Source organism: Neolamprologus multifasciatus, chromosome 13 (genome assembly GCF_963576455.1).
Source record: "Neolamprologus multifasciatus chromosome 13, fNeoMul1.2, whole genome shotgun sequence".
NCBI lineage: Eukaryota > Metazoa > Chordata > Actinopteri > Cichliformes > Cichlidae > Neolamprologus > Neolamprologus multifasciatus.
Genome location: NC_140451.1, coordinates 13,362,063 through 13,476,133, shown reverse-complemented (window position 1 = coordinate 13,476,133; position 114,071 = coordinate 13,362,063). Strand labels below are relative to the sequence as shown.

Sequence of the window (114,071 nt, the reverse complement as noted above, 5' to 3'; positions counted from 1 at the left end):
ATGTGGTAAATAAATAGTTTATGAAAATATCACTAAATCTGTCATTTATTATTTTTAATATTCAGTAATGGTCATGTCTCACCTCTAGTCTTCTCTGTCTTAATTTCAGGTTTCCACCATATGTTGTAGATCGTTCAGGAAGTTAACTGAAGCAGTCTTTGGGTTTCGGCTAAGTACTGTTTAGAATACCAGAATAGGGAGGATGGTGTAGGTTTAAGTTTATTAGATTAATACATATGTACCAACAAGACAGTGTACATCACTATCACAACGACGTTTGATTTCATTCAAAGGCTTTATGGAACTTTGACAGGAGGGCCACGCCCGATTTCCTCTGTCATCCACGTCATACTTAGATCCTCCTCAATCTGTGTACATACGCCGCCTCTAAACCCCCGATAGTGCCAGTGTCAGTTAGTGAGTGAGTAAAATACTGACTCACTAACAGGGTTAGTCTGTTCTGGGATGAGTGTGGTAGTTAACCCTCATTTAACACATCCCTCTCCGCTCCTCTAGCTCGCTCTATCTCACTGAGAATCAGAAAGCCTTGACATTTACTGCTATTAACTTTACACTCTTGTTGTAAAGACGCAAAGAAAACACAGTGAAAAGGTTAGAAGGACGTAAGGAAAAAGAATGAATGAATGGTTTAATAGAAGGAAAGAAGTTAAAGGGACTACATATTCAAAGGTCTTATTTCTGATACTACCCCATGAAAATATTTGCTCTGTGTGCCGTGCTGCAGCTGCTACATTTGGCTTCGGATTCACTTTTTGGCGCCTACGCCTCTCGAGATGTGTTAATGCAGAAAGGTATTGAAAAACTCTGGTCAACCAACCAGCAGTCTGTCTGCTGTGTCGTATGAAATGCGTGGAAGGAGAGGTACCAACTGTCTGTTACATATAGATGAAAAATAAAGCTCTGACGTGACCTCGGGTCAGCCAGCCTGACGGTCAGAGAAACAGAAACGTGTTGGATTGTGGATCTCTGAGCTGCACATCAAAGATGCACCTATGCACAGATCAAGTCTCAAATGTACCTCATATACATCTGTGTGTGTTTTTCTGTTGATGCCTTTCAAACAAAACTAGCCATGATATTTTCCACCTCAGACAATTAATATCAGTTAACCACGCCCCCTTTCAGATTTGTTCACCAAAAGAAAAGAAAAAAAAAAACGTCATTAACGCTGTTTATTATTTGTCAGACCGGTTTCATTTTCATACTTTGTAAATATCTATGTTGTATGGAGCTTGAACTAAAATGTAAATATGTTTACTGTATTTGTAATAATTATAATCCATTCGCTGTACAGCATAGATGTGTCAAGCAGATATCCTAATTCTGTGTATGGTAATCTTGCACCATTGAACTGTTAGTGAATGAGGCAACAATAAAAGTGGGAAACGTGCATTAGCTGATCAAGTACTGCCTGCTTATTTCCTACTTTATTTGAGCTTCTGCTGTAGTTTATTATGTGCTTTTAGCCCCAAGAAACCACCCTTTTACTGTGGCGCACAATAAGATCTTCTGATGTTTGGTGTCATCTTCCTGTGATCTCCTGTGAACAGGTGGATTAATTCATTCCAAGTTTATGTATGTAGCACCAATTCACAGCAGGGGCTGAACATTGTAAAGACTCTAGAATAATTATGGAGGCACAACATTTAAAGCTCCCATCCTTCCATCCCACAGACCTAAAAGTTAGTTATATGATAAACAGCCCCGTGTTTGTTTACTTGATTTGTAAAATGCAAAGTGGTGACTTTTTCTCTTCAAGTACGTCCTCATATGGAGACAGTTTTTTTAATGGCCCAAAACAAGTCATTGTTTACAAAAATGTACATTTTATTGGGCAAAATGAGGTAAACAGTGAAGAAAAGTATAAGAAAACAGAGCATAGGATCTCTGGAGACTGTGGCAACTAGAATTATTGTATACATGTGTGTGTATTAAGGACTGACACAGACAAAGAATGAATCAGACAATGAAGCAATGTCCTTTTTAAATGTTTATTTATAAACAGGATAAAACCATTCAAGTATTGAGTCATGAATAAAACATCAACCTCTGATCTGTTAATTGGGAAACAGAGGATGTCAGTGTATTTTTCAGTGCTTGTCCAAATTGAGTGAGATGACTTTACATTTGAATAGATTGGATTACAAGTTATATTTGGTTTTAATTGAATGAGTTCAATTTGATTTAAATCAAGCCAATTCACAACATATAAACTTGAAATATATGGTAAGATAAAGGTTGTGCAATAATACAGAGAAAGCCCCAACAATCAAATGACCCCCAATTAGCAAGAACTTGGCAACAGTGGGAAGGAAAAACTCCATTTTCGGCAGAACCAGAATCAGGGAGGGGCCATCTGCCTCCACCGGTTGGGGTAAGAAAATGAAACTAAACTATAGGAAGACAAAGAGGAAAGATGTTCATGATATATATGAAACTTTCCGCTAGCCTTGACTAAAATATTGTTTTTGACAGGAAAGTATTGTTTCATTCATGTTTATTCCACGAGGTGGACAGCAGGAATAAAACAAACCAGATACTAAGAAATAAAGTATACAATGAAATTTTCTCGATATGCTAAAATTCCCACTGAGACTGGATAAGATTATTCTAAAACTGGTCAAAATACAATTCTCTTCATGCACAGAAATCCCACCCAGTCCCACAACCCAGGACGAATATTCCTTGTGTATTCTTGAGCTGGACAGAAATTCCTCTTGCTGAGCGGGGTCCATGCCAGCCTCGTGTCAGGCAGATGAGGAGCCTCCTGTCCCAGTCTCGTCCGTCCACTGGGCCCATCACATCCCAGCCCAGTTCACATTCTGCATTGGAGTCCGTCACTCGATACCACCGCGACTCCCCTCACGTCATCACCTGTAAGTAAAAACAAATAGGAGCCAGAACCATCATCCCGGAAGCTGCCCTGGCTTATAGCCATGGCGACCCTCTCCCAACACGGCTGCACCCAGTGAACAACAGTGAGACGCTGCTGACAAATGCAGGCAGTGGTATACATCTGCCCTGATGTCAATCACACACGTTGTCTCCTACTGTCGCCGTTCCTGCTGTCGGGACGGGGTCACCAATTCACGCTGACCGGTCTCCAGACGAGGCGTCGCACGACCCACGATCACGCAGCGGCTCCCTCTTTTCCACCTGGCCTTCATGCGTTCCTCTTCCAATCTAGGGCCTCTCTCCTTCCAGTGCTCAGCTTGCTTCCTTTTAATACGACCTATAAAACAGCTGAAAGGACACCTCTGGACACACCTATGCCTCAACATGTGATCACTATCAGCTAATTTTTCCAATGCCCAGCTAATCCACAGTGGATTAAAACAACGTAGAATGACACACTAAAAACATGCGATACAAAAAGAATAAAATCATGCAAATAAAAACTACACTCACAAATAGATACTAAAATCAGAAGAAAACCAAGATAAACGATGAATACAAAATTTCTACTGTGTGCAACTCTTTCAGTCTTTGATTATTTTTCGTTTCTTACAATCAGAATTCTCCAATAGATTTGTAGAAGAAAATTATTTTCTTTCATGCATCACCAACTGAACCTTTTATGTTAACGTCTCAATCTCCAGCCTAACCTCATTGAATTTTGCTTAGCAAAGTACTTTTCAACTCTAATAATTAGTAAGATTATATTTCTTATCATCTGTTGGTCGTCTGACCTGATAAACTTCAATGAACATTATAACACAGGAGTGATTGTCTCTAAAAATGGGCTCCTGCACGCTTGCAGACATTTTTCCATCACAACTTATGGATGATGAAGGATTTGATTAAAGCTGTGAAACATTACTGATAAACTTCATGTGATGTTACATTAAAGCCAGTTTTCTATTAAAATCAGGGACTTTTCTAACTGACCTCTGACCTTTGAGCAGTAGTGTGTACTGTATGCTTGTATGTAACTGTATCTGACCTGGATTTTATCACCAGTTTCAAATAAGAATCTTCTTTAAAGTCTGTCTTTCAATACAAATGAAGTTAAACTTTATCAAGGCTGATGGTAAACTGTCCCTAACAAGTCCACTTTATTGCGTGCTCATTGACTTTCTCCTATCAGACTGTTTAACAAGTCCACTTTATACATGCTTATTAATCTATCACGCTTATCAGTGGCTCATGGTTGCTTAAAGCCTATGTCTGAACTTGACCACAGAGGCAGAGCATCATTCAATCTTGGCAGCAGCTCCAGGATGACAAACTCCACTTTCTCTGCATCAAGACAGCTCATAACTTTTTAACAGTCTCTCCTGATAGTCTCATATCATCTGCTCTAATCAATAACCATACACTATCATTACAATGTAGACTACAGCTCAAAAGTCTGAGGTGAATTAGAAATGTCTTGTTTTCAGAATAGACTCAAACTAGGTTTCAGATTGAATCACAGCAATTTATCAAAATAATCATATAAATGCTTAATATTAACACTGATCACAAATCATGAATGATTTTTAATAGAATATCTACAGAGGTGTTCAGAGACCCATTTTCAGCAATAATCCCTCCTGTGTTCAGTGGTACATTGTCTTATCTAATGCAAGCTTAACACATTAAAGCCTAACTTATCACTCAAAACAGCTTTTTAAAGATTTTTGCACAAACTGAAACTATTGTGGTGATTAAAGAAACAATAAATGTGTCTGGATCATCCCAGTGTTTGTTTTTAACGTCATAAAACCAAGTTTTCATTTTCCTCTAAAGGGGCTGCAACACCCAGCTGCACAAAACCTTCACTTTTTTTAACAGTTTCACTCTTTGAATATTTTTCATTTCTTACAATCAGAATTCTCCAATAGATTTGTAGAAGAAAATTATTTTCTTTCATGCATCACCAACTGAACCTTTTATGTTAACGTCTCAAGCTCCAGCCTAACCTCATTGAAATTTGCTTAGCAAAGTACTTTTCAACTCTAATAATTAGTAAGATTATATTTCTTATCATCTGTTGGTCGTCTGACCTGATAAACTTCAATGAACATTATAACACAGGAGTGATTGTCTCTAAAAATGGGCTCCTGCACGCTTGCAGACATTTTTCCATCACAACTTATGGATGATGAAGGATTTGATTAAAGCTGTGAAACATTACTGATAAACTTCATGTGATGTTACATTAAAGCCAATTTTCTATTAAAATCAGGGACTTTTCTAACTGACCTCTGACCTTTGAGCAGTAGTGTGTACTGTATGCTTGAATGTAACTGTATCTGACCTGGATTTTATCACCAGTTTCAAATAAGAATCTTCTTTAAAGTCTGTCTTTCAATACAAATGAAGTTAAACTTTATCAAGGCTGATGGTAAACTGTCCCTAACAAGTCCACTTTATTGCGTGCTCATTGACTTTCTCCTATCAGACTGTTTAACAAGCCCACTTTATACATGTTTATTAATCTATCACGCTTATCAGTGGCTCATGGTTGCTTAAAGCCTGTGTCTGATAGACTAGATTTACTGACCCTGCGCAAATTTGTGTAAATTCCCCTCAACCTAACACCTCCTAGCACCCCGCTGAGAGGCCTTCAGCTCCATTGTTCTCCTGCTTTTGTTGTGCAAATATACCCTTCCCCAACCCCCAACCAGGAGAGATTCAGGAGACAAGAGAGAACCAGGAGAAGGTCTGTCCTTCCAATCGTTGTCAGACTCACAACAAAGTACCTGCAGCCTACAATACACCATATTAGTAGTAGCTTTTATGTGCACTATTATGCAATATTAGTTCTTGTCAATCCTTGTCACTACATTGCATGCCTGTCCATAAACATATATACACAGAGTTGTACATATATTTATATATCCACACCTTACATAATATACATAAAGTCTAGTTTTATATATATATATAGTTTTATATATATATATATATATATATATATATATATATATATATATATATATATATATATATATATATATATATATATACTAGGGGGATACTCGTATCGATATTGAACCGTTCGATACAGTGCTTTCGGTTCGGTATGCATATGTATCAAACAATACAAAATTTTTAATTTATTTTATCAACTTTCCTTCTGACGGTGCTGTCTGTGTTGAGCGCTCAGTGGATCTGCGCTCGACAGTGCAGCCTAGGCGGAGTAATCGAACGCAGATTCACTGAGCACAGCCAAGCTAGCCAGACAGAAGTTAAGCTCTCCTTGCAACATGGCAAATTGAACCTCCCCCACCCTCATTCCGATCTGGCGTTTGGAACTATTTTGGTTTTCATGTGAAGTATGACCCTGAAGGTAATCGTGTCATGGACTAAAGTAAAACAGTATGTTGGATGTGCCACGCAATGCTCAATTACATGGGTGGGAACTAGTGTGTTAGCGCAGTTAGCTCGTTAACGTGTTGGCCGTCCAGCCCCACGCACGGGACGATCCGCGGTAGCTCGTTAACGGAGATTTGCCGTGTTGTGGCGTTAACGTCATTTCAATGAGATTTACGCTGACAGCACTAGTGGGAACACAACGAATATGACTGCACATTTATGCTGACATCATCCTAGTGCAAAGACAAGTGGAAGCAGAGAAAAACAACAAGCAGGCATGCTACAAACTTTACCCGAGTCATTTAGACAGCCGTTAGCACACGATTCTCCTCATGGGGACCTGATATGTTTAATATGCTGCTGAGAATATAGCCCAGAAGAAGCGTATAGTATAGCTTTTATTTTGGAAAGAGCCATTTCTCTGTAATAAATTCTCTTTTCCAAAGATGAGTGATTCCTCAATCAGATACAGGGCTCGCAAAATCGCTAGCGATTTTTCCAGTCGGGCTACCAAAATCTCTCTGCCCTGCCCGTCGGCCTATCGTAGGAAGGAAAAATCTATGTCAATGCTTTTGCATTCTTTCAGAAATGTAGCTGGGTAATTATGTCATTGGCATCAGTGAGCCACTGTCAATGTGACATGTTGAAATCGCGTTTGAATTTGCGCTTGTTCTTTGCTTTCACTTTGCAATTGCGTGAACTGTGTATAGAGAGCGACAGTACTGATTGGTGAGTGATGATAATTTGCGCACCAATTCCTCTGACATCGTCTTATCAATCGTTAGCTTACTATGCAAACGTGACAAGTGAAATCTCCTGCAGCTTAAACATGTGAGAGGTTGATCGCGCAGAGAATCGCTGAGCGTCATGTGAGTGCGTGTGTAAAAGCAGCAGGATATATATTTTAGTTCTGCTGAGCCAAATAAGACAAGTCAGGGTGAAGAAGTGACAGCCAAAGAAAAGCTTACCACAAAACGGAAAAGTTATGACAAATCAGTCTATAAGGCAAAAAGAAAGTGCAGCTTTATGGTTTCATGGACAAAAGAATTTCTGTGGCTGCAATATGACAAGCTAAATAACCAGGGCTGCACATAAGTGGTCCGCAGGTGCGCATTCGCTGTCAAAATAAAAAACACGCACAAGATAAGAAGTTGCAACTTGTGTTTGCGTACATAAGATTTTCTGGAGGAGGACAGACATTTGTTTAGAACTCTTAAAGATGTCGAAGAAGCTCCTTTAAGCAATTACTGTGATGTACCTCCGCCTCCAAAGAAATGTCAGAAGGAGTCCGAACCACAAAAGAAGCCCGTATTCTCGGAAAAGTGGTTGCAGGAGGTGAGCTGGCTTCAAACAAATGATGAACGCACAGAGATATGGTGCAGAATGTGCCGTGAAAATTTAATAAATGACAAATTAAAAAGGCATGAACTTTTTTTTTTGTATCGAAAAAATATCGAACCGTGACACCAAAGTATCGAACTGAACCGAACCGTGAATTTTGTGTATCGTTGCACCCTGTGGGATTATGATATTATTTTATGCTATGTTAGACCCCTAATTAAAGATTGTGAATTATTATGTAGTTTTAGTTTGCATTATGCTCCTGAATTAGAAGAAGGTGATAACTATTACATTTGGTAAACTGATTTGCATTATATTAGACTGTTGATTTTTTGTGAATGAATGATATTGTTTTGTGATGCATTATACTGCTGAGTTATAAGAAAATATTGTTCACAGAAAGTCATCGTCTCATTTGTCTGATTAGAAGAGAACAGAGCATTCTGCCCCATCAGCAGGAGCAGATAAACAGGGAGCCAAGGTTGTAGCTTAGGCGCTGTGTGAGAGAAAGAATGTGAATGTTTAGGCTTTTATGATTAGGTGGGGGCCACTAGAGGCTATAAGAGTTTGATCAAGGCTCCACCATTTCGAGATCTGATGCTGTCTGCTGTATGGTGTCCATCTCCCACGCGTGTGTTCATTAAATCATCGTTTGACTTGACCCGGCCGGACCAGTGTTGTTATTTTGGTTTTCCTCTTGTATCCATTCCCAATATTTGAATCCGTAACAACCCCTAATATTTACATATATATGTCATGAGATTCTTCTCTGAAGTTGCTCTATTTCTCTTCAGGTTTCTCTCAGACCAAGATTGAATGTGATGACAAGGGTGATGGATGGTGTGACATGTGCTGCTGGCCCACAGAACCAGGTGAGTATGTTGTCCATGTGCTCTGCAACAATGAGGACATCCAACACTCTCAGTTAAGATCAGTGTTCACGATTGTTGCCTCAAGATCATGGTGGTGGGCTTGTGATGGACACACTTTTCATGGCTGAAAGCTCTCCTGTAGAGGCTAAGCCTAGGCTTGAAGCCACTGGGGTGTTCGTTGGCGGGGGTGACGCGATGTCACTGGTATGCATGAACTTATTAAACTTGATACAGTCCAATAACTCCAGCCTTACTCATCTTGTCCTTCAGATTCTTTATTTCCAGGATTGAACATAGCAGCACAGAGGTCACAAACTGTTTGCTTCCTCCCGATCAACAACACACCTGCCGCTAACTATGTGTGTCTACCTTAAATATCTTCACAAACTCAAAATGTGACCTCTAGCACCAAACGCTTGCTGCAGTTCTTGGTGTCAGAGGTGACACACAAGGTATCGGGTTTTCGGTGCAATTACTTTTTCATATAGGACCAAGTATGTTTGGATAGCTTTTTCCCCTTGAAAACTGCCGTTTAATATTAGACATTCTTGTCTAATATTAAAAATGGATTGATCTGAAAATTGTGAAGGATTAAAATATTCCAAGAGCTCAAATTACTTCACCAAAACATGTTTCATCATATTTTATCAACACAAATTTCACAGGTTTATTGAATATGAATAACTTGTGTAATTCAACTCAATTGTTTAAGCTGGTGCCAAAGCAAAACATTTGTGCCGCCGCTTTGGAAGCAGAAACTGTTGGTTTGAAAGCCTTTAGTGTCTCCTTGTGGCGGGACTCTTATACTGCACTGTAAGATGTCGAGCAGTGTCAGCCGTATGCTAGAAAGTGATACATTAAAATTTCTGGGGTCACCATGAAGAGCTTACTTCCTTTCTTGCTCAGTGTGTAAAATGTAGCACTTAATGGATTGAAAAGAAAAATGATGGCACCCTTGTAGTTCACACAAGTGGTGATGATTCAGGGTTTTAATTTGTAAGGTTTGAATTTTGAGCCATCATAAATTTTAAAACAGGAAAGTATACTATTTAACATATGTTAAGTCAAAGCTAATATAGCTGCTCATATATAGCTACTTATAATTTGAAGAGCTGCCTACACCAATGAGTAGACTTCCCAGAATGGGAACAGCACTCTTTGTGTGATTTGAGAAAACAGCCAAGTTGTTAAGAACTATGACTGAGAAGAATCCGCCTGTGTACAGCAGCAGGCTGCCTTCCTAGAATTTGGATATCCCCCGTGCGCTTGTCTCTGCACTGTGTGCATTACCTCTCTTGGAAAATTAAAACCACAGCAGCTTTTTATCTTTTTTTCATTCACTATCAGCTTACACCAAAAGTCTACTCTGAGTAAGATTATTCAAAACATGCAACATAGTCACCAATCCCAGCAAATTCACCCCTAAGTCAGGTCTAAATATGTATCAAAGGGACTCACTGAACATCAGTGGATTTCTATGGGCTGTGACCATTGCTGCAGAGCAGAATGAAGAATACTGATGGGCAGGGCTGGACTGGGACAAACATATGGTGGAAACCTGAAATTAAGACAGAGAAGACTAGAGGTGAGACATGACCATTACTGAATATTAAAAATAATAAATGACAGATTTAGTGATATTTTCATAAACTATTTATTTACCACATCAATAAACAGCATGGCAGGGCAAAATATGTTTCCTAACATGGCAACCTTTAAAAAGTGAAAGGAGACAGAAAGACAGGTGAGAAAGAATAAAACTTAACTGACTTTTTGATGGCATTTTACACAAAGTACTGGTACAGTATCTAGAAAATGTGGGAAAATACTGGCATCATGTACAGTACTTTCTTCTGAAGAAATTATGTTGGGACCCTGAAAAAAACTTACTATGTACAATAATGGATTTCTATACATTTGACATCAGATGAAAACTTTGGTTGTAAGATTTGGATAATTATTTGTTAAAAGCTAGAAATTTTAAATGAGAATAAGAAAGAAAAGTATTTCTTTGTGCCCCCCTTTCCCTGTTAATGCTCTACCTGGCCCCATGTCAAAGCTTTGCTAGACCCACCCCTGCACAGTTACCAGCTGTCAGCTACATAGAAAAGGATCCTGGTGTAAGTTGTCTCTCAGAAACAGTTCATAGCTTTCCTTCAACCCATTCATGTCACCTAAAAGGTAAACCTATTTCTCCATCACCTGTTCAGCTCTGATGATTCAGTAAGGACATCTCCTGGTTTCTTCTTCATGTTTCCCTCTCACCAGATAATCAAACCGACATCATGACCAGCAGCTTTTACGTCTGTGGCTCCAACAAACATCAGCTGATACTAGAAAGTAATATTAAATAAATTCTAACAACAGCTTATCAAGTTTAAAGGCGCTTCTGCTGTTTAATGCGACCTCCACTAGTTTCCTCTTTCTGGCGCAAAGCGGGAGATAAACAAGCAAGAAAGACGGGACTTGCGGCAGAAACGCTGATCAGCTGATCATTGATCAGTTTCATGATTGAAGTAGCAGCAGGAGAGGGAGGGGGGAGAATGAGAGAAGAAGAGGCAGCTGACAGCATAAAGACACAGAATAACTCCAGCTTTTTGTCTTTTTTTTAATTGTAGCTGAGGTACCCAAAGTGTCGGCTGTAGCCCCCTGGGTGGGGTCACGTAATAATAGAAATTCTGTTTGAAATTACTTACAAGTTTGCACAGATACATGTTTAAATAAATGTATTTTATTTATATAAAAAGTGAGTTCAAATTTTAAAAAATGGAGATGGTTAAGATTGTGACGTTTCTCTTTACTCTGACCTACATTTACTGCTCTTGTAGTAAAATATGTGTCTCAATGATAGGTGTGTCACACATTGGACTTAACACTTTGCACATGACTCGGTAGCATTAGCGCTTTATACCGACCAGCCTGTGTTGTTTGCTTTTTGAATAAAATTTTCAAGGAAAAGCATCAGTCTCTCTTGTATTGATTGCAGATTGGGTAGGTCCTTGCAGATTCTCTGGTTTTTAAGTGGACTTTTTATGTTTTAAAAATGGAGTTCATCATTTGGTTTTCTCTTACATATTTACACTGACCTGCTTACTATTGCTCAGGTTATCTGTTGGAAAAATCTACTAATAGACTGGTTGTCTTTTAAAAGATCCTGGGAACTTCTGCAACTTCATGTAACGGTAAAAAGTGTGACAACCAACCCCAGTCTACCCTATACAAATATGTTATTTTTAAAGATATGTAATTAATTATTTATTGGGATGTTTTTACTTTATTTTTTTAATGCACAAGAGTCCATGAAATGCTTTTAGCTAATGCAGCATTACATGTCATTATGAATTAAGAACCAAAATGCAAGTGAATAATATAACAATGGGTAGTCTGCTAGAGATTCAATAAAATAAGACAGGTGCACACATTTATAGCTTGGTATGTGAACGCAGAACAAAGAGGAAGTGGCACCTACCTGGCAAACTAGAAAGAATGAGTCTTGTTAAGGATAACCTTTTGCTCAGGGGAAAATGAGTATTTTATGACAGCACCCAATCCAAAATGCCTTCTGGGATGTTTATTCAGACTGTGGTGTATTTACCACAAAATATAAAAATCTCCTATATTCTTCAAAATCAAAAAGTCCATGTTACAACTCACAAAAACAACTAAACCAAATAAAAAATTAAAAACTAAATAAGTCAACATGTATAAAGACAATAAAAAGTTCAAAATCTAATCTTACAGAACCCAGCACTGCTGGATGAGCAACCTGAATAGCTCTAATGTATTTCTACTTGATCTAAGTAGGTCTAGGTCATGCTATTTTCAGTTTTGGCTGTATTTTGTTGGAAAACATTGTTCTTTTCACTCCATAATAATTATTTGAGCTTTCCTTACTTGTGTTGTGGAAATTTATTAACAAAGCCTGCAGACACGATGAGCAGTTAAAACCCAACACTTTATTTCCCATGCATGAGGAGAGACGTCAGTCAGGGGGCACTGAAAGTCGTCTCTGACAATGAACAGTTCAGGTCCCTTTTAAACACTGTCACAGAACAAAAGGCTTTTACAGTTGCAGTTCACACCTTGGCTCTAAACAGAAAACTCTCTATCACCTGTGTGAATCTTCCCCACTCTGGGGTCAAGTCTTCCTGTGTGAGCTTCCGTCTCCTGGGAGACATTCACCAGTTTCTCACCGTCTGTTTCCCAGCGTGAATGAGGTGTGAACCAGACATACTAAACTAAGTAACATGAAAGCATTTCATCAAGACAATACATTAAAGGACAATACGCTAAAGAGAAATCCCACAACACTTGTTATTTTGCAGATAAACTGCATTGTCATACATACAGTGACGCAGGGATATATAATCATTTAAACTCATCAAAAGCAAACAGCAACAGCAAATTCAAAAGCCCATGAGCCACGCATCCGAGTCCCAGTTATATATAGTTTAGCATTTTAAAACCTTTCTCTTTTGATAAACATGGTGGTGATTTTAGTTTGTGGCAGCAGCTAAAGCTTGGCTGAAGCAGGGTCACGCAACAGACCAGTGAGACTGGAAAAGAGAAAAAAAAATCAAGACGTTGCAATGATCCAGGGAAAGTAAACCTGAATGAAACTCTGGTGGGATCCTAAGTGATCTGTGCATAAATAAATCCCTGTAAACCTCAACAGACTTTTAAATCCATGCTTGACTGCAAGCGTTTATTTAACATGTTCCCGTCTGCTTAAATAAAGTTGTTTTTTTGTTTATATTCGGCCTGTCATTGCTCACAGCTGAGGTAAAGACGGTTAATGAGATACCGACTGTTATTTGTCTGCGAGGAAGTAGCTAATCCCCTGCTGACCTCTCTGTGCTGCAGACCGTGCGGAAGCGCTGCTCGGTATAGCACCTGTGAGCCTCAGGACCTCCGTATCTGGCATCCATTAATTTAGCTTTTTAGTTTTAGGATGGAGGAGCTAAGGTGCAGCTCCCCTGTGCTTAAGTTGGACCTGAATAACTTCGACTCTCCCGGAGCAGAGAGCAACCGACATGTCTTAACGAACCCTCGCTCGCTTGAGTCTTGCGCTCGGCTGGGTGTAAAACCGGTTCAGCTTCTAATTAAATCTCTAAACGACTTCATTGCTGAGCGACAAGACACGCCGTTTGAGACAATGAGAGTCGTGCATGAATCTTATGAAAAGGAGAGGCTGAAGACTTTACAAAAGTGTGGCCAGGAACGGCGGAGGATTATCCAGGCGGCCGGTGACAGGCGGCCATGCAGCAGTAAAGCCTCAGGCTTGGAGGTGTTGCCTGACACCAGACTGGAAGAGCGCTCAACAGAAATGCCCTATGCAGATCTCTGCTCTGAAGAGAAGGTTGTTAGCAGGTCCTCCTGCTCTGCTCCTAGTAAAAGGGATCCAGAGAGGAGCACATTGTGCAGCTTCAACCTGGGAGACCTCATACACTCCCCAGCTACCGAGAAGAAGCTGAAGAGGCTCACCAAGAGCATCCAAAAGCAGATGTGTGTCACAGTATCGGAGAGAGACCAGAAGATAGCTGCTCTGATGCTGGTGAAGCATGAGGAGGAACAGGCTCGTTTGAAGCTCAGCCAGCAGGAGGAATGGGAGCGACAGGAGGCCCGCAGGCAGGAGGAGGCCCAGCAAGTTCAGGCAGAAAAAAAGAGGAGGAAGAAGCTGAAGCGGAGTATGAAACGCTGGAACGAGGAGCTGGAGGCCCGCAGGAAGCTGAGGGAGCATCGAGAAAAAGAGAAAGCAGAACGGCTTAAGCAGGAGGTGCTGCTGCAAGAAGACCGATGGAGAAGGCTAAAAGAGGAGGTGGAAGTGTACCGCAGGGCAAAGATGCAGGGTACACAGAAGGAGGCGGAAGAGCGCAAACGCTACCAGGAGAAGCTGCTGAGCGAGAAGGAGGAGGCGGGGAAGAGGGAGCGAGAGAGGGAGAGACAGGTGGCAGCGGAGAAGGAGGAGAAGGTCCTGAGGAGCAAGATGCTGAAGGAGAAGGGGGAGCGGAAGAGGATGCAGAAGGAAAACCATAAAGAGCTGCTGAGACACATCTTGCTGAAACACCAGGTTGAGCTGCAGGGGGAGGAAGAGGAGGCGCAGAGGAGGAGCACACTGGAGAAGAAGTTGCAGCACTCCTGCGAAAGGCGTGCCAAGTCTGTAGAGGCACGACTCGAAGAGCTTCGGGAGCGGGCTGCCCGGGAGGAGGAGATGAGTCAAAGAGTGCAGCTGAGGGCCGAGCTGCAGAGCGTCCAGCAGCTCACACACAAGCAGATCCTGGTCCAGCTGAGCCAGAGACGCATGGAGAGAGCCGCCCTGCACGCCTCAGCGCAGCACAGACGCAAAGCTCAGCAAACCCGACAGAACAACAAACACAGGCAGCTCTGCCACCAGAGGCTCAGAGAGGAACTACAGAGAGAGGAGGAGGCGGCGAGGAGAGTCAGAGAGAGCTGCATCTCCACAAAGGAGCAGAAGAGGGAGCGGCTGAGAAGGCAGCGAGAGCAGATACAGGAGGAGGCACAGAGGCTGGCTCGGGCCTCCTTTCACATGAGGGAGAGAGTGAGGCAGCAGACGCACAGCCGGACCTTTGATCAGATGGCGCTTGAGGCTCAGCTGACTGCGTCTTTAAACCGCATGAATCTGTGAACTCTATTCAGACTCGGTTTTGCACCTGTACACTCACCCAGAGCTGCTTAGAAAAGGATCTGCAGTCAAATAATATCTCCAGAGACTCAGAAATACTCAGACACTTCACTGTTATCTGCACTTTGAATGTAAATGAATTTAAACTCATTATAAATGGTCTCCGAGATGCAAGGGCCCTTGAACATCATATCAGAGCTGTTCTTAAAAAATCATTTTTGTCCATTGTAATGACAGACACACGAACATTTGGTGATTTTAATAATCCAAAAAGTCAACTTTTTCTTTGATAGAGTGCAGTAGCTGGGATACAGTTTCAAAGACTTCCAAACGGGTTCATTTCATTTTATTTAGTTGAGGTTAACTGCTTAGATCAGCAAGACCTCTGAGTGACCTCCTGTCAGGGTAAACTTTACAGGCACCATTGTGTTTCCTCAACCATTTGTGTTCAGTACTTCACAACAGTGTATTCATTTATATTTGACCCCTGGCTAGTTCTTAAGCCTGAGATGAGATCGATTGTGTAGTAACACATGATATGCAACCCACATTCAACTAGTGACAACAAATATAACCATCCGGCACTTAAAGATTGATGGCTAGAGCGTTTAGCTGTTAGTAGACTGCAAATGAGAGGGGAGGGGATAGTCTGCAGAGGTTGGAAAGGAATCAAAGTGCAGACCTACTGCAATGCTCTGAATGAGCTATGAAGACACGAGAGGCCAGAGTTAATGTTTGCTAGACCACGGTGTTGCCCGTTTTCCTGTTAGTCTGACTACTGCTAGTGTGTTATAAAATCTTTATACCACTTGAAGATTTTTATTACGTGCAAGATTCAAACAGAACAACGCTGTATCACTTTAATGCTAGGCCATAACAGATGTTTGATTTCACCATTAGCAGCGTGGTCATGTATGTCACATTTTTAATAATTACATGAACTGTAAACGGGAGCACTTCCTGTTTTCAAATTGGGGTCACATGTAGGACAAATCATCAAAGAACTTCAAGGAACTCTCTTTTCAGACAATATCAAAGAAATCTTTATTTTCATGGCATGGTATTCAACTTAAAAACAAAAGAAATTCCAGCAAATGAGCCCTGATCAGGGAGTTCATAAAAACACTGGATTTTTTTCTAGTGGTGTTCCACCAATGGCAAGCTTCCACCGAGGGTCAGAGTGGAATTTTCCACCAGTAGGAGGAAACAGGAGTCGATCAATATTCATCAGACTGAAACAAAAATTAAATAAGCAACACTGGACAGCATCAACCACAGACAGTGATTTAAGGCATCCTTAAAGACAAAGATGTTTTTTTTTTTTTTAAAGTAGTTAAAATGTAAGTCCTTGGTTGAATCAGGGTATTTGGTGGCCTGTCATTTATAAACCCAAAAACCTTCCTTTTGGCTAATGCTCCTTTGTCATGTCTTCTGTGGTCACTTCCAAAGGTTTGTAGAGCAGATGGGTTACATTTATGGAAATCTAATTGGTCTCTAACCTGTGCATGTGTTTTCATATGGGTTCATACATGAACTGTGTTTAGAGCTTAATGAATAAAGGACAAATTTAAGTGTAAAATATCTTAACTTTAAATTTTAATTTCATAGTTTTTCTATAGTAAACCAATCTCAAGATATTTAGTGTAGCTGTTAAAAGGGGAATTCTGCTCCACACGTTAAACATAAGAAGCAAACAAGCTTTAGGTCAGTCGATGCTGCAATCTACAGCGTTGTGTGACAAAAACAAAAAAGAATCAAGTAAATAAATAAGCCATTATAAAACCAGAAGACATTTCACGTGTTTCAATATTTCACATGTTGCACACACTAAAGGAGCTGAAAGACGAAAGGAAGGAAAGTAAAAGGTAAATATTGCTCTAAGTGGCAGTGAGTCAGTAAAACATCTGTAACCTCCAGAATCTGCTTGATAGTTCTTGATACGTACCTCACCTGCTGCCAGGAACCCGTCTCCGTCTAACGTATCACCTAACATGAGAGTTGCTGGACCAGTTTACCGGTTGGTCTCCTCATTTGGCTGCAGTTATTATCACTTCACATTGAGAGGTTCAAACTTTTGCCCCTTTTCTGTGTTTGGATGTTCTCCGCGTGTCCCTGGTTTTGTCCCAGCCTTATTCCACACTGCACAAGCATGAATGCTGAGTCAGAGAGATCATTCTAAATTAGCGTTAGCTGCAGCTGTGAGTGTGAACAGTTGGTTGTGCCTCTGTGACAGCAGACAGATGGTAACCTGTCCAGGCTGCCTCTCACTCGACACGATCCCCACCATAAACCAACTCAGACAAACAACATTATAAAAAAAACCTTTGTAGTTTGTATTATTGCACATTTATAATCTGAAAATCCGGCCATATTTTCAAACTCTTAGCCGTAAAATACAATAATATAAAGTGTACGCCCTAGAGACCTTATTTTCTAGGTGAGAGAGTATCGAATTATTTGGTTGTTCCTGTAAATCTATTCACCTTTCGGGATATTTAATACCTCAACATGCCTTCAGCGGACCATGGAAACAAATGAGAACTGTTTCTGCTTTCTCTGAATGGAAACTCAATTCAGCTATGAAAAGATATTAGTTACCTGATTCTGTATCACCTCCCGGAAAGCCATATGACACCCAAACAACAGCCTGGCACAAAGTTACACTGAAATAAGAGGACCAAGGTAGACTCTGTCAAAGCCCATTTTGTCTTCCGATCATTGTGGCATACAGTACAGGTGCTCAGAGTTTTCCTTTCACCCCCTTTTAAAATAAATTGCCCTCATGTTTTCTTTTAGTCATCGTGCAGTCCGAGGGCCAGCAACATCGGAAGCCCCACACCGATGATGAGGGTGAGGCTCTCCAGGAGCCCCAAGTGTCTCTGCTGGTGGGCTTCGGCTCCAGACTGCTGCTCGGAGTCCAAGGGCAGCTCATCAGTCCTGCTGCTGCTGATCTCAGGGAGAACATGCACCGTGGCCACATAGAGAAACGTCCCCGCTGAGAAGAGCATTCCCACTCCTGTTGCACTGAGCTGATTCTCAGATGAGCTTCCAGACTGCAGACACAGCACACATCAAGTTAAATAATTCAGAACCAGCAACCGTCTAGTCACTGGGATTTAATGAATTTCCTTTCAAGCAGACACGACTGTCAGATTGTGCTTTCTTACTGCATGTAATATGAAGTAAGTGGCAATAGCAACTATAGGCGCTGCAGCTGAAAAGGCCAGTAAGTGTCCCTGAATGAACTTCTTCTGGAGGCCACCGTGCATCAGAAAGGAGACCAAGCCAAAAGCGGCGGGCGCCTAAACAGGAGACGGGAAAGACGGTCAATGGCATCGTGCTCGTCACCCAGACATCTGTTCATTTCAATGAGACGTTCTCCCACCTTGTGCAGAATCACAGCAAAAAACACTACAACTTGTACGGTCACTTGACCTGTAGCCACAGCAGCACCCAGAGCAAATCCATCAGCTAAAAGCAAACAAAGAGATTATTACTGTGATGGTACAGCTACTTCTTTTATGGGGATTTGTATGGGTCTCCGGTCTTTAAGATCTGCATCATGGATGATTGCTGTTTGATTTGTGACTGCTGTCAAGCTTGGTTGTCCCCGTTTAAATAACTTTAAAGTTAGATCCTGCAGGCTGTGCTGCAGAATCACATGCCGAGTCACACGGGGGCATAAGGAACGTTTCCTTGTAAACTTTCCACCCCTGTGTCCTCGAAGCCAGCGAAACAGTGCGTCTCAAGCAAAAGCAAGAGAATAAATATGCAGAGGAGAGGTTTGGCTGTGTCACGTACCTGCAGCGTGAATAACCAGGCCCAACGTGGCCGTGAGGTGGACGCTGTTGGACAAACAAGTCGTCTGGTCTGAAATTAGACATCGCACACGCTGAGGTGGTTAACAAATCTGTGGAGGCAACGCTCTGCAATGTAAAGCTGGCGTGAGAGTTCTGACAACTTGCCGCGTGTGGAAAGGTAGCTTCCTATCTGATCGACGACAAACATGAAGGTGAACCCAAGCGTCAAAGCCACCCCAATGAGGAACCGAGGTGGGGGGCCTCTCTCTGCCATGTGAGTAAGTGTCCCATTTTCTTTACTGGAATTTAGACCGGATGACACATCAGAGGATGACGCTGGAGACGGAAAATGAAGAACAGAAAGAGCTTTTGATAAGCTTGTTTTTGTTGTTTTTACAGAGAGCAGCATTTTCATCTCCCACCTGCCTCATCAATCGTCTGGAGGCTACAATCAAACACATGCAAATTTGGTGGGTTAGCACACCCACATAAACACAAAGCTTGCACAGCAACCATTCTGCTTCGTTTTCATGTGCATGTTTGAGCTTTCCTGCTCACCTTTCCACGAGTCTTCCAGCAAACCCACCCCCTCTGGGATGGTGATGGCCAGCGCTGTCCCACACAGCAGACCTGCCCCCAGGATGGAAACGAACTGCAGGCTTTTCTAGGGTTAAGACACGTGATTTCAGCAGATGACAGATTCCCCTCACAAGTTCTAGTTGTTCAGCAAGTTTCCAAAACAACAGCCTTGCGCATTATGAGGGCACGACAAATAAGACAAGATGAAGTAGATCCAGACAGTCCGCTATAAACAAAGACTGTGGGAAATCACTTACCTCAGACAGTCTGAACAACAGTGGGATGAATCCAAGGATCAAGGAGCCTACAAACATCGCCACAGATATAAATGTAATAATCAGCCCTCCGTCCATGGCGACGACTTCTTCCTAACACAAGTATTTACCCGGTTCGCCCCTTTGCTTTCATTTCAGCGTTAGCTCCTACTGAGATCCGGGACGGTGTGCGTTCTCATTGGGTTGCTGGAGTTTAATCTCTACCATCAGACAACACCAGAATGCTGTTCTGCCTTTCCACGTCGCACCGCCGTGGCCGCCCCCCCTCGTTTGCTACACAGCTGCTTCCCAAGCAGCAGCACCAAGTGTCCGACAGCGAGAACTGCAACCTGAGTGGAAGCAAAACTCCATTCCTCTGTGCCCCAGTTAAACATAACCCAGGCCGGTTTTGACAGGGTGGGTTAAATATTTTCTGGAGAAGTTTTACGCGCCCATCTTACACTGTAGGACAACCCATCTGTTACACACATTAGCCAACTTTTCTTTCTACAAAGGCGTTAATTGCATCTTTTAGGGCTTCGATTGCGCAATTGTTCACCATTATAATAGCCATTGACATAAAAGTTACAAAGCACTGTGCAGCAATTAAAACACGCTATCAAAAGAGAGTAAAACGCAACAAGAAAATGTATAGAGGGCCACAAGTGCCAAAATAAATTACATACAAATTAAAAAATTAAATTTCATTATTCATTGAAATTGGAAATAATTCTTATAAATGAAATGAACAGATGTTTAATTATTTAAATATTTATTCATTTCCAATTGAAATTAATTCACTACACATTTAATTAAATATTTAATGTCATTTTCTGTGTTGGCCTGCCATACAGTTCAAAAGTGAGAAACAGATTGAGACAGAAAGGTGCTTTAGTTTGAGTGTTTCAGAAATGGCTGAATAACCATCTCTGGGGTTTACAGAAAATGGTCAGAAAACGAGAAGTGAGCAGCAGTTCTCGAAATGAAAATGTTTTGTTGATGTCTGAACTCAAAAGGAGAATGACCGGGCTGCTTCGAGCTGACAGGAAAGCAGTAGCAGCTAAAATAACCACTCGTTACAGCAAGCACAAGACCAAAGTGGGCGTCACTTCTGTCAGCTAAGAACAGGAAACTGAGGCTACACTTTGCACAGGCTCACCAAAATTGGACAATAAAAGAAGAAGAAGAAGAAAAAAAGTTGCCCGCTGGCGAGTCTTGATTTCTGCTGAAACATTTGGATGGTAGAGTTAGAAATTGGCATAAACAACGTGAATGCATGGACCCATCCCGTCTCGTATCAAAGGCTCAGAGGTGGTGGAGGTGTATTTTTTGGGCACACTCTGGGCTCCTCGGTACCAACTGATCAATTTAAACAACACTATCACGTCAACACGGACCAAAACCTTTGAGTAATGTTTCCAGCACCTTGCCAAATCAGTGCTACAAAGAATTAAAGCAATTCTGAAGGCAAAAGGGGGTCCAACCCAGTACTAGTGAGGCATAAATAATGAAGCTGCTGCTAATTGACCAAATAAAGCTGCAACAGCAAAACCCCGATTGTATAGAACTGAACACAAATTCAGCTTTCATGTGCTCCTGAATAAAATAAAATTATAATATCAGAGAGATATTACTTTAAATTCCTCTACCACTGGATGATTGAACAGAAACTCTTATCATCAACTAAGCTGATTAAACACATTTATTGTTGAATGAATTCAGGGGAAGTACAGAATATGTCTGTTGTACAGACAGACCAATGGAAAGAATGATAAACGAGTAAGTCGAATGTTGAGATATGCCATTGTTACTCTCAATATCTGGAATGATCTAAACCTAAAAAAGGCAAAGCACAAACAGAACAAACACAAAACATTGTGACTGTGCACTTTTTGAGATGCAGAGACAAACAAGCCCACAACCTCCGTTAGAGATCGGCTGTTTAAAAAAAAATACAACCCCATTATTTGCAGTAAGTTTACACAGATCTTACAAAGATAGTAAAAAAGAAAAATCCATCATTACAGAAATCACTGAAACCATGAGACTAACAAACGTAGATCTATAAGCAAATTAAATACAAGAGCACTGGGCTGGACAGCAGTAAGGTTGAATACAGTATAAAACATCTGGCTTAGTGAGAGAACCATCCCATTAAAGTTGCTTAAATACAGAACCACTCGTATCCTACCTTTATCTCACCAAATATGATATATTTAACTACATCCAGTGCTTAGTGGAGACGTGGAAATATTAGTTGAGCTGAGATTAGAGTTACTGGAAAACATGTATTACCTGTGCTGACACATTCAGACAGTTCAAGCCAGCTCAGAGGTATATTTAAAAAAAACAAAACAAAAATAAACTAAATCACCTAATCGTGATGCAAAGAGCACAGGAATCAGCGGTGTCATACAATTGTCTTGTTAGTACCATGATGATGAACCTATACGTGGTACAAATACACCAAGGTGTGCCCTTCTCCATCAGTCATACAAGTGGAAGATCAGTTAGTGAACATTTATTTTGTCTATGGTTCCAAAAGTTGGTACAAAACATGTTTTAATATGATCACATATCATTAAGTCAACAGACAGCAGTTGTGCTTTGCCTTTTATCATAAATATTTCATAGGGTAGCTCGTAGTGTTGCAATGTTGTTAAAGTATTCTGATTAGAGTTGCTGCATTTCTTGATCAAATGTGGTCTTTTAGAGCATGTCTATGAGTTTGACCCAGACACTTCTGGGTCAAACTCGATTCCTTCACATCCCCTCTTTCCTATTAAAGACAAGTACGACACTAAAAAAAAATCTGTAACTGTTATAGTTAAATCTTGCCCATTATTTAGTGTTATCAAAGAAAAAAAGAACATAGTCTACACCCCTAATCTCTCCTCATTGACTACAGAAACTTAAAATAAGCTATCGGCATGATAAAGTGTCTACATAAACATTGACATTAAAGAGGGCCTGACAGGACAAAAGAAAAAAAATGTCAGCCGGCTGAACTAAATCTTAATTTCAAGCAACTTACATGAAAACGTAAACAAAAAGGAAATGAGAACAACGCGTACAGAAGCACAGGCAGCGTCATCTAAAACTGACCTGGGGAAGGGGGAACCAAAAAGGCCTTTCTCTCCTTCCTCATAGCTAGAACTTCCACAGGCTCTCAGCTCTGGTCCTTCTGCAGCAACCGTGCAAAGGTTTCCCCCCTTTTTATTTGGAGGCACCATTAGTAGCAGCATTCCAACTGCAGTCCCAACAAAAGGTTCAGACCCAGAAACTAAGATCATTATCAGTGTAGTGTGCCGAGACATGAATTATCTTCTTCCACAGCTTAAAGGGTGTATAAAGCATGACAGCATTAAAAACTCCATGCCTACCAATAAATACATGTCGAAAAAGGCTATTTTACAAATCCAGAGATTTTTTTTTAATAGCTGTACAGTGTCAAAGCTTCCTGGAGTGTTAAGTAGCATTTTTCCCCCCAGTTTTTCAAGGCTTCTATGGAACTGGAAGAATCATGTGAGACCATCTCATCTGGACTGATAGCACTATCTGGCATAAAGGCTGCTCCCATCATCTCATGCGCTCATCTCTCCTAATCTGCTTATTTTCTGAAAACATCTAGTGCAGTTAGCAATTATGGGAAAAATCTCTCCACTTTTTGAAGCTGCATGCCATACTGCAGTACCTTGGTGAAAGTGGAGCGTACTGGTCCTGTCATTCGGGTGCAATACCAAGGTAACTCCCCTTACAAGACAAGGCAATGATTTCCTTATGCATTAATGTCTTCTTTCCATTGGTCCAGAGAAAGCGACTGGGGTGTGCCTCAGTTGCGTCAGGAGCACGAAGATGTTGCTACCCTTTCGATGCCAGAGTAGATTCCTTCTCCAGTAGGTACACATAGGATGCGGCCTGGCGAGGCCCAGTAAAGGAAATGTGAGAGTCTTTGTGCGACAGTCCATTTAATTCTTAGTAGACAGGTCAGGGTGCTTATGTTAGTGGAAGGTCCCCCAAGGAGGATGAGATGTTTCGGAGAACTGTTGGTTCAGTTCCTCATTTAATTCACTCATTCAGTGCGCTCCTAAAGTGACTTGGCTTTCTATTCCCAGGTGCAATCATTGCCGCACTTCATTATCAATTAGGCTGTCCTCACCAGACTGAAAGGCTTCATTTAAGCCATTGTCAACACTGATTATTTCCTCGTCTTGTGAGGACCCCTGGCCGTCGTCCTCACCGCTGCCAGAACCAGTCTCATCTGAATTTGGCTCTTGTAGTACCTCAGCAATGTACATTTGCTGTAGGGGACAGTCAGAAATAAAAGAGTATTACAGTTTGGTACTCATCTTTATGTTTCTCTACAAGGTTTTTTGTTTTTTCAAGGCTTGGTTCTACAGGTTCTACCATATGTGTGTTTTTCCTAGTTTATCCTTAACTGAAATGTATTGTTAAACAAGAAGCATGCTGATAATACTCCCTTTGTCTCTTCTGTTTAACCTTGCCAGGGTTGTGGGCGGGGCTGGAGCCCATCCCAGCTACTATAGAGCGAGAGGCAGGACAGTATGCCAGTCTGTCGCAGGGCTAACACATAGACAACTATTGGCAATTTAGTGTTTCCAATGAACCCATCTCCACTAACTGCATGTCTTTGGACTGTGGGAGGAAGCCAGAGCACCCAGAGAGAACCCACGCAAACACGGGGAGAACTCCACACACACACACACAAAAAAAAGACCCTTGCCTGATGGAGGAATTGAACTCAGGGCCTTCTTGCTGTGAGGCAACAGTGCTAACCACCGTGCTAACACGCTAGCCTACTGATTAACCGTACCCCACTAACTGCATGTCTTCGGACATGCAGAGGACAACGGGAGTATATCTCTTTGGCAATCGTGGTCTTGGATAGGTAGGTTTCTTAACAGATTCTGTTTTGATGCATGCATCTTGTCTTCATATATGGATGTGTTTTGCCATCATTAAAAATACTAGCACCTGCCACTGCCACCCTTCAGCCTCCTAACAGATATATCTACAGTATCAATTTCAAAATCAAGCAAGTTAGATAATTTTGGTTGTACAGCCTGCTGTAGTGAAGTTCTTCACAATCTCACCCCATCCATAATTCATCTGTAAATTAACATTGCTCCACATGCACTGAAAAAGCACAATTCTGCATTAAAACTATATGTTACCCATCTTTCTCCTTTGTTTTTGACTTTAGCTACTAAAGGCTTTGGCAGAGCATCCTGCTTTTTAACAGGATGCTCTGAGGTTCATGTTGACATTGATAAACCACTGAATACATACCGCTGCCTTGTTGGCAGCAGAAGGACACGCTGAGTCTCCATTTTCCGATCCGTCCACAGCCTCTGTTTCAATCTGACAGAGAAAACACAAATTGAAAGTAGTAGAGCATGAGACTAGAGTAAAACACTAGAATGGCTAATCAGCATGATTCTAAACAGCAATACGCTATAAAAAGTGACCATCTACCAACCTTGTAGTTGTGAGCGCTGAAATATTTAAAATACCCAAAGATGACGTGACAGAGGCAAATGATGATTGTGATGATCAAAACCACAAATGTAAACATGGATGTTGCGGCTGAAAACCCTGGAGGAAAGAACCGGGAGAGACATTTATTGCACTGGGATCTGTCTTTCATAAATAACACCAGGCATGTGTTAAGGATCAGAGTGGCCTCTAGGTGGAGTCGTCTTCCTACCCGAGCGAACAGTGGAGAAGAAGAGAAGCCAAAACAGGCAGAGGATAGGAGCAGCCACCACTTGGTTTACAGCTCCAGAATGGATCTTCTTGTCCAATTTAGATGGCAGATACGCATAATACATGTTGTATCTGTCTGCTAGGTGTTTTAACAGCATGTACATCAGCCCTGCACAGGGAACAGAGGCAAGCCAATCAGTAGAGCTAATCCAATTAGGCCTGCCGATAAGCCAGTGTATAAAGAACTGAATCACTGCATGCTGTCTGTCCTCTACATGTTTATCCTGCTGTAATTTCATCAGCAAACCATGTTAAAGTGAAACAGGAGCAAGCTAGCGGGGCTATTAAACAGCAGAACTCACCGAAAGGGACTATGATTGGGCAGGTTATGCTGTAGGTCATGACCACAGTGAAGACACACATCATCCAGGCATAAGCTGCCCCAAACTGGAACTCATAAGCCTGGTGCTATAAAGAGACAACAAGCCAACTTAAGACAAACATTTTAGCTACCAAATGTGGCTTTTTTTTCTTTTCTTTGAGTAATAATCAACAGTTGTTATAAAAAGGTTGGATTACATAGTTTTCACCATTGTATTTCAGCACACAGTACAAACATAAAAGTGGCAGTGAAACAACCACAATCACACCAGGCGATTTAAAATATTACTCAAACATCTGATCCAATATGAAAATTGTCAGAGAAAATTTTTCAAACTAGTCAAGTATCTCATGTCAGCAATACTCCAAAAGCCCAAGACATTTATGTAAATATCTTTTCACATTAAGAGCACAGCCACAACACATGAATGCACATAGTGCATCTACCCTTCTGTGCCCTTATTCACATCATATGGTCTCACTAACCCTTTTGACATTCTTTCTGTCAGCTGCAGAGCGAGCCAGACAGAGGCGGATCATGTACATCAGTAAACCAGGAATCCTCAGCAAGTCCATGGCATTACCAATGAATGCAGATGCTATGACATAGTTTACAAAGAAGGCTCCATTGTCAGGAAGGAAAACACACCTAAAAAGCAAAGAAAAGAAAAAAACATAAGCAATCATCAAAAATACTAAAATGAGCTTTGAAAATTATTGCAGGATTCAGTTTCATTACAGATTAATTCAAGATGTTTTTGGTATTGCTAAAGGACTGATATAAATATTTAAAAATACATTCAAATCACATACTGCTCTATATATAATAGCATAGCACTGTGCCGTACACTACTCACTCAAATCTTATTTTAGCTTCTTGCAAGAAACTTTTGTCAAAAAGCCACCGGAAGAAAACATCCAAACTGCAAAGAAACAGGAAATGAAATTAATTATCTGAAATATTTCAGATGCTTGTACTGCTGTACAAAATAAAAACATACTTTACCTGGTGAGTCCAAGAGAGGGCAACAACAGGACCATAAAGATCAAGAAAGTGTAGCATTTATGCATCGTAGTCCTGTTTTCTCCTGACCTATACAACCAAATAAAAAGGTGAACACATTAAATTATGCAATACACCAAATCACTTTAAACTTAAAATAAAGACTACATAACTCAAATACTGTTGACGGCAGAGAATTTAAACCATACCGGGTCCAGTGCCTTTCGAAGAAGGCAGAGTAGTAGACGACAGTAGGAAGTAAGGCAGAGAAAGACCACAGGAGGAGGGTGGGGAAGAACTGGGTGATGATTGGATTCTGAGGAACAGATCAGACAGACGAGGATATGTTTATGTAACTAAACAGGTGAATTCATGTGCTTCTGTATTAGGATGCAGACTTGTGATGCCTTGAACTCAAATGCTAAGAGAAAAACATGAATATGCTTATAACTTAAAATTTAATTAAGCATTCAAATTTTGGGATGCTCACATTTAAGTACTCCACTGGTTTGGTAACATTGAACTTGTCCATGGTGGAGATGATAATGGCAGGAGTGGTGAGAAAGAAGAGGAGGATGAAGAGGATACTGTTGATTAACAAGCAGCGGAGCCACCACTTCAATCCTCCCAGTGACAGATGATCCCTGTGGGATAAAGGTTATACAGCGGTTAGACTGACACAGTCTGATGACCTGCAGTTACGGACACAGCTGGCTGGTAAACTGATACTGCAGCTTAAAAAACAATAGCTCATCTGGAGTGAGGAAGTATTTTTTTGAAAAATGGACTCATTACATCCCAAGCAGCCCTACTGTGGTTTTGCTGTGTGGGGGTGTTGTGTAGATCTCACCCCACTAAGCAAGCCACAATTGCTTAGTAGCAGATGTGCCTTGGCTGATTTTCTTAGAGTAGAACGGCTGATAAAATAAAACCTCAGTTTTCGTTCCCTTCCACCCACCCTGTCTCTTTGACTTCTATTTCACCCAGATACCTTATTATTACTTCCCCACATCCCGTCGCCTTATATGGGAAAGTAATGGGACTGAATCAAATTAATCAGTTAAGAGCGTTATGAATAAACAGTTACGAACAGTTAGAATTGCAGCACTTGTTACTTAAATGTGTTCTTACCAGTAAACATTTTGTGGATCAGGGGCATAGGCGATGGTCCATTTTTGTGTATGCAGTTTGCCGCTGAATATAGAGCTTCTGGGCTCACGACGGCACTGACAGCCATGACACTTGCAGGCATTGAAGTCCTTTAAAATTCTGGGAACAGAGATCGGATCGTTGGGTAATGAGCCAAAGAGCTTGTCAGTTCAAAAACAATGCAGCAGACACATATACATTTATTTTCCCATGAGGGTAAGCGTACGTACATGGCAGCTGTTCCTTCATCCTCGAAGGTGACAAAAGCCATTCCTAAAGGTTTCGAGTTGATCTTCTCCCTCTCCTTCCTGCATTGTTCTTTTAAGCTTGCCTCCAAATGGGTATAGAAGCTCACTGCCTCTTCCTATGAAAGACAAAAAAAAAAGTGATGTTTTAATGGTTTACTGGGATACACTGGGATTACTGTGTGAATGGGTGGATGACTGAATGTGTAAAGCGCTTTGGGGTCCTTAGGAACTAGTAAAGCGCTATATAAATACAGGCCATTTACCATTTACCAATGTGAAACTGTTGCATTTAACCAGTAAAAGCCATTTAGTGTGTTAAGGGGTTACACAGTCCCATAGCTTCATGAAGGAGCAGTGGAAAAACCATGAATTTTTAACCTGATCAAAAAGATTCAGTTCATACCCATACCTATTCAACTGATCTCACTACAGAGTCCACACTTCATACATTATGTTTCGATATAAGCTACACCAGTATTAGAATGCACTGTTTTAAGGTAAAGTTATATCATACTCACCTGTTCACACCCTTTAACGATACAACAGCACAGGTGTCCACAGGGCTTTGGGTTGACCATGGTAATTGTCCCCTGTGTCTTCTGGTCAATAAAGAATTTCTTACTGCGTTCTGCCTTTTTCCTGAAATTAACGCATCAGCAATTAGGATTACTGAAGACGTAGAGCACATTTAAAAAATAAAAAAAAATAAAAAATCGTCAAACACATTTGGTTAAAACATTGTTACCTTTCAGTGCTAAGATACATCAAATTGGCTACATCGTAACAGAGACGAGTTTCCAGTACACGACAATTATATGCCTTCCTGTGAACCAAGGGCAGAGAAGGAGACAAAATGAGTCCATTTTAAAGTACAATGATTCATAACACATTCCTTATATCAGCAAAGGGACTTTTCAAATATTACAATAGCATCTGAAAGTCAAAATACCGGGGACACATATACGATATATGCAGTTAATACTGTTTGGTCAGGTAGGATCTGAGCCAAACCACCCCAATCTCAATCTCAAACCACTGTGGCACGTGTCTTACTTAATTCTGCTCATCTGCCTTCTATTATGGAGAATTACACATACAGTCCTGCCATTGTCTGATCCTAACCTTAAAAGCCATGACGATGCAACTCTTAACAGAAAAAGGAATGGTTCTCATCTAACTTAATAGAGTTACTGCAAAGCAGCCATGACACCAAAGTACTGTACCATTTATACAGTGGGGCAAAAAAGTATTTAGTCAGCCACCGATTGTGCAAGTTCCCCCACTTAAAATGATGACAGAGGTCAGTAATTTGCACCAGAGGTACACTTCAACTGTGAGAGACAGAATGTGAAAAAAAAAAATCCATGAATTCACATGATAGGATTTGTAAAGAATTTATTCGTAAATCAGGGTGGAAAATAAGTATTTGGTCACCTCAAACAAGGAAAATCCCTGGCTCTCACAGACCTGTAACGTCTTCTGTAAGAAGCTTTATACCTACTGTGAAGCATGGGGGTGGAAACATCATGCTATGGGGCTGTTTTTCTGCCAAGGGGACAGGACGACTGATCCGTGTTAAGGACAGAATGAATGGGGCCAAGTATCGTGAGATTTTGAGCCAAAACCTCCTTCCATCAGTGAGAACTTTGAAGATGAAACGAGGCGGGGTCTTCCAACATGACAATGATCCAAAACACACCGCCCGGGCAACAAAGGAGTGGCTCCGTAAGAAGCATTTGAAAGTCCTGGAGTGGCCTAGCCAGTCTCCAGACCTCAACCCCATAGAAAATCTGTGGTGGGAGTTGAAAGTCCGTGTTGCTCGGCGACAGCCCCAAAACATCACTGCTCTTGAGAAGATCTGCATGGAGGAATGGGCCAAAATACCAGCTACTGTGTGTGCAAACCTGGTAAAGACCTATAGTAAACGTTTGACCTCTGTTATTGCCAACAAAGGTTATGTTACAAAGTATTGAGTTGTATTTTTGTTATTGACTAAATACTTATTTTCCACCCTGATTTACGAATAAATTCGTTACAAATCCTACCATGTGAATTCATGGATTTTTTTTTTCACATTCTGTCTCTCACAGTTGAAGTGTACCTCTGGTGCAAATTACTGACCTCTATCATCATTTTAAGTGGGGGAACTTGCACAATCGGTAGCTGACTAAATACTTTTTTGCCCCACTGTATACACAGATAAACTCTCATTATAGTTAAAATTAACCGTGGAGCTGGGGGCAAAATCCTTACTCAAAGTGCTGGTTTATCTCCTTTTCTTCTGCATATTTGGAGATCCCATTTATGAATAAAGTGCGTTTAACCTACATGGAGATGAAAAAAAAAAGCGACAATCACTAACACCACACAGACTGACGTGTATCCAAACATGGTTTTCTGAAACCGTGCCACCCACCAGGTCATCCTCCTTGTATTGCATTTTGGATGTGTGCCGTCTCATGCTGTACACCGTGAGTAACAAGTAAAGAAATGCAAAGATGGTGTGCAGCCACAGTAGTGCGTTACTGGAAAAACAGAATATAAAAAGGATTTAATTAGTGGCACAAAGGGAAGACCCAATTAACTTCTTTAATAGCATTTTATGCTGTATAAAAGGGACGCTCTGTTACTCACTCTGCTCCGAGATTTCCTATAGTGGTTCGCCCAAAACTATAGGCATTGTTTTCTGTGGAAAGAAAAAGCGAAGCAAGAGAATCACTTGATTGAAAAGCAACCTCTGCACAGAACACAGCGAGGAAATGTGGAAAGTGGTTTTAATTGGGAGAAAAGTAAAAGGATCATTTTTTTGTAGGAAAAAAGAACCTTTTGACTACTGACCTTCCAAAAATCGAAAAAGTGCTTATACCCTAGTAACCATTTACCTGTTAGTTTAGCAAATGACTATCCTTGCACAAGTTAAAGAACATAACTGGTAACACACAACAGTGGTCTGCAGTAACATACAACACCAACAACTGTATTGGTTCTGTGCATTATAGGTTTTCTAAAACAGTCACAGAACTACACAGATCTATGCAGTAGAGAAGGTTGTCAAAAGATGAGCCCCCCCCCCCCCCTCCAAAAATAAAAAAATTAAAAAAAAAATCAGAATAAAATAAAGATAAAATACCAAAAACCAAAGGAAAAGAAATAAAATAATAAACAAAAGCAGCAAACTGGTCAAACATTTAGAGAAAAACTATCGTAAATATTTAAACTAAAATGTAGCCTCTTAAATGTTACTCTTATTCACCTAGCAGATTTCCAGAAAAGTTCACTGGCAAGATGATGCCAACAGAGAGCACGCCCACCACTACTAACAAGCCAATGATGTGGCGCTGAAAGGACAAGTAATGCACTGCATCGTCACCGCACTTTTCCCTTATCTCGTCTTCCCTTTAGAAAGAAAACAGGGGACACCTTGATCATTATTCAGAACAAAGAAAATTGCAACCTTTTATATAAAATAGGCTTTAAACAGGCTAACTCACTTGATCCGGAATATAGAAGTTAACCAGTCGCAGAACCCCTAAAGAAGAACAGCACATATTTCACAATGTTGTACCAGTTTTCCTGTTTTATTATTGTTACTATTATTATCATCAAGATTATGCAGAAGCAATAGCATACTTACTGTGTCTCTATGATCAAAATCCACCGAGCTAGAGACTGATGTGAGGCGCTCATAGCGTTCATGCATGTCAGATGTAGAAGGAGAAACCATGCTATATGAAAAAGACAACACACAGCATTTGCATGACATTACACAACTACCCAACATCACCATATACCATACAAGGATATTAGCTCTAGGTTTCAGGACAAAAGATAAACCTTCAGTATGGCAAAGGTCATGACACAAAACAAACACGCTGTGAAATGATCTGAAGAGATTGACCCAAGGTAATGCTGTGTGTGGTTCACAGCAGATTTAAGGTGGTAAAGCAGTAAACCTCAGAAACAATCTCTGCAGCCACATCTCATGCAGTGTTAGGAGCTAAGCGCTACAGGTTATTTGCACCGTTGCGGTCAGAATAAATGGTGCAATAAAAATGACACGGCAGAAACCATTCACAGAGGAAGAAACAGAAACAAAGCCACAATCCAGAGACAGACTTGGGGAGTTCTTCCAGCAGAGCCATAGGTTGTCCTTGCTAAAACTATTTACTTTATACAAATTTAATGCATGCCCCTGGGGGGAAATGGCAATTGATTTTACATATATTATGAAGAGAACTCCGACTCTGCTGGAATTTTTATTTTACTCAGAGTTCAATACTACATAAAAGGATGACGTCACCCGGGATTCTAAGAAATCTCTGATGGAATGAGTAAGAAGCCTGACGCTGGAAAAATCAGTCCTCTTGCACATGTCAGGTCTAGTACACAGGTTACACTGTAGGTGCTCCATGTTAGGGCCTGTCTATGAATAACCACAGATCAGGGAAGTATTACCTTTCCCCGCAAGCATCCTGTGTGTCTTGCTCATGCAGTGTGCTCACACAGAAGAAGCCCGTGCTTCATAAAGAGGTCAATACACAGATTAGCAGACAAAGATCTGATTAGGACAGTGAGAGAGGACAGGGACACCCAACGGCAAAAGCATGAGAGCGACAAAGAGAGGAGAATGAGTCGGAGCCTGGTGCTAGGAAATGCCTGAAGGAGGAAAATGCCAAACCATCAAGAGTTAAAGAGGAAAAACACGAAGAAACCAGTGTGCCCTGAGCAGAGAGGAATTATGAGTAAGACGGTCTATAGAAAGTCAAAAGGAAAGAAGAAAAACTCAATGATAAAGAGAGATAACATACAATTCCTGTTCTTCCAGACGACTGTAAAATGTATCCCTTTTTCTTCTATAATAAAAAAGAAAAAAAAAGTAAATCAAAGCCATTCAGTTTAGTTAAGAGGAAATGACTCTGTTGGGGAAAAAAACAGGGGAACTGGTTTAGAGAAAATCTGGGTAGGCATATTACACCACAAGCATACCAATGAAGGTTTCTGTTCACACTAGGATACATTATCCAGCCATACACACGTGTTCAGGACCTGGGATGTAGTAACCACTTTGTTTATTGTATTGTAATTGTTTTTGCAGCTGTAACAAAACATTCATCATATGTAATCCCCGTTTTTGATTGTCCAACTTTCCTGGAAAGGTAACAGCCTCTTTTCAAAACATGAAAAAAAGACAATGATCTGAAGTCAGCAGAGTGTCGTGGGACAACAAACTACATTTCCTGTCTGTTACAAAAGTGTTCCATGCTGCCACCCCCCTCCCATCCTCCCACCATGCTGCAACCTCATCCTCTGCTCACATGCAGCTGCAAAAATAGTCTAGCTGCAACATCACACAAACACAGCAGGGGGGACATGGGTAATGGAGCACTGTGTCATGTAGTTCCCAGAGTTCACAGTCAAAGAGGTCTGAATTCAGTCTCTTAATGAGATCCATTTAATTTTATGGTGTAGCCCTAAAATCATTCTTTGTTAATAGGCATCTATTTGGCTGCTTCCACAACTTTTCTAGTTAAGCATCCTAATTTATCTGGCAATAATACATCATCGTATAATAGCATGAACTACAGTCCTCTGGGCTTAGATGTGGACATTAATGTTGAGATGAACTAGGGGTACATAAAGGACCAATAGTTTAATTATTTTTTGCTTCTTTGTCAATTTCAGGCTTTTTCCTTATAATGTCAAAGTGGATAAACTATGTATTGAAGTACAAACCATCACATGGCAGACTGAAAGGGTGCTTTTCAAGGAAAAAGTGCTGAAACTGACTTCCTGTCTGGGCTAAAATCTTCACGATGTCTGCTTCTGTCAGAGGAATTAACCTCCTCTTCTGGGTCAAAAAACATCCAAAATGAAACGATGGCAGGACTTAAATTACGACCCCTGTAGGGCTAAATGATATAATTAATATTTTTACAAGCAAATCAATTCTCTGTTTTCAGGCCTAATCTATTAGGTTATTTTATTACGATTAAAATTAGCTTTAAAAAAAAAAAAAAAAAAAAAGCTTCAAAACTAGTTTGAAAAGTTGTAAAATGTAAAAATCTAATCAGCAATCCTGCGGAGCAGGTGTGTCAAACATAAGATCCAGGTGCTAGAATTGACACGGCCCAACGGAAGGCTGGAAATGTGAAAGATGGCAAAAGGATTTGGACTTTTTTTTAAAGGTTTTGCAGCTTTTCCTATTGATAGAGACCTCCCTGATCGCCATTCACGATAAACCAAAGGGATTAAGATACACAATTATGTGACAATAAAGTTTCTGTCTATATAAATCTTTTTTAAACTGACATGCTGTTGAAATTTTACTATTTTTTCCTTATAGAACCACATTTCATGAATTTAATGTGTAGTTAAATATCTTTACACTGATAGAGTTGACAGAGTGAGCCAGACACAGTGTTATACTCGGAGCTGGGCCAAATGTCTAAAGGTAAATAAACTGCAGATAAAGAAAGCTGGATACACAGCAGAGTCAAATCTCTTGCAAATTATCCAGTTAATCCGTGCCCAGAAACACACATCGTCATGATTTCACCATTTTAAAAAAGGTAACATTACAATCCAACTGTGTACACAGATAACCAAAGTCTGGCAAAGTCCCAAGCTGCTCGCACCTACGCTAACAAACAAGCCTTCCATGAAACCTTGGTCCAAACCCCAGCAGAAAAATCAGGCTTGCTGTTTGCCATTTGTAGAGTTACACCTAATTTAGTATAAATATTTGGTGCATAAAATATAGCATAACCATACCAGTATAAATAATTTTGTAGTTAAATAAGTATAACACAATGAGTAGGTTAATGATTTAAAAATCTGTCGATTAGAGAACGTGGTAACAACTCAAAGACACCCTGTGAACAATGTTTTCAGTCTGTTTTATCCACCAAAAGGTAATGAATGTGTTTTTCAGCTCTGAAAAACATGAATGTTTTCCATTATCAACTACATTAAATAAATATTTTTAGAAGACCATCGTAATACCTTGTTACGTCATCCAGAGATATGAATACCATCACCAATCATGTTAATCCATTAAATGTACAATAAAATGAAGTTAACAGCTTTGTTGCTTGACTGGTCCAGTCTAGCAGACCAGTGTGTTCTTATTACCTTTCGGCATCAGTCACTAGAGCGAGGCGCCCATAGTCCCATGCCACTTTTCTCAAGATAGAGAACACAAACAGCAGACCCTAAAAGCACAAGAGAAAGAGCAGGTCAACACCTTCAATACCTTTATTTACATTACAGGGACGTACTGAACTAAAGTTGCATAAGTGCTTTGGACTGTTTATAGTTTAAAAACACTTTCCTGGAATTATTTTTATCTCAGTTCTTAGAATTGTAATGACAACACAATACACAATATTAAAGAGCCCACATGTGATGATGAGGATAGCATTATGACTAGGGATGGGTATCGAAAACCGGTTCTTGTTGAGAACCGGTTCCCACTGTTTCAATTCCTTGGAATTGTTTGCCATTTTTGCAAACGATTCCCTTATCGATTCCAGTCGCCCCGAATGACGTCACCACTTTGCTGAGCGTCATTTACCTGGCAGGAAACATGTTGCCTAAGCGGCTCAAAGGCTCAAAAGTTTGATTATACTTTACGAGAACGGATGACAACAGGGCAACTTGCAATACTTGCAAAGTGGATATTACATTTAAGGGAGGAAACACTACGAATATGCAAAAGCATTTGCTCACAAAACGCGATGACCTTAAATGAATGTTGTGTTTTTAATTCCGCTCTGGACTCGTGAATCTCAACACAGCAGCAGCGGTAACGTTTGCACGTCCTCTCCCGTTAATGCGGCAGGTAAATAATCAACTAACAGTGCATATTATGTTAGCGCGATCTGCCTTATTACAAAACCTGTCATTACTGTGCATTTAGATGACCATGATGAGAGAGACAGACAGAGTCTGGCTCAGATGCTGGCAGTTCTCGCTGCAGTCTACCGGTAGCGTCTCCTTTCAGGCCAGGATAGACTAATGTCACCGAGCAGTGACTAAGTTTGTGGTAAAAGCCTTGCACCCATTTGCCACAGCAGATGGCCCCGATTTTCGGTAAGTGAATGTGTTTAATTGTAGGCAGGGACATTACTGGATATTCTTGTGTAATTGCTACTGAATAATTTATGTTATACTTTGTTATTGCTACAGAAGAATATTTATTTTATTATTTTACATTTACAATTTTTTTCCTGGGGACCCTGTGACACCCCATTGAAGAGCCGTAGGCTGTGGATCTCTTAAGATGTCACTGTTGGTTACTCCATGTTACTCCTAAATTTCTATCTTGTTCAAAGAGAAGATATAAAACAAAGTTCTAAGCTAATCGACTTTAGTGTTCTCCTTTTTTAAAAAGAATCGATAAAGAATCAAATCGTTAAACAGAATCGAAAATGGAATCGGAATCGTCAAAATCTTATCAATACCCATCCCTACTTATGACTTACGTAAAAAGGTGCTCATAACTAGTAATGTTATGATCCATATGAGTGACAGAAGTACTCACCAAGAAGAACATAAAGTCAAGGGCAAGGACAGTAGGCACCCCACCAAAGGGCAAACCCTGGAGTACAGTACTCCTAATTCGAGCAGAGTAACACATTTCCGTAGAGTTATTGCGGGATGGTGCCGGCGATGTTCCAATGCAGCTCACTGTCACCCCCCAGAAGGTTAGTATTAAAATCAATACCTTGTACATCACTGCAGCATGACAAGAACCTGTAAAAAGAAAGATTAATTTGAATTTATTTTTTACACAACTACATACACTGAAATCATCGGTCACGCCGTCCGTCTATGTCAGCTACTTTCAGAAGACAACATCAGTGTCTGCATAACCAGTAAATTATCAGAAATGGAAGGGGGACAACCAGAAAGGCCCTGTCACGCAAGATAATGTCATTTTATTTCCCATTTTAATTACCAGCTGGTGTTTCCGTCATGTCAATAATCACATGTTGAAGTGGCAACTTCTGACCGCACACCAACTGAAATCCTGCTTTTAAAACATAGTACACTTTCTGTTCCCTCTTTACAGACACTTTTGGTGTTAATGACACATATTTAACTTTGTACTGAATTCATGGGAAACAACTGTGGTAAGCACAAATTATACTCTGCGCATCTTGGCAGTCAGCTAGCAGACATTTCCTTTTCATTCCAGCAACAGTAAAGAGACCAACACTGTAATCGCACGAGAGAATTGTTTCTAGACAACATCAAAGTGAGCGCTTACGTCATTGACATGAGTCCAGTCAGGCTTAAAAGATCTGGCCTACTGGGATAAGCCTACCAGTAGCAAAATTTCTCTAATCCATTTCAGAAGGAAACAAACAGCTGACTTAAAAATCTACTTAAAGGATAATGATGAAAAGATACTGACATGTTTAAAAGTCTGAGCGTTATAATGAATTATGGGAGAAGTGTTTCACAGTCTAACCCCCCCAAAAAGGATTTTACTGCAAACATTTCAAAGTGAGTTTAAGTTAAGCTTAATTTTCCTCTCTACCACACAGAAAAATGATGGATTACTTCAGACTACTTAAGGTAAATATTTGCTGACCCAGAAAAAGGATAACATTTGTCTGGAAATAAATGTAAATTACTACTACTGTATCAAATATTAGGGCAGGGGTAAAAGTATTGCCTAGATAAAACACTAGCCATCCATTCAGCGCTTTTACCCTCTAATGAGACTTTAACATATAGAAGCTCTGGACCCACCATGCTACAGAGTTGTCATATAAATGTAAAAATATTACAGCATTCTGGCTGGCAGGGAGGACACAAAACATCATTTTTAAAACTAATTAAACAGGGCAACACATTTAGAAGACTGGTTATTTCACACATACTAACCAAAAAGCTGTTCTGAGAAGAGCTGGAGAGGGCGTTTTCATAGTTGGACTGCTATACTTGTGCCCTTCTACCCACTACTATCAGCAGCAACCACAATGCTGCTCATCTGCCATAACACTAAGTCATTTATCCGCTCCCTGGAATGCTGTGACTTCACTCAAGAGGGACGTAGCCGGAGCTGAACAATACGCCGATAGAGACCACAGAGTTCAACTGGACCGGTCTCAACCCAATGAGGACACAACGCACATGCCCACGGTACATTCAGCAACACTGAACCACTGCAACAGCAGACACCAGCAACTTAAGTATATCAAGAAGAACATACTGTAAGACCTGATATACACATTATATTATATATTATTTGTGATAGTAAGCCTAAATAATCAAGTATTAATTGGATTCTAGAGTGATGTCATCCACCATAATATACAAATCCCACAACTGTATAGATTTACACATCTGACAGTTTAACCAAGTACCAAATGTATTTTGTTATGTTAAGTAGTTTAAAATAATCTGAACTCAACCAGTTGTGGGTTGAATCAAATATTGTTGGAAAATGCAAAAAGTTGACAGTTTTTAATAAAGCTTTGAAGTAGAAAGTTGTTGTTGTGTTTTTTTTAACAATACAGTAAAGCTGCAATAAAGAATTTTCTTTTTATGCTTATTTTTGATTATACTATACTAAAAAGGTCTTTGGGGTAAAAAAAAAAAAAAAAAATGTTTTAATGGTGTTACTACACTAGGACTTTTCTAGTTTTACTGACTCAAAGGGCTTCACACTTGCCCGCCCGCCCACACACCCACACACCTTTGTTATTCACATTTTACTCGCTACTGTCATCTTGTTTCATTAAACCTGCTTTCTTACCCAATTATCTGCATTCACATCACACTAAGGTGTCTGTAAACATAACTTCCCTTCCATTTAGTATTTCTTGTTAAAAATGCATTGACTACACACTGGAATTTCATTGCATTAAGTTTCTTATCAAGCAAAAAAAAGACTGATTACACCGATATACGTATTTGAAGTGCACTTCAACATTGCCTCTAGAGCCGTCAAAAGTAAAAAGAAATATTAACTTATTGACAAATCATTATCAAACATCAAGCATTTTATGTGTATTAATTGCTTTTATATGGATTTTAATGTCTGAACGCATTGTAACAGATTTTTGGCTATAACAGTTGTGATTGATATGGAGACAGGATGTGGCGCTCACATGTATTCCATGAGGTCATCGTCTTAATTTTTATTTTCCACCTTCCCTTTACTGTAAACAGTGTGTAACATTAGCTAATACCAGCTTAGAAATAGAGTCTGTGTACATCGACCAGCAGCTTCTTCACATTAGCACAGTGAAACTTGTGGTTGAAAGTTCAAAGGATCAGTAGCATCAGTAATAAAGTGCTTGTGTTCTGTAGAGAACATACAGTGTGGACATTTCTTACAATGATATTGCAAGGTTACTTTATTTCATGAAATCCAAAAAAAACCCAAACAAAAACAAAACTATAACTGGGGCAACTGTTTCAAACCCAACATGTTACTTAGTAACCCAAGCCATTTTACAATCTGCATTAGGAATGTGCACTTACTGATCCTTGCAAATCACTTCTAGTCATAACCTAGCCCATCTATTCTGTTTAGGATCTATGCTCAGATATCCCATGAAGTGAAGTTCACATTTTGGGCACTGTGAGGTAGAGCTGTGCGATATGACCAAAATCTCATATCCCGATATAAGAATTCTATCATCCCGATAACGATATAAATCAGAAAAATGTAACATTTTCTGTAAATTCTGTGAATCTCGGGCAGCTCGACTTGCGGGAAGTGTTTCCAGCTGCGCGTCATGTAGCTTGAGTCGAGTGTTTTAACCGATGCATGAAACGATACATTTTTAGACATAAGTTGTAAAGGCCGCAGTTTTCTTTGTTAGTATTTATTACACGGCGTGCTGCGGGGAAAAGCCTGTTCTAACGTTTGAGTCTAAGGCTTATTTTTTAGCACCTGGCGGCTCTTTTTTAATTCTCATCCGTAAATAATCTGCTCTTTCACGTGATTCAGTTTATTTTGAAAAGTCTCAACAAGATCTTGAGCTTTATTGTGAAAGGTTTATGTGGAACATAAACAAGCGGACACGCGATGCCGTTACCGTCGTTGTTGCTAACCATAACGCATAAAAACAGACGCTCGTCTGTCTGTAGTGTGGTTATATAAAATATAAGAGAACGAGAGAACTTTAAGAAATTAATATAGCCACTACAGTGACCATCAGAACGATGAAAAAAATATTGCTGTAAACAGTTTATTTTGCGACACCACGAAACAAACAATAGCGTAGACGTTTTCATATCATCATCCGATATATATCGTTATATCGAACAGCCCTACTGTGAGGGCCCAAAATCTCCATCTTATGTTTGATAGTTCATGGGTGAACTACTAATACATTTTAGAGTGCAGCCTTCCTTTTAATGTCAGTATCTTCTCTAATGACACAGCATTTTCATCTGCAAAAACAGAAAATTTCCATCCCTATGATTAACAAGTACAGTACTGCTTCCTATTCTCTCCAAATATACCTTTGGCAACTGTGGCCAAAGGGCAGCATTTTAACTTATCTGTATAGAGCACTCTTTCCAAACCATCCTGTGTTGTTTACAGACATATGCGTTTTTTTTGCTCTGCCTCACAGGGATACTTTTGTTTGACAGCTCTACTGCAGACATTTCCTTCAAATTCGTTACTCATATGAATGATTCAAAGAAAACAGAAGCCTAAAATTGCCTTTTTAGACCAAAACTTGCGACACCAATCAATAATAAGAGTTCTGTTTTTTTCCTGCATGGAGTCATTTTTGGCACAATTTGTTAGACCCAAAGCAAATCAGCTCCATTGTAATAATGTTTTAACCAGTTTTATTAATATAATGTATAGATTTCAGTCAAATAAGGAAACAATGTGTGTGTTGTCACCACTACATGGTCATTCCAAGCCAAACATTTAACATTGATATAATTTAAGCAGAAGATATTGACTGAAAGAATGACAGATAAATAAACTATAATGAAGATGATATACAATCGCAAACTTAATCCAAAACCTGGAGGTTTGTTTAAGTTTTGTTAGTAAAAAAAAAACTATAATTATACTTGGAATACACAATAAGGAACTTTAATTTGCAATATTTCCCTAACCAATAAACCAATGAAATTTTCATCAAGGGCTGATTTTTCTTGCTTTTGGATTGCAACTAACATCAAATCCAAAGAGCATTTGAATTACTTAAAATTTGAACAGCGCCATCACTGTGTGATCATAGCATGACTCAGCGTTGCATAAATATTGTAGAACCTTTCCACCTGACGCTAGTTGTCATGGTACCATCAGTCTGGCTTGCTTCCTCCAACTACAAATATGAGGAGGGTGAATGTAATGGGAGGATAGTCAAAGCTTTTCCATCTGAAGCTCGATGAAAATTCACTCTAGACCATTTGTTGCAGCTTAAAAGAAAGAAAAAAAAATATTTGTTTCAATTTCTCAGATACTATAGCCATTTAATTAGTCAGCAATAATCACAGGAAAATCTCTACTGCAACAAATGAAATGAAAACAGACAAACAGACTTCCTAATTCAATTTGATGCCTTAATACAGACACATACACACACCCTTTTTTTAAAGGCCACATTCATCTTAATGCACAATGTTGCAAAACTCTCATATTTTACATCTATAATTAGCAACAGCACACATATTTATGCCATTACCGCATGCGAGTCATTTCTTCTTTAACCATCCTAAGTCAAATATTTGAACAGGCTTTTTTTTTTTCCTACCTGTGCTTTAAAACACTGGGTTAGGTCGCAGATTTCAGCTGTCAAGTAACACTGGCTTACTTTGCCAGCTAAATATAGTGAAATATAACACATGGTGGACACACATGAGGCACTTGCAGGAAGCTGAACTGGTTTTGGTCAACTCACAATAAGTTGCTATGACATGCGACTTGAAAAAAATAAAAACTTATTTCATTTGTATTTTTTTACGAGTGTTGGTTCAAAGCAGTCACCTTGTAAATTCTTTCCTGGCGCTCATAACAGCAGCACTCAATGTATACAACCAGTGAACAAGTACTTCTTATGCATCTCATTCCAACTGACTTTCTGCCATCAGCTTTCAAACACTGCATGATAAACTTATCAGCAATGTGAAACTGGAAAAACAAAGAATCTGTGCACACCCTGTAAGAAAACTGCCAAGGGAACCTGGCAGAGACAGCATGTTCACAACTGTTCATTTATTCAAACTCTACTTTTGAATCCACTGGTACTTTTTCCTCTTTGTGATCAAAAAACCTCCTTTACATTTTAATGAATTTGTGCTCTGCATTAAGACAATTATCAGACTTCACAAGAGCTTACCAATAATGTTGATGGCTGATAATGCAGAATTGCATCTATTTGAATTGTTAGCCAGTAAATCATTGACAAACACACAAAGGCTCAGCTTTGATTATCACAGATTTTGACAATGTCAGGCTGATTTCATAATGTCCTCAAGCATTAAGTGAAAGACCTAATAAGACCTCATTCCCTACTAGGAAACATTACACATTGAAATTCAAATAAAAATTTGTATTTGGTGGTCAAAAATAGTTAGTGAAAATGCACAAATTCAATAACAAAGATAATTTGCTATCCTATTAAACTAGACAACAAATTGCAGCTGATGCCATATTATAGAAGACTACTACACAGTACAACCGAGCCTTAAGAGTTACATAAATCCAATGAAATGCATTATGCCTGTAAAAGTAATCCAGCTACTGTAATTTAATTCCAATTTAAATAAAAATAAAAGGAGGCACATGTTCCAATCTACTGAATTCACTTAAACTGATAGGACAGAACATCTGTTTTTAAAGTTGTAGTGGTTGTACTGAGGTTTAATGCAAAGGGAAGGTTATCCATTTCAGTGTCATTATTAATTCAAGACTGGGCAGCTGAATGGAATTTAAGGCATCCATTTGCATTCAGACTGAAAGGTGCTTTTATGTATATTTTTTCATATTTATGGAAGCAAGGCCTGACCAAAGAAAGGCTTGTATTTCACAAAGCAGTTAAAATAAGGCATTTAAGAAGGAGAAGAAAAATGGAAGGGCCCTTTGTTTTTGCAGCTTATATGAAAACGGTATCAGTGGCAACATGTCAGACGTATACTTTTTCAAAGGTTTTCCCCATTTATGCTTATTCATGCTATTGCACCACATTATGAGCAAACAATACGCCTGGTAGCAGCCTGTGCTTTCCCTGTATAGGCTATGCACAAGTAAAGCGTTTAGTTTTATATCCAAGCTACCACCAGCCATTAGTTCGTGAAGAAGTCAGAAGAGCCAGTAGATTTTAGCTTTTTACTATGATGCAAGTCCCAAGACAAAGCGATTAAAAGCACCCTGATGGACATCCGAGTAATGTTCGGAATTATTGATCTTCTATTGATTAGCTAAACCTTTGTCAAACTACTGCCTTTGAACACGCAGCTTAATGTCACGACTGCAAATTAAAGCTTCATCGTCTAACGCCTCCATGCACAAGCAGTCTCTGCGTAGCCATGAAATTATAAGGAACTCCAAATATTCTTAAAAGCTTTTATGTCGAACACTCTGGCATGTCTCCACTGATCCACCAGATCGTGGAAAAAAAGAGAAAAAAAAGATCATTAAGAAACTGGCTTGTTCTTGGGCGTGTAGTGCGAGAAGGGCAACTGAAATAAAACCAACCTTGAAGCACATTTTTTAACAGAATAATAACTACCAACGAGGTTAATTTTTGTTTCATAACTTCCATGAACTGTGTAAACAACCAGCTCTCAATACAGCTGAGGCTAGTTAGCCTGACGCTAATAGTAACTGCATGTTTACCCTCATATTGTTTGACAGGCGCTTACGATGGGCTTTCGCTACTGTAAACGACAAAGTAATATTTTTATTTTTTATTTCTGCGAACTGCTGGTATAAGTTTACTGATAAGAAAATCAACTTACCTTGATATGCTACGCAGCAGGGACAGAAACTTTAACAAATTGCTAAGGTGAGCTAGCAATCAATTCAGCTAACGTAGCCCCGTAACGTAGCAAATAACAGGTGGAGAGTGTCCAGCATTTAAAGACCGTCGACTGATTTCGACCCAGTGACTGTGTGCCCACCAACAGCCAGCTGGAAGTAGTTTGTCGAAGTGTCAGTACTAACACAAAAGTTACTATCACCGTCTGTGAGCCGGTTAAACAACTATCGCTAACCCAACCAGTTACACTGGAGGCAACCCGGGTTGGAGCGTGTCTTATGCAGAAGTAGATCACATAGGCATAGTCTCCATAAGGGAGCGCTTCACCGTGCAGCTTCTATTCTGTTTTATTTCTACAATTCCGCTGACGCCTCTCTATGACGTAAATCAAATGACAAACAAGCTCCGTTTTTGTGTTTAACCTTTTCCTTTTTTGAGGACTGTCTGTACGGATATGAAATGGTTCGCAGTAATACGTATAAAAATAAATAAATAAAAACATATTTTCTTAAGTGCAATAAGAATTATTTAACAACAACATGATAACGCATATATCTGCTAGGTCGGTTGGTGGTCGCCTGCTGATGACGCCATACTTTTGACATTGGCATGGGGCGTAATTAAAATATAGGTAACGATTAGCGAGACATTTGTTTTAAACTTAAAGCTTCTTTCTATAATTATTATATGTGATATAGTATTTGTTGCAAAGACTATAAAGCAAGACGTGTTCGGCTCTGTTATAAGCTCTAGTCTGGCTTCCATGTGATTGTTAGCTAATGCCTTTAGCTTACTAGCTGCTAACTACACACTATTTCTCTTTTCAGCGGACATAGTATTTGCTGTAATTATGGCTCTTCCCTGGCTCTCAAGATCCCTTTCTGGGCTACTCATGGAGACGGCGTCCCTAAATTGTCAGAGGAATTTCAGGTAAATTTCTTAGAAATGTTATTTGTGTCCTTGGTTAGACCATCTAAAGAAACCAGTTCAGCAAAAATCATCCAGCTGACCAGAAAACGTAGCATTTTTATTGCCGCTTTAAATATATTGCGTAACGTGCGTATGTGACACCGCAGTGCTGTTTTTAAACTCTTATATATTTAAACGGCATTTACTGTAAATCTAAGTTTAAGACTTGGATGGAAACCCGAATAAACTTTTGAATTGTGAATATCTAAAGTCATTAGTAGTCAAGCTGTAGTGCTGGGTTTTATGAGCTGATTATTTTCAGACATGCGGGAAAAAAGGATGTGAGGTTTGTTTTTTTATTTTTTGAAGGGAAAGTCCTTCCATGTGTGAGTATTTTTCCCTATTCTTCTAAAGTCACATGTAAACAGTTTTCCTGAAATATATGCAAGAGCTGGTCTCATAGGACAGGCTGAACACTTTCGTTTTACAGCAGTGGCGTGCCCCCTCAGCCTCAATGTCCTATTATACAATTGAATTTTCTAATTCAGTTATCTGGTGCAGTTTGTGCCCTTAAATTACCCCCGTGAGCCAGCCCTGAATCATTTCTTTATTGAGTGCTTATGGAGCAGTATAAGAGGCAACTTGTTCAATTTATAATATCACATGATATTTAGCTTTATATTTTAGTAGAAAAGTGGATTACTTGCATACCTGCTGACTGAGGGATCTAAGTGACTGTCATGGTCAGTGATGCTTGGTAATGAGTAATGAACTTAACTCCTTAAGTTGGACATGACTAATATACTCTTTGTCTTGTCAGTGTATCTGCTGTTGCTGCAGCCATTCAAAAAATGACAAGAGTACGTGTAGTGGACAACAGTTCTCTTGGAAATACTCCATATCACCGTCCTCCGAGAGTGATCCATGTCTACACCAAGAACGGCGTAGGAAAAGTTGGTGACAGAGTGTTACTTGCCATTAAAGGACAAAAGAAGAAGGCGCTTATCGTTGGACACAAAATGCCTGGAGAGCGGATGGCTCCACGCTTTGATTCTAACAATGTTGTACTCATTGAGGACAATGGGAACCCCACAGGAACAAGGATTAAAGTCCCTGTACCCGCACATCTACGTAAACTAGAGGGAGATTACTCTAAAGTATTGGCAATTGCTAATTCATTTGTCTAATCGTGTCAAATATGTGAACATTTTGTGCTCAAGTTGTCTTCAATAAACTTTAAAAGAACAGATGGCATTGCAATTGTTTTTGTTTTTTAACTTGGTACTGCAATTAGGTCAAATCTTTATCAACATGTCTTTTTTTACAGAAGCATCCCAATGCTTACAATAAATATAGGCTTCACCTTTAAAGCATAGACACTTCTTGTCCAGTAGCCAAAGAGAATGTGGGGCAAACTTGTGTTGTGGAAACAATGGAAAAATATCATGAGCCTTTGAATATTTATTGAAGGCACAAAATACATTCGTAACACAAAACACATGACTGGCACATTTTACTGGTTGTTCGTACCATGATTTTTTTTTTTTCTGTGTGTGTATAAGGCAATCATCAGTATCATGTGATTCCTGTAAAGGTCACTAAAAGTGAACGGATACATTATTAATGTGAGGCAACTTCTCAAGCAGCTTCAACTATAATTCAAGTGCAATTTAGTACAAAAAAAAAAACCTAAGAGGTGAGTGGCTTCAATTCATGAACGTCATGTTAAACAGGTTCAACTAATATAGTAAATATTAAATGTTTCAAGTTTGTCACTGACATCAGATTAGCTCCGTAGTGACACCTACAGGTGTAAGAGTGAAACTGCTGACGATAACTTCAGATTTTCTAAAACAAGATTTAAACAAATGAATGCACAATTACTGAGAAACTAAAGCACTTTTAGAAATACCACAGAAACAGATTTTCAGACAGACTTCAAAGAGTGAACTTTTCAGCTGAGAGTGACATCAAAATTAAAACATGTAAAACCAACTCGCAGTAAACATTGCAGCTAGTGATTTTCGACATGCACATGGCCATGCTGTGTAAATAAAGATGACACATTTATGTCATATGGTGACGGCTACATGCTGTAGCTTTGCATAGATCCTAAAATATGTCCAGGATGCACCACGTTGGCTTTGCTGGACTTTGGTTTTCTGTTACACAGCTATTTTGCAACTTTTATTTAAGCTGAGGTGGGATGTGTAAAAGGATCTGAAGGTTTCTAGGGCGAAAGGGTCTTCATAGCTCCAGCTTTGCAGCAGTCTGCAGGCACTGTGCCCTTACTCGATACACCTTAACAGAAGGTTCTCTTCAACCACACATGGTCAGATAAAGCCACTAGCAAGGTAACAAATAAAGTTAGACAAACAGAAAAGTTTGACAAAAGGATACTGGATACATTTTCTTTTTAAAACAGCACTCACGTCTGTCAGGGTCATCTCTGCCTCTCCTGATCCCGCCTCGTCAAAGTTTCGGAAAGACCCTATTAATTCAAAGTTTTCATCATTTATTGCCACTGCATTAATAATGAAATATGGTGCCACTATGCTGCTTTTATTTCTAATAATGTGTCTGTCAACATTACTTACTAAACATGGCTTCAAGCTTAACCAAGCAGCATATGAAGCTGTCAAAGTCAATCATCTCATTCTCTGCATACCGGGCCACCAGAATCTGGTGGAGTCGATTATTCAGCTTGAAACCTACAAAGAGTTTAAAACGGGTTAGTATTCACTTAGTGGTCAGTATGACTACTTTATAGCATAATTAGGTATGCCTTGCTACTTCCAGGTTGGATCTGCTTTTGCCTTCAGAGTTGCTTTAGTTCTTAATAGCACCGAGTCAAAATGCTTGAAACAATTCATCAGAGATTTTGGTCAAAGAACTTCTGCTCACTGGATATTTTTGTCTGTTTACAACCATTCTCTGTAAACCCTAGAGACGCCATGTGATTGGCTGTTAACCTATACTTGGTTTAACAAGCAGTCAAGCCAGTGAAGTGACCGGTGTGTGTAGCTGTGTCAATATGATGCTTTGATATGAAAAATTATACCTGCTGCTTCCACAGCAAGTCGCATCTCATATGAGCTCATGGCCCCTGACTTGTCGAGGTCGAATTGTCTGAAGACGACCTGAGAGATGGAGACGGTAACATAAATAGAAATACAGACAATCTAAGTATAACGTTCCTGTTTTAATCGCTCTTACCAGCCACTTTCGGATCTTGTTCCAGAGGATCTGAAACTCCACAAGTCCTAAACGAGCACTACCATCTTTCTAGGAAACATTTTGTCAAGGGGCCAAACAAATCACATGCTAAAGGCACAATTTAAATAGTCAGTTTTGCAAGATTTAGGTGTGATAACACCAGAGGATACATCCATCAGGTTCACCATGGTCCTACAAGACTCCATACTGAAGCCATCAGTCTTCAGGTCTTTGTCTGAAATGACAAAAAAAAAAAAAACCTTCTTCAAACCATCTGGCTAAAAAAAGACAGTTAAAAGGGAATGGGCACTACAGTGGAATCTAATACAGTAATGGGAGATGTATTAGCAATATGTGAATTGCACCCAAAATAAAGAGAACACTCACGCCGGGCGACGACTCTGTTTAGAATGGTCCTCAGCTCATGAATAGAAATCTCCATGTCCTGCAAAACAACAAACGACAATTAAAGTTTGCAACTAAGAGCAACTTTACTGGCTTTGTTCCTATCATGAATACTGCAAACGCAACTATTACCACTACATATGGTGTTTTATCAGATAATTATATAAAAGTAGTTGTACGTAGGTGAAAAGATGCTAACCAGTAAGAGAGATCTTTTCAAAACCTACCTCTCCTGCAAGTTGAGCAAACATGGCCTTAAAAGAGTCATCAATGTCATCTTCAGTTATTTCTTCCTGTAGGAAAGCAAACCATGGTAGGCACAGGGTGTAAAATCAAAAAGCCTTAGCATTCTTGCAATACGTGTAATAATTTAAAATTTCCAACTGATGTATACGTACATCCTCTCCCAAATCGGCAGAGACTTCATCATCCAGCTCTCTGCAACAGACAAACTCTATTGGTACAAGGCCTCCTTTTCCACACATTGTAATCGGTGAAAATAGATAACAAAATACAAGCGTAAACATACTCGGTCTCTGACTGCTTCTCAGTGAACACCCTTAGGACAAAGTCGGCCTCTTTACTGGGCTCAAAGGTGGAGGGAACGATGAGGTACTCTCCTGGAGGTAGACGGAGCCGTGTGCTCACCTCTCGGAGGTTGATGAAGGTTTCCGAGCGAGCACAGGAGGAATGGCTCAAAAAGAAATTCTTCTTCAAATGGACATTTTGGCAGCCTCTGTACTAAAGGCAGCAGCAAGCAGAACATTGGTTCAAATACATATGCAGGCTTTTAGCTCCATTTACTGTAATCACAGTCATACATGGTTCACATTACACTAAGAGTAATGGTAATGAATTTTTTTTTAAAAAGTAGTAAAGTGATGCTCTGCTTACCTCTTCTGGAATCTGCAAAGACAACAGGGGAAAGAGTTAAGGAATGAGCATGAGGATCCTTTTAAACATACAAACAAGGCAAAGGGACAATACAGATTTTCTCTGTTCGCACCTCATACAGAGCAAAGCCAATGGTGTGCATGTCTTGACCTTGACGTCGATATCTGCGCCGGTCTTTCTGCATGAGGGCTACTAAAAAACTGCACGCCACCTCATCGTCCTCTGGGTCGTCGTCCTCCTCCAGCAGCGTGATCTTATACTGAGGGTTGATCCAAAACGTGTCTGCACAGACGGGACATTTATGTTTGCCTGCTTCATGGTCCAACAGTCACTCACCTGCGGAAACTGTGTACACTTGATTGTAAAAGTCATGTTTGTGGGGTATACACAGTTAGGACTCACTGGGATGGTTCCTGCAGCCCCCGGCGGTGCTCCCTCTCCTCCACGTGCCGTAGAACTTGATGGTGTTCCAGTGGCTCAGGCTGTCGTCACTCAGAGCATCTGGAGTCAAGTTGCAGATCTCTAGTCGAGAAAACTGCCTGATGAAATCACTGAAGGACATCCTGGAAGATGTAGGTGTAGCTTTCCTTAAACAGCTAGTTCAACACTGTGCTTTTTCACTCACTATAAGAGTTTGATGATCAAATATGCAGCACTCTCATATCTGTGTGTTAATGATAAACCTGAAGCTGGGAAACAGTAAGTTTAGCACTCTAATAGATCAGAAGGAAATAATTAACAGCACATTACACTGGTAATTACAGCTGTACAAACAAACCAGCTGGGTTTTTTTTACAAGATAACACTCCAGCAGCAAGTCACTGCTTTTAAGTTGTTTTTGGATGGAATAAAATCACATTTATATGTTTACAAAATGGATTTAAAGGCAAAGATTTTTTATCTATGGTCAGAGTCGGTTTAGTGTTTACTCTTAAACTTTGATTGTTTATGCTGAGTTTTTGCTAAAAGCCTTGTTGTAGCTTATTGTTAAGACAAAGACACAATATTCTCATCCCGGCAAAAATATCTGTCTGTTTCTTTAAAATCATCTAGTACCAAAACTCGCCATCTTCCATCTGCAGATGCAAGTCTTCTCGTTCAGAAGGGTCGATCTGATCCCATTCAGGAGAACTACAAATGACAAGAAAAGCAGGCGAGAACAATTAGTGAAGATGGTGCGCTTTATCTGACCCTTCCTGATTTGTTATTTCTTTTAAATATCTGTCATGCTTACGTGTTTCAGATCAAACTAAGTTAAAACAAAATGCCATTTTCAAATCATGATTTCGTCCATTAAAAGAAAAATGCTGCCTGGTCCTTTGTGAAAAATTGCCCTCCTTGTTAAATCGTGAATTAATTGTGATTATCCACATTTTTGGAAAGCTGAGTTCAATTTCATTAGCCACACGCCGGCCTGTTTGCTGCCAAACCTGCTGGATCGAGAGACCAAACAGAACCTGCCATTAAAGGACCTGGATGACTCGCTGTAAATGATAGAACCATGAATTCTGCTCTAACTGAGAATGTCTGGCCATCAGTTCATGCTCTAAAAATCAAGCATACTTGGATTATGCACCAGGACAGCAAACTGAAACACCTCTGAATGGCTAACAGAAAACAAAGTGGAGTGGCCTATTCAATGTCTGGACTCTGGACTGGAATCAGAGTGAGATGCTTTGGCATGACCTTCAACAGGCTGTCTATGCTCAAAAACACTCCAACATGCCTGAATTAAAGTAGAGTGGGCCAAAATCCTTCGCAGTGATGTGAAAGACTCAGTGACAGTTATCCCAAAGGCCTGATTGTAATTATTGCTGCCAAGGTCAGCACAACCAGTTACAGTTTAAGGGGCAATTACCTTTTTTCAGTTTTCATAAATGAAATCATAATTTAAAACTGGATTTTGTATTTTCTCAGATTATCTTTGTCTAATACAACAAAGTGTTTGATCCAAAACATGTAAGTGTAATAAATATACAAAGAACTAAGAAATCAAGAAGAGGGAAAATACTTTTTCACAGCCACATATGTTATAGTCAAAACAGATGGGAAACAAGAAATACAGCATACTCATATTTGAAGGCACTCACTTGTCACTCCATGCACCAGTCCACTCCACCTGGCCCCAAGGGTTACGTATTCGGATGAGGCGTTCGGTGTTGCCATGGAAATTAACCTACAAAACAGCAGAATGACAGAAAAATTAAAAACACAACTTTTATGGTCAGGCAGAGATTAAAAACGATGCCCAATCCAGCAAACAACAGCAAACAGACCTCCTTCAGCCCAGTGAGTGAGTAGGCGTGGCCTTTCACAAGCTTCTTGAATGTAACAGCCTCCATGTCAAAGGCACTGGTGATCTGTATTTATATAAAACATGATTACTGCATCTCAGTATAAGTCTTTTAGCATGGAAAGAAACAGGAGTGCTTTTAATAAAATGTGTTCAGCACTTACATCGATGGAGCAGCCCAGCAGGGAGCCTCTCTCCAGCGCTTTGCCAATTATCCTGTAGAGATCTCTTGGAGCTCGGCGGAGCTCATACATCTCAGACACACCACCAGTGAAGTCCTCAAACCCTTCAGTGGTGCTCCCTCCAGACAAAGCCTCATAGGAGCCATTCAGCCTGATAGCACATCAAGAACACACTTCACATTGATTGCCGTACACAACAGCTCTTTAGATTACGGCTTGCTGTTAAATGCTAAGCGATGTAGCGGGCAGACACCTACTTAGCATAAGCTTTCTCCAGGAGTGCACTCCAGAATTCATTACCCTCAGCTGAATGGACAAACATTAGCTCCCCATCCTTTACTGGCAACCTGTCATCAATCACGACATCTACCCATTCGCCAAACTGCCAGAACTGCAACACAGAGCAATAATCAAGAACTCCATCCAAATGAAGTGCTTGCAATGAGAGTTTGTAGAAGATGATGTGAAATTACCTGAAAGTGGAAGATTCCTGCATAGTCATCTTGGAAGGACTGACCGTGTGGGACAACCCGATGAAGAAGCTTCTCATTCAGCGTGAGAGAAGCAATGGCTGCTAAGAGCCAGCAGTCACCTGCAATTTAAAAAAAAGAAGCTAGGAACCTCCATCCATCTGTGGCGTCCTGGTTTTCATGGCAGATTCAGCATTAATGACTCACCCAGTGCTCCCTGACAGATGTCTGTTCTGGTTGCACCACCAACGATGAACTGAGGGTCTTGTGTTAGTTCCTATGGAGAAAAAAAGAAAATAAGTCGTTCTGAGAAATATTTTTGGAAATCAAAAATCAAACAGTCAAAGATTTGAACATTTTTTAATCTACAGTCAGGGTATAAAGAAAGCACACCCTCTTTAAATTCTGAGGTTTTTATGTATTGGGACATAATAAAAACAATACAGCCTTTAGCATGTCTGAGAACAACACAGAAGTTGACTGTGGAAAACCCTTACTGCTTCACTGAAGCAAGTGTGTTAAAAATAATGCTAAGCAAGAAAGACACCGGGGCTGTTTGTCAATCTGGGAAGTGTTAGAAGGCCATTTCCAAATGAAATGTAGGGCATCATTCAACAGTGAGAAATATTCTCTCAAGTGGCAAAGATTCAAGGCAGTCACCAATCTTCCCAGGAGAGGAAATCTCGCCAAATTCACCCCAATGTCAAATCATGCAAGTTAAACTGCAAAAACAAAAAAAACCAAGAGCAACAAACTCTACTGACCTCAGTTAGCATGTAAAATGTTAACGTTCATAACAGCACAACTGGCAAAAGACTGAAAAAGTGTGGCTTATTTGGAAGGGTGGCCAGAGGAAAGTCTCTTCTCCGAAAAAAACAAAACAAAGGACGTGTCAGCATGGCTTAAAATTGCAAAGTTGCATTTGAACAAATCACAAAACTTTGAAACAATATTCTTTGGGCAGATGAGACCAAAGGGGAGATGTTTGGTCTTGATGCACAAACCCAAACACAGCATATCGGCACAAACACTTTGTAGCAACTGTCAAGCACGGTGGTGGAGGAGTGATGATTTGGGTTTGTTTTGCAGCTGCGGGACTTCTAGAGTTAAACATGAAGCCATCTGTCTGACTGCTAATGCCTGGCCCAAACTGGATCCAGCAACAGGACAATGATCCCAAGCACAGCAGCAAATGTCCAGACCTCAACCTGACTAAAATGCTGTGGTCGGTCCTTAAAAAGCTGTGCATAAACAAATACCAGCAATGAACTGAAGCACTGCCATAAAGGAAAGTGGGTCAAAATTCCTCCTCAGTGATATGAAACTAATAAAGTCATAAAGAAAGCAAAATGTTATTGCTCCTAAAGGTGGCACTACAAGCTAATGAATCATGGGCAGTGCTTAGTTTTTCAAACACTGTTTCTCCGTAATGGCGTCATCTTTACTGAAGAATAACATTGTGAAACACATTGCGTGTTGCTGTTCATGTGAGGATGTATTTATTTAATTCCAAGAACTGGAGAGGACTAGATAATGTTTATGTCCTGATATGTAAAACCTTAGAAAAGAGGGTGTGTTTTCTTGTTATCATGACTGTAATGTTTGAGGCATCATATCATTTATGTGCCAACTTCCTGCACTGTAAACAAATGTCCCAGGGAGGGAGCGGTCAGAGAATGTGTTACATGCCAACAGCTGCTGTGGTCAGAGAAGTCCCTGTCTCTACTTGTCTTATTCTGTCTGAGCTGGCATACATGAAATGAGAAACTGCCATCGATATGTTTGCTGGCAGGTCCAGTCATGTCCAGCGACAGACAAAACAGCACACAAGTTGTGAAATATCACATGAGATGGGCCAAAAGCAATAAACTTTTAATTGTCTTTGTATAAATGTCTGCACAATAAGTGTTATTTTTAATTTCAGATTCTCATATGAGACTACAGACTACGGTGCCTGTGCATCCTCTCGGTTATCTCACCGTGGGCCTCATCCACTCCACATCCTTTGTTTTAGAGGAATAGGGGGCAAGTTCCTTAAAGCCCAGAGATGGAGGCTCGGCAGGGAAATAGGGGTCTTCAAACAGGCAGCCTGACTCCAGACATTCCTGCTTCAGTGCCTCGTAATCCTGGCCCGCAAAGTGCACAGCTTGGTCCTTGGAGCCCATCCCTTCCGCCCGGAGCCTGTTGGCATATATGCTTGCAGATATCCCTCCAACTGAATACATGCTGGTGCAAGATAAAAATACAGAGTTGGTGGTTGGGTATGCACGGTGCCATCTATAAATAGCAGCAAGCTAATCTGTGACACACTCATATCAAGAGTTATAATACAGCAATCAAAACCTGCATTCAGCTAGCTGGCAACCCTTTGTGACGCAGAAATTCAGCATTATGATGTTAGCTTGCATCTAGCATAAAAGTGAAGGCTGCAGGCTCTGAGAACACTGAGGTCTGTCAAGTCATTTATTATTATTATTATTATTATTGTCCCTTATAGGTAATGTAAACAACTTAAAAAAAATAGGCATTTCAGATTTTTTTTACATTTCATATGCAAAAAAATAACAATTCCTTCACTTAATAAAATGCATTTTTTCAAAATTTTTCAAAATGTTTAAGAATTGTTTTTCTGAGTGTAGTGAGGTGCAAAGTGTCCAGATTTATGACCTCAGTATTTCCTCATTCCAGGTTACGGCCCCACAAAAAGCAAATCCTGCAAGTTTCCCTGGTAAAACCTGTCATAACTCAGTTTTTTCATTCTTAGTTTAGCTCCAAGTTCATTTTGTATTATCGTGAAAACAAAATGATAAGTGATGGCATTAACAAAACATCTGGCAGACAGAAAAAGAATAGTGACTATGGGTAACTGTGTTATAAGAATCACCACCCTGAACCCAGAGCAGCAAAAGAAGAAATGTGATACCTTGTCTGTATTTGCAAGCTGAGAAGGAGAATCAGACAAAAACAGAGAGAAAGGTCATTCACATAAGCTGCTTTTTTCCCCTTAAATCAGATACACAATACAAGGAAAATGCAGTTTAAAATTGATTGGGGGGGGAGGGGGTGTCTTATTTTCCAGGTTATATTCAAATCTTCAAGGAAAAGAAAAGAATATGCAAGAAATCATGAGTTCAAAAGAAGTAAACGTCCCTTAGACTTGAATTTGGTACCCCATGAATCACTAGATTCAATGACTAGATCCTTTGCCTCTCTACTTGCCTCAAAAGGAATCCCAATGAGCCAAGTTAGGTAAATAGTCTGGGCGCTGAAAGTTGGAAGGGTAAACTTGGCTGGAGCTGCAGTGGTGAGGGGGCCAGGACATTCGTGAGAAAAATGGTTAGGTTGGAGAATGAGCTGGTGTGCAAAAACAGGCTATGCTTTTGGTAAAAACAATCCGCAGACAGGAACATTGTTTAAAGGGCCATCGTGCCCCCGCTCTGAGGCCCCACTCCCCATTGAGCTGCGGGAATTCCTCTCTGCTCTTTCAAAGGCTGCTGATCACAAGGATCTTTTTATTTCCTCCCAATAAAGTAATCAATAGGACTTCAGCAGCACCCTAACAAAAAACAACAGTCTGTCAATAAAAAAATAAAAACAAGAAACAGAGGAGCAGTATTAGTGTCTGAGTAATGCACGTTTGCTGCTTCAGTTCTTTTGTGATTTCACAGGCCCGAGACTTAAAAGTGACATTATGTCATTACACAAATGGTTTAGAGCACCTGTTCAGAAGTGTGCTGCAGGCCTGTCTTTACGCGCACCCGCTTTAAAGATTTCTGGTAACAACAGAACACATTCACACTCTCGTTTAAACCTGGATAACGTAGCTGAATTAAATCTGTGATCCCAGAATTAGACGGCTGTTATTTGTCTTGACTCTTGCGAGAGATAAAGCATGCATTAAATCAAATCAAACCGCACTGTGGCCTGCACTTCACAAGGCACCGTTAACCTCAAGCTCTCCAAATAACAAAGAAATAAAACGCACAAAACGACACTCACCGCCGCTTTCACGCTAATTTCCAGCTTCTGGCAAATGAACTGGATACAGTAGTAACTGTATAAATCTGTGGAGACACTGGTTCCGTTGGATCGCAGGTCCAGGCCAAGGTCCAACCCCTCTGCGCCGTCCACACTGCTGCACCGCCCCCGCTCCTACAGGAGGAGGGGCCACCGCTCACACCCACCACACACTGCCGCTGGAGGCGCTAAAGATGGCAGTTAACCATGAACAAAACACTTACATTGGTCAATATCACGCTATGAAAATATGAAAGGCTGAAATTACAACTAACTGCAACATTATTCTGTAATACTGTATAACACCGTCATATTTAGGCCTAAATAGAAATCTTCTTGATTATTGTACCTGACTATTTTTGAGCTATTAGCCTAAAACTTGGTATATTGGCACAGTGCGCGGTGGGTCCTGACAACCTGAGGGCAAAAGTAGAAGTGGCAGGCCTAAAAACTATCATTGGGAGAGGAACAGTATCTGAAAGTCATCTCTTTAAGAAAAAGGAAAAGGTTAATCAAAGACCTGATGCAGGATTCATCTGGCCTTCAGTTAAACCATCTGTTTTCGGATGTTTTATCTGAAAATTAAGTTTTTCCTGTCAAGAAAAAGGAAAGGAAACAGAGATAGAGGCTGAAGTATGACAAATTACACAAGAACCGGACTAAAAACCATTAAGAATGGAGTGATGAATCCAAAATTTGGAGTTTCTGGTTCAACTTTTGATTGATATGTAGAGACAAGGTTCAGGAGAGGTTGCAACAGAGAGCCTCTGCAGCCATCTGCGGCTCTGTCATTGTTTTCGGATATTTTTCTGCCAGTAATGTTGGAGATTATGAACACGAAAAGTACCATCAGATTTTGATCCACCATGGAATACCATCTGGAAAGCATCTGATTAACAGTAACTTCATATGGCAATTATCCTAAACGCAGTACCAGCGCAGGATTATAAAGCAGCATTATAAATGAACTGCAGTCAAGTCAGAGCTCTCAAGTCTCTTTAGTCAGTTTCTGTAACCCTCTGACCTGCACTGACTTCAGGTTGTCTTTCTAACAATGAAGAGTTTATTTTGACCAATACACCAGTGCTTATCTTGGGTTAAGAGTAGATGAATAAAACACTAACAACCATGCTTTTCTGAAGAAGGGTAACCAAATAGTAAATACCCAATAATAGCTGAACCGCACTCTTTAAGTGCGAGCTAAAGAAACACGGATTCACCGAAATACAAACAATTTATCCTAAAATGTAAATGCAATCATAAATGATTCTGTCTTAGTTCTCGTGTTTATATTCAAAAAGTGTTTATAGGACCGAAAGCAAAACTACATTTGTGAGAGTTTAATATCATCGCTATAAAGGTTAATCATAAGCTCGTGTGTAATGTTCAGCTGGGTGAAATTCTGCGCTGATCTATAGCAAACACTTTGATAACACCAAATAATTATTACCAGGGAGATAAAGTGTTATAAATGACTACAAGGATCAAGGGCGTAGATTTGGCATGGACGGAAGGGACATGTCCCCACCAATATTCAGCGATTATTGAATTGTCTCCACCAATAATTTGATCTCTTCGAGTAAAGAAAAACAAACCCGATAGAAAGAAAAAAAACCGATCTGTCAGCGTCACCCAGCGGAGCAGAAAGAGTTAAATTACTTTCTCTACTGGAGTCCTACGTCATGTGACAAATATGGCCAGTGTGATTGGCTGAGCCTTTCAGGGAGCTCTGTTTAGTTTTAGCAGCGGCAAGCCTGTATTTATGTAGTATTTATTATCATGACAACTGTTAGGCTGCTGACGTAAATTGATTCATTAGTGTATATTTGACAAAGAATCTGAATTGACATGTCTCACTTTGTATATGGCACGAAACCATGTGTTATTTTATCAGGTGGCAATATGTCCTAGTGCAGTCAGAGGGGAAGAGCCAGGGCCAAAGGTGAGGCAAAGCAAGGATATAATAATAATTGTAATCTGAGGATAAAACGCATGTACTGAGGCTGAAAGAAGCTTCAGTGCTCTCAGAAGACTAAAAACATGGCTAAAGTTAACAATGAGTCAAATGAGATTAAACAATGCTGCTGTATGTCCACCAGGAGAGACTGGACAGTATAGATGTAAAACCAATATGCCAGCAGTTTATCTCAGTTAACGAGAGGAGCAGGCATGTGTTTGGCTGCTTCACATAGTGGACATTGAGTTGTTGTGTGGGACACCAGTAGTCCATGTCTGTTGCTGTAACAGTAGTTCGTGTTTAGAATAGAAAATCCCAGCTCACTGACTTGATCGGGGCAACAGTGCCTAAAATGTTGCATAATTTTGCTGACAGATCTTTTACTTTGTGGTAATCTTAGATGAGTAGTTTTATGGACAAAACCCACCAGGTCATTCAGTGTTCCCTTAGTGCTAATGTGTCAGAGATGTTGGTGTAGTATAACTGAAGTAATGTTGTTAAGTCCTTGAAGTCATATTCTTTTATTGTCATGACTGTATTTGAAGCTATTTTTATGTTTGTATGATACCTGATTTATATGGAATATGGCTGAAGTAAACTAAAGTATAAAATACTTAGTCAGTCATTTGTTTAATAGTAATTTAATTATTATACAATTCACATATAAAACTATGAATTGTAATTTTAAATGGTTTAAAAGCATGTAGAATAGCATATGTAGGCAAGTATATTTCTCCTTTTTTATCAAGAAGCAAAGACAAAAAAGGAAAAAAAAGAAACAGGGCAGGGTTCAGTGGTTGAATCATCCGTCCCCGCCAATGCCAAAACCAAATCTACGCCCTTGACAAAGATTAAGGTACACACAAATATAGCTGGTGTAAATATGATCTTATCCTTTGTTCAGGTGCAGGTATTTGAACTGGCCTGTTTTTAACGGATGTTAAAAATACGCAACTAACACAGTGCCTCCAAGTGGCCAAAAAAGTTAATATTGCAGTTCAAGTCTGTGAATCGGCTGAGGCCTTTGCAGAGAACTAAAACAACATGTCATAAAACACAAAAACTGTTGTACTTATAGATGGATTCGATTTATTTAGCTGTAAGAGTGTTGCTTTGTTGTGTTCTGGTAAAGCAATGTTGCAGTAAGACCAACATTAAATTTTGCTGACACAAAGACAGCAGGTGAAGTCTGTTTGTCAAAGGTAACAGACACCATGTGATTAATGTCCTGTTTTTGAGTCCGCCCCAGGAAATCTGTATTGTGCCTTCTTCCTGCTTTTGTCTCTCATGCAAAACTTTTGGTTCACAGTAGCTGCAACAGGGAGCTCAGTGCAGTCCCACCCTGTGGTAAATAATAATGAATTATTAAGCCCGAAGGCTATGCTTGTTTTTGACACTCATTATCCATGTTATGTTCATAAACAAGACAGTGTAAACACAGCGGTTAGGGGTTTATGATGCAACGTTCAATGAGCTGCTTTTGCTCCAGTGTTGGATAAACCCAGAATTATTATCTGGGAAGACACCGTTTATCTATTGGGTGTGACTTAAAATTCTGCTTAAGATGGAAATCGGCTCTTAAAAGAAGTCTTATGTATTCAGGTGTCTGTGTTCCTGCCTTTTGCACATGAATCGTGTTCTGTTAAAAGAGAAAAAAACAACAACTCGTGCCAACAGCTTGCAGTCAGTGTAACTCCTGATCAAACTGACTTTAGGAAGTGTTTGAGTAAGGCTTAACTTTGCTGTGCTCTGCATGGAGGATGTGATAAATAAGAATATATGTTTACACGCAATTGGATCTGTGCATCAACCAGGCTTAGTGTTGCACTGTCATTTAGATCCCAGTTGTTTTCAAGCTCAGTTTGATGGTTGCTAAGAGTCCTTTTCACAACTCTTAACTATAGTTACCACATGCAATCACGCTTGGAGAGAAAACATCTCTATTTTTTTGGGTTATGGTAAAATGTAGGATGAGAATGTCCCTTGGGTGTAGTCCATATTTGTCTTTCAGTTGTGGTCACTGCCATGTTAGTGCAGATTTGCTTAGAGCTGCTGTTGGCTGCTGTTTGCCTCACCTGTCCTAGCAGCCCCACCCTATTTGTCACCTGACCCCGTGTTCCAAGTACCTGAGAGAGCTATAAAGAAGGCTGACACAAAGGTACTTCGGATTGTGTTCACCTGGCGAAAGATTTGTTCATCAGTGAAGCCTGAAAGAAAGGACAAAGAAGGATATTTACTGCGACCGGATTCTACATACAGAGTTGTGAAGATGACATCTACAGCAAGTCGACTGGCCCGTCAGCAAGACAGGGAATTGGGCATTGGCACCAACACACAGGCAGTGAAATTCTACAAGCAAGATTATGAGGCTCTGCGGCAGCAGTGTCTGGAGACCGGCAGCCTGTTTCAGGATGATCGCTTTCCTCCTGAGCCTAAATCACTGGGCTACAACCAGCTGGGACCATACTCATCAAAGACTAAGGGCATCGTTTGGAAGAGGCCAACGGTAAGAGGCAAACAAAGCAAACAATCATTTTTAACACAAACATATCATATTTACAAGACTTTCATTATTTTATTCATTAATCTAATTATACTGTACTTCCCATTACTGAAGGATGTTTTGCTTTCATTGTAGGAGCTTTGTTCCAACCCTCAGTTCATTGATGACGGCGCTACAAGGACGGACATTCAGCAGGGAAGTCTGGGTAAGTGATGACAGCTCAATGATGAGGTGAGCTGTGTTTTTTAGACATTTGTGAGTAGCACCCACATATTCTGCAATGGTTGTTTGTTGGTTGCAAAGCTGCTACGCTGTTGTTGCCCAATCTCAGAGCATGTAGTCATATATCTGTCCTTACCGTGCAGGTGACTGCTGGCTCTTAGCTGCCATAGCTTCTCTGACTTTGAACCAGGACATTCTGGCTCGTGTGGTGCCTCCTGACCAAAGCTTTACTGAAGGTTATGCTGGGATATTTCACTTTCAGGTCAGGAAATTTTTGCTTCACTTGCTAATTTTCTTATCTGGTTTTGTTAATAAATTCTAAATAAAATTACACTTTTGGTAAGAAGTGACATACATATAATACTGAACCTTTTTGTGCTGACTGTATATGTTATTTATAGCCTATTTAAACAACAGGGGTTGAGCCAAAGACCTTGTGAAACAAGCGCATTTACATTCAGTGTCTAAAAAAATTGTTTGTGTATTGTGGATTACTATTTGTAAAATTAACTAGTATAAATCACAAAGATTTAGTGGTCCTTAAAATGTCTTCAGAATTTGAAAACTGATAATGATTCATCTCATAACTCTCGGCAGGCAGATCCCCACTACAGTTCCCTTTTTAATTGAATTCAACGATACTGGCTCCGTATTTACTTGCTATCAGATCGACACCAAATTTTGCAATATCACACAGCACTAGTGTTTGGATAGGTTTTAACAAGCCCCAGCGCTTACTACGTGTCACAATGTTGACAATGTTGACAACCCCTGAGGGCATGTCCAGGTGATGTGCTTGCCAACACCCCCCCCCCCACACACACACACACACACACGCACACACATACAGTAAAAATGTATGAGAAAGCATTTAGTAACTTGACACCCTTGGACTAAACTTCAGCCCGAAGCCCTGGAATAATGCACTTAAACCTATGTCTCACTGTGTTATACCTGTTTTTTTCTGGAGCACTGTCTGTTAACCCTTGTTTTTTTTGTTGTTGTTTTTTTTTTTTGGGGGGGGGGGGGTTGTTTTTGTTTTGGGTTTTTTTGTTTGTTTGTTTTTTTTGGGGGGGGGGGTTGTTTTGTTTTGCTTTGTTTTACTTATCTATATTTTTTTTTTTTCTGTAATAATATCTGAATGATCTACATGGGAGAGTATGTATAACTATATCTATGTGTTTCCTCAACACTGTTCATACACGATGTACATACATTACTATTATACACTTTTTTTTATTAATTTCCTCCTCTATTTTATTTGAACTCTCTCTTCCTGTTGGTTAAAATGTTGTTGGAAAAGCAATAAATAAATCTTTGAGAAAAAAAGAAAGCATTTAGAGAAGTTACTTATTATTTGCCTAGTTAGATGATAGAATAATCGCACCCGTGGAAAAAAGTCTCCTTGTACTTTTACAAGACGAGTGTGTATTTAATGTTTTCAGAGGTTTGGGGTGCTTTGGGTGTGCAAACAGACTAGGAAAGTGCTTTAAGAACCCGTCCGTTCACCAGATTATGTATAACCTGTCACTAAGAACCGACCAGAAGCTCGGGTAACAGTGCTAAGTTAACAGTTCAACAAACTTGATCTCAAAATCTTGTTCATTAATAAAAAAGCACTCATACTTATCAATGTTTTCTATCAGTTCTGGCAGTTTGGTGAGTGGGTGGATGTGGTGGTTGATGATCGTTTGCCCACCAAAGATGGAAAGCTGCTGTTTGTTCACTCAGCAGAGGGCTCAGAGTTTTGGAGTGCACTGCTGGAGAAGGCCTACGCTAAGTATGGATAGCTCCTCGTATATTTTTTTGCTTCATCATAATGGCGTGTATGTGTACAAATATACATTTACACTACCCATGTTCCTTTGTGTCTGACAGGGTGTATGGTAGCTACGAGGCTTTGACAGGAGGAAACACTATTGAGGGTTTTGAGGATTTCACCGGGGGAATTGCAGAAACATACAACCTAAAAGAGGCTCCAGCAAATCTCTTTCACATTATTCAGAAGGCCCTGAGCCTGGGTTCACTGATGGGTTGCTCTATTGATGTAAGTCTTATTTGCATCATGATTTGCATTACACTTTGCACATAAGCATGACATCAGTCTGATAGACATTATCACACTGGATTTAAATTTTGCTGTTTTCAGATCACCAGTGCCTATGAGTCAGAGGCAGTTACATCTCTAAAGCTCGTAAAAGGACATGCATACTCTCTCACCGGTGCAGAGGAGGTACGTGGATTATATAGACTCTGAACTGGTATTCAAATTAAAAAAGAAAACAAAAAAAAGCGTGCACTACATTGTATTCCTATTAAATGTGCTTTATTCTTCAAGGCTAATTTTAAAGGGCAACAAGTGCAGTTGGTTCGCATCAGGAACCCATGGGGTCAGGTGGAATGGACAGGCCCTTGGAGTGATGGGTGAATATTTATATTTTGTACATATAAAGGTAGTGCAAGGAGCTCAGAATATAGCCACTGGTTCTCTACATTGACGGAAGTCAGTGGCGGTAGTTTGGGACATGTGATTTGAATCCCACCTGGATGCTTCTTAGGTGAGGTGTTTCTGGCAGACACAAGGCAATCTTGAGATATTATATCTCAGTTGGCCTGGGAACACCTCTGTGCACCAGGAATAAGTTAGAGCTGGATAAGTGGCATGGATGGATGCTTGGTTGGATGGATGGATGGATCATTAGCTACTATTTATTAATACTAGGATTCTTCCTAATATCAAAATTAGATCCAATGAATGGAGCCACGTCACTGAAGATGAGAAGTTGAAGTTAAACAATGTGGCTGAAGATGGAGAGTTCTGGTAATTCTACATGCTTCTACATTATACTGACTGAAAATTACAATTTTATAATAATAAAATAATATCAAAAAGCTCTTTATGATCAAAACTGCTTTAAAAAAGCCTTCATTGAACAATCGTGTAAAAGTTTCTAAAACGAGCCAAAACGATCAAAAGAATGACAAACCATCCAGGTATTATGTTGCAAAAGACATCAGCTCAAGTTGAGTTAAGGCTGGACTGTATGTAATACCACTTTGAACAACAACATAGAATTTTTTTTTTTTTTTAAATGTAATCCTGTTCAAGCTGGTCAACTACTTTCCGGTAAAATGCTGCCACCTTGTGGTTTCCTTAAATCGTGCAGAGGGTTTGGACAAAAAGTACCTTTAAACATTAAGACACATGCTTTAAAAAATGATCCGAATATTATCTTAAGGAGAAATTGTTCTCCTCAGGATGTCCTACTCAGACTTCATCAGGAATTTCTCCAAGCTGGAGATCTGTAATTTGACCCCAGATACACTCACTAGTGATGATGTGGGTCACTGGAACTACTGCCAGTTTGAAGGGATGTGGAGGGTCGGCTCCACTGCTGGCGGCTGCCGGAATCACACAGGTTAGAATGAAATCAAAAACCTTGTATGTCTGAATAAGAACTCATTTCATGGTCCAGATTATAAAAATTATTATTATTTTGACTTGCTGTCCAGCCACATTCCCATCCAATCCTCAGTTCCTGTTGCGTCTGGAGGATGTGGATGATAATCCTTTGGATGGGAAGCAAGGATGCACCTTTCTGGTGGGGTTGATGCAAAAGGATGGACGACGGCTGATGAAGGTTGACCCCAACCTCGAGACAATCGGTTTTGCCATTTATAAGGTACCTTAGCTTCATTTCATATTGCTCATAAAATCACATACTTTTTTTGACAGCTGACAAATTTTCTGAGATATATTTGTTTCCTTTCTTGCAGGTTCCAGAAGAGGTTTGTATGTCTACTTTCCTTTAACTCGTTCCTTCTCTTTTAAGCTGAAATTTGAAAAAGAAAGTGGAAACCACAGGAATCACAAACATAGCTCGACTGATTGGATTGAGAGGAGCCTGACTTTCTGTATCTGTTCAGTACAAAGGTTGCAAAAATGTCCGCCTCGGGCCTGACGTCGTGCTGCGTCAGAAACATGTAGCCATGAGCCCCACTTTCATCAACACACGGGAAGTGTGTGGCCGCTTCAATCTCCCACCGGGAGAATATGCCATAATTCCCTCAACCTTCCATCCCCACAAGAACGGCAGCTTCATCCTCAGGGTGTTCACAGAAAAAGAGGCTGCAACCAGGTATCTGTAATGTGACAAGCAGAATAATTCCTCAGATTTCAGCACTTTACTTTCTACTGCCATTGAAGTTGAAAAGCAAAGCTAAAGCTAAAAAAGTAAGCTTTTTAATCAGAAAGACTGTGCTAAAGGTGTGTTTCTTTTTCCTCAGACGACTGGAGCAGAAAATTGATGCTACGATAAAGGAGGTAATAATGTGACACCTGACAGCTGTTCGTGCATAAAATAAAACTGCTTTTCTTTCTTCATTACATCTGAAACTGAATCATATATGCCATCCTGAAACTTAAATGCTTAACATTCATGGTTTTAAATGTTTAATTCCACATTGATCAGTTCGTTGTTTTTATCTTTTCTGTTTTTCTCTCACAGGACAAGGTATCTGAAAAAGATGTAGATCCTCATTTGAAGCAACTCTTCAAGCAGCTGGCTGGCAATGTAGGTTGAGGGACATGAGAACCTTTTATTACTGTTATTTGGCTCTGAAGTTAATGACTGCCACTTTTCAAACAGAACATGGAGGTGTCCGCCTTTGAACTGATCAAAATTTTAAACAATGCAGTTTCTCAGCGTGAGTACAACAAAAGTTTAAAGCACTCTTTTTTTTTTATGAATTAACAGTTGGAGTGAGAAATATGTTGTCATTTTCCTGCAGGGTCTGACATTAAAACTGATGGATTCAGCCTTGAGACAGGTCGCCTTATGGTCAGTCTGCTGGATGTATCCTATTAAGGAGTTGACTGCAATTTTTTTTTAGGTTTAAGTAATCGTATAATCTGGAAGTCAAAGTACATAAATAACTGATGGTGAGCTTCATAGTAACCTTGACAGTCTCCAGAAAGATGAAAATGGGAAGCTGGGACTGATGGAATTCCAGTTGATTTGGAAGAAAACCCAAAAATACTTGGTGAGATTTAAATAGTTTCAAATCCATGCTGGTTATCCTTGAACACATCTGTGTATATGTTAATGCAAGGCATGGCTTCTTGGCTCATACAGGAGATCTTCAAGAGTCATGACACAGACAAATCTGGTACCATGAGCTCCCATGAGATGAGAGATGCTGCCAGTAAAGCAGGTAACTTTAACATCCAAAAAGTCCCGCTTTTGTCCCGTCAGTCCACAGAATGTTTTCCTAAAGTCTCGGGGATCATCAAGATGTTTTTGGCAAAAGTGAAACGAGCCTTTGTGCTCTTTTTGGTCAGCAGTGGTTTTCTCCTTGGTACTCTCTCATCGATGCTATTTTTGCACAGTCTCTTTCTTATTGTTGGATCATGAAGGCCGACCTTAACTGAGACAAGTCACACCTGTAGTTTTGTTGTTCTGGGTGCTTTTGTGACCTCCTGGATGAGTCCGTGGTCACTCCTGGGAAATGTCACCGCTGTTCGAAGTCTTCTTCATTTGTGAATAATGGCTCTCACTGTGGTTCACTGGAGTCCCAAAGCCTTAGCAGTAGCTTTGACACCCTTTCCAGACTGAAAGACGTCAATTACTTTGTTTCTCAGGTGTTCTTGAGTTTCTTTTGACCATGGCGTGATGTTTAATAATTAATAATTAACACTTATTAACTTTTATTAAATAAAGCATGTCGTTAAGGTGTAGCATTGAGGGTGGAGCAGTTTTGCAGTCTGACTGCATTTGGGTTTCTCAGTCTGGAGCTGGAGGGTAAACAGTTCATATGTAGGGTGGGTGGGGTCACGTAGGATACAGCTGGATACAGGAAATAGCTGATGGTGTAGATGTCCCTCACCCAATAGTCCTCTGGGCAGACTTTACCACCCTAGGATGTCAACAGATCATCATTTAAAAGCAGCATTTTGTAATTCCTCGGGTTACAAAATGTCTAACATAAACATTTGCTACATTATCTGAAACATGTAAGTGTAACAAATATGCAAAAAAAAAAAAAGCCTAAGAAATTAAGGAGGGAGCAAGTATTTTTTTCACAGCACTTCATGTTTAGACACCTTTGCACACCATTGAGAACATATATTCATTTTAGTGGCCAACAGGTGCATCACCTTTTGACTGCATTAAGTCTGACTGTACAGACGTTTGTGGATTCAAGTCTTATTTAATGGTCCCAACAGTCAAAAAGAGCATAACGAGTGTGCTTTAGGGTGTGACTACACTGTCACTCCTTGTGGCATTGTGGCTATAGGATGATATACATATTAGAAACTGCCAGGTCTGATACGCTTGCTAAAAACCAAGAAATTCACATTTCAAAAGTTTATTTTTCCTGGATTATATTGTATTAGACTACTGAGACGTACATAAACAGACAAAAGCATGTGTGTGCATATTAATGTTTGTCTGTGTTTTAATTTGTGTGACATGGAAAAGAAGTAATAGAACTATATCAGCCAGTTAGGGGACTGCCGCCTTGTATGTACTATTCAGGTGTACTGTTCCACAGGAACTAAACCTGCATGGGTGAGGCTGTGCAACACGACTCCTAAGTTATTGTAGAGTTTACGTAGACATGAAATCTTTTCAACAATGCACTTCCCTAGCATCAGCTCTTCCTCAAATATATGGAGATAAGATTACGGTGACCTCCGGGGTGTCCGGGGGGATTTTTGAGATTAATGAAAATGTCCCAGTTTTTCTATGGGCCTACAGAGGACCCATATGTGTGACATCATCCCCAAGCTGCTGCTTTGTGAGTGGTTGTTCTGCCTCACAGACGGGACAGAATGCGCCTGTTTAAAAGTTTAAAAGATGCCAAAGTGCAAGTGCAGCTTTTCATACGAACTGCAAAAGAAATTTCCCTTGTCCCGACCCAATACTGGTAATTTTTCTTATACAGATGAGGCCTTATTTCTGTACCATTATTTAATTCCAGAGGTTTTTATGTTATTTTTTTGCACTTGTTGACTTGTAAACGCCTAAATGACATTTTTTATTTCACCATTCATTAACCGCACACAGAAGGCATCGTTTAAATATGTTAAAATTTTCTTTAAGCAAACAGTATTATTAAAGTTCTTCATGACTGGGCCAAGTGTCCTCTTTTTTGGAAATCAAAATATGGTCACCGTAGATAAGATGGAAATGTTTTTGTTTCCCAGGGTTCCAGATCAACAGTGCTGTGCTGAGAGCTGTTGTAAACCGTTACGCTGATGCTCAGTATGCCATACACTTTGACAGCTTTGTAGGCTGTCTCATTAAACTGGAAATGCTCTTTAGTAAGTGTCACTAAACACAGCAACATCTCTTCTACATGTTTTATCGCTGTCTGAAATGTCTTTTTGTCTTTGTTGCTTTACCAGAAGTGTTTAAGACCCTGGAAAGGGGTGACTCGGGCAAGATTGAGCTGAACATGCAGCAGGTGTGTAGGAATATAACAAAGGCTGCTGGTTTTTCAGCACTTCTCATTCGGACCGCTAGCTGCATAATGTTGTTTTTTATTGCAGTGGCTGTGCCTGGCAATCTACTAGCCCTGACAGCGACACAACAAGGACCCCTTTCAGATGGGAGCACAGAGAAAGATCAGCTGATCAACAGAGAGTTCCTTCATTTCTGATTTACTTTTCACACAGTATATTCCAAATGCTAAAGTCCCTTTGGCCTATACTATGACTGACATGTATAAAATGCCATGTTAGTTGGTTTTTCAGGTTTTTCTGCAAATATTTCTGTTCAGTAGGGAAAAACTTGGTAGTCTTGGTGGCTATTTTGCTTTTAATTTCTTACAACTTCTGTCAAGCTATAAAAATGTGTTAAAAAATAAAAAATAAAACAAACTAAGAAACTATGGCATCTGCACTCTTTTTTGTTACAAGTCAAATGTTTAAATTACTCAGCAAAATTCAGTTGGTGGTCTGTGACTGAAACTGCTGAGCTGGAACAAGTTTTCTGGCATGCAAAATAAAGGGTGTGGTGACAGGTGAACTGCACATATGACACTTGCTCACAACAAGAGAGATGCAGACCAAAGTGGCTGCACGAGCTCCTCTGAGATGCAAAATGCTGTCGAGGACGCCGGCGAGAAGTGCAAGATTTCACCCTTTTTGTTTCTCTACCGTTGCCCTAACATTTAAGAGGCTTTCAGAGATTGGAAAGGTCTGAGAGAGTAAAGACTGAAGCAGTCAGGTATGTTTTGCCTTTGTTTTTTTCCTCAGGTTTCACAATCAAAAAACCTCTGAATTACATAATTGTGGCCACTACACTGAAGCAAATCCCACCATTGACTTTGACGACTTCCTGTGCCGCCTGGTTCACTGTCCTCATGATCATATTTTTGTCTCGCTGACATGACACATAAAATTTCAATGTTCACTTAACTTCAACAGACTCCTTTAAAACTTTGGACAAGGATGGGACAGGTCAAATAGAGGTGATTTTTTTAGAAGTAAGAACTCATCTGCTACACATTTAATCATGAGTCTCTACACTGCAAAATAAAATACCAGCCATTGTTGTAATTTGATGCCATATAAATAAAACTGAATTAAACTCAACTGAACTGAAGTGACTGGATGGATAGATAGTAACTTGTGCCTGTTTTTGTTTTTTAATCCACAGTGCATAAATGTTGTAGAGGACCTCAGCTGCAGAATTCAAGCTTGTGCTGAAAAGTCATATATATCTACACATTTGTTTGTTTGTGTTTCATGCAACTCAATTAGTTGATGGCAACTGTGTGAGAATCTGAAGATTTTAAATCTGCAAACAGCACGGTGCATTTGCTCAAAGAATCTTTATTTGGGTAAAAAAAAAAAAAAAAAAAACAGTCAGTTGTTTCTTTTTCCACTTTGTCCTTTTAAAACTAGCATGAAATAAATGTGATGTTTCGAGGAATATGCTTGAAATAACTTTTCAATTTCACAATTTTGCTTTTTGTTGATCAGAATGAGGCAAATTCATTTTTGATGCAAATCATTCTTTCACTGTTACTTTTGCCTGGAAATTATGTCTCAGGTCTATATGACATCCTTTCCATTTACTTTGACAGTTTGTTTTTGATGCCAATTCCTTTTCAGCATTCACAAAGTCGTTACGCAAAGAAAAACCATTCTCATCTGCAGAAATAAGAAATTGGATTCACCTTGGAAAAGTGCTGACCACACCCGACAGCAACAGTACAGCACACTTGAATAGACTAGAAACTTAAACCAAGGTCAGAAGAACAATGGTTTTTGACCATGCAAGTGTGGAATTACTGTTTAGAGATCAAACCAAATCCACCTCTACAATATTCCCAGATGAAAACAAACTCTCCTGAAAAACAAATGTAAAAATTTGGAAATGTATTTCTAAACCGCACCGTGCAGTGGGCCTGCGTACATGCATCAAATAAGGCCCAGACAACTGCAACTGCAGCTTTAGAGCTGTAAAGTCACTGTATATATCATATGTTCTTCAATATGTTGTAAATAATAACACTTGTAGATTTTCATATAAAGTGGACCTGTTACACTTTTGCTTACTTTCAGCACCGTTACAAACATGGGTGCTAGAATTAAACTTGAGCAAAATCACAAATTATGAGGTCAGTGCGCACAAAATAAATCTCTGGGTTACAAGTATGGTTTGGAGACCGTGGCAGTGACAAAAAGGCCAGAGGCCTAGGTAGAGGTGGCAGAGCTAGCTATCAGGATGGACAAGACTGGAACTGAGTATATCTCAAGGACAGCTTGAGTTGAGCGGTTTGGAGAGAAAGGCTGAGATATTTTGGACATGTGCCGTGGAGAGTATAGCGTGTGTAGCCTGAGAAACTAGTTGCCGCACAGGACACAATAATAGGAGTTCTTGAAGTGATTTAATGGCATACAGATAAGATACGAAAACAAAAAACACAAAACATCCAATGAAAAAATATGCCTCTGGCTACACACATAAACAAAGTAATGCCAAACCAAAACCACGCGATCACGCTTGGACACACTGGAGACTGCAGACTATGTCTTGCTGCACATGTAAGGACATGGCGGTCTCTAGCACCTGCAGGTGCCGATCACTAATAACAACTACAAACATATAAACCATCTCATTAAAATGTTGCTTTATAACTTTTTTTATTGACACAACAAAGTCTCAACACATTCCAAGCATATTTACTAGGAACTCTGTCCGTGTCGTTGGGAGAGAAAGCCGACATCTCGCAGATTCTGATGCATTGGGTTCGCGCTTTGTGTTCACGTCTTTGTGTGGAATCAGTTTACCTGCTCTGATTTGCTGTTTTAGCTGTTTGGTGGTTGTAAAATCGATTTGAACTGGAAAACCGATTATTGAAACCCACCCCTAGTAGAAACTACTGTTCTTGGCAATTCTGCCACCTCGTGGCAGAGGTTTGTAACATCAAGTAAATGTACCTAACAACCCTAAATTAAAACCATTTTTAAAAACCAAAAACAGATTCAAAAGAACATGATGAGAGAAAATGTTTACAGGCACTCTAACATCCCAAGAGAAAACCTATATATCTCAATTATTAAATTACATTTTAACCACTCTGCTACATTTGGACCGTGGAGGTTGAGGATGGAGCTGCTAGGCCGAAGGAAAAAAGATGAAGAACACAGAGAAGATTCATAGATATAGTGAAGGAGGACATGCAGAAGGTTGGTGTGATAAAATGTAATGCTAAGGATAGAGTGAAAAACAGACAGATGATCAAGTGTGGTGACCCCTAAAGGGAACGGCCGAAAGAAGAAGAGGATACTGACAAATGCCAACAGAAAAGCTCAGCAGTGTCAACCATGTTAGTACCCATGATTTACCAGCAGATGTCACAGTTCTCACAGATTTGGTTACCGGCTGTTCTGACGTGGGTTGTGGCAAAACTCCAAATATGCTTGCAGCAGCATGAAGTATTCAACTCACAGAGAGCTATGCAGCAGCCATTTCCTGCCCTGTGTGGTTCAGGGTTGTATTTCCTCTTTTAAAACTTTGAGAGTGGCTGCTGCTGGCTGCCTTCAGCTCTGGCAGACAGGCCTTGCAAAAAAATATAAAAAAAACAAACAAAAATCTCAGGAACACTGATGAAAGAGTTTTCTGTGCTCAGTTCGATCACACCTTTTGCTAAACAGCTTCCCAACTGTGGGATAAATATAAGTCTTGTTCGAGTCACAAATTCTGATGTTAGGCGTTGTACTTATTGCACACCCTGGCTTTTTGGAACAGACGTTAGTCCGGATGTGGGGCGGGACTCTTGACTCTGCAAACCACGAATCCACAGAGAGGAAGAGAGGCCACTGTGCTGCTGAAGCAGAGTATCTGCATTTAAAAATAGTGTCTGAGGTGCCATTAAAAGGACAGGCCTGACAAAAGCACCGTGCCCTTTATCTAAAAAGGATTAGAAAAGAATGAAAAAGTTATCTACTGATACGATAAGATGCTGACAGAGAAAGTATGATTTACTACATAAGTTACTGAATGTATTGATTGGAGACTCAGTTTTCTTCTGGCACGGGTATGATTTTAAAGTACACAAAAACAAAAACTTTCAGTAAAGTTACTCTGACAGGACTGGAAGCCTTTTCAAATTTGCATGAATGTCATTTGGATTTTGTCCTGTTATTTGTGATTAAACACTACTGGAATGCATTTATTCATTGTAATCTAAATTAATCTTAAATACCTCGCTCTGGAGAGGAGCTTGTGTACTTGAACTTCAATCAATTGTCCTATCTTGATCAAGAATACTACTTATCCTAATCTTAAAAAAAAAAGAAACCATTAAATATTAAATAAATGTGAACATTACATTTGTCTCTGAATTGCAGTGGGCATGTAAGGCAGTAGGGCAAAGAAAAGTAGAGAGAGATACCCAGTGAAGTACACCCTGTACCTTGTACCTGTCGTTTTTGCACATTACTTGCTCAAAGAGTCATGGTGCAGGCCTCGTAGGGGCCAGTCAGGCCCCTCCTTCCTTTTACACTTGTATGTCATGTGCATATGATTACACTTCTTTTACATGTAGGTTAATGCGACAGAGAGAAACACAGGGCTAGTGGTGCTATGACTTTAAGAGCAGCGGTGCAACTTTTCTGAGCTATAAAAACAAAACTGAGTCATCACCGAGTCACACACGCACAAAAAAACCCTTTAAGAAACGAAGCCGGCAACTCAACATTTACACTAACATGCTCTTCTAAACCGGTCGTCACGAGTTGCAAATATGCACGCAGATATAAGTGTGGTTTTGGCCTGAAACAGTCATTTGTGTATCTCACAACTCACTGTGCAGAAACAGTCCGGTTTCCACAGGTAGCTAAATAAGTTCTTTTGACACATCTCTTTGCTCATCCTACCTATTACCATATAAGGCCATAGAAATCCATCTGAGCTGCAGATGACTTAAAAAGTGTAGACGCGGTTGTTCTCCATATATGGACGTCATGTGCCGCTCCCGTCTATAACACCTGGGAGCCTCACCTGAGAAAGATAAAAGATATCAAGCTTAACGAGACTAAAGCACATAGAAAAAAGTAACAAAGAAAACAAAAAACGCTCACGTTGTGTGAGGCACTTAAGCACATGCACACCTTTCTTGTGATTTAAGCTTCAAATTATAATTGTGATTAAATGCAAATGCTGAGGTTGCAGATGAAACTGTGTCACACCTGGGAACGAAGGGCTGGGCCGCCTTCTGGAGGTGTGCTCAATTCAACACGGCTCCTCCTCTATGAGTCAACCTGCTCTCCTTCCTTATGACCCCTCAGCTTTTTGACTGCTGCTGCCATTTTTCTCTGCTGCCTGTTTCCGTCACACATCAGAAGCAAAATGGTGAGTACCTCTCACAAAGAACTATGCTAGGATTTTTTTTTTTTTTTTAGCTTGAGCTGCCACTCTTGTGTGATTTGTGCGCTCTGCTAAACAATGCAGCCTTAGAAGTGATGACAGCTTTAAGCCTCCTTTTAAAACCAAATTTGGAGGGAAAAAAGTGAAAACTGTGTGAAAATGGTTGTCAGTAGAGCAACGGTGTAAGGCTTACATGTGATTACTGTGGAGTGGGAGGAAATAAGAAGATGGCTTGCTCTTGGTGCAGAAGTGTTCACATTCATGGTGTGGCTTTGCCTCCAAAATGGAGGAAGCTCCGTTCGTGCTTCAAACTTGTTGAGAGAGAATCCCTTGGGGTGGTGTTTCTTGTGCTAACTTGTTCCACAATGACTGGAATGTGACAGATTCAAGGCCTTAAAACTGGGGAAAGGATAGCAACACCCTTTGGCACATTGCTGCTTAAAGAAAGTTGGTTAAATGTTTGTGCATTTAATTGCCTGAACAGCACGTCTCTCCAAAGCTGAACTTTTTTTGAAGAGCTTCCTGTTTCTTCATCTTTCATTTCTGCTTTTTCTCTCGGAACAAACTGTCGAAGTTGAGAATATGTGCAGATATACGACCCAAGGCCCAATTTATTTTAAAGTGCTCATTTTGCATCTTGGTATTTAATACAATTACTCCCAACGCTTAACTTTATAAATCCCATTGTTTAAATGAGAGGCGTGTCACAAATCTACATGTCTGTAGTAGGAGCAGGTGTGTGTGTGTGGGAGGGTTTTTTTTTTTTTTTTTCCCTTTTTATAATATCTTGTCTTCTTACCAGGCATCTGGAGTTAAAGTCACTGACGCCGTTAAGGACCTCATCAATGAAATGAAGGTAGTGAAAAATGATGCTGACCAGAATGAACGCGTAAGATTGGTGATATTCAAAATCAATGACAGCGAGGGCGCCATCGTCGTCGATAAAATCTACCGTCAGAAAGACCTGGCAGACAAGGACGATGTCTTCAAGTTCTTCATCAGCCTCCTGGATTCTAAAGTCTGTCGCTACTTGATGTATGACTGCCACTTTGAAACAAAGGAATCAAGTAGAAAAGAAGAACTGGTCGCTGTGATGTGGTAAGTCCTCAAATTTCTGCTGAGTGTTCCCTCCATTTTTACATATTATTATTTTATTTATTTTTTGTGTTTTTTGCCTGCACCCAAGTGATCTGCAGGAAGTAGTAAAAGAACTTAGCATAATGTCTGGATTCTGATGCGTTTGAGAGTCTATGTCGTTCCAAGGAGACGTTTGCACGAATAGGAAAAATGTTTAAGCAGTCTGTTTTGGACACACGGATAATGGCTTCTCTTCATTAGGGCTCCTGATACGGCACCAATCAAAGAAAAAATGAAATACGCTAGCTCCAAAGATTCCCTGAAGAAGATCCAAACAGGTTTGTGTTGTGTTTTTTTTGTTTTAATTTTTTAGAAAATGTTTTGCCACATTCTTATTTACGTGTATTTACTTTGGAATTCTATGATATTGTTAACACAAGCTGGTTTTTCCCTTTATTTTATTTATCTTTTCTAACAGGAGTCAAACACATGCTGGAGATGAATGACCTTTCAGATTATGGAACCAGGGAAAGTTTTGCAGAAAGAATGGGAAAAGGTGTAGTCAAGCTTGAGGGCCACGCTGTGTGAGATCACTGAATTAAGCAATAAGGAATAAATAAATGAATGAAAAATATATATTTTTTGCTTTGTTTCCTTGTGTCAAAATGAGGTCAATTAAACAGATTTGAAATGGTACATCAAAGGTGATTTTTGGGGATGGGGTTGGGAGATGGTTGACAAAGCTTAAAGTGGGGGGGAGGCTTGGGCTCTGAATGGGATTTTGATAGTGTTAACACAGGGAAACTCAAAACGATCTGGGCACACAGTCAGACTGTGAAATCAACCTTGTTCAGATGGTATTTTACTCATTTTTGGTTTTATAGGGGGCTTTTTTTTGTTCTTTTTGGTTACTTGACTCTTGGTACCTTGAAATTTCTCCAATATTTTTTTTTTTTTTCCCCCCTGTGTAAATACAAACTTCATGAATCCCTGCATATGTCACTATATGCCACTTGTCTTCCTTTTTTAATATTTCTCCACAACAAAAAAGCAAACGTGCTGTAAAACAACATTAACAACCTACTGTAGTGCCAAAATGGCTGGTATTTAAGTTTGACCGAAATATTCCTAGGGGTATTTCTTTGATGGACACCTGGAGTTTATAGTACAGGGAAAAACAAAAATCACTGGAATTGCTGCACTGTTGTGTTGTCAAATAAACTCAATGCAATGTTTGTGTGATCTTTTTCTTTGCCTCTTGTTTTGATTTACCGGTGTAATTATGATTTGGTATGAACTATCATATTTCAGTGTTCAGGATATGACAGGTAGAAAAGTGGGTGCTTTTTAAGAGGTGGGAGTAACTAAAAATGTATAATCAAGAGAGCTTGAGCCTGGATGTATAGCAAACCGAGCGATAATATTTGCTGATTAGTAGTTGTAGCATCGCATCCCTAAGAACTGCTCCTTGCATATTATGTCACGTCCTCGTAATTCAAAAATGAGTTGTCTTCGACTTTAAATTGTCGAGATTTCCCACAAGAACAACGAGTGAATGTTTCTAAACGTCATGAGACTTTCGGGGATCTCGATTACAAAATATAATCCAATTCCGGCACTTGATTTGTGAAAACAGGAAGCAGTTTTTAAAGCCGTGTGGGAGCACCGCCTGGCCCCCCTCTGTCTACTTACCAATAAGTGCATGCACCACAGTGGACCTGAAACACAGGCAGGTGGCTCTTTGAGTATTGGGGCTAAAAGAAACCATCGCACCAGAATTTGGCGGGGTTTTGTACGACACTGGATGAACAAGAGGGGCGCTCTGGTCGGTTCGTGATTGGCTGTTTTGCTTTCAGGGAACTAACGACGCACGGCGATTTGAAAAAAGTCCCGCGGCAGCGACGCCTTTTTTTTCCAAAGTGATTTACGGCAGATGGGTAGTTTAACAGTCCTCGGAACTTTGACATCTCTTATTGTAAGCGCAATTAGTGAGGCTTTGACTACATTTAGATTTATAGTTCATTTTAATTTATAAAGAAGTCGCACAGTGAGCTTTCTCACTTTGAAAATTACTTGAACTAAAAATGAAATTAGTCTCTTTTTCAGAGACTCTACTCTCCGTAAAGTCCTTGAAGTGGTCATAAAGGAAACAGCCAAACACTCTTGGGGGAATTCTAACAGTTTTATTGAAATTAAAGCTTTAAGAAAATACAGTGGCACCTTTTTTTCCCCTAAAGGTGGCTTTAGTCTGAGCACTATGGCTGGATTTCACATCTGCATTCAGTTGTATGACAAATGTACACGGAGCATGTTGCTGTCTAACAGGACTTCCTGGTAGATAGCAGTAGTCTTTCTCCACATAGCAATGGTTTGGCAAACAGCTTTTAAGCCTGACACAATGATTTAGAGTGTAGTGGTCTTAAGCCAAATGTCAAAACTTATCATGTTCTTCTTTCTTACCAACCTTTCCTTAAAGAATAATTAGAGGAAAAACAAAGAGAAATTGTAGTTTTCCTCTATAAAACCATAAGGTCCTTTACAGTAGTGCAATGCCAGGGACTACTGTTGTGAGAATTGGTGCAACATAAATAAAAACTCTATTGAATGCCATAAGGTAAATGTACTGTGGAGGACACATGACTGAAGATGTGGTTTTTAATCACACCGGATCTAAAAATGTGCCATTATGCTTCGCTTCCTGCCTACATTGACTGCATTGCAGCAACAACACACACGCACTGAACACAATTACAGAGTGCCAACACTGTAGTTTATTCATTCATACAAATTCAGATTCAATGTGTGTTAATGGCAATCAGCTACAGAGGAAAAGCAGGCCCTGCACTGATGAACCACATTATGTTCCCATCATTCAACCACATAGAAAAGACATACAAAGTAATTGCACAGGTTGATGCACGTTTGACGTACATTCGGTTTCCCTTTTAACACTGAACTATGGGGGAAATGTCAGAAATAGAAGGCAGGGGGATAAATAACTTCTGACATAGCCAGAGTTGTTGAGGGAATGTGGTATAAAGATTGCAGCAGGATTATCTCCTCTAATCTTAGTTTGAAATGTTTTTAAAAATATCAAATACTTGATTCCTACAGCTGCAATAAATGCAATTAACTACAGTACAAGAAAAGAAATTTTTGGAATGCATAACTATGGTAATTATAAGGCATATTTGGCAGTTTTGTAGTGTCTGCAGTGAACTTCCTCTCACACAGACGTTCCTTCCTTCAGTTCCACGTATTCTCCCTTGAAAAGAAATATGAGAAATGGTAGCATGAAGATATGTAAGAACAAAAGGTTATGAGCGTACACACTGGGAGTGCATTTACTCACCTTGTTCTCCAGGTGCTCCTGTAGTGTTCTCACTGTCTCCCGCTCTTTGGTCAGCTGCTCCTGAGTAGCTTTAAGAAGCTGCTGGAGCTTAGTGGCTGCCTGGCCCAGGTCTTTGGACAGTTTCTTCTCCTTTGCCAAGCGCTCCTGTTCAAACAACCAGGAGCAAACATGACACCAATGAACTAAGGTAAAAAAAAACCACTTTGAAAGAGCTTTACATGTTTTTATAAACAGGTGTATTCTTTTTTATTATATATTATACATATTTGCACATCTTGTTCTTCCTTATTCATTCCATGTTCTACATCAAGTCAAGTGACTTGACTCATGACCTCTTTATACTGTTCTTTTGCTGCACTATTCTGAGCCAGGTGATGTATTTTTGTTCTGCACTGTTTGGTGTGTAGACAGCATGACAATCAAGTCTCTTTGTTGTTAGAAGCAGGGCCACTGTCATCCTGACATACTTTGCAGGGTTAAAGATTTATAATAGACCAGCACTCACCCAGCCTATACGGTAACCCTGCCACACACTCACCTATGAAATACTACAACCCTATTCATGTAATATGCTCACACTAGGCTCGCTATATCTGTATGTTTATGCACAGTTTCAACCATATCAGTAGTTTTTATAATAATAATAATGGATTGCATTTATATAGCACTTTTGAGACCCTCAAAGCACTTTACGATTCCACTATTCATTCACTCTCACATTCACACACTGGTGGAGGCAAGCTACAGTTGTAGCCACAGCTGCCCTGGGGCAGACTGACAGAAGCGAGGCTGCTATATCGCGCCATCACCAGTAGGCGGTAGACCAAGACAGACAGAGCTGGGGATCGAACCGGCAATCTTCCGGTTACAAGATGAGCTTCCCAATCCCCTGAACCACGGTCGCCCTTTTTGTTTATTAAACAAAACAAACAAACAGTGGTTGCTATTTTCTAACAAAACGCTATTGTAGCCATTGCGCACCTTCAGCTGAGCTACATCTTCAGTGTCGGATTGTGGCGACTCTGAGGAATCCTTTAAAAGATCCAGTTGAGCCTGAAGTTCTGCTACAGTTTTTTGGGCCTGGAAGTTGACAGCACACATCTCTGTTATCCACTGCGAACTTAAGAGAAACGTAAAGGTGTAAGAAGAACATAAATACTGCACAGACTGTAGCTGATACCTTCTCATACTCTTCTGAGAGCTGCTGCCTGTGGGTCGCCTCCCCATGCAGCTTCTCTGCCGTCTGGCTCAACTCGTTCTGGACCTGGCGGCAGACAGAGGCACACTATAAATACACACACACACACACACACACACTAATAAGCAGCACAGTGATGCGTAAACAAACATTTCTTTTGTTAAAGTGCCAGCACTGTGCACACACCAACATACATAAATCAAAGCTGCTCAACCTGTGGACCGAGTTAGTACTTTCTCTCGCTGTTTCTAGGTGAAAGACTAAAATCAAACACGAGGTTTCTGGGCTTTTAAACATATAAACAAATATCAGGAAACAAAACAGAGGTGAGCATGCAAGTGGAGAATCAGCAGCAGTTAAGAGTTAGGCTCACTCTGTTAGTGCAAACAGTGGTTAGCATAAACAGCTGCCCTGCTGGAGGAGTACTGGACGGACCGGAATTACAGCCCTACTATATCGGAGTGATCAGTACTTGTTTTTCATGGAACATCCTTCATTTAGGAGAAGGAAATGACCAAATGTGTTTCTAATTCACATGACAACACACATCTGTACCCTTGCAAATTTTATTTCAATGTCCTATTAAATGGAACCAAACCCAATTGTGAAGGAAATGTTAAAAAAAACAAAGGAGATTTATTTAAGCTGTTCATGTCACTGTCCAGTACTCTCTAACAGGAAGTGAAGGGTGACATTTGCACCCTGACCTGAGTGGGTTGAGCCTCAGCCGGGCCATTCTGTTCTTGCTGGGCCCGCAGCGTGATCTCGCTCAGCTGCTCTCTGACCTGAAAAAGGAAGCCGCCGCTCGTCACTGTTTACGTAACCTCCATCCATGAATCTCTCGCTCAGCACTCATAAGTCAGTGACAGCTTACTGAGCTGGTTCTGCATGTGAAGTCATGAGTCGCATGGATTCCTTAACGAAAATTCCCTCCTCTCAACTCAAGTACACTTTCATAAGAATGCGTTACATATTATTGGCTAGATGATGGGAAAGTGAGTCACGACGGCGTAGTCACCTGTGCGAGCTCCTCCTTGTGTGCCTTGGCCTCCTTCCGGGCCAAATCCAGCTGGCTCTGACACTCCGACAGCTGCAGCTTCAGCTGAACGCAGAGCAGAGCACAGACAGGAGCCAATGTTAGTGTTGTTGTTTTAAGTGGAACAAAAGATGTAAATGAACACATCATTTTAAATATGAACAGATAACTCAGCAAATTTATCATTAGATATTCTCCAGCTTAACCCCTTAACTCTTAATGTATCATATTTGATAAAGGAAGCTTTTGTACGTTTTTGAGACTTCTACATCAGTGTGTTACATTTGCACTATAATAAATGCATGGAAGTTGTTTTTTAACTAGTCAAGAAGCCAGGTGTATAGCCTGAATGCAAGAATAAAGGTAAAACTATGCCAGTAATATACAAGTTTCTATCATTTAATATACATATAATACAATTCTAGTAAGCCTGCTAAAGATCTTAGCTGCTTGTGTACCTGCTCCATCTCCTCTGAGATTAGATGACTGTCTGTCTGCTTTTCCAGCTGGGCTTCCAGAAGCATCATCTGCTCCTTCAACTGTAGAGAAAAAAAAATGACTTAAACTTAAAACTTAAAACCTGCCAATTTACCCCCAGGAGGTGATTTAAATAGAGTGGAGAAATCCTCACCTGTTCTATACTTTGGTTTTCTGCTTCCAGCTTACTGACTTTCTGCAAAGCCTGGCAATGTAACAAGATACCGTAAATTAGTTTTGTTTTTTTAATAATTTAAGGGAACTTATCCAAGGTGAAAACCCCTGAAAGTGACATTGTTTTTAAAGTCAAGATAAAGATAAAATCTTTAGTAGGTATTATTAGTTACCTCTTGCAGCTGTTCCTCTGAGTTAGCCATCTTGGATTTCCATACGAGCTCTTCCTCCTCCACACTCTTCTGAAGATGTTTCAGCATTCCTTCCTAAAGGAGAAATGGAGAGATCTATAGATGGACCATAACAACTTTGTAATCCGCAATTCACCACTGGATTTTAGAAACTTACAGTTTCAGCCAGTACTGTCCTGTACTGTTCACATTCAGCCTGCAGGGAACCATGGCTTTCCTGCGCCTCCTTCAATTTCTCAAGCAACTCCTATAACAAACCACAAACATTCACAACCTCTTCTGCCAGGTTACTTTAAACCAGTATGTGGAAACAGTGTAAAGTGGCTTACTGAATGTGCTGTGCTTGACTGAGACTCCTGGCTCTGCTGGCTCAGAGCTCCCTGAGCGTTCTGTGTAAACACTTTTAACCAGTTTAACTAAGAGGAGAAAAAGTAGACACAAATGAGTCACAGGCACCACCTGCTTTGGAATAAAAAGCTCATTCAGCAACTCTCCCAGTGAAATCCCCCTTTCTTACCTGCTCTGTTTCTACAGGTATCTGTGGGAAAAGTGTCTGGAGAGCTTCTTTGGTTTCATTTTGAAAAGCTGCCAGTTCTGCCGCAGTGTTCTGTTTAAGAAGTGAACGACATTATCAGTAAGGTGACCGACAGCAAACTGGTTTCCGCTGATAAGCCACCAGCAGGTGAAAAGACTTACCGCGTGAGTGGCAACCTTCTCTTTTGCTACCCTCAGTTCATCTTGTAATGACGTGACCAGAGCATCCTTTTCAGTCAAACTATTAAAGCAAACAAAAGACAAAACAGATGTAAATAACTGACCTAATTTTGTGTGAGGCTGATCTTTACATGTGGCAGACTTATTAACCTGAGTGTGTACGATTTGCCTGTTAAGGCAGAACAGCAACATTTAAGTGCATTACCTGTTCTGTAGTAGTGCAAGCTCTGCAGAGCCATCTGACTGCTGAAACAGGAACAACATGCAAATCAATTTTTTTCCTTCTGGGCAGCTCTAAAAGCAGAATCATGCACATCAACAGGAACGCTTACTTGTGTGTTCTTCAGTGTCACCATTTCTTCTTTGAGGTTTTTGAGTTCATCCTGAAGTGACGTGACCTGACTGGCATCTTCACTAAAAGGTTACACAATTTACACAGAGGTATAAATCATAACAAAACCAACCTGCACTTTCTATTAGCCCAAGATAATTATAAAGCACCTTACCTCTTATTTCTTTGCTCAAGCTCAGCAATAGTGTTCTCCTATTGAAAGGGAACATTATTTGCCATTAGCCCATTTTTTGCGATCTATATTTGTCCTGAGAAACTGAGAAGTGATACTTTTTGGTAACAAATTAAATGTCAAACGCATGCAGTGCTTACAGCAGCTTCCTTCTTTATCTGCAGTTGCTTCAGTTCCTCATGAAGCACATTTAACTGGCTCTCTCTCTCTTGCAAGCTGTACATAAGAGCGTGATATTTAGAAAGTGAATAAACCAGCATCGGATGTGATATTGATTTATGAGAGAGGAAGAGTAAACACCTACCTGATCTTTAGACGTTCCACATCTTCAGAGTTCACCTGGAAAATGTAAAAATAACAAACATCTTTAGGTGTGACTACATACTAGTCAGCAATTTTAGGTGTGGTTACGTATTCGTCATCTCTTTCATAGAGGTCAAACTTAAAATGTATTTACCTGTTTGTTATCCTCCTCCTTTTTATTCTGACTGGCCTCCAACAGGGAGTTGATTGACGCCACCTGCTGTTCAAGCTGTCTTTTCTCTTTCTTTGTCTCCTCCAGCTGGACAGTGAAGGCATCCACCTGAGCAGAACGCTCCTTGAGCTCAGCCTCCAACTTCTTAACACATACTTGAAACTCTGTAGAAATAAAAACTTGCATGTTAATCTTTAGCTTTAAATACTTTGACTAAGATTTGTCTAAGATTAGTTTTTCTATTTAAACTACTGACAAAAAATGCCAACACTTAAATATGATAGCCTTTGCTCACTGACCTGAGAGTGTGCCACTGTCCTGTTGAGCCTTGTCCAAAGTTGCCTGCAGGCTGCCATTTCTACTCTGTGTTGTTCTGAGTTCCTCACACACCTCCTCCAATTTCCTCTGCAATGCCTGTTCTTTCTCTGCGTGGCTGGTCTGAAGAAGATATTTCAAGTTGTTATAAACAGCAGAGGGCAGCAAAGTATCACTAAAACGTTTTTTGTAACTGACAGCATTGAGTCATATGCGTCCTTAAAAGTTCCACAAAAAGAAAGAGCCAACAGAAAATGTCACAAAAAGAAAAAATATTAACAGTTACATTAAACAGACATCTTATTTCTAAGCTAAGCAGTTCTTTCTACGAGCATCACAGGAGGAGATTTGATTAGGAAATGACAGAATTTCCTTTGTCTCCATGTTGTTGATAGTCACAGTCCAAAAAAATAGAACTCTTTCATCATGTGAGCGTGACTTGTTGCATAATATGTACAAAGACTTTAGACTGCTGGGAGGGCAGTAAGTAAATGATTAAACAAAAAGCACACTTGACTTGTGAGAAGTGCTGACTCACTTGTTCCACATTACCAGTAATAGCTCAGAGCAGCAGCATTCCATGAGTGGGACTGTGTGGGCTGATAGTGCATAAAACAAGGAAATTAACAGACCAAAACACACTGTTGTACTTCCTGTCTGGAAACTGGAAATGGTGTCACGTTTTTATGGCCGATTACAACAGGCTGGGGAGGAGCGAAGCTCGGACATGAACGCATTCCAGCTGGCACCTACAGCCCCCGTCATTGTTACAGCTGCATTCCATTCTTGGCCCTAGGCTCTATGATTACAAGGCAATTAGATGTCCCTTAACATTAGAGAGTCTAGAGATTGGTGGGGAAAGGCCTAGGCTTGCATTTTGTAGATGCTCAGACACTAACTCGCTGCAGAAACAATATTATATAAAAAAGCTAGAATAAATGCTTTAGCAAAACAGACAGGGGAAAAAAATAAATAAATCAGGTCTTATGTAGTGATAATAAAGATAATGCGGCCAACCTGAAGCAGTGAGAGCTGCTTCTCAGCAGCAGAGACCTTGGCCTCCAGCCCTTTCCTTATGTTCTCATCTGAAAGCACACTCTCCATCTTCTCTCCGAGTTCCTTGGTTAACTTTGCACATTCCTGTCGCAGCTTGGCCAGCTCTGCATTTTGTCTGAGGGCAGAGGGGAGACAGACATCAGCTCAAGAGTAAAGACACATGCCTTTCAAGCATGAGTCAACCTTCAGACCTGTTATAACAAAGAATCTGAATCAGTACACACTGTACTGAAGTTAAAACTTAATGTATTTATAAAGAGGTAAAAATCTCTTATTGCCCCATACTAGTCAGTTACCGTGTCAGCGTTTGGTAAAAACTCACTTGCTCTCGGCTTGACTAGTAGCCTGGTTGAGCGCATCACGCAGGATGGAGTTCTCCTGCTGGAGGCGAGCAAGTTGGGCATTGGGGCCTTTTTCCAGCTGGTCCTGAAGGCTTAGGATCTGCAGTCATTTTTAAGATTATTTTAATGTTGCTAAAGAAACCATAAAGCCTGGTGCTACTGCTCTTTCACAAGAGTAATGTTTAATGTGTTTCAAGAGTAAACTAAACCTAAGTCAGAAAACTCAGAGAACCATAAAATAATAAAACGCAAACACAAATATACCTGTTTTATTTTTAAATTCAATGTAATGTGTATTAAACTGACCTTTGCATTGAGTCTCTGTGTTTGGGCTACGTGGTCCTGGTAGCTGGCCTGCATGCGAGCCTGCAGAGCAACCATTTCTTGCTCTCTCTTACTCAGCTGAGAACTCAGCCTCGTCTCTACGCTGGCCACCTTGGCCTTCTCAGCAGACAACTCCTGATAAATGGACAGCACAATCAGAGAAAGGATTCACGTTCATTGTGTTACAACAAGTCACTTAAGAATGAAATCTCCCCAACTGTCCATCAATCTCACGAGAGAGGAGAGGATTATAAATTTTGGAACATATTATTGGCTTTACCGCTCACTTAGCACCTACCCATCAGGTTTTTAAAAATATATATCAAAATACAGTGTGAAACAGAGCAGTGGCTACCAAATCAAAGTGAAACTACTTCCCCTGCATCTTAAAGATTTTTTTCTCTATCGTAACCTGACCAAGTTAGCTTTCCAATAGTGCCACCCTCAGGACAAAAGAAGAATAGTGCAGCTGTCAGTGCACAGTCATGGCAACAGGATATTAATCCTTTTAATTTAGTTTCTTTATCTGCTGCCACAATGCCAAACCACACTTTCAGGCTTAGTTATAATAAGGATTTAAATGCAGCAAAGATTCTCGTCCATATTATGAGTAATAATAGTCTCACTGGGCAGCAAACAAGGCTATCGAGCAGACCTGCTGTTTTTGAGACTCTTCTATGTCTGACCTTGGTGAGCTCTCGAAGACGATTCTTTACTGCAGAAGCATCCTCTTGCTCTGCTGCCAGCTGCTTCTCTCGCTCGTCCAGCTGCTTCTTCAGCATGGCCACTGGGTCTCCTTTCTGAGTGGCCTAAACACACAAACACAGAGAGATGCAAAAGAATGAATCTTTCCTCAACTCTCAAATGTATTCAGTGAACTATGTTCTTATGTGAGGCTTTTCCTTCACTGACTCTGCTGTTCCATACCATGTGCCAGGTGTCCTGGATGATGCCAACTTTCTCAGACAGAATCTCGATGAGCCTGTGTGCCTCTCCCTCACTGAACACCATGCTGCTGATGGTGGATACCAGGGCCTTATAGGGCAGGTACAGCGGAGCATCGGCAGAATCCACTGCTGCAACTGCAAAGGCAAACACAAAATAATGCAGAAGAATTAGATAAACTCAGAATTTATTTAATATCTAAAATAAAGTGCTCTAGACAAAGGTGACTGAATTCTCTCACACCGCCTTAGGAAAAGGACAATGCTACAACATGTCCTTTGGGTCTGGGGCCCTGGGCATTTTCAGATGGCAAAATAATAGGGCATTGTGGCACCAGGCGGAGACAAGCCTCGGGCAAGTGAGAAAGCCGACCCCACCTCTCTTCTCATTGTCAGCAGCACTGAGAGGCTTTGTAAGTTAACAAAACAGAGCAACAGTGTTTGGACAAGCTGGTGTGCTCTCTGCCCTCCAGAGCTGAGTGCCAGACGTTACCCACCACTGCCATTGGCACTATTTCCACAAGTCCACAGCTCAAGTTCATCAGTACTGACAAGTTATTCCTGACTTAGAGTGTAAGTATGTGTATGCAAGCCAACTCTTAAACATTAAACTCTCACTACAACAACCAGTGTTATGGCTAATGTAGTTCCTGCCATTTCCATTGATTTAAATGAGAAGGTCTATTGTAGAAACTGTAACAGTAACAGCAGATAGCTGCATACCATAATAGCAGGCCTTTGCATTGAGCAAACAATGACTTGTTTACATTAAAGAATATCTGCTTGTAGAGTTAATCAAAGAGCAAACAACCAGCTTCCCAGAAAAAAATTATGATATCTAAAACATATGAAGGGTTACCAAGGAAGTAAAGACAGTGTGTACTTCTCATTTTGAAACATGTACAACATTAGATCTTCTTTTTTACACTGATGTGAACGTATTCCTCCTCCACCACCGAAGATGGACCAGTCCCTTAAATGTCCCTCAAAAAGAGCAGGGAGGAGGCTTCGAGAGGAGCTTAGAGCAAGGAAACATGTGCATCCTAAAAAGCATTCTGTATGCACACACAGAAAATCACCAGCACTGGAACCAAGGATTCCCATTCATCTCTCCCTCACATCTCTTTGGAAGAGGTAAAAGATGCCAGAAAGACATATGTGAGGGAAATGAAGGGACATATTAGCATAATAAAAAGCAGCCAGTGCAGCTCTGTAGTCATATCTGAAACTAAAGCTGCGGTTTCTGTTGAGCTATGTGCATTGTCATCTACCGTGTGTAGACCACCTGTTTTGGAGCCATTCCTCTTTCTTTAATAACTTTAAAATTAAACGATATAAATATTAAAATACGATTAATAATTCTACATTTTGCAACATCCACTACACAGTAATCAGAGATCTCTAAAATATAAATGCTTACCAGGCTCAGTCTTCTTCTTCGATGCCTTTTTCTTGGGTTCTTGTGCTTTTGCTGCAACAGAGGGAGCCTGCTGGGATCCCACCAGGGGCACAGCCATCACCGGGACATCTTTAGTGACAGCCTCCAGCACTGGAGCAGTTTTAGATGGAGCTGGTACAGACTTGGTTGGTGCTGGAGCAGATTTGGATGTGACAGGGGCAGGCTTAGCTGATGCAGGAGCAGCAGAAGTGGAAGATTTGGTTGAAGAGGACTTGGCTGTTGTAGAAGTTGGAGCAGGAGCAGACTTTGTTGAAGCAGGTGGAGGAGCGGCCTTGGCTGAAGCAGGTGGAGGAGCGGCCTTGGCTGAAGCAGGTGGAGGAGCGGCCTTGGCTGATGCTGGGGCAGCCTGGGTCGGGGCAGGTGCAGAGGATGGAGCAGTTACCTTCGTCGGGGCAGAGGATGGAGCCTGGGTTACGGCAGAAGCTGCAGAGGACTTGATCGGTTCAGACACAACTACAGATGACTGGGTTGAGGCTGGCTCAACCTTTGCCACTTTCTGCTTCTTCTTCTTCTCTTTAGGTGAAGGTGCAGGTGAGGGCTCAGGAGCTGGGTTTGGTTCAGCAGCAGACTTGGGCTGCATCTCTGCTGCAACTTCAAAAGTGGAGACAGGCTCAGAAACAGAAGGAGCTACAGTTGGCGCAGTTACACCCTCACTGACTATGTCAGCGTCAGTGTCAGCATCGCCTTCAGAAACGTCTTCAGTTTTCTCCTGCTCTGGGATCTTCCCATTGGGCTTTTCATCTTTCTTCTTTCCACGGTTCTTCTTCTCAGACACTTTGTCCTTTTTCTTTTTCTCAGTGCGAACAGACTGTGTCTTACCCAGTTCTCTGCGCTGTTTAGCCAGGGCCTCCTCATAAGAGGTCTCCTTCATGGAGAAGGTGGAGACGAGGGCAATCCCAACAGCAGAGATCACCATGAATCCACCAAAAACCATAATCCCAAGGGTCTGGGGGTCATAGATATCCATGGCTAAATTTTAGTAAACCTGGAAAAAAAAAAAAAGGGGGGGGGGGGGGTTCACTTTGTCATTCATACTCAGAATAAATTGTAATATTACCAAAGAAAAAATGTAAGTAACATTAGCTGCATTAACAAAGCAACTGATCAGACAGAATTACTCTCTTAGGAGAAACAATCCTAGCTTTTACCTCAAACGGCCTCAAGGTGTCACTGTCAAGTCCATTAACTTGTGGCCACAGAAAGCAGAACAATAAATCTTAAACTCTGAAACCAAATAGTTGCTTACTTTCGGGTTGAATGTGTTTTTTTCACATTTATTTGCATCTCATACAGTCAGTTTAACACTGAATGCAAGTGCGACAACCTCAGACAAAGTGTCATTTAAAGCCATTAACTTTTTTAACATTAGAATTATCATTTTGATTACTGTATTTTTATAACAGAATAGGCCCATACTTTTGGGCACGGTATCTTCTGAAGCAAAAATCAAAAACTTTTTTGAAACAGATGCTCAAAAAATTGATCAATCATATCAAAAATGGTTACAAACCAATGTAATACACACAGAAAATGCAGAGATTTCCATAAGCTGACTTGTGGTTAAAGTAAATGCCTTCAAGAGTATTCAGCTGTTTCTTCAAAGCTCTTAAAAGTTCTTCTCACAGACCAGAACATTTCACCTGCAGTAGTATAGGACAGCTGGCTGACTGTTTTTTGCGGGTCACTAAAACACCTTGATTTATTCTAGCAGAATTATCATTTATATCTGTAACAAATGTTATCTTAACAGAAAATGCATGAACACAAGAAGCCAACACATGTAGAGGTTTATTGTTTTAAAACAAAGCAACGTGACACGGAAAGGAAAAGTGCAGAGTAAGAGTCCAGAGTCCCTGTTCATTGCAGGGTCTATAAGCTAGACTCAAAGGGGAAGGTACGGCCCTGCCTCCTATCTGTAATGTCACACATCAGCGCATCTTTACTCAGGCTGAACTGAAGAAGAGGACTGAAAGAAAGCCAACTCGACCCCAACTGTTATATAGAAGTGCAACTTTGTTACGAAAAACACATCCCTAAGACAGAGCCTAAGATATCTGACTTTAATTCATGGCTATAGTGGTTCTCATAGAGGGTGTACTGAAGATATTGAAACTGTCTTCAGATAAAAGGCGTGAAATTGAATAAGTCATGAAGGTTTTAAAAAGATGTATATAATAACAGCTTACTTGTTCCCCATAATCTAATACACACACATCGACTTCAATAACTTAAAAGATAGTTTATTCAAGCTAATCCTAAAGCTTATTCCAAGACCACAAGTGAAAGGGATTATTCAAAGTTTACAAACCGTTATGAACACCCTATTTCACGTGCCGCGCATTAAAGCACAGTGATGTGCAAATGCCCCAAGTATTTCATTTATTTTAAATTTTATATGGTTTTAATCAATACTTACCAGCTAGCACTGCAGCTAACACTATGAATCAATGAAATTGGCTAATGTCCTGCACAATAAGCGTCGCTTACGCAACAAAAATGGACAACACAAGCTGTAATAAAAATGCAGACTAAACAGTTAGCGAGAAAAAGGTCTAAAATCATTTTAAATAACTTCCGTCTGGTCTGTTTCTGTGGCAGTAGTTTTCTTAGGGGCTAGCAGTTAACAGCTTTCCAAGCTAGCTAAAGATGGTTCAATGAATAAAAAAATTCCAAGAATCCCACGCTTACCCCGGCGCTGATAACGCTACGTCTGCTCGCTTCAAAGGGAATATACTGAGGTCGAGTTATAGATGAAGTGGCTTTTGGGCAAAGCTACCAATATGTCCAGCTATCTGGCTAACTTGTCTTTTTTCCAGTGCTCTCCTCCTGACTCCGCTGGAGAATCCTCGGTCTGCTGTGAAGTCGTGGCACTTTGAGCTGGCTAGACGCGCTGGCCCCATGCCCCAGATAGCTACCATAAATCCACAAGGTTTCTGATTGGCTGGAATGTTCTCAAGACGGAAATGAGGCTGGTGGGAGTTGTAGTTTACTGCGGTCATGGAAAAAGTTCGTACAGTGAGATGGTTTTTCAGTCAAACAAAAGCGATTTGTTTGAAACGGAGAGTAAGTAAGTAAGTTTCCTGTTACTATGTCTTTTAAGTGCGCTCACTCTGGAGGAGGGTATGCTTTGTAAAGTTGAGAAGAAACCCTTTTTTACACTTAAAAGCACTTTTTTTTTCGTTTTTGAGGACAGCCCTGTTCTGGCAAAAGGAAGTATTCAAAATATCCACATATTTAAACAAAGTGCTCTTATTTGTAAGGCCACAGCAACTTTGAAAGGAGTAGGTCTATGGGAGGTATCTTTTCTTTAATGCAAAGTACAGTGTAACCTACTGACCTCTTCTTTTGTCAAAGTATTTTTGCTGCGAGCAGGACTTCTGCTTTTCACTGCTTCCATTTATCTTTTTCTACACGTTTACAATTTTGTGTCAAGTGAGTTTCAGATTTTTCCAATACACAGATACCAAGGGGACATCAGGGTTTTTTCACATCCCATAATAAGCCTTTCCGAAATCCTTGACACAACCACTTCTCAAACCACTTCTTAAACTCCTTTAAAAAGCAGTTTGAGAAGTGGTGGCACTTGTTTGTTCAAGTAAGTTTGCAGATTGTCCTTGTCATTCTTCAGCAATTGTTTTGACTTTGAGATGACGGTGTGTTACTAATGCGAGCATAAAAGCAAACGATTCCCTGAGCAGGGCAGGGTGCACTAACCCAGAAAAGGTTTGGTCATAACACGCACCTTGCTTTGAGTCCTTTTGATGTTTTGTTAATGATGGAATTCCATTACTGAAGGACGAACATGCACTGTCCTCCAGACATTCCTTCACACTTTCACACCCAAGATGTGCCAGTCCCCTGTGCTTCTGCGTCAGGGGGGCAGGCAAAGAGGCAATGTTAGATATTTATATTGCTGAGGGCCAAAATCGAAGTGCTGCTTTCTCTTCTTACTCTCAGAAGGTGCGAATGTAGCTGAGAAGAATTTCAAAAATCTTTGCAGGACCAGGAAGAAGCATCCTAACCCGTTTCAATAAGGAAGTACAGATGATCCAGTTACGTCAATAATCCCTGCAGGTGCGGTTTAAAAAAAAAAAAGCATTCAGAGGGCACATTCTCTTTATGGGGAGGTTTTCATGCGTCATGGCTCTGAGTCCTACTGTAAGGCTTATATCAGCATTTATGATGATTTTCTGGTGAGCACTGAGCTGAGGCAGGTGCTTTCACAGGCTCAGTCAGTGTGAGAGGATGTCACAGCTCACTCAACCATGAACAAAACCAAAGTGAAAAAAGACTATATGACACAGCAGACAAACGTACACCTGAAGCAGTGTCCCCTTTTTCTCGCGCTCTATTGTGCTTTCTTAAAAAAATCCTGGGCCTGATTATGTAATAGTGCTTTGCATGCCACTGAGGATTAAAAGTGGAATATAAAGATGGTACTGAATAAATTATTACTGGCAAATCACTAACAATCTATCCAGAAGTTCTAAGAATGCACAAAATCCATTTTTTATCACAGCCTGTAAATGATCTAAGTGTGCCTAGGGGGAGATACAGAAATTCACAAAATCATCTAACTACAGTCTATCTTTGAAGCAAACACCATTTATCTTTTTTACATTGGTTTATGCAGCCAAATTTCATTCATTGTCATTTTCTCAGATGGTTTTGTTTCTGAGGTGACTTATCAGATCAGTGGAGCTGCACAAAGAGAACATGAATAGACTAAATTTAGGACTGATACTTTTCTGTTTCATATAGCTCTGTAGCTGTGGTGAAGGGACTTTAACCCCACATAAGCAAATGGCTCTTCTTTGGCAACCTTAAACACACGTCTACAGTTGACATCTATGCCTTTTTTTTTTTTTTTTTATCTCATCTTGTTCCAAAGGCAGGTCTTGCTTTAACTCATTGATGCTGCACTTCTAAATCCTGTTTGCTCTTACCACAGCTGGCAGGCTCCTTTGTTTGTACTGATTATTTGTTATAATGTCATTGGCTACAGTCAGCTGTTTTAACCAATCAGTGACTAGCGCGAACCTTACAGGTCACTGTGACTGAAAGACTGGGGCTGTCTAATATTGACAGATCCCCCACGGATGTATGAGTAGACTCTACGTGCATCATCATTGCAATTCTGCTTTTCTACAACTCCAACAGCAAAAGCTTCGTTAAAGAATCTGTATTATCCATTAGGATGTTCATCATAATAATGGCTTTAATTTTTTGGGGTTTAAATAATAATAATAAATATATACTGAGTGCATTGCATACTAGCAATAAGTCCTTGACCTGTTACACAAAATATTGGCAGTTCTACCTGAGCTGTACGTTGCTTTGTGCAACTGCTAAAGTAGGTCACACAGTGAGCACGTTGGTCATGGTAATTCCCATAAGCCCCCTGGCATTTCCTCAAAGGTTACCTAATACACGATACCGTCCAATTGCAGGATCCACTGTGGTCGATGGATTTAACACAAACGTGCATACAGCTGTGTGTAACTTCAAGGACACCGTAGAAATGCTGACAGTGCCACCTAGAGGTAGTAGTGGAAGAGCTTCCGGCTCTTGGTACGTGAGTGGAGAATAGTAAGGATCGAAGTAAGAGACTGCATGTGTGGCATAAAAACAAAAAACCAAGATGAAATTTGGGAAAGTAGGGTTTATTAAACAGCCTTAATAAAAATTTTATAAAATGCTAATGTTCTGTATGAAAAAACATCATGTGAAGGAATTCACACAGCTGGAATCCATTAGAAATACATTCAATTTCTTAAAAAACTATAATGCATTTTTAACACTTCACCAAGCCTGGTCGTGATTGTAAAGTAGTTTTCAGCTTAGTGCATCTTTCATTTTTATTCCATTTTTTTTTCCAAACAAACTGTTGAGGTGATCAGGAAAATATAGGAGGTCTCCGTGAAACTATCAGTAACAAATCGGAAAAAGTAAATAAAGATAAAATAACCGCAAACTGAAAAGGAATAAGCAATGGACACAGCGGGAGTAAACAGGCATGTGCAGCGACAATGAGTATCTTTAAATGAAACCAAAACTATAAATGTCTACTTTTCAATGCTCTATGCTCAAACAGCCTACTATTTAACTCCATCCCACATCTTTGATAACTGTGAGATTTCAGGCCACGTCTTACAAACCAGAATGCGGGAAACCAATCCAATTCCTGAGGAGAAGTTCAGCTATTTTTGTACACTACGATTTGCTGTCTTATCTTCTATGTGAGTCATGAGTTTTCTTACTAGAGGGTTGGTTTGGCTGTTCACTAATCTCAGAGCCCAGGAATGCAGAGCATGAGGATGCTTTTTTTCCAGGCATCGGTTTTGTTTCTGTAAAACTGTTTAATTAACAAAAAATAAAAGCCCCAAAAGATAAAACACATAAATCATAAATCAATCAATTATGTGGAAATGATTATCTAAGTATTTTAAAGTTGTGTAAAAGTATATATAAAGAAAGAGGTTAGAGTGGAGGAAATGAAGGCAGAAACACGATCGAAAGGCAAGAAATATAATATGTGTTTAAGGTAAAAAATCAAAACAAAAAACCCCCAAAATGATTTGATGGTGCAAAAAAATATGGAAGACCTTGATGTTGGGCCGCCACATTCTCGTCTGGAGCCATTCACATTGAGCTAGACTTCCTTAAATTAATGGAAAAGGATGGACCACAGAACAGAGGACAGGGACTCTGTAAACATGAAGACACTGTGCATACAAGACACTTAATCTTGTGCAGGGTTTAAAAGTGGCATCAGACCCAGGCGAGAGCGGGCACAGAGCTGAGATTCATGTCCGTGCAAGGCCCCCTCCCCTGGGGACGCCCAGTTTCCGTTCTTTGACTGGTCACTTTGTGATGGCAGCACAGGAATACTTAAGCGCATCAGTTGCTCTTGAGCAGTTCGATGCAACCCTGCAATAGAGCCACGCTGTTCTGTGGACACAAAAGCAACAGAACATTCATTGGGCTTGAGAAAAGCTTTGTATCACATGCTTGTAATGACATGTAAGCTATTTATAATTTTTTTTTTTTTTTACTTAAATATTTGTCTTTATTAAAATTTTGTCATTTGTCTCTTGGAGCGTTGAAAGGAAAAGATGATAGTACATATGCATCTTCCTTTACTTTACTGCCCACCTTGGCGTGCTTTATCTCAAGCTCAGCCATCTCTATGAAGTTCTTTCTGAAGGCCACGACTCGTCTGCCCTTGAAACTGGTGAGTTCTGTCAGGATAAGATTGTGCAGTTTAAAAAGAAAATGTCACTTTAGACACAAAGAAACAAGTACAGAGGCAGTCTGCATCGGTTACGCATGAACACACACACCTTTCTTCCCAGATTCTGAGAGCTTGTCAAATTTCTGCAGGCACTGCCGCTGGTGTTCCTCCGCCTGGGGAATATCCTTGCTCTTCAGTCGGGCCTTATCCAAAGCTTTGTTAGAGTTCTCGTAGTCAGCCAACGCCCGGGCTCGTCTGTACAGAAGGTCCTAAAAACCATGTTAGAAATAGTTTTACGAGATGAATAAAAGTTTGGCAGTAGACCTAAAGAAGCCGTTCAACAGGCAACACTTTACAATATTCAAATTGTTACTGTTATAAAAAGGCATGGACGATATTGAGTTTAATTCACAGAAAGAAGGAAGTGCATTCCTCATCTAGAGTTTCTTTCAACTCTTTCACATACTGAAGAAAGTAGTTTGCGATTACTTGTGCTTTGTGACATGGTGTGCTCTCCTACTGAAAGTGGCCATCAGAGGATGGGTACCCAAAGAGTACCAAGAAAATATCCCTCGCACCATTACACCACCAACAGCCTGAACCGCTGATTCAAGGCAGGACGGATCCTTGCCTTTATGTAGTTTACACCAAATTCTGACCCTACCTTCTGATGGTCGCGGCAGAAATTGTGACTCATCAGACCAACCTACTTTCCAGTCATCTATTGACCAATTCGGTGAGCCTGTGTGAACTGCAGCCTCAATTTCCTGTTCTGAGGTGACTTGAGTGGCACCCACTGTAGCTTTCTGCTGCTGTTGCCCATTTGCTTTAAGGTTTGATGTGCTGTGCATTCAGAGATGCTCTTCTGCGCATCTTAATTGTAAGGAGAGACTATTTGAGTAACTCTCTGGGTTACCAAGCCATATTCACCCAGGGAATTCCCACTCATGGGATATTTTCTCTTTTTAGCACAGTTTTCGGTAAATGCCAAGATGGTTATTTGTTAATTGTTTGTTTGTTTGTTTGTTTATTTGTTAATAATTAATGAGCAGTTGAACAGCTGCACCTTATAAAGTGGCCATTAAATGTATATAGAGTGAGAGATACAGCAACTGGGCACAATAGTTATAAATCTGTCCATGCTGTGTGAAGACAGAAGATGAACATGTCTCACCTTAGCAGCTTGGATGTCTCTCATGTAGTATCTCAGCAGCTCTGTGAGTTTTAGGTCCTGGTCAGACGCCACTCTTCCCTCCACTTTCTGCAGAGACAATATTATGTTCAAACTAAACCAGAGCAGAGTAAGTGTCACTGTTTCTTATTAGTTAAAGCTCTACTTACTCTAAACTTCTCAAACAAGTCTGACAGCTTCTCAAGATTTCTGCGGGAAAAAAAGAAAAAAAAATCACTACAATGTCACACAGAGCCATGCTGTACATCTGTGTAATAACACATATTTCACGTGTTGCACTCACTTCTTATTTGCTGTCATATCATCAGCTGCGAGACTGTTCAGAGTGGCAGAAATGTGAATATAATCATCTGCAATATCTGTAACAAGAGAAATATCAAAATGTAGAAAATTACACACATAAATTTAATCATCCGAACCGAGTAAATGCTCTAAGATAAACATGACATACTTTTGTGTGCACGGGTCATTTTCTCTGCTTTGGCAGTGGAATCTTTGATCTTGCTGTAATAGTCAAGCAAGAAGGTTTTTTCCTGCTCAAAAAAGTCATCAACTTCCTGCAGGTGAAACAGAAAGACACAAAAGTCATTAAAGAAGTGGCTACAATGCTTCACGTGGGACACTATCCAACATTAACTGCAAGATGACTGTGCATAAGTCTCACCTTTACTCCTGAGATAAGGACTTCATCAGCTGACTTTACCATGTTTTTAAAGAATCCTCCAAACATTTCCTTTGCATTTTTTCGCCTCACGCTGAGCTAAAATGACAGAATTTGAACACAGTAATCAATAATTCTGTAATTTATTTATGAGAACTTTATACATGATGCTTTGAAAAATAAGGACTGAAATAAGGCTGCAATGATTCATTGAGTTCCATGTAAGTAGTTTGACATGGAGCAGTCTACACACACGTTGAAGAACAGAAGTGGAGCCGTTATCGTTAGCGACCACTGCACTCCCCATTAAAACCTTTATTAGGAAAAAGCTGGCGGGAGTCCCTCATCAAACTGCTTGTTCAACAAAGCTCCAGTGTAAAGAAAAGAGAACGCTGTAGCTGCCCCCATTCACCGCCATTTGTTTTACACAGGATTTGTTTACAGTAAAGCTACAGAAGTTAAAGTAAAAGTGTATGTGTGCAGGTGAACCGTTAGCTTAGTGTGACATGATGTTTAAATTATGCAGCTGCTGAAGGCTGATGGCAGCTGTCCTACTTTCTATCACAGCGATACATGCAGCAAGCAGGGGTGTGTCTAAGGGGGGGCATGGGGTGTACTAGACAATATTTGTTTCAGGGCTTAAATGACATTATTCTACAGACTTAGATTACCATAAATATAAAAAATTATTTATGAATTCAATTGTATTAAGTGCTATTAAAATTACAATTTCTAAAATAAAAACCAATGAGCAGTGATATTGTTATTTTTTTTTGATTATTTGTTATTCCTCATTAATAATGACAGAAGTATTTTTTATCCAATTAATTGATGGGACAGACTACATGTTTACTTAAATAATCAATAGTTCAAGCCCAAGACTTTAGTATTATTTGTGAATCTACCAACATTTCATTACTTTGCATAGACATTTCTAAAAAATTGTATACAGAATATTTAACACTTATCTGAACTCTATGGCTGCTGCTACTGACAGACCACACAGATAAGTGTGCTGATCACAGCAGGATGCAAACCATGTGTCATAAACTCTACTTCCTCTCTTTCCAACGAATAACCTGTGAAAGGAAGTCAGCGCTAAGAGGAACTCACATCCTGGTCATACTCCAAGAAAATCTGGAAGTTTCTGTCTTTGCTTAAAACAGGGTGAGAAGACAGTCTCTGCAGGAAGATTTCATGCACTTGGACAGTTTTCTTAAAGACGGCCAGGTATTCACTAAAAAAATACAAAACAGAATATATTACATGGACATTTTTGGTGAGGTGGACAATATTTTACATAGCTTGCTAATAGAAAGCTAGCATGCCATGAAGATAAAAGGATACAAAGCAAAATCCAGTGTTTTGATTTGAGTGCCGCACTCACGCCTCCAGCTCCTGTTTCATTTTAGTGTACTCCTCTTTGGTCATAGTGGCTTCACCTTCCCCCAGTTTGTGCATCTTGTCTCTTGGGCTGTCAAAGTCAGGCTTCGGGGGTGCTGGCGGAATCTGTGAATAATGAAGCAGGAAACAAATTAATTTTCACTGATAGTTAAATGGTTGTGAGGCTTCAAAAAAGAGAAAAAAAGTCTATCTTATACTTTTGGAATTTAATTTGGTGTTTATGGTTTCTGTTGGTTTCTGAGTGCAAACGATTTAAAAGTTAGTTGAACTGTGAAATCAACAGCTTCTGTCTCTGGGTGTGAGCCATCTCTGTAAATAGTTCTACGCACTATTAGGCCAGCATAATCCTCCGTCTCCACCAGAGTGTCATGTAACCAGATGAAATCTTCATGCTGCCTGGGAACAGAGAAATCCGGCTTCTGGAAAGAGCTCAGTGTGGTCTGGGAAAACAGTTAATAGCACTTTGTAAATATTACTGACAACATATCAGGAAACACTATTATAGAAGGGATTAAAGGCTAGGATTAAGTTTAAACGTTATTCTTTCTCATTGTTGAGACACAAACATTTGTTTCTTTTCCTTTTTTTTTTTTTTTTTTTTTACCTTTGTATGAACTGTAAACTTGACTTTGTCTCTTTCACAGAGTGCATCGGGAATGTCAATAAGAAGAGAGGCATCATGGTTTAGGTCCACAGACACAGAGCGCAACTGAGGAGAAATAACAGACCAAAAAACATAAACACATTGCTTTTGAGTGTGAAGTCATTTGGTTTTTAAACATTGCTTTTAGGACATATTCAACAGTTCTTGCCATTTTTGACTTATTACCCCTGATGTTTGGTTTGTGTAGCTCGACAATAAGACAGGCAGAGCTTATTGAATCCTGTATTTTTAAAAGATGGCTTAATAATACTCATCAAAAGACTGAGATTTTGCATTTGGAAAACGAGAAGTGTCCACAGAGAATCGTATGTGTCTACCAATACACATTCTTTCAGCTCGATTTATCAATCAACAGACCTCAATAACTCTAGGGTCACTTCGCTGACTATTTCTTTGTATTGGATATAAATATTTTATGCAAAGGGCACAAACAATCTCATTTGCTCATGTTTCATATTTCCCAACTGCAACAGTACCAGTAAAAACTTGCCACTAAAGCACTTCTACAAATCCTCAGTGGCTGCAACTTCACAATATACAAACATCTCTGAGGCATATTGTAAGCAGATACAGTGCTGAGCCCAAAGCATTCATCCTGATTCAACACCCAACAAGGAATTAAGATACAAACGGAATGAAAGCAACTATGAAATCTACTGAGCTCAATCTATAAACATTATCAATTTTAAAAAAGAACTAAACATAAAATGCACAGGGATTCAAGACAAGTGTACAGAACTGTGCCTCCAGATGCGCTAGTCCTGCTTGAGCTTAAAAACTAGGTCCACACCCTTGGTAAATAAAGAGTAAACATATCTCATCATTTTCAGTCTTGCTGGACGAAGCGACGTGTTACACTTTACTGACAGTTTATAAGATATAGCCATCTAAAATTCCTGCATTTCCTCAGGTTTTGTTGCAACTTGTGATGAGGTTTTAATGCTACTTTGGTATTTTTTATTTTTTTGCAGTCTAACTCGATTGACATAAATGGTATGACTCAGCAGCACCACAAGCTACATCTGTCACAGTTACTGTGAGGTTTAATTAGCATCTGTCAAAACAGCAGGAAAAAAAACTTCACATACAGACCACACTGCGATGCCACTGAGCTTTGTGCTGCACAGCAGCTGAATACACCAGTTTGTTGGACACAAAAAACAGCAGAAGCGCCACATTCATGACATTGGTGCCTAGCCGAAAATGACCGTCTTTTTATTATAAGCGTTGAATTACGCGGAGGAGGTGGGGGAGTCAGAATTTAGCACCGGCTAAGCGACTTTTCTGTCGCAATGTGTTGCATGTTTAGACGCGTTCGCTGCAACAAATTTTATTAGAAAACAAAATCCCCACCCCCACCAGGAGTTTTAAAATACCCTTCCTGACAGTCTCGTCAATAAACTGTTGGCTAGCGTTAGCCGGAGGCTATCGTTATGTGGAACGAAAACAACTCAATAACTTAGCCAGAAAGCAATCGTTAACGTTAGCTATCTTGGTGCTGACTATTAATGCAATTTTATTGCTACGAAAGGTTTAACCTACCTTTTCTTTACTGTTTTCATCTATTGATGTCATAATGGCATTCAAATCGAAAGAATGCCAGGAAGACGATCACTGGAATAACACAACTATTTGCAGGAAGCGAACTCTCTGGTGGCTAGTTAGCTACCAAAACGAACTGTCAAAACGTTTTTTCGCCCACATCCCAGTGACGACAAATTCAATCCCGCCTCACATGAATATGACTGGACAGTGTAGGAATTTACAAACGCTACGATTGGCTCTTCGTTTACTCAATCGCGTCACACTCCTGTACGAAGTTTTCATAAAGTACGGGCATTGTGATAACTTATTTTTATAAACAACAGTGTCACACATTTTTAAGAAACGGACAGTTGTGTACTAACGAATAAAAAAAAGTAAAAGGACAGCTCAGTCAAGTGTGCAACAGAGTAAATAATTCGACGGATGTATTTTGATGTTACACCGCACATTATGGGTAACGTAGTTTATAAGGTCGTAAGTTTATTCGTTGAAAGCACCGCTCGGAACTCCATTTCCCAGCTACGGGATATTGTGTAACGAAAAGGCGCGTCGTTCAGAAACTGTCCGATTTGTTTGGAGTCACATGAGAACATGTTGGGGCAAGTACCACCGGTGGTGAAAATAAATACAAAATCCTTAAATATACTTTGAAGCTTCGGGCCCGCTGTAGTTGCCTGTAGTAATTTAACTAATAAGATATCGCCTTGTTGGCCAATTGTGTGAAAGTCGCCAGAATGTTCACTTTTAAACGAGTTTTATGCGTCAGAGGCATCATTGTACCTCAAAGCACCTCCCTCCCCGTGAGCCACTTTTCTGCTTATCATTGTTTACGATCGTCAAAAAGACGCAGTCCGTACAGTTCAGTGGACACAGAGCGCTACTCTTCTCTCGTGAAGTCCGTCATGTCGACCAGGGTCAGTTCCCAAACTCCGGAGACCCTCCAAGCGGAAGACGACCAAATTTATGGACCTGTTGTCAAAGCTCAGACTCATACAAACGCAAAGACGAAGGTACCTAAAGTCCTTCATCCATTCTTAGACTGTCAAGAGCCTATAGAAACAGAAGAGCCAGAGTCAGTACCTCCAGCTCGGATTTTGTTGAACAGAGGGCAAGGCAGGTCTCTGGTACCGAGCGTGACCCGCATCCTTCAGCAGACCCTCTCCCCAGACCAGATCTTCTACCTGGAGAGGTGGAGGAAGAAGATGATTGCGGAGCTTGGAGAGGAAGGCTTCAAAGAATACAGCCAAAGTAAGATATGAAAGACTTGTGTTATCTTAATGTGAATGTGGTGAGATCAAATGAAAAAGTGACTCTGTCTTTTTGTTGTACTTAAAAACAGATTTATTTAGGCAAGGGAAGCTTTTCCATTCAGCCTTGGAGGATGTTCTTACTTCACATGCAACATGGAAGGATAGAAGTCCTTCAGAGTATCCACCTGAGGTACAGGGATACATGCAGAGTGTCTCTGACATCCTGGAGGACATCCGAGCGGTGAGAGCTATAGAAAGCACCGTACAGCATGAAACATTGAACTACCTGGGAGTTGTGGATTGCGTTGCTCGCTACAGGTGAAAAAAATGATTTCCAGACCTCTTTTCCACACCAGGCTTGAGTTATTTATCTTTTTTAAACTAATTTCCTTAACTTGACTCATTCAAACTTTTTCCTGCAGGGGTGTACTATGTGTTATTGACTGGAAAACTTCAGATAAACCCAAACCGTTCCTAAGCAACACGTACGATAACCCTCTTCAAGTGGCGGCCTATGCTGGGGCTTTGAACAGTGATGCCAACTACAAGTACCAGGTGATCTACTAAGATAAATGATGTGATTAGCTTGTATTTTTCACAAAGGTTGCACTGTTCAAAATATATCTTTGTGATTACTGTGTGCTGCTGATCTGTTCCTGCTGCAGGTTGAAAATGGACTCATTGTTGTGGCATACAAGGATGGCTCTCCTGCCCATGCTCACCAGCTCAACTCAGAGTTGATGTTGGAGTTCTGGAAAACATGGCTGCTACGACTCGAAGAATTCACAGAACAAAGGTAAAGCAGTCAAGAGCAGTTTGTCATTTTATTACATTTTGTCACATTGTATATAAATTTTACAATATATGTATATGAAGTAATTACATTTACAAAAATCACAAATGTCACCAAAAGTTTAATTGAGTTTGTGCCTGGATGCTGGACGTTAAGCACTGAATTACATTCTTATGCTCATTTGTAGTGCAAATAATTTCATGTTTTTTCCTTCTTCGTTTCAGATCCAGTTGTGCATCAAGTGCAGAAAAGAGATAGGCTGTAGAGACAAAAAATCAAGCATGTTCCAGAGCAATAAGAGGGCCAAAAAAAGAGCTATTAACCCATAAATCTAGCTACTATATTTATTCCAACTATTTTCTAAAAGAATTTGCTCATGTTGTGACTGTAACTTATTAACAGAAAAAGGTGTAGCATAATTTTGTTTTACTTCTACTCTGTCCCTCATTGAAATATTTGAAATTCATTTACTCTAAACCAGGATTCCCTGTAAGAGGGATCTTCAGTGAAGCCCAAATTTGCAAAGAGCCTGTAGGACGCAGCAGTAAACTGGGTAGCCCAGTGCATGATTCCTCTTGGCCAAGCTGCTGACCAGGATTTTGGCATAGCCTTTCCTTCTGTGCTCTGGCAGCGTGTAAAGCATTCCTATAGCGCATGATGGATAGGTCAGAATCCAGGACACAGGCTTTCCTTCAGCATCCAGCACGCAGCAGGAGGGGAAGTTTGCAATCATGTTGCGGATCAGCCCAACGGCCACATCATCCTTTCCAAACTTCCAAGTTTGGTTCACCAAGCCAATGTGCGATTCATCAAGAGAGCTTACTGAGATCCCTGAACTGACATGGAACAGAGCAAAGTTATGTTTTATTATCAGGACGTAAAAGTTATGATTAAATATGTGTATGTGTAAATAATACCTGTTAACAGAAGGAAGCCTGCCCACATCTTCCAGTGTCATCAAGTAACATTTTGCCACTCTTTTACAGGGTACACCCTTTGCTGATGCCACTGCTTTGAATATCTCAGTGTGGGAAACACTGGTTCCTTTAACACAAGTAATCAAAACCTTAAATGTGTGAACCTGTTTTTGTCTTGAAGAAATGATTTATTAAAGATGAACTTGCTCCCAACACGAGAAGTGCAAAGTTTAACCATAGATGTGTCCCAAATTTTTCTTATTTTTTTGTTTTTTGTAGTGCCATATCTTTCTATCACTAAATGACATACCATAACACTTTGAACACAATGAAAGACAATAACATTTTGAAAGATATAATTCCACTTTGAAGGTAGAAGTACATAAATACTAGGAATTAGGATGACTTCATTGGCTGGTCTAATTATAAGATAAGATAACTCTTTATTGTCATTGCACAGTCATACATAGTACAATAGTACAATGAAATTGGAAAACTGTCATTTAATGGAAAAATCACTTGCAGTAATAGACTTCAGTGGCCATATGCAGGGCTGCAGTGTGGGAGCCAGCGAATAAACAGTTTGAACTGATTCAGTAACAATGCAAACAATAAAAGAGCTTGTTTCCATTACCAACACAAAAGTACTTGCTCCAGTCAAAAACAGATGACTTGCTGAGGATTTCTTCTAGAACAGCAGTATCAGTTGCAAAAAGCAGTGCATCTTTGAAGAGGTCACTCTTCTGGAAGAAAAATAGATACGGGATCTGTATTGGCATTTAAACAATGTATTGTGTGCACGCAAGCCCCCCCTGCACAGACAGTACCTGTTCAACGTGTGGTTTGCACATAATGACGCGGAACTGTGGCCACCTGTCCACTAAAACCCGTACAGGGTCGGATCTGACTCTGTTTCTGAGCACCAGGAAACCGTAAACCTTAAATCAATTCAGTAGTTGGTTATTTGCAGTACATTCAGCTCCTTGTAGAAATAACAATATAACAGATTTAACCCTGCATACCTGCTGCGACATGGGTAAATATTTCTTCAGCTCGTTTTCCGCTGTTTTTAACTGATCTTCGGACAATTCAAAAGCCATTTTTCCCCACTCGTGAAGAAATGAAGCGTACAGTTCGGTAAATCGCGGAAGTGATCGGAAGTCGGGGGTCTCCACGACGACGGAAATGTTAGCTGGGATTGTTTCTAAAGGCTGAGGTTGTGATTCGCACTTTTGAGGCTTAAAGTTGAAGAGGAGGTACAAAAAAACCCCGCCCCCACATAGAAACTGATGTTGATTAACTTTCAGATTTGTGACGTTTAAAGATATTTTGAATGTACACGACCGCTTTATTATGTACACGAGTGATGTTCCACCATGACAGAAACTGGCCATTATTTAATTTTTTTTTTTTTTTTTTTTTACAATATTCACAGATTTTTAAATTTTTTTTTTTCCAAGCACGTGTAGCCTAAAATGCCATGTCCCTAGCCGTCTATGTCTAACTTCAATTACCAATATAAGTTATATATAAAAAATAAACAAATAAAAAAATATAATATTCTACACCACCAACATCTAGTGAGCAGCAGCTATCTTGTTGATGCCTGAGGTTAAAGGGGAATATCCAGCCTGCTTTGATCCGATTGGAAGAAAGAAATGATTCAAATAACTTATTACAGTCACTTTATACAACATGAACACATCAAACCTTGAAGTAGATGGGCAAAAAGACCCCACCGGGTGCCACACGTGACAGCTCAGAACAGGAACTAGGCCTGTCCACTGAGCAGTCTGGAGGTCACACTGTAAAATCTAATTAGTTCCCAGAACTCAAAAAAAATTGAGGAAACTCGTTGCCTCAAAAAAATTGAGTAAAGCTTAGCTAAAAATGACTAAATTAGGACAACTTATTTATTTTGGGTACTCTGTACAAGCTCATTTGTTCCCAGAACTCAAGAAAATTGGATCAAGTTTACGTAAGATGACCAAGTTAGGGCAACTTACTCATTTTGAGTACACTGTTACACACTGTACAGCCTTGTTAGTTCCCAGAACTAAAAAAAAAATTAAGGAAACTCGTTGCCTCAATAAAACTAAGTAAAGCTTACTTAAGATGACTGTTAGGACAACTTATACAGTGCAAGTCTACAGTATTAAGAATAACTTGATATTTCTGACTGTACAATACTAATTGTTTACCTACTGACAAACATTTCAAGTTCAAGTAAATGAAAAAACAATTTGTGGTAACCTGAATATGATTAAAAATAATTAACAACACTTTTTGCAATGATGTTAAAATCAGCCCAAACACAACAAAGTATAACAGCCAACATACTGGACACTGTTCTGCTGAACAACAAACAATTATATTGCCATCACTGTTATAATTAGTGTGAATGCTTGAAAAGCATTCACAGTATTGTTCTTCTACATCTTTATTATTATTTTCTTTTCCGTACGTTTATCGCCGTCTATCTCCTTCAAAACCGTTCAATTTAGAAAAACCATTCAAACACCATTAGATTCCTCTTCTTTTGGACATGTGTGCTTCTATTTTTCTCATTTTTAACATTTATATTTTTAATTTTATTCAGCTTTTTTCATCAAAAATTTCCCATGTATTTCAGTGGGGAGACCCTTCAAATCCTGACTCAACTTACTAATTTTTCAACTCTTACTACTTCCACATACGTTGACGTAGAGCCACCATTCAAACTTTAAAACAAAGCCAAGACATTCAACTATTCAACTTGTATTTATCTTTTCAATATCTATTATAATTTTTCTTCAGTTCCAGTTTAAGTTTCATCCTTTTTTTCAGCCGTTTCAGAGTTTATAATGGGTGTGTATGGGACGGAATGTTGGGGCTAGAGTGAGACAGCTCAACTGCTAGAGTCAGAGGAGCGGGGGAATTTATCTTAAAATCTTATATTAAAACTACAGCTGTGTCCACAGCGTTTGCTCTACATGTATGATTTTACCCTCAAAACGTAGCCATCGCTGTCCTCTTTCATCCAATGTGTTTATTATTGTAATAGGTGTTATGGTTCTTTCATAAATGTCACCAATGCACAGCCTCCTCCCTCCAACTCTTCCATAGACTCCAATGTTAAAATGGCTCAGAAAGTTCGTTTGAAAATCAGAAGAGCATGGTGTCTTTACACTGTCACCACGTCCATATAATAAACTCCACAGGCATGAAAACTGAGAATTTGGTAGACTGGACATTGCTGGTGCTCACGGTGAAAGAATTTTGTCAATACGACCTGTACTTTTCATTTGGGAAGGATTTGTTTCGGGCTGACTTTTCTGTTCATTTTAAGCAGCAAAAGTGAGGTGCATGTCTGTGTGCATGTGTATGGAGCCACTGGGTGCAGTCACTATAGCAACCAGGCTCACACCTGCCTGCCTAACGAGCTCTGTCTCACTGTGCCAAGATTCATCTAAAACACTTCTCTTTCAACTGCTGCTGTGTCCACAGTGTTTGCTCTACAGCCATCATTTTACCCTCAAAACATCGCCATCGTTGTTCTCTTTCCAACAGCATGTCTTTCAAAGCTTAGAGATGTAAAGTTTTTAAACTGTGTGGATCCAAGTGGAAGGATCATATTTTAGTCATTCGGTGATTCAAAGAATATGAACTTTTAATATTCATTCAGATGTTTCTGACTCTAAATTTTCTTTTCTCATTACTTGGGTTTTTCTAATTTACCTTTAAAACATTTTCAGCTATTTTCCAACTTCTTCTGTGTGAACGTCAGCTATCATAAGTTCAGCACTTTGGTTTTCAGGTTAAAATTTCTTTATTTTCATATCATTCAAAATTTTTATTTTTAACTTAAAATTCAGCAATTAATTCATTTCAGTGCATATATTCAGATTCAAGCATTCACACTGCAGTTTCTTCAGAAAATGCACTTTCTAGTCTTACAATGAAATAAAGTCTCAGATGTAATTATTCTGAAAATAAGTTTAGGCCTACCACAAGTTTGTTTTATACTTACATTACTTATATAATCAAAATAAAATATTTGTTGTTCTGTCACAAGTGCAGTCTCTGATTTAAACAACACATTTGTTTTGCATTCCAACACAGGAGCTGGAATGTTGTAATATTTTAAGGATGGCTTGTTTCCAGTCCAGGCATTACTGCTTGAATGACTATCATGTATTGAGGTGATCCAAATGTAAGTGCAGAAGAAAGTCTTTAATTTCCCTTAAGTACAGTGGCAGTGGATGTGGGTTGGAGATGCAATGAGCTTGAACCTGCAGGCGACCATCTTCACTGACCACACCATCTGTGATGGAGGACTCATCTCTCCTGGTGTCCTGCAAGCAAACAATTATATTTTTTGGAACATGAACTGAATTGCTTTCTTAAAACATTTTTTCTGCATTTTGTATAAAACAGACTCAAATTTAGATAAATTTAGAATGTCCCAATTGTCAGTCTGGATAGCCGTGACCACCACCCAACACACAATAATTAGGGCTGGGTATCGTCACTGATTTCTAGAATCGATTCAATTCCGATTCACAGGGTCCCGAATCGATTCGATCCACGATTCGATTTAATTCGATTCGATTCGATTCGATTTAATTCGATTCGATTCACTTTGATTTGAATCTGGGAAATTTTGACAGTCAGAAATATTATAATTCAGATCAGTGCATTTACATATTTTTGTATCTATAAAAAGGAAGCTGACACACCAAGACTTTATCAAAGGTGTGAGCATCACAGCAGAGGCCTTTGTGTCAAAGTAGCTGAGGATAAAACACAGAAAAACATGAAGGTGATTTTCCTGTTCTGGGATTTTATAAAAATTTTCTGCAGTAGATCAAAAACGAAAGAAAACCATTAATCAACACATGAACATTACCTCTGAAGTTACAGCGGTTTTATTAGAGACAAGGCTGAGCGTTTTGCATTTTGCATAATTTTAAAAAGTTTAAATTTGTTCGGTATTGAACGGCAGAAATTAGGTTTTATTTTCGGAAGTATATAAAACGAGCGCTGTAAACAACGGTAGACTTGTGCGTAACAAGCAAGCGAATAATGCAGAAAACAGTACAGAGAGAGAGAGGGAGAGAGAGGGAGAGAGAGCGCGCAAGAGAGCGAGCATGCGAGAGAGAGCTGGGCATCATGGTCGAAGCAAAACAATAAAAGTCAGAGTGAATTCATGACGTTGTTTATGTGAAGCCTAGTTTGGATCTTCTTTTGCTGCTGGTTCGGTCAATATTGTTTGGAGAGACATCAAACTAACAGCTTTAGAATCAGCGCATAAAGGGCGTGAACACAAAGCGCGGACCGCCGACAGATCAGAATCAGCGCGCTGTCGGCTTTCAGCCCCAACTGTGAGAAAGGCAACATCTCACTGATTCTGATCCGCGGTTGGGCTGTGTGTTTAAGTCTTTGTGCAGAATCCATGTTCCTGCTCTCATTTACTGTCTTAGCTGTTTGGTGGTTGTTGAAATTTTGTGAGATTTCACCAGAGATTCTGGCATTTCGGGCAAAATAAATTTATATTAAAAAATCGATTCAGGATTTTAATGAATCGATTTTACGTTATCCAAGCCAGAATCGATTTTAATCGATAAATCGATTATAAAAACCCACCCCTAACAATAATGTCATGAAAGCATCATTTTAAAAAGAGCTATGCTCATCAGACCAACCTACTTTCCAGTCATCTATTGACCAATTCGGTGAGCCTGTGTGAACTGCAGCCTCAATTTCCTGTTCTGAGGTGACATGAGTGGCACCCACTGTAGCTTTCTGCTGCTGTTGCCCATTTGCTTTAAGGTTTGATGTGCTGTGCATTCAGAGATGCTCTTCTGCGCATCTTAATTGTAAGGAGAGACTATTTGAGTAACTCTCTGGGTTACCAAGCCATATTCACCCAGGGAATTCCCACTCATGGGATATTTTCTCTTTTTAGCACAGTTTTCGGTAAATGCCAAGATGGTTATTTGTTAATTGTTTGTTTGTTTGTTTGTTTGTTAATAATTAATGAGCAGTTGAACAGCTGCACCTTATAAAGTGGCCATTAAATGTATATAGAGTGAGAGATACAGCAACTGGGCACAATAGTTATAAATCTGTCCATGCTGTGTGAAGACAGAAGATGAACATGTCTCACCTTAGCAGCTTGGATGTCTCTCATGTAGTATCTCAGCAGCTCTGTGAGTTTTAGGTCCTGGTCAGACGCCACTCTTCCCTCCACTTTCTGCAGAGACAATATTATGTTCAAACTAAACCAGAGCAGAGTAAGTGTCACTGTTTCTTATTAGTTAAAGCTCTACTTACTCTAAACTTCTCAAACAAGTCTGACAGCTTCTCAAGATTTCTGCGGGAAAAAAAGAAAAAAAAAATCACTACAATGTCACACAGAGCCATGCTGTACATCTGTGTAATAACACATATTTCACGTGTTGCACTCACTTCTTATTTGCTGTCATATCATCAGCTGCGAGACTGTTCAGAGTGGCAGAAATGTGAATATAATCATCTGCAATATCTGTAACAAGAGAAATATCAAAATGTAGAAAATTACACACATAAATTTAATCATCCGAACCGAGTAAATGCTCTAAGATAAACATGACATACTTTTGTGTGCACGGGTCATTTTCTCTGCTTTGGCAGTGGAATCTTTGATCTTGCTGTAATAGTCAAGCAAGAAGGTTTTTTCCTGCTCAAAAAAGTCATCAACTTCCTGCAGGTGAAACAGAAAGACACAAAAGTCATTAAAGAAGTGGCTACAATGCTTCACGTGGGACACTATCCAACATTAACTGCAAGATGACTGTGCATAAGTCTCACCTTTACTCCTGAGATAAGGACTTCATCAGCTGACTTTACCATGTTTTTAAAGAATCCTCCAAACATTTCCTTTGCATTTTTTCGCCTCACGCTGAGCTAAAATGACAGAATTTGAACACAGTAATCAATAATTCTGTAATTTATTTATGAGAACTTTATACATGATGCTTTGAAAAATAAGGACTGAAATAAGGCTGCAATGATTCATTGAGTTCCATGTAAGTAGTTTGACATGGAGCAGTCTACACACACGTTGAAGAACAGAAGTGGAGCCGTTATCGTTAGCGACCACTGCACTCCCCATTAAAACCTTTCATTAGGAAAAAGCTGGCGGGAGTCCCTCATCAAACTGCTTGTTCAACAAAGCTCCAGTGTAAAGAAAAGAGAACGCTGTAGCTGCCCCCATTCACCGCCATTTGTTTTACACAGGATTTATTTACAGTAAAGCTACAGAAGTTAAAGTAAAAGTGTATGTGTGCAGGTGAACCGTTAGCTTAGTGTGACATGATGTTTAAATTATGCAGCTGCTGAAGGCTGATGGCAGCTGTCCTACTTTCTATCACAGCGATACATGCAGCAAGCAGGGGTGTGTCTAAGGGGGGGCATGGGGTGTACTAGACAATATTTGTTTCAGGGCTTAAATGACATTATTCTACAGACTTAGATTACCATAAATACAAAAAATTATTTATGAATTCAATTGTATTAAGTGCTATTAAAATTACAATTTCTAAAATAAAAACCAATGAGCAGTGATATTGTTATTTTTTTTTTGATTATTTGTTATTCCTCATTAATAATGACAGAAGTATTTTTTATCCAATTAATTGATGGGACAGACTACATGTTTACTTAAATAATCAATAGTTCAAGCCCAAGACTTTAGTATTATTTGTGAATCTACCAACATTTCATTACTTTGCATAGACATTTCTAAAAAATTGTATACAGAATATTTAACACTTATCTGAACTCTATGGCTGCTGCTACTGACAGACCACACAGATAAGTGTGCTGATCACAGCAGGATGCAAACCATGTGTCATAAACTCTACTTCCTCTCTTTCCAACGAATAACCTGTGAAAGGAAGTCAGCGCTAAGAGGAACTCACATCCTGGTCATACTCCAAGAAAATCTGGAAGTTTCTGTCTTTGCTTAAAACAGGGTGAGAAGACAGTCTCTGCAGGAAGATTTCATGCACTTGGACAGTTTTCTTAAAGACGGCCAGGTATTCACTAAAAAAATACAAAACAGAATATATTACATGGACATTTTTGGTGAGGTGGACAATATTTTACATAGCTTGCTAATAGAAAGCTAGCATGCCATGAAGATAAAAGGATACAAAGCAAAATCCAGTGTTTTGATTTGAGTGCCGCACTCACGCCTCCAGCTCCTGTTTCATTTTAGTGTACTCCTCTTTGGTCATAGTGGCTTCACCTTCCCCCAGTTTGTGCATCTTGTCTCTTGGGCTGTCAAAGTCAGGCTTCGGGGGTGCTGGCGGAATCTGTGAATAATGAAGCAGGAAACAAATTAATTTTCACTGATAGTTAAATGGTTGTGAGGCTTCAAAAAAGAGAAAAAAAGTCTATCTTATACTTTTGGAATTTAATTTGGTGTTTATGGTTTCTGTTGGTTTCTGAGTGCAAACGATTTAAAAGTTAGTTGAACTGTGAAATCAACAGTTTCTGTCTCTGGGTGTGAGCCATCTCTGTAAATAGTTCTACGCACTATTAGGCCAGCATAATCCTCCGTCTCCACCAGAGTGTCATGTAACCAGATGAAATCTTCATGCTGCCTGGGAACAGAGAAATCCGGCTTCTGGAAAGAGCTCAGTGTGGTCTGGGAAAACAGTTAATAGCACTTTGTAAATATTACTGACAACATATCAGGAAACACTATTATAGAAGGGATTAAAGGCTAGGATTAAGTTTAAACGTTATTCTTTCTCATTGTTGAGACACAAACATTTGTTTCTTTTCCTTTTTTTTTTTTTTTACCTTTGTATGAACTGTAAACTTGACTTTGTCTCTTTCACAGAGTGCATCGGGAATGTCAATAAGAAGAGAGGCATCATGGTTTAGGTCCACAGACACTGAGGAGAAATAACAGACCAAAAAACATAAACACATTGCTTTTGAGTGTGAAGTCATTTGGTTTTTAAACATTGCTTTTAGGACATATTCAACAGTTCTTGCCATTTTTGACTTATTACCCCTGATGTTTGGTTTGTGTAGCTCGACAATAAGACAGGCAGAGCTTATTGAATCCTGTATTTTTAAAAGATGGCTTAATAATACTCATCAAAAGACTGAGATTTTGCATTTGGAAAACGAGAAGTGTCCACAGAGAATCGTATGTGTCTACCAATACACATTCTTTCAGCTCGATTTATCAATCAACAGACCTCAATAACTCTAGGGTCACTTCGCTGACTATTTCTTTGTATTGGATATAAATATTTTATGCAAAGGGCACAAACAATCTCATTTGCTCATGTTTCATATTTCCCAACTGCAACAGTACCAGTAAAAACTTGCCACTAAAGCACTTCTACAAATCCTCAGTGGCTGCAACTTCACAATATACAAACATCTCTGAGGCATATTGTAAGCAGATACAGTGCTGAGCCCAAAGCATTCATCCTGATTCAACACCCAACAAGGAATTAAGATACAAACGGAATGAAAGCAACTATGAAATCTACTGAGCTCAATCTATAAACATTATCAATTTTAAAAAAGAACTAAACATAAAATGCACAGGGATTCAAGACAAGTGTACAGAACTGTGCCTCCAGATGCGCTAGTCCTGCTTGAGCTTAAAAACTAGGTCCACACCCTTGGTAAATAAAGAGTAAACATATCTCATCATTTTCAGTCTTGCTGGACGAAGCGACGTGTTACACTTTACTGACAGTTTATAAGATATAGCCATCTAAAATTCCTGCATTTCCTCAGGTTTTGTTGCAACTTGTGATGAGGTTTTAATGCTACTTTGGTATTTTTTATTTTTATTTATTTTTTTGCAGTCTAACTCGATTGACATAAATGGTATGACTCAGCAGCACCACAAGCTACATCTGTCACAGTTACTGTGAGGTTTAATTAGCATCTGTCAAAACAGCAGGAAAAAAAACTTCACATACAGACCACACTGCGATGCCACTGAGCTTTGTGCTGCACAGCAGCTGAATACACCAGTTTGTTGGACACAAAAAACAGCAGAAGCGCCACATTCATGACATTGGTGCCTAGCCGAAAATGACCGTCTTTTTATTATAAGCGTTGAATTACGCGGAGGAGGTGGGGGAGTCAGAATTTAGCACCGGCTAAGCGACTTTTCTGTCGCAATGTGTTGCATGTTTAGACGCGTTCGCTGCAACAAATTTTATTAGAAAACAAAATCCCCACCCCCACCAGGAGTTTTAAAATACCCTTCCTGACAGTCTCGTCAATAAACTGTTGGCTAGCGTTAGCCGGAGGCTATCGTTATGTGGAACGAAAACAACTCAATAACTTAAACAGTATCACACATTTTTAAGCAACGGACAGTTGTGTACTAACGAACAAAAAAGTAAAAGGACAACTCAGTCAACTATGCGGCAGAGTAAATAATTCGACGGATGTATTTTGATGTTACACCGCACATTATGGGTAACGTAGTTTATAAGGT

At 39.9% G+C, this 114,071-nt stretch overlaps 12 protein-coding genes and 1 pseudogene across 20 annotated transcripts in view; 6 read left to right on the top strand and 7 right to left on the bottom strand.

Annotated features, from left to right (window-relative positions):
- Window positions 1-13,371: 13,371 nt before the first annotated feature.
- Window positions 13,372-22,683, top strand: LOC146505182 (uncharacterized). The gene has a single exon (XM_085182068.1). It carries the CDS (start codon window positions 13,489-13,491, stop codon window positions 15,181-15,183), a length of 1,695 nt encoding a protein of 564 aa, XP_085038194.1. The 5' UTR covers window positions 13,372-13,488; the 3' UTR covers window positions 15,184-22,683.
- LOC146505183 (zinc transporter ZIP9) lies at window positions 17,973-19,946 on the bottom strand. Its single transcript, XM_085182076.1, has 7 exons — window positions 19,817-19,946; window positions 19,539-19,644; window positions 19,146-19,316; window positions 18,982-19,050; window positions 18,566-18,651; window positions 18,348-18,482; window positions 17,973-18,233 (listed from the first exon to the last, which is right to left on the bottom strand). The coding sequence occupies exons 1-7, from the start codon at window positions 19,910-19,912 to the stop codon at window positions 17,973-17,975; spliced, it is 924 nt and encodes a 307-aa protein (XP_085038202.1). The 5' UTR covers window positions 19,913-19,946.
- On the bottom strand, window positions 21,502-44,640 carry LOC146505181 (mechanosensitive cation channel TMEM63B-like). Of its 3 annotated transcripts, none has more exons than XM_085182062.1 (24): window positions 44,273-44,640; window positions 36,864-37,075; window positions 35,453-35,532; window positions 32,777-32,839; window positions 31,956-32,046; window positions 31,813-31,850; window positions 31,575-31,717; window positions 30,956-31,007; window positions 30,738-30,846; window positions 30,575-30,645; window positions 29,067-29,144; window positions 28,840-28,960; window positions 28,304-28,437; window positions 28,056-28,193; window positions 27,415-27,568; window positions 27,134-27,240; window positions 26,928-27,014; window positions 26,779-26,844; window positions 26,408-26,570; window positions 25,903-26,008; window positions 25,542-25,709; window positions 25,314-25,429; window positions 25,124-25,195; window positions 21,502-24,114 (listed from the first exon to the last, which is right to left on the bottom strand). In XM_085182062.1, the coding sequence occupies exons 2-24, from the start codon at window positions 37,053-37,055 to the stop codon at window positions 23,935-23,937; spliced, it is 2,529 nt and encodes an 842-aa protein (XP_085038188.1). In that variant the 5' UTR covers window positions 37,056-37,075; window positions 44,273-44,640; the 3' UTR covers window positions 21,502-23,934. The 3 variants fall into 3 exon arrangements, with proteins under 3 accessions (XP_085038188.1, XP_085038190.1, XP_085038191.1); XM_085182064.1 differs by lacking the exon at window positions 32,777-32,839 and adding an exon at window positions 33,130-33,174 and having other exon boundaries at window positions 44,273-44,639; XM_085182065.1 differs by lacking the exon at window positions 32,777-32,839 and having other exon boundaries at window positions 44,273-44,639.
- mrpl14 (mitochondrial ribosomal protein L14) lies at window positions 35,733-46,446 on the top strand. 2 transcript variants are annotated; one of them, XM_085182079.1, is made up of 3 exons: window positions 35,733-36,412; window positions 45,120-45,222; window positions 46,022-46,446. In XM_085182079.1, exons 1-3 carry the CDS (start codon window positions 36,397-36,399, stop codon window positions 46,386-46,388), a joined length of 486 nt encoding a protein of 161 aa, XP_085038205.1. In that variant the 5' UTR covers window positions 35,733-36,396; the 3' UTR covers window positions 46,389-46,446. The 2 variants fall into 2 exon arrangements, with proteins under 2 accessions (XP_085038205.1, XP_085038206.1); XM_085182080.1 differs by lacking the exon at window positions 35,733-36,412 and adding an exon at window positions 44,811-44,923.
- A 203-nt stretch (window positions 46,447-46,649) lies between these two features.
- LOC146505179 (calpain-1 catalytic subunit-like) lies at window positions 46,650-56,814 on the bottom strand. Of its 2 annotated transcripts, XM_085182067.1 has the most exons (23): window positions 56,661-56,814; window positions 55,585-55,602; window positions 54,641-54,887; window positions 52,869-52,938; window positions 52,665-52,783; window positions 52,449-52,582; window positions 52,174-52,342; window positions 51,993-52,076; window positions 51,807-51,892; window positions 50,773-50,847; window positions 50,119-50,279; window positions 49,829-49,998; window positions 49,717-49,728; window positions 49,352-49,563; window positions 49,221-49,260; window positions 49,050-49,115; window positions 48,805-48,862; window positions 48,588-48,652; window positions 48,418-48,486; window positions 48,263-48,341; window positions 47,799-47,912; window positions 47,634-47,692; window positions 46,650-47,547 (listed from the first exon to the last, which is right to left on the bottom strand). In XM_085182067.1, the coding sequence occupies exons 3-23, from the start codon at window positions 54,884-54,886 to the stop codon at window positions 47,521-47,523; spliced, it is 2,115 nt and encodes a 704-aa protein (XP_085038193.1). In that variant the 5' UTR covers window position 54,887; window positions 55,585-55,602; window positions 56,661-56,814; the 3' UTR covers window positions 46,650-47,520. The 2 variants fall into 2 exon arrangements, with proteins under 2 accessions (XP_085038193.1, XP_085038192.1); XM_085182066.1 differs by lacking the exon at window positions 49,717-49,728 and having other exon boundaries at window positions 49,352-49,556; window positions 49,810-49,998.
- Window positions 56,815-59,779: 2,965 nt separating this feature from the next.
- LOC146505178 (calpain-2 catalytic subunit-like) lies at window positions 59,780-69,249 on the top strand. The gene is made up of 21 exons (XM_085182081.1): window positions 59,780-61,141; window positions 61,274-61,343; window positions 61,504-61,622; window positions 63,007-63,140; window positions 63,239-63,407; window positions 63,510-63,593; window positions 63,699-63,784; window positions 64,107-64,181; window positions 64,619-64,779; window positions 64,874-65,043; window positions 65,138-65,149; window positions 65,288-65,499; window positions 65,648-65,684; window positions 65,869-65,934; window positions 66,010-66,067; window positions 66,152-66,216; window positions 66,335-66,403; window positions 66,496-66,574; window positions 68,571-68,687; window positions 68,772-68,830; window positions 68,916-69,249. The coding sequence occupies exons 1-21, from the start codon at window positions 60,905-60,907 to the stop codon at window positions 68,937-68,939; spliced, it is 2,103 nt and encodes a 700-aa protein (XP_085038207.1). The 5' UTR covers window positions 59,780-60,904; the 3' UTR covers window positions 68,940-69,249.
- Window positions 69,250-74,098: 4,849 nt separating this feature from the next.
- LOC146505177 (cofilin-2-like) lies at window positions 74,099-75,960 on the top strand. Its single transcript, XM_085182077.1, has 4 exons — window positions 74,099-74,232; window positions 75,050-75,345; window positions 75,586-75,662; window positions 75,803-75,960. The coding sequence occupies exons 1-4, from the start codon at window positions 74,230-74,232 to the stop codon at window positions 75,910-75,912; spliced, it is 486 nt and encodes a 161-aa protein (XP_085038203.1). The 5' UTR covers window positions 74,099-74,229; the 3' UTR covers window positions 75,913-75,960.
- A 2,112-nt stretch (window positions 75,961-78,072) lies between these two features.
- rrbp1a (ribosome binding protein 1a) lies at window positions 78,073-90,807 on the bottom strand. 3 transcript variants are annotated; one of them, XM_085182060.1, is made up of 27 exons: window positions 90,593-90,807; window positions 87,866-88,889; window positions 86,429-86,583; window positions 86,188-86,310; window positions 85,484-85,636; window positions 85,159-85,277; window positions 84,798-84,951; window positions 83,765-83,903; window positions 83,448-83,629; window positions 83,295-83,329; window positions 83,131-83,206; window positions 82,973-83,010; window positions 82,799-82,880; window positions 82,672-82,709; window positions 82,449-82,527; window positions 82,270-82,359; window positions 82,082-82,168; window positions 81,910-81,999; window positions 81,735-81,827; window positions 81,542-81,592; window positions 81,369-81,449; window positions 80,893-80,976; window positions 80,582-80,659; window positions 79,857-79,940; window positions 79,658-79,756; window positions 78,677-78,820; window positions 78,073-78,589 (listed from the first exon to the last, which is right to left on the bottom strand). In XM_085182060.1, exons 2-27 carry the CDS (start codon window positions 88,869-88,871, stop codon window positions 78,551-78,553), a joined length of 3,399 nt encoding a protein of 1,132 aa, XP_085038186.1. In that variant the 5' UTR covers window positions 88,872-88,889; window positions 90,593-90,807; the 3' UTR covers window positions 78,073-78,550. The 3 variants fall into 3 exon arrangements, with proteins under 3 accessions (XP_085038186.1, XP_085038185.1, XP_085038187.1); XM_085182059.1 differs by having other exon boundaries at window positions 82,672-82,712; window positions 90,593-90,806; XM_085182061.1 differs by lacking the exon at window positions 80,582-80,659 and having other exon boundaries at window positions 82,672-82,712; window positions 90,593-90,806.
- A 2,744-nt stretch (window positions 90,808-93,551) lies between these two features.
- On the bottom strand, window positions 93,552-100,916 carry snx5 (sorting nexin 5). Of its 2 annotated transcripts, none has more exons than XM_085182070.1 (13): window positions 100,602-100,916; window positions 99,000-99,104; window positions 98,725-98,835; window positions 98,379-98,500; window positions 98,105-98,228; window positions 96,995-97,090; window positions 96,782-96,887; window positions 96,614-96,689; window positions 96,480-96,519; window positions 96,313-96,399; window positions 95,248-95,407; window positions 95,060-95,145; window positions 93,552-94,855 (listed from the first exon to the last, which is right to left on the bottom strand). In XM_085182070.1, the coding sequence occupies exons 1-13, from the start codon at window positions 100,632-100,634 to the stop codon at window positions 94,805-94,807; spliced, it is 1,197 nt and encodes a 398-aa protein (XP_085038196.1). In that variant the 5' UTR covers window positions 100,635-100,916; the 3' UTR covers window positions 93,552-94,804. The 2 variants fall into 2 exon arrangements, with proteins under 2 accessions (XP_085038196.1, XP_085038195.1); XM_085182069.1 differs by lacking the exon at window positions 100,602-100,916 and adding an exon at window positions 100,148-100,579.
- Window positions 100,917-101,064: 148 nt separating this feature from the next.
- Window positions 101,065-103,692, top strand: LOC146505174 (mitochondrial genome maintenance exonuclease 1-like). Its single transcript, XM_085182073.1, has 5 exons — window positions 101,065-101,852; window positions 101,944-102,172; window positions 102,277-102,409; window positions 102,520-102,650; window positions 102,872-103,692. Exons 1-5 carry the CDS (start codon window positions 101,339-101,341, stop codon window positions 102,903-102,905), a joined length of 1,041 nt encoding a protein of 346 aa, XP_085038199.1. The 5' UTR covers window positions 101,065-101,338; the 3' UTR covers window positions 102,906-103,692.
- LOC146505173 (glycine N-acyltransferase-like protein 3) lies at window positions 103,092-105,951 on the bottom strand (annotated as a pseudogene). The gene is made up of 5 exons (XR_014877470.1): window positions 104,587-105,951; window positions 104,392-104,502; window positions 104,199-104,307; window positions 103,565-103,691; window positions 103,092-103,483 (listed from the first exon to the last, which is right to left on the bottom strand). The product of XR_014877470.1 is annotated as a glycine N-acyltransferase-like protein 3 (transcript).
- Window positions 105,952-107,568: 1,617 nt separating this feature from the next.
- Window positions 107,569-112,736, bottom strand: LOC146505172 (sorting nexin-5-like). The gene is made up of 10 exons (XM_085182072.1): window positions 112,397-112,736; window positions 112,128-112,238; window positions 111,782-111,903; window positions 111,508-111,631; window positions 110,396-110,491; window positions 110,183-110,288; window positions 110,015-110,090; window positions 109,880-109,919; window positions 109,713-109,799; window positions 107,569-107,898 (listed from the first exon to the last, which is right to left on the bottom strand). The coding sequence occupies exons 1-10, from the start codon at window positions 112,595-112,597 to the stop codon at window positions 107,734-107,736; spliced, it is 1,128 nt and encodes a 375-aa protein (XP_085038198.1). The 5' UTR covers window positions 112,598-112,736; the 3' UTR covers window positions 107,569-107,733.
- Window positions 112,737-113,987: 1,251 nt separating this feature from the next.
- The window catches only part of LOC146505171 (mitochondrial genome maintenance exonuclease 1-like), a 2,822-nt gene continuing 2,738 nt past the window's right edge, over window positions 113,988-114,071 (top strand). The window contains 1 exon segment of the mRNA XM_085182075.1: window positions 113,988-114,071. This exon segment is cut by the window's right edge and continues 775 nt beyond it. The gene's annotated coding sequence lies outside the window, so the exon portion shown is untranslated.

What these genes read in the sequence shown, in the direction of transcription:
- snx5 (XM_085182069.1), bottom strand. Translation starts at nt 100,237, where the DNA reads ATGTGGCGCTTCTGCTGTTTTTTGTGTCCAACAAACTGGTGTATTCAG. An exon ending in AGTTTACAGTTCATACAAAG is followed by an intron (nt 98,836 to 98,999) that starts GTAAAAAAAAAA and finishes CTGTTTTCCCAG; the next exon opens with ACCACACTGAGCTCTTTCCA. An exon ending in CTCAGAATCTGGGAAGAAAG is followed by an intron (nt 95,146 to 95,247) that starts GTGTGTGTGTTC and finishes TTATCCTGACAG; the next exon opens with AACTCACCAGTTTCAAGGGC.
- mrpl14 (XM_085182079.1), top strand. An exon ending in AATTGTCAGAGGAATTTCAG is followed by an intron (nt 45,223 to 46,021) that starts GTAAATTTCTTA and finishes TTGTCTTGTCAG; the next exon opens with TGTATCTGCTGTTGCTGCAG.
- LOC146505177 (XM_085182077.1), top strand. An exon ending in GAACTGGTCGCTGTGATGTG is followed by an intron (nt 75,346 to 75,585) that starts GTAAGTCCTCAA and finishes TCTCTTCATTAG; the next exon opens with GGCTCCTGATACGGCACCAA. An exon ending in CCTGAAGAAGATCCAAACAG is followed by an intron (nt 75,663 to 75,802) that starts GTTTGTGTTGTG and finishes CTTTTCTAACAG; the next exon opens with GAGTCAAACACATGCTGGAG.
- LOC146505183 (XM_085182076.1), bottom strand. Translation starts at nt 19,912, where the DNA reads ATGGACGGAGGGCTGATTATTACATTTATATCTGTGGCGATGTTTGTA. An exon ending in CCTGGTTATTCACGCTGCAG is followed by an intron (nt 18,652 to 18,981) that starts GTACGTGACACA and finishes GTTTGCTTTTAG; the next exon opens with CTGATGGATTTGCTCTGGGT. An exon ending in CTTACTTCATATTACATGCA is followed by an intron (nt 18,234 to 18,347) that starts GTAAGAAAGCAC and finishes CTGTGTCTGCAG; the next exon opens with TCTGGAAGCTCATCTGAGAA.
- rrbp1a (XM_085182059.1), bottom strand. Translation starts at nt 88,871, where the DNA reads ATGGATATCTATGACCCCCAGACCCTTGGGATTATGGTTTTTGGTGGA. An exon ending in GTCTTCGAGAGCTCACCAAG is followed by an intron (nt 85,637 to 86,187) that starts GTCAGACATAGA and finishes TCCATTTATCAG; the next exon opens with GAGTTGTCTGCTGAGAAGGC. An exon ending in CAGAGGAACAGCTGCAAGAG is followed by an intron (nt 81,593 to 81,734) that starts GTAACTAATAAT and finishes TTACATTGCCAG; the next exon opens with GCTTTGCAGAAAGTCAGTAA.
- LOC146505174 (XM_085182073.1), top strand. Translation starts at nt 101,339, where the DNA reads ATGTTCACTTTTAAACGAGTTTTATGCGTCAGAGGCATCATTGTACCT. An exon ending in GATTGCGTTGCTCGCTACAG is followed by an intron (nt 102,173 to 102,276) that starts GTGAAAAAAATG and finishes TTTTTCCTGCAG; the next exon opens with GGGTGTACTATGTGTTATTG. An exon ending in ATGCCAACTACAAGTACCAG is followed by an intron (nt 102,410 to 102,519) that starts GTGATCTACTAA and finishes TTCCTGCTGCAG; the next exon opens with GTTGAAAATGGACTCATTGT.
- LOC146505178 (XM_085182081.1), top strand. Translation starts at nt 60,905, where the DNA reads ATGACATCTACAGCAAGTCGACTGGCCCGTCAGCAAGACAGGGAATTG. An exon ending in TGATGGGTTGCTCTATTGAT is followed by an intron (nt 63,408 to 63,509) that starts GTAAGTCTTATT and finishes TGCTGTTTTCAG; the next exon opens with ATCACCAGTGCCTATGAGTC. An exon ending in TTATGGTCAGTCTGCTGGAT is followed by an intron (nt 66,217 to 66,334) that starts GTATCCTATTAA and finishes GACAGTCTCCAG; the next exon opens with AAAGATGAAAATGGGAAGCT.
- LOC146505172 (XM_085182072.1), bottom strand. Translation starts at nt 112,597, where the DNA reads ATGGCAAGAACTGTTGAATATGTCCTAAAAGCAATGTTTAAAAACCAA. An exon ending in ATGAAACAGGAGCTGGAGGC is followed by an intron (nt 111,632 to 111,781) that starts GTGAGTGCGGCA and finishes GTATTTTTTTAG; the next exon opens with TGAATACCTGGCCGTCTTTA. An exon ending in GAGACATCCAAGCTGCTAAG is followed by an intron (nt 107,899 to 109,712) that starts GTGAGACATGTT and finishes GTTTGCTTGCAG; the next exon opens with GACACCAGGAGAGATGAGTC.
- LOC146505182 (XM_085182068.1), top strand. Translation starts at nt 13,489, where the DNA reads ATGGAGGAGCTAAGGTGCAGCTCCCCTGTGCTTAAGTTGGACCTGAAT.
- LOC146505181 (XM_085182062.1), bottom strand. Translation starts at nt 37,055, where the DNA reads ATGTACAAGGTATTGATTTTAATACTAACCTTCTGGGGGGTGACAGTG. An exon ending in CTTTTCTGGAAATCTGCTAG is followed by an intron (nt 31,008 to 31,574) that starts GTGAATAAGAGT and finishes TTCTTTCCACAG; the next exon opens with AAAACAATGCCTATAGTTTT. An exon ending in CTGCTGCCAACAAGGCAGCG is followed by an intron (nt 24,115 to 25,123) that starts GTATGTATTCAG and finishes TGTCCCCTACAG; the next exon opens with CAAATGTACATTGCTGAGGT.
- LOC146505179 (XM_085182066.1), bottom strand. Translation starts at nt 54,886, where the DNA reads ATGTATTCAGTTGGAGGGATATCTGCAAGCATATATGCCAACAGGCTC. An exon ending in CAGGAATCTTCCACTTTCAG is followed by an intron (nt 52,583 to 52,664) that starts GTAATTTCACAT and finishes TCTGTGTTGCAG; the next exon opens with TTCTGGCAGTTTGGCGAATG. An exon ending in TAAGCTTGAAGCCATGTTTA is followed by an intron (nt 47,693 to 47,798) that starts GTAAGTAATGTT and finishes TTGAATTAATAG; the next exon opens with GGTCTTTCCGAAACTTTGAC.